General features: G+C 48.2%; 1 protein-coding gene across 1 annotated transcript; it reads right to left on the reverse strand.

The window, feature by feature from the left end:
- Positions 1-34893: 34893 nt before the first annotated feature.
- On the reverse strand, positions 34894-119610 carry RNF144A (ring finger protein 144A). The gene is made up of 8 exons (XM_069494499.1): positions 119435-119610; positions 71442-71587; positions 59041-59145; positions 58834-58894; positions 52558-52765; positions 48726-48873; positions 43292-43381; positions 34894-35716 (listed from the first exon to the last, which is right to left on the reverse strand). The coding sequence occupies exons 2-8, from the start codon at positions 71574-71576 to the stop codon at positions 35585-35587; spliced, it is 879 nt and encodes a 292-aa protein (XP_069350600.1). The 5' UTR covers positions 71577-71587; positions 119435-119610; the 3' UTR covers positions 34894-35584.
- Between the last annotated feature and the right edge of the window lie 24569 nt (positions 119611-144179).

Genomic DNA, 144179 nt, shown 5'->3' on the forward strand with positions numbered 1-144179 from the left:
GACAAGGACACGGAAACTCAGCTAAATAAAGGAACTCACTGGGGGCCAAACTCCTAACAGGTGGCAGGGCCGGGACGTCCGTTTGAGCCAGACCACACCTAAGTTTTATGCTCCAAATTCCTTGAATCAACATTTATAAACCAAAACTAAAGACAGCATATGGATAAATAGAAACACACCAGTGGTGGAATGTTAATTTACCTCACTCATTCCCTAAGAAATAAAAGTAGACAAAAATGCATTGCAATGTAACAGACTTAAGTAACATAATTAATGGGGTGAATATAATTAACATATGTCTAATTCTATGCCATGGAAACAGCAAATATGCAAGTATGAAAATGTGCTCACGCAACAGTCCTTAAACACTGATCTTTTGTTAGGCCACAAGAAAAACCTCACTAAATACCCAAGGAATAGAAATGCTACATGCAGTACTTTGAAAAATATTAGAGATTTAAAAAACAAAATTAGAAAATAAAACCAATTTTAAAAGCCTTGTATAATAAAATTTAAGAATCTTCCATTTAATAACACTATGGTCAAAGAATAAGTCAAAGTCTTAATGCTGAAATGTAAAATATGTAGGAATAATGACACAGCAAACGTGAAATGCCACAATCTACGGAACATGACTATAAAAGCATTCAGAGGAAAGTTCTCCACCATATTATATTAATTAGCAATTACGCAATGCAAATATGGTGTTTAATGATTCGATTCAAGAAATTAGAAAAAATAAAAATTAAATTAAGGAAAGTACAACAAAAGAATTAATAAATACGAAGGCAAGAATTATTTACTGAGAAACGGAAAGTAGCAGAACTAATCCAAGAGCTGGTTTTTGAACATTAAATAATGGCAATAACAAAAATGATGGGCTATTATCTAATAATGAAGAAGGAAGTGACTACAGACACAGGGAGAAAGTAGAAAAAAGATAAACACATACTTTGCTTAACTTTATGCCAATGAGTTCAGAGATCTGCAAGAGAAGAGGCTGAACATTATCCAAACTGACCCCATGAAAGAGAGAATCCCCTGAACAGACCAGTTGACATGGAACGGATGAGTCCTCAGAGAACTCACCCCTCCTGGAAAAGAGCAACAAGCCCAGTAATTTTAACATATTTCTAGCAAATCTCTGAGCAACAGATTACTTGAATAATAATAAACATTTCAGAACAGAAGAAGGACTAGGAGGAGGGGGTGGTGCAGGAGATAGAGGGAGAAGGGAGGGGGGATAAAAGCTTCCAAATCATGTCGTAAAGCAAAACATAAAACGCAAACCCAAAAAAGAAGAAAAAAGAGAAAGAAATCTGTGGGTCAACTGGACTTTAAAATAATCATATTACTTTTCTTAATATATATTAGCAAACATAATCCAGACGCCCATTCAAAACATGCAGGTGGAGTTTATTCTAGAAATTCAAGGGTTGTTCAATACTAGAAAACCTACCAATACAATTCACCATTTGAATGGAGAGAAAGGTAAAAATTATAAAACTTTCCTGTAAAAGCAGGAAGGCTATTTTATAAAATTAAAAATCCATTGATGTAAAATTGTTAATGCAATGGAGGTGGACGAAAGTGTATTTTTTTCCTACTTACAAACTTTTAATTGTAGACCTTTCTCAGACTGGAAAAAAGTTATCTTCCAGAGCAAAATCCCATCCAGTCTGCTGGGCAACGAGAGGTTACACTGATAGCCTGGTCTAGAGCCGGGCCACACCGCTGCCTCTCTGCTGAGCGTGGCGTGTGGCCTGGTGCTTAGACCTGAAGCCTGTCACAAGTATTAACCTCACTGTGTCTCACAAATGCATGAGTAGTGAAAGTTTTGAAATTGATACTAGGAAAATGATTACAATTATTATGTGTATGAAAGAAAAGTTAACTTAATGAAATTGTGAGAAAAGTCAGCAAAATTTTTCATGCAGATAGGACAAACCTGTTGGAATTGGCAATTATTTGGAAGGGCAAAGAATGAACAATCCGTATATTAAAAATGCATATGCAAGGCATAACCATCAGGAAGAGATGAAGAAAAGTTATTAGCACCAACGCTGGGAAGGTTTCCAGAGCTTAAAGGCCACAGATGATCTCACAGGCTGGGTGTCCTTTCAAATCAGTGGACAAGTTTAGGTGAAAAGTGGGAAGGAAGTCACCCACTTGGTACCTAGTAAGAAGTTCACAGCAATATTCATCAGGGAAATAGATTCTCAAAGTAAATTAAAGTGTGTTTTTTTTTTTTTTTTTGGAAAAACAAAGCCCAGGTGAATAACTATCGTTAATATATTCTTACTAATAAAGCTTTAAAATGAAAGCACCCTCCTGTTTAGTGGAAATACATCTAGAAATACAATCTTAATAAGTAAATGGGCTTAAACTTTGTCAGGTTGAGGGGGTTTTACAAGGGAACTTAGAAACACATGCCTTGTTCATTTCCTATCCTCCCTCCCTCCCCGATTCCCGCCTGGAGCCCCACATAATACAGGATACAGAAGTGTTCTGCAATTATTAGAAGAATTAACTGACCCACTATTAAGAGCCGCGTCGACAGAGATCTCTATAGTTGAAGAGTTTTCACAGCCACCAATTCTGTCTCATCTACAAGACAGCCCTGTGAGGCAGTTTAGGAAGGTGACAGTTCTGTTTAAAGATAAGAAACTGGCCTAAGGCATGACATGAGTCACCCAAGAGCAGCGTAATTGGTTAATGGCAGAGACCCAGAACGAGAACCTGGGCTCTTCTGACTCTCGTCTTGCAAATTCTTGTTGACAACTCGCCAAACCAGAGGCTGGCCTGAGCCACTCAGGGTAAGTCAGAATGGTCTGGAATCAGTCTTCTCGCCAGGCAAAGAGATGTTTTACTTGTGGTAAGAGTTTTCTTGCAGCTCAAACATCTCACCCTTAAGTCTGATGAGCAAATATTTCTGACACATTATAGGGAATAGAATCTGGCATTTGGCAAGTGCAAAATATTCAGTTTCTTTGCTGAAGTTTAAAAGAGGCCTCCTTGTTATTCACACATGGATTAGTAATCAGGTTAGATCCTGAGACATTGTACTAATCACAAAAATTGCCAAGCCCGACTTTAGATACTTTTTTTCCAATTAATGGGATCCTTAATGATTCGTGTTCCTATGCGTATTTTCTGGGTGTGGGGCAGGTTCAGCCAGGTGGAGTCACTTGCCCAAGGACTCACGGGCGTTCAGTGGCAGAGACAATGGGAGCACAACGCCCAGGCGGAGGAGCCCTTCCAAGGACTAAATGGTATAAATTACTGAAATCACTTATCAAAGAGAGACAGCAATGCTCACTTTATTTTTCTCTTATTCTCCCACCCTGGAGGATATGGGACAGGAGGTAAAGATGTTCCTGGTGAGACCCTTAAGGATCAGCGTGGTGAGTGACATGCCAGCTTGCACACACTGACTGGCAGAACAGGGGACAGACCCCCTGGCTTGGGGGGTGGGCGCGGTGTGCCTTTGGGGGCTCTTCTTTTTCCATTACAAAGAAAGAATCTATGGGGAGAAATTATTTTCCGAGTCAAAGCAAAGCTCTTGTCCTTAAGAACAAGCACAGAACATCCTTGAAGGACTCCCGAGGTGAAGGCTGGTGTTGACGTTGTCCTGAAAGGGAGCCTCTTGACTCAGGTGGGTCGCCGGGGAACACAGGAAGGAAGGGGCCAAAGTGCCCAAAGTGCGTGGTGGGGAAGCCTGTCTGTCACCTGCCTGGGTCCCTGGGCGGCTGCGGAGCTCTGGGTAAGTAAGTGCTAAGGTGCAAACAGGCCCAGGGCTGCTCTCGACCACCTCTGTCTTCCTGAGCCCGCACACCTGCTTTCTCCTTCTTTGCTGCCCTGGTCAATCCGGGGGAGAGAAAAAAGTATCCTGAAAGAAGTTGGAAGAGGAACTCGTTGGCCTAGGGTGAAAAGGCCCAGGACAGATAAAACAAACAAACAAACAAAAATCACCACTTAGATGAAAAACAAACAAAAAAAAAAACCCAAAACAAACAAAAAACAGTAACAGAAGACGGCAAGGCACACGCCCCAGAAACTGGTTAAAAGAAGTGCTCGGGTGCCACCTGCTGGCCGTGTGGTGGTCCTGCATGCTGGCTGGCTGCACCGTCTCGCAGGAATCGGGCTCCTCCAAATCCAATCCAGCTGCCAGAAAGTCTTTCCAAAGCATACGTCTTAACCGTCACTTCCCAATTTAAAACCCTCCAGTGGTTACCATTTCATATAGGAGCAAATTTAGATTCCTTAGCGTGGCACACAACGACACCAAAACCTGGACCTAATCTATGCTTCTGGCATGCTTTTGTTAAAGCCCCCCGGCTGCTTTTGTTAAAACACCACACCTGTTTCTAGGTTCAGTTCAAGGGCACCTCCCTCCTCCTCCTGGGAGAAAGCTTTCCCACCCCTGCCTGTCCCACCACTGCGCCCCTTTCTCTGGGCTCTGTGCCTAGTGCATGCCCCTGCCCCGAATCATCATCCCTCTAGTTTGTGAGATCTTAGCGGGAGCATCTGGTTTATTCCTCAGAACAAGGAGCACAGTGACTGAAACGTCAGAGGCTTCCAATGCTATGTCTAGTGAACTAATTTCATCTACTCAGTCTTGCAAAGTAAATGCTGACCTTTCACCAAGATCCAGTTATGCTCACCTTAAGCTAAAATTCAAAGGTTTTCGTGCATTGGCTACCTTTCACAGCAAACATGAGGATGAAGAGGATCTGCCCCTCACTTTCGATAGCCAGCAATTCCCCTTCAGGTCTCTGGGGGTGGAGGTGGAAAAATAGGTCTCCGTTTCTACCTTAAATATACTCATTAAGGAAAATTTTTTCTGAAAACTCTGACAGTGCTCCACAGAGAAGCATCCCAGGTCTTACCTAGACCCAGGAAAACATGAGCATTAATGCAAAGTCACACTTCCTGGAAAAGACTCTGAATTGCCCCCTGGGTCCCTACCTGTTGTCCATATTCCCGTAGGTGCATGGAAGCTTGTGGAGCATTTTCTGAGGCTGGCCTCCCTCTGCTCTGCGAGGAGGTACCTGCAGGGCCTGCTGGCCTTGGGCAGGTGCTGGGAAACCCGCTACACTGTGTCCTCACAAGGACGCCTGCGGTCTGTCCTGCTCACTCCCACCCGCCCTCACCTGCTGCCTGGTGTGCGCTGAGAGAAGGAATGAATGGATGAATGAATGAATATGGAGAAGGGTCACATGACGTCCCAAGATTCTCACACTACGTGGAATCCATTTCAGCGTGGCAGAGTCTGGGATATACAGAAAATGCTCCCTGGAGCTCAACTGGCCCTACTCTCTTTTAAAAATGTTTGCTAAGAGCGTAGATCCTAAGTGTTCTCACCAAGAAAAGAAGGGAGGGTGGCAGGAAGGAGTAACTATGCTAGATGATGGGTATGTAAATTAGCTTGCTTGTGGTGATGATTTCGCAATGTATATGAATATCGAAACATCACGTTGTGTGCCTTAAATACATGTAATTTTTATTGGTCCGTTATACCTCAATGAAGCTGGAAAAAATAAAATAAAAACAATCTCTGTTTAATTGTTGCAAATTTGGAAGTTACAGAAAGTATGAGAGAGAAAAAACTTCATAGCCTCAACACAATCCAGCAACTCCTGTTCCTATTCTATTGCATAGATTTCTAGTGTTTTTCTATGATAAATATTACACAATTATTTTTAAATAAAAATAAGAGGAATACATATTTTCTTTAATGTTTTCCCTAGATTAGTACAGTTATTCATTTTACTTATAAATAATTTCAAAATACATACAATTAAAATTGTCCATATTTTCACCATCTAAACAAAATCACTTTTAATATTGGAATATATTTTGTTCTTACTGGAGTTTAGTAAAAAATGAAACTGTATAACATAATTTAAAAATGTGTAAGCCAGGATTACAAAATCGGTGTTAGGAGTGGACACCTTAAGTGACTGTGATGTGAGAACAGATCTGGGAACTACAGATAGAAAATTTTGTCTTGACAATTCCTATCCACAGCCGTTTTAAATCTTCCGAAAGCTGTGAGGTGTCACATCGGCAGACTGTGGGGACAAAAGTATTAGAATATTTATTAACGTGCCATTGCTTCCCCTGACAGGATTCCATTTCTGACTAAGGTGACGGTGAATCACAAGGGGAAAGTCTTTCTGTCTGCAAGCCGGCTCTCCAGAGGAGAGTCCCCCTCACACTGGGACCAGCGCCGTGGACAGGGTGGGAAGCTGGAGGCAGAGACCTGCGTCCTCCCGCAGACAGGGCGGGCACGGCGACAGCCCTGCAGCCCCACAGGTCGCTGCTGCCATCAGTGCTGTGGGATCTCGCAGCCAGGGCGGAGGAAGACAACCGAGAAGAAGGCCAGCGAAGGGTCCAGGGAGAGCCCGGGGAAGGCAAGCCAGCACGGCCGGCCCCAGACAGGCAGGTGCCTTCCAGCAGCAGGTCATCCCTGAGCCAGCCCCCGGGCACTTGTCCCCTCATGCCATCAGCCGGTGTGAAATCATGCTGTCCCTTCCCTGGGGACCACAGCTGCGAACGCTCCCCCTCTTGCCTGAATGTTCTTACCCTTTCCCTGGAGCTTCCGACGTCTCCCAGCCCTGCTCGGGGAAGGTGGACCCTCCCCTCTGGCCTTTGACGGCCAAGCCCGGGCAGTGGAGTCCGTCGCTGCTAGACCCACGCCCAGCCCGGCTCTCCTGAGGGCGCAGGCAGCTGTCCCTCACCCTGTGTGGGACAGAGAGGTGCAGGCTCTGCGGGCCCCAATGTGGGGTTAAAGGTCAGCCATGTCATTTATGTCGGATCGCAGGCTGCTTAACCCTCCAGAGCCTTGACCACTTGGTTTATAAAGTGGGAATAATAGCAACAGCTATGTCAAGGGGCAGTCGTCAAAATTAAATAAAAACAGGTTCCAGGTGCCAGCCCAGGCTCTGACTGGTGCTCACTTCCCTCCTACCTCCTTCACCCGGGACCCGGGAGAGAACAGCCCACGGGTGCAGCTGCCCAGCCTGAGTGGGGGGGGGGTCCCCACCAGGTCCCCGCGCAGCTCAGGCTCCCGCTCGGTGGGAGGCCTGAGTTCCCTCCGGCTCCTGTCACCCACCCTCGCAGCTGTGCCCTGTGGCACCCTCAGAGAGGGGCGGGGCTCCCGCCTCTTCCCAGCATGTGCGCTAAGGCGACCCCGGGATTCCCGCGCTGGGTCAGGGAAAGGGTCACTGAGGCTGGGTGCACGCTCTTCACGTTAGTATGGAAACCAAGATCACATCCTGATTCTGCCAGTTGTGATTTCTCAAAACTTTGAGTCACACAAGTCCCAAGATGGATATCACTGAAACTCCCACCCCTGCCTTCTCATTCCTCCCTCAGGTTCATCGCCCTGGGGCCTCCCACGTAACCCAGATGAAATGTGCGCTCGGATCTGTAAAAAATTACAACTGCCAACCAAGTCTTCTGACTCGGTCACTGGGGCTTTGCACTGAGGTGCCAGGGCTGGGTGTGCGGAGACTCAAAGCTCGAGCAGGAGGAAGAGGGAAACAGAACAGATCGGGACACAAAATAGGAAAAGCCGGAGCCTGGGGCCACCCCCAGGGAAGGACCGAGTCGTGGTACTAGGTAAAGTCATGCCCAGAGCAGCTCACCTCAGTTCAGGCTGCAGGGTATCCAAGACACAAAAGGTGAGCCCCGCCTGAGTGAGAAAACAGGTAAGAGGTATGACTTATTGAGCAGTGTATCATTTTTAATAACATATTTTTATCTCCAAAATATAAAACATGAAATTTATTTTCCTATATAATTTTTAAATGCCAGATTATTACTCACTTGGGAAAGAAATTTAAGAGATTCTTTATAACTGAGAACAGATGGTCTATTTTAGAGTTTTCTAATCAGATTTGTTTATCAAGATCTTCTAAGAATCATCTCCCAGAGCTCTGCCTCTGAGTTTGGAAATCATTAGGTCTGGGAGGACCTGGAGGTCTATTTTGAAAAATAATCCCAGGTCATTCTAATGTGCATTCCAGTTTAAGAACCACTGCATGGGGACTATATATTATTGATGGTCTGGAGACTCACCTATTTGTACTTTTAAAAAATACGGTTTGATTGCTCAGAGGGAGCGTTATACTCAGGCCCAAGCAGTACAAATACAGTCACTGGTGGGGAAGGGAGTTCCTGCTTCTAGGAGCCCATAGGCCAGCGGGGCGTGTAGACAGAAGTGTCACGTGTGAGCAGGTGTGTTGCTGGGCCTGGCCTTTCCTCGCCCTCCACCCCACTGACAGCCAACATGCCCTGTTCTCTGCATGCTGGGGGAAGGGTGGTGCTGATTTTTGGCCTTATGGCTTTTTATGTTTGTTTATTTTGGAAAACTACAGCCAACTGGTCAGGCACCTATTTTTTACAAATAAAGTTTTATGGCAACACAGCCACTCCCAGCTGTTTACATCCTGTCTATGGCTCTTCCCGCCCCCACAGCAGTGTTGAGCACTTACAAGGGAGACCCTGTGGTCTGCAAAACCCAAGTTACCGTCCAGCCCTTTACAGAAAGGCGGACAAACTCTATCCTACAGCATCTTGCCTTCCCTAACAATTCTCGGTAGATTTGCATTAGGCGTCTCAGGCTGACACGACAAAATCCCTTCAACAACATTAACTTACTTTCTCACCGCTCTGGAGGCTGCAAGTCCCAGATCACGGTGCCAGCAGCGCTGATCTGGCGAGGCCTCTGTCTTTGGGTTGCATATGGCACCTTCTCACTGCGTCCTCACATGGCCTCTCCTCTGTCTAAACACGTCCCTGCTGTCTCTTCTTACAGGGACAACCATCCTGTTGGATTAGGGCCCCACCCTCATGACCTCACTTAACCTTAGCCACCTCCTTAGGCTCTCTCTCCAAATACAGTGACATTGGTGGCTAGGGTGAGGGTGAGGGAGCGGGTGATTCAGTTCACAACAGGAGTTTGCCACTTTGACATAGTATTTATTGTATCAATTTACAGAGCAACTGTTGAGAGCAGCCTTGTTTCAGCAGATTGAAAGGCCTTTGAAAAAATGGGACTAAATATGTCATCCACTTCTGTAAATACACATATGTTTGCGAAAATATAATTTCAGCATATAGAATTTAGGTTTTTATTTACTTATAAAAGTCATCTTAAAACCGTAACGTGCACATGTCTGAAGCCAGTTTCCCCCGGGCCTGCATTCTGCCAGTCCCTAGAGGACTAAGCAGTCACTGTCCTGATTTCTATCGCCGTGGACTAGTTCTACCTGTCCTACTCCTTTATCTAAATGGAATCGTGCAATACCTACTCCTTCCTGCCTGGCTTTTGACAGGCAAAAAATATTTGTGTGATTTACCCATCTTGTTATATGTCAGAATTAATTCATTTTTATTGCAAAATAAAATTCAATTCTTTATATTGGCTTTTTAAAACCATTTTGACAGATATTTGGCTTGTTTCTAGTTGTTGGCTATTATGAATGAAGTTATGAACATTCTCACACAGTCGTTTTGTCAAAATATGTTGTATGCATCTTGAGTAAATACCTAGGAGTGGAAACCCTGGGTCCTAAGATAGGTGTAAGCGTAACTTTATGAGAAAATGAAACTATTTTCCAAGGAGGCTGTGTCATTTTACATTCCCAACATTAGCGTATGAAAGTTCAAGTTGTTCCATAGCCTCAGTAACATTTCCTGTTGTCAGTATTTTTAATTTTAGCCTTTCTAGTGGGTGTTCAATAGTATCTCGTTGCGGTTTTCATTTGCATTTTCTTGAGCATTAGATGCTGAGCACCTTTTCATGTGTTTACTAGACATTCATGTGTTTTCTTTTGTGCAATGGCTATAGAAGTCTTTTGTTGACTTTTTAATTTGGGTTAGTTCCTTTTGATTATTGATGATATATTTTGGATATAAATCCTTTGTTGGAGACTGTATGGTGGATGTTTTTTCCCACTATATGGCTTGCCTTTTCATTTCCTAGCAGCATCCTCCCAAGTTTTAGTTTCCATTGTGAGAAATCCAATCTATCAATCTGGTTCACCTACAGTTAGCACTTTTGTGTCTGCTCAAAAAAATTTCTGCTTACTCCCAGGTCACAAAGATCTTCTCCTGTGTTTTCTTCCAGCAGCATTTATGTTAAATGTACACTCTATCTCAAAGTAATTCTGCATAGGTTGTGAGCTAGGTATCGAGGTCCGGGTTTCTCCATATACTGACCCCATTACAGATCCATTTGTTAAGGAGACTTTTCACCACCGACTTGCCTGATCAGTTTCCTTGAAAGCTACTTTATCATATTTATGTGGGTTTATTTGGGGCTCTCCAATCTCTTCTTTTGTTCCATTTGTTCAGGGAATGAAAAAATTTTTCTGCCAAGGGCCAGAAATATCTGTTTTAGGTCTCACAGGCCATGTAATCTTAGTCACAAATACTCAACCATGTTCGTGTGGTGGGAAACAGTTGTAGAAAACAGACAAGTGAACAGCGTGGCTGTGTTCCCTTAAAGCTCTCTTAATGGACACTGAAATTTGACTTTCACATCATTTTTGTGTGCCACAATATATTATTATTCATTTGATATTATCCAATTTTTAAAAATATAAACATCATTCTTATCTCTGTCTACACGGGCAGTGTGGCTCCAGGTAAGAGGTGCATCTCGCCCACAGCTGCAGTTCACTGTTCTCACCCCAAACCACAGCGACTCGAAATCAGTAGTGTGTGTCCTTCAACTCTGTTTTTCTTTAGCTACTCTGGATTGTTTGCATTTCCACATAAATTTTAAAATCGACTTTTCAATATCTACAAGAACAGTCTGATGGGACTCTGGGTGTGTACTGAATCTATAGAGCGATTTGGAGAGACGTGACATTGTTACACTATTGAATTCTTCAATTCATTTACACTGCATATCGCACCGCTTAAGTTTTCTTTAACTTCTCTTAGCAACGTGTTGAGATTTTCAAAGTAAAAATCTTACACATATTTTGTTAAGTGTGTAAGTACTCTGCCTTTTTGATGCTATTAAAATGGACTTTTTAAAATTAATTTTTCAATTGTCTGTATAGTATATACAATATACACTGTATATTGTATAGTATATAGAAATCAATAAATTTTTATATATTGACTTGTTTCCTAAACATGGCTAAATTCATTTAGTACTGACAGTAGTTTGGTGGAGATCTCTTGGAGTTTTCTGTGTAAGTAATCATATCATCTACAAATGAAGCCAGTTTTTCTTCTTCTTTTATTTCTCTTTCTTGACGATTGCACTAATTAGGACTTCCAGTACAATACAGGATAGAAATGAACAGAGTGTATAATCCTGCCTTGTTCCCAGTGGTCTGGGGAAAGCATTCAGTACCTTTTTTTCAGTTGTAGTGTCTACAGAAGTTCCTTAACAAATTGCAGTACTGTTCTGTTCGTATTTTGCCGAGAGTTCTTACACAAATGGAAGATGACTTTGTTCAAAGATATTTTCAATATCTACTGAGAGAATTACATGGTTTTATTTTTCTTTCTGTCATTATGGTGAATTATACAACTTGTATAATTTTGGATTTGAATTGCTAAATATAAAAAATTTTTCCATCTATATACAATATTATTTTACTATAATTAGTCACGTTTTGGTATCAGGGTTGTGCTTGTGTTATAAAATAAGGTTGGTAGTAGTCACTCTATCCAGTTTCTGAATGACTTGGTGTGTTAAGATATTTTAAAAATTTCGTCTTTAAATATGTGATGGAATTTACCAATGAAGCCACTTGGGCCTAAAGTTTTTGTTGTGTTTCGTTTGTTATGGAAGATTTTTGATTATGAATTTAGTTTCTTTAGGAGATACACGGTCTTTGGATTTTCTATTCTTTGTCACGTATGGTTGGTTGCATTTTTCAAGGAATTTCCCTGTTTCATCAAGGTTATCAAATTTATTGGCATGCATGTGTTCATAATTCTGCTTTCTTCTTAATGTCTAGATATTTGTAGTGACATCCCCTGTCACTCCTGATATTGGCAAAGCCATATCTTTTTAATATCTCAAATATGAAAAGATTGCTGTACTTTGTAGGGAACACATTGAAATGCTCTCTGACGCTCCTTGTTCACTTTAGCGGACGCCCATCGAACAAAGCAAAAGTTCCTCCTGTAAAGAAGTAAAGTTCCCTGAGCTGCATCTGCTCAGGGTGGGTGGCACTTCCTGCTGGACTTTCTGCAGCTCCGGGGAGTTGTGACAGTTCCCACTGTGGTATGTTAGTAGTAGCTCATATCTTCCTTTTATATGAAATCACAAGTTCCTCACTAATTATATTTTCAGAGCTGGCACATTTATAAAGCCTTAATTAGAAACAAAGGTTGACAGGTAGACTGAAAGAAAGGAAGGAAGAATGAAAGGAAAGAGGGAAAGACACACTCGTGTGAAGGTAGTCTCAGTGGTTCACGTTGCCCTATCTTGAGAGACAAATTTGCAGGGTCTTTGTGCCTTAAAAGCAACGCTAACAGACACAGTAGTTCCAGAGCAATCGGCATTGAAGGGTGGCTTTGATAGTGATGAGTACGGATTCTCGAGAAAACACCTACATCTTTTTGCCTGATACCCCACATGACCAGAATCGCACATGTGGACAAAGCCACTGGGACGTGCAACACTGTTTGCCCAAGGAACTTTGCTTTCTCTGTCTAAGTTTAGGTGGATGTGAAAAAAGCAGACCTACTTCCACGAATGCACCTGTCTTTGTTGGCTAGTAAAGGCGTAGTAGCCCTGCAGGTTGACCACCAGGTCCCGGCAGTGGGGTCACAGCCTGGTCACCTGTGTTGGACATAGTGGAATCATCTTAACTGTCATCATCCGAATCTGTTTTGGAAAAGAAGCCAGCCGGGAAGATAGTCTGACATCACGTTGGCTCCCAGGGACCAGAGCTGACTTACCCTGGGCTGGTTACCCAAAACATAGAGCAGAGGGAGGAGTCCTGGGACCAGCATCATCGCTATTCCGGAAACACTGGTTGAAGACAAGAAAAGCCGAGTCTTGTTATAAACTGTAACAAGAGGGTGAACAGAGGTCTGGGCACGGGAGTAAAAGTTACGAACGGAGCCACTAAGTAACACTCTAGCACCGCCATGGAGACCAGTGGATGCTACGGTGGAATTCTTCCGGCATCCAGGGGAGGGAGAGTAGGGAAGGAGGCAAATACGGAAATATGTTCCATATTCTCCATCCACCCAGGCCTGGCGGAGGTTGGCTTGATCACTGCTTCAGATATCAAGTCTTAAGACTCTGGGGCAAGCCAAATCCAGCTACCGCTTCCTAACAATGTCATCTTGTGCAATTTTTCTTATAGTTTCAGACTCAGTTTCTCATCTCTCCTTTTTAAGATGAAGCCACCTGCTCAAGGCTGAAGAAACAGAAGGATTAGAAATATTAAAGAGAAATTGCTGAGCACAATAGATGCCACCTCGCAGCCTCCAGCAGAGCGCGGCTCCCAGCTTGCAGACAATGGGCTGAGCCAGTGTTTGCTGGCACGCAGAGCGGGCAGCTGGGAGTGCCCGCCGGCCGCTACAGCAGAACGCTTTTATTCCTTTCACAGGAAAGTCATCGGAAAACAGGGCTGCAAGAGCAAGAAAATTCCAAGTATGTGTCATCGCTTCACTGCCCGTGCAGCTGTTTCCGCGGGCGCACAATGGTGTTGTGTTGTTAAGGAAACTCGCTGTCAAGCGGCACCACAAATAAAGCATTTAGCTTTATTGAGTTATATTACAATAATTATGGAAAATAATGGGCCCCAAATGTTGATTATTCAGTAGGGAGGGACAATCCCCTCACTGTCCTGCGGCCAGTGGCCCAAGGGGCCAGGGAGATGGCACCGGCGTGCCAGAGGCCACCCTCTCCACGCTGGCTACCTGCACCTGGGGAAGCAGCCTTGCAGCTGCGGGAAGGAAAGGGCTTCTGGGTTGCTCTGGGAGTCAGGAAAACGGATTCCAAGATGTGTGTAGAGCAGGTCAGGATCTCCTGTGGAATAAGTAGGTTTAGGCCTGAATTGTCCAAGGACACTGCTTACGTGCCTGCTCCCACACACTTAGCCTCAGAGTCCTGCCAGCAATGGCCAAGGTGTGGTAGAACCAGTCAAGTGGTCTCGCTAACAAAAGTGTTCTTTGAGGCAGAACTTCAGGGAAAGAATTAAATAGTGTGCTGAGGAATCATGATTCCACACTCTGGCATGAGAACTCTAGGCAATTTGCCATGTGGTCACTTAATCGTCCTTGTCTCTAGACAGAAGATCCCTGCACTGGAGTTCTGGTCTACCTTTGCACCCTCTTTTCCTTAAGGGACAGCTGGGGGGCCCTCATGAGCACCAGGTTGTTCCCCAATTAATGTACAAACTATCTCTGTCGATTAATCGTCTCTGCCTGCAATCATCTCCCTTCCTTTGTCTGTCTAGTAAATGCCTCATCTTTCAACACCCACGTTAAACATCAGCTTCTCTAGGAAAATTCCATCCCTCCACCAGCACTGTACTTACCAGAAGAGGGTTATTCTTTTATAACCTATTGTTCACCGGATGGGGAAACCATTCAACATTGGTTTGCGTGTGTCTTTATCACATCGTATCCCATAGTCTTCTAAGTATTTGCTCAAAAACCTGTCTCTATATTGTAGACTATCTTCCCCAGTGAGAAATTGTGAAAAATCTACATACATCTTTCTAGCACAGAGCCTGGAACACAATAAGTGCTGAACTGAATTGAACAAATGCTGAACAGGAAAGAGTTAGTTTTTGCAAGGTTCCACTGGGGAGGAAGGTGCTACCACAATGACAGGTGCTATTGTATGGTATTGTATGAACGATGTTCCTACAACTGGCGCTGGGTACAAGGACCTCTGCAGGTTGGGCTTCCTCACAGCATGTCCTAAAGCACATCCATGGCCAGGGAAACGTTGCTACTTTGCAATAACTCCCTCCCTGTCTGCCTGAGGTGGGGGGTGCTACAGACCCCCATGGTGGGTTAACAGCTTCCCTGCAGCCCTGTGCACAGGTTTGGGAGCACCCACTGGAGCACCGGCGGGTGGTTCAGAAGCTGAGTTTTGAAGTAACTAGGAATTATTCTGTTGATGACTGCCCATCTTCAAATCTTCTCTAATTATATTCAGGAGGACTTAGTACAACTGTGCTAATGGGGCTTTAAAGGTTTAGTTGCATTCCCACAGCCTGGCTGAAATAGCACCCTATTGATTGGCAATATGTACCAGGGCCCTTTGGAATGCATTCAGTCTCCTCTGAACCATTCATTCTCCTTCCAGGAAACGCCTAAGAAATTAATCAGGCTAGTAAGTAATGCACTGTTGCTGCAGAATCATTTATAATACAAAGATGGAAAAAACAATGTTTCTGCAGAATCATTTATAATACGAAAATAAAAAAGCAAGCAGATTTACAAAGAATTTCTAGTGACGTAAGAAACACGTATCATTTTAATACAAAATGATAAGCAATCATAGTAACAAGGGATTCCTTACATGACAACACATACTTAATATTAAAAAAAAAACCAACCCCACCACACAGGCCACCTGCCCTTCAGCAAACCCTGGGGAAAGGGCTTGGGTTTTGAAGCATGCACTCCAGGGAAACTTTTCCATGTGCATACGGAAACACAGACAGGGAGGCTCGCTGAAGCCTCATTGTTGCAATCCAGACACACCTGTAATTGATGGTGTAGCCTCCCTCTATCCACAAGCTTTACAATGTGACTTTACAGCACCTCCCGAGGAGAGGAAGAGTATATTTCCCCTCAGGGAAAATATACTCAGGACCAGTCTTGAGATTTACTTTGGCAAAAACAAAAACAAAAACACCACCACCAACAACAAAAAGCGGAGCATAGTTACAATGTAAGTTTCGAGCCCAGACCTTAAGAGACCATGCATGTTTCTGCTCTTTCTGGAACTTCTGCCCGGGCTGTTCTGTGGACAATCCCTGCCAAACCTGCTGGAAGTGAGAAGCTGCAAGAAGCAAGGGCCAGTCAGTCCAAATTTCCCAGCCAGGGCTCAGGACACGGAGACAGCTTAGCCTCGATCTGCAGAACCAGATATCCAGCCAGGCCAGGGCCGGTCACAGGTGCCTGAGTTATATCTGCCGAGACTAGAACTACCCAGGTCACCACTTGACTCATGGACAATAACAAATGCTCACTGTTTAAAGCCAGTGAATTTTGGGGTGATGAGTCACTTATCAATAGTAAACGCATACACTATCTCTTACCTCTTTTCTCTATATCCAAGCAAAATGGGAAAAATGCTCATCATACATGTATTATTCATAATAACTATAATATTTGACAGGTAATACCTACCTAGTAATACACCTAAAGCACACAACAGACACTCAGCCAAGTGTTAGTCCCTCACTCATATCAACCTCTGAAATTCTGGAAATATTTCTCATTCTCGTGTTGTACAATTTGAAGAGCAATGATATCCTTACCAAAGTAAAGGTAAGATATTATTCTAGGCCTCAGCATTTGGCCCAAATCATGAGCTCAAGAGTGGTGTGCCAATAATCGGCAAACTCTGATAGCAGGAGACTGATCTGAACTGTGTTCTTCACCTGGCTGCATGGTGACAAAGTCCCACCGTGGGCCATGGACAGGTGTGCAGGTTGATCCAGGACATGAGCACATCTTCAGAAAAGCCTTGGCTGAGCTTATTTTGCTCATCTTGTAAGAAAACGTCATCATAACCCTCACCATGGGACTTGGCTCTCCCATTTCCCCTCAGAATATGATTAATTGCTCTCAAAATAATAAAAGTCTTCCAGGAACAATAGAAGGCAGCTCCTGCCGAACAGTCATAAATATTCAGTTGAAGCCTGGTGGGAATGTTATACTCCCTTCAGGGCTCTGTGCTGACATTGGAAGTCAGAAACCAACTCGGAGACATGAAACTGTGCAGAAAAATATTTACATAAACGAGCTTGGGGTGAGTTGTCAGAGGACCATGTCGTCCTTCTCCTGCCTGGACATTGCGGATTAATTTGAACCTGATGGTGAAGATCAGGTCTTAAGTCATAGCAGCCTTTTTATATCTGTGAACAGCTCACAGCAATGTCAGGAGTGAGCACAGTAGAATTACTCAGGCCACTACCATAGTAGAGCCCAGGTCATCAAAATATGGCTTTATTTCCCTTTTGATTCCATAGGTTCCATCTACCCTTCCAGAAATCATTTGGTGCCACCTACCAGACACCAGGAAAAACAAAGTTGTAGACTCAGGTCCCACCTGCTCTCAAAGAAAGTACATTCCATAAAGGAAGACAGGCACATATATAGATAACTGCAGTTCAACACAGCCGCTGACATGGCGATCTGGCCAGACACCACAGGGGCGTGGGGACAAGGGAAGACGGCGGGGTAGGGGGGGATGGATGGACGGGAAAGGCTTACGTAAGACAGGACATCTGAGCTGGGTCTCTCGGAGGAGGTTAAGAGCTCTTGAGGTTAGAAGAGCGCGAGGGAAATGCCATGCATCGCTGGTGTGGTCTGAGGACCGGCGGACGCCAACAGTGCGGTTGGAGCGCGTGAGCTGGAAACATCAGAGCTCAACCTGGAACGCAATTTGGGGTTCCAGAAAAATGCAGTGACCGTTCCCTGCATTGCGCTTTTGGTTTATTCTGGCTGGAGTTTTGCAAGAGGGAACGACTAGAAAGGGCAGTGGAATGTTAGTCCGTCTGAATCCTCTGGGATTTGAGGGCAACAAAAGAAACACCCAGCCCTGCAGGTCAGGTCAGCATGTGCTTGAGGACAATGACTGATGGCCACACAGACCCACACGCCCACCAGGAACCTGCGCCGTCGCGCTCTTTCCAGCTCCAGACATCTTTCTGGGGAAACAGCAGGCACGCCTAAGCCTACTGGGAACCTTAGGGTTAGAAAAAATTAGAATCGTGTCTTACTTAGACTTTCAGAAGTTTTGAGTAAAGCTCTAAGAGAAGAGACAGAGAGAAGAGAAACGTGAGAGAGAAAAGTGACAGAAAGACGAGAGAGAAGGAAGAGCCACCGGTGGGAGAGCTAAGTTTAACGGTAGACTCACCATGGAAGATTCTTGTTTTCAATCTCATTCTCACGGGCTGAAACTTCTAGAAGATGGTCAATGTTTCAAGACACTGATGTGACAAGCGGTGATAATTTACATTGTGCTTCTGTCCTGTGACAGCACTGCAAGACGCTAAGCATAGCAACAGCTGCATAAGCTCTGGTACAGGTTCGGATGCCCACAGCAACAGAACTTTTATTTTTCTACCCCCAGCACCTCTTTCACTCAGAATCAGAAAGTTAAAGTATCAGCAGGTCATGTTAAATCATCAATTCAGGCTTTTCTTTTTCCAGTTGGCTCAGAGAGTCCCCCTCACCCCTTCTCCCTCTGTTTCTGCACAAGTCCCTCAGGTTCAAGTGCTGCATAGGGGAGTGTTGGCTCGCGGTTGTCAGCATCGAATCTGGGCAGAGCTCACGGAGATTTCCACGTGACCACTCATCTCTGGTCTCTGGCACCTGGACATTCTGGCATTGCCTGAGCTATCTGCCTCCGTCTGGTCCCCAGGGCTCTGTCTGCACTTGTCACTCTGCATCTTCATCAAAAGTCTCTTTCGGAATTTGGAAACTAACACTTGACTCTTGTTTCTTGCTGCAAGTTCGCTGTAACAGAAATCTGGAGTATAGATGCCCTCCCCGCCTAGCTGGGGAAGAGGTGGGTCAGGGCAGGGAGGAGGAGATGGGGCGTGGCACAGAACAGGAGACACTGAGAACTAAAACCTGTGGTTGATACTTTACAATATTATGCTGGGACGCCTAAAATCTTTTTCTTAGCAGGTCCCTCATCTCATCTCCTCTCAATCACTTTACAATTCTCCACTTTAAGTTCTTTAAATGCACTGCTGGATCGAACTGCCATGCATACATACATACATACAGGTACCTAGTAATGCCATTACCTGCACACATACAGGTAAGTAGGGAAAAGACAGCACTTACAGCACCATGAGGATACAGTTGGTAAAAATGCAAAATGTGGGGAAATCTGTAGGAAAAAAATCAACTCTGTTTCGTCAACGGAAACATTGCAAGGGAAAAATTAGAGGGAGGAGAAATCTATAGAGTCAACGAGACTTAGATATAAACACTAATTTCAATGTGTGACTATGCTCAGATTCTGATTAGAACCAATTAATATAAAGTCTATGCAATAATAGGGGAGACTGAGACACTAACTAGAGATTTATGATATTAAAAAAAATATTACTTTTTTTAGAGGGGATAATAGTATTACAGTTATGCTTAATAAGAAAAGTTTTTATTTGTTAGAAACACCCCAGGGAAATATTTACAAATTGCCCAGAGATATTGACTTTCTGATTCTTTGTACTCTGGTATGTGCTTCAGAATGTAAAGGCTAAAAAGTGAACGGGATATACAAGGAACGAGAGTTGATGGCCATGATTTGATGACAGTTGAACCTAATGTTCAATTCATAAAGGTCCCCTGTACTGTAGTAGACGTTTTTGTATTTGGTTGAAATTTTCCATAATAAAAAACTAAAAATAATCTGATAATGGCTTTCTTTCCATAGTCCCCTACACACATGCTGTGGTTTTCCAATTGGGTGCCATATCTCATGCTATTCTCGCTGCCTGGAGCACACTTTTCTCAACGCTTACTTTCCTTCTCTTTGCTCCATTTCTGATCTAATTCCTCCCTTTTCTTCAAGTCTCAGCTCTCGGAGGTGTCCTGTCCCAGGATGTGTTATATGTTACCACAGCAGCCGTACAGGGCATCATATTGAACTACCTTGAATATTTAGCACGGGCCTGGCACCCTGTCAGTACTTGCCTTAAAAAGAAGACAGTTATTTGTATCTCTTTAGTGTTATGAGGATGAAATATCACTTCTTGTGCACCTGGCATGTGTTAGAAGAACAATTTGTTAACTTCTAACTTTCCCCTCTACCATTTAGACCTGAGTATCCCTTCAACACCCAGTTCCAGTTGTTCTCCCTCTGGGAGACTTCTCAAAATACTGTTTGCCCCTCTGCTCTCTAAATACTGTGTCCACCAACAAATCCTTGCTTAATATTGGTCCCTGGGTAGATTCCTATGAGAAAATGTACTATGGTTCTTTCCAATTCCTATCAACCCCCTCCCAGGGCCAAATGGAAACCCTGTCTTACACGCCAGGCAAATAGCAGCTTCCTTGCCTGCTTTCCTTGAGCCACCCAATAGAGCAGCTGGAATGGGGGTGATTTTCACTATCTGGGAAATAAAACACATGCTAGAGAGTGAATTGAGGGCAACGTCCCAGGTCTCCTGACCCCTGACATCTTGCTGCCTCTGTAACACCCTTGCCAAAGGGCTACCCAAGTTCCTTCAGATTAGAAAGTTCTTCCTCATGAAGCTGTCCCTAAATCTTGCTTCTGGGATGAACTACAGAGCACGCATTCAGTAAGGATCTGCTGAGTCTCCAGTATGCACCAGGTTCTGTGCTAGAGTGGGGCTAGACAAAGAGAAAACAAGTCAGCCATCAAAGAAATTAGCATCGATTGTGAACAAATATAATACAGTCCACTGAATCAATCTGTCTAATAAGGGACATAGAGAGTCCTGCTTGGCACAGAGGCAGAGCCCGGCAGGTTGAAGCCTCTAATTTGCAGTGCTAAGCTGCATCGTGCTCCCTGCCACCAACCCTTCTCACCTGCGGCTGATGCAGGAGCAGCTTCCCTGATAAACACCAGACTGACAGCAGCCCCGGGGGAGAGACTCAGACGTCCCAGGCAGGGCACTTCCGGGTCCTCGGCAGATGGAGGCTGCACAGAACTGAGAGCCCCAAGGGGAGGCTGCCCCAGTGCTGTGCCAGGCAAACAGGCTGCCAGGAAGCTTCTGGTGCACACGCTTAGTACGGTCTGGCTGCAATGGAGGCAGATGCATGAGGTCTGCAAACAAGGAAGGCACGAGAAGCAGCCGCCAGAGCAGGCACAGAGGTGAGGGAAGACAGGACCACGACCTGTGGGAACACCACTGAAACGGGATCAAACCTTGGCCCCGAGGGCTATAAACACGATGTGCAATGGCCACTGCCCAACAGGGAAGGGAGCGCTGGAGAACAGTAGCAGGAAATGCTGCTGGGAGGACGCTGAGAAGGGGAGTGTGGAACCCGGTCAGTGCTGCAGGAACCAGAGCCGGAATCACCTAGAGTGGAGCTAAGAGGCGAGATGCCCTTAGCTTGAGAGTGGCGGGTGGGATGAGGAGGACAGTGGCATGGGGCTACAGTACACAATGAGAGACGAATCTGAGGATTTGTGCTTGCACATGGGAATTTGGGGGAACACAATTCAGTCCCCAACAGTCATGAGTAGGGGCGGGGAGAGAGTCCTGAGAATTTGAGAGAAGTGCGAACTTGCCTGGGAAATCGGTGGTGGGATGGGAGAAGTGAGAAGGCTGTCAGGGCGGCACAGGGGACACAACAGCAAGATGTGTGGGGAGTGGGTGGCGTACGGCCAGCCCCACCTGGCACGGAGGTGCCCTCCTAGGCAGAGCCGCAGGGAGCACATTGGCGAGGGTAAAATGATAGCAGCCACCGTGCGACTGTCCTTTGCCTGGTCAGTGGATTTTGTAGGGTTCCCAGTTCTAAGACCACAGAGAAACAGTCATCAACCCTATTGCTTAGGGTCAGTTATGGCTTATAGATTCCCAAACCCGGCTAGGCCTGCGGGAGGAGATGAAGCCCCGTCCCTGGACAGAGCAGAGACTCAACGCAGACCCTCAGCAGACGCCGGCAGTGGCCAGAGCACGTTCTTGCCCAGCGTCTGTGGAGGGAGGTTCCAGATCATGAAAGAACTCAAGTGAAAAAGGCTCTCCAGAAAGTTCCAGGAACCCGCACCAAGGAGGGGCCAGTTTTGCCTTTTGGATGGTTTTAGTGAACTCCATTCTCTACTGGTGAGAACGGACCTGGGATTTCCAGTTCATTTCCTGAGAATTAACTTAGGATCACAGGAATGCTTGGAAATTGGAAAGGGGAAGTTTCAGTCTGGAAAAGTGAAGACTCAATATGGCACCTGCTGGGCGGTGGCACTGGCCCGTGCAGTCCAGGCAGGCTGCGTGCTGGCTTTGCTCAGCGTCCTGGCTGTGCAGCTAGCAAGACATAAACATGCTGGAGAGACAGTTGGGGTGAAATGCAAAGAACGTGGTGGAAGACCAGATGTCAGGAGTGCTGGAGGGGGGTAGTGTCAGCATGATTTTGAGAAGGAATAGCAGAGGGGACGGTGGTGTCAATACTGAGTTCTGGAACCGCAGAGAAAGGGTAAGCTCAAGGTGGGGTGATGGCTTCAAATGCTGACGTGGAGCAGGTGTAATGTGAAGAAGCTTCAAGAGCAAACCAAGGAGGATGCAGGGTGTGACGCGGTCAGCGCAGGAGCAGCAGCTCAGGGCAGCAGCCTGGGCTGAGGAAGCGGGGTCACCGCCTGGGGAAGAAAGCTGAGCGAGAAGAGCTACAAGGCTCAGTTTTGAATAATTCCAGCACTTACAAAGCTGGAAAGAAAGAGGGAAGTATTAGAAGGAGGCTGAGAAAACATTACCAGAGAGGTGGGAAGGAAGCTGGGAGAGTGAGAGAGACAGGAAAGCAAAGAGAGAGAGGTGGCTGCAGGGACACGCCAGCCTTGCCAACGCTGGTGAGCGGCTGTTCGGAAGAGTATAGAAAGCACCTGCTGGGGGTGGTGGCAGAGAAGTCACCAGTGACCTCAGCAGGAGAGGTTTAGGTGGAGCAGTGCTGTAGGAGCTGGCAAGAATGGTTTAGAAACAAATGACAGGAGTAGGAAACCCCGATGTGTCACTTAGGAAAAGTGGTTCAGAGACAAAGCACCTTGGTCCATTTGCTCCGCTGTGACAAAGTACCTTAGACAGGGCGATTTATAGAGAACACAGATTTTTTTCTCATTGTTCTGGAGGCCTGGAATCCCAAGATCAAGTTGCCGACAGACTTGGTTCTGGTGAGGGCTGCTCTCTGTGTCCAAGACATGCCTCACGCGGTGGAAGACACTGAAGGGCCACAAGGACCAGGCTGGCACCCGGAGCCCTTTCATGAGAGCACTAATCACCTCCTGCAGGCCCCTCCTCTTCACAATGCACACTGGGTCGCAGGTTCCAACACACACATGTGGGAGGATTCACACATTCCAACCATTACACAAAGCTTTAGGTCCTGGCACCTGTGAGGGGTGTGGGACAAATTAGACCTGATCATTGCTTCTCAGACTTTAATTCGCATGACGGGGTGATCCTAGGGTAGCCCCCATGTTCACACCCTATGTAATCCCTTCCCTGAGTGTGGGCAAGACCCTCGGCTTGCTTCTAACCAAGGCAAAGCTGTCACTCCCATGATTAATATACATCTGTGTGTGTGTGTGTATATGCATATAGGTATATGTGTGCATGTATATATGCAAATATATACATATACACACAAACATACGTGGCTTCATCTTGCTAGCACACAGCAGGAAGAGATTTTCTTTGCTGATTTGGTACAGTAAGCACCGTGCTGAGGAAAGCCACATGGCAAGAAATGTAGGCAACCTCTAGGGCTCAAGGGTGACCTCTAGATGACAACAGTCTGAATAAGCTTGAAAACAGATCCTTCCCCTGTTGAGCCTCCAGATTAAGACACGGCCCAGCTGACGCCTCTTCAGCCTGTGAGACCCTGAGCAGAGAACCCAGTTAGACCCGTGGAAACTGAGAAATAATAAACATGTTTTAAGGCACTGAGTTTCTGCTAACTTGTTATGCAGTAATAGAAAACTGTTTTCCCATTGCCTGGGAATTGCATATGGAATATTAATATTAAAATTATTACATATACGATAGTGTGTGCGCGTGTGTGCAAAAGTCTAGATTCTGGCTCAGTGGGTCTGGGCTGGGGCCTGAGGTTCTGCGTTTTTCACTAGTTCTCAGGCAGTGCTGCTGCTTCCCGTCTAAACGCGCATCTCCAGTGAACAGTAGACAGATGCCCACTGAGGTTCCTCCCAGCTCCAAGGTTGTATGTCAGTCAGAGAAGAAAACAGCATGGGAACCAAAGAAAAGAATTTATCACCAGTTGCAAATATCTAAACTGACCTTCACAATTTGAAAAAAAAAAAAAAAAACTGAAAAATAGTGTCGTACAAGTTTAAATGCATATGGAGTATTTCACAAAAGTCATTTTCAAGAGGTACTTAGTGTGCAGGAGAAAGGAAAAGACTAATGATGAAATAAATGTTGGACTGAGAAATACAAGGAAACTTCCAGCATTGCCTGAATATTACATGTGCAAATTGTGTGCGGGGGTGGGGTGAGGGGGAGGTGTCCCTGGGCAGGAGTCACCCTGTTTCCCACACATGCTGAGCATTCTGGGGACAGGAGGGTGCTCAGCAAATGAGTGACCCTCCCGTGGCACAACAGGAACCCTCAATGTGCTCTGAGCACAGGACCACGACCCTTGAGTTTCTCCTGCAGGGCTCGTCCTGAGGGTGGGCTGGCGCATGCACGGTGCCTGGGTGTGCTCAGAACACCCCTCTGAGCGCACTGTGCTTCTCCCCTGGAACAACGAGTCCCCCCACCCCGCTGGACCCCTTCATGAGGGGCGCTGGGTCAACAAAATGACTCCATGGAGAGAAACGCCCTCAGAGTCTATGGGACAGCTCCAGTCCTGGCTCCTTGGGGCACTATTTTAGATGTCAGGTAGGTCAACATCACTGAGACTCAGGTTTTCTGATCTATAAAATGGGCTCAAAATCATACCAGTGTCTAGCACTTTTGTGAGGATTAGAAACGCCAGGTGCCACGACTTCTCAAGTTAGACGCCAGCTGTAAGCTTCCATGGGGGGTGGGGAACAGAAAAAGAGAAAAGACTGGTCACCTTTCGCACACCCGCCTCAGCAGGGGTTTCCTTTCCTTGCTCCAGGACCTGGGCGCGGTGGCGCTGAGGTGAGGCCGCCTGTGTTTTGAGTGACTGTGAATTTGCGACTCTCCCTCTCTAGGGTACAGCCACGAAGGCCACAGGGCATTTTGGAAGCATTTGTGTTATTTTAATTAAGCTGGATCGAGGGAAGTAGTAATACGAGTAAGAACTGGGCACACTTGGGTGGGCATATCCTTGGTTTTTCCCCAATATTGGGGAATTTCGCGATTCTCCGGGAAGATGCACTGAGCGGAGGAAGAGCCTGTGGTGTAGACAGCAGCCAGACGGCACCTGAGGAGCCGGGACAGCTCTTCCTCACGTGGTGGTCTGACATCCTGGGGACAAGCTGCCAAACAGCCCCAGGACAGCAAGGGCCAGGGGTCTGCCCTCGCCCTGGCACCCCCAGCCTAGCAAGCAGCCACGTCGCTCAGCCACCAAGAGAGCAACCTCTGCAGTGCAACCTTCCTTAAGCCTTTCCATTTCCACCTCCCAGGCTGGGCTCAGACCCCAACTCCTCTTCCCCGTGTTTCAGCAGCTTCCTACCTCCCCTCCAAGACCCGCCAGCCGCAGCTGCCACGGGGGAGACAAAGCCCACAGCTCAGCGTGTCAGCGCCAGCCTCGCCCTGAACTCCTCCATCCCGGCTTAAACCTTAAAAAGCTGGTCCCGTTCCTCTCTTACGGCCCCACCCCATTCACTACCTCCCTCCTCCCCACCCCGAGCTAAGCTCTGCTCTGGGGTTTCTGCCCGCAGGGGCGTGTCTGCATCCTGAGGTCCCCTCCTGCCTGTGCTCTGAGAACCTGCCCCCACCTCCCCGCACTCCCCCGACCTAAAGTCCACGTCCTCCAGGCGCTTGCTCAGACCACCCTTGTGTGTCCAGGGGGGTGTGACTGTTGTGATTCTCTCTCCCACACTGCACTGTGACATCTGAGGGCAGAGACTCCACGAGTTTGCATCACCCTGCATGGTGCGGCGTCAAGGTCCAGATGAAGGAAAGAGAAGACCAAAATTTCAGTCCTAGCCCTGCTGAGAGCTCGCTGTGGGGCTATCGCTGAGGCCTCCTGCCTCTCCCAGCTTCGGTCTCCTTACTTGTATACAGATGGTGTCTGAGTGGTCTTCCCAGCACTGGGACGCCGGCAACTCCCCCGCTGGGAGATCCCTCACAAATCGATTGGCTGATTCTTCTGCAGTGCACCTGTGCAGGGTCGGGATTCCCCAGGAGAGCCAAGAATCTGCTTGTCCTTCTAGGCAGAGGTCTTCTGCATTCCCCTAAAGGTATTATACGTCAGAGAATCCACAATACTTGGACATGGGCAACGGTGAAGAATTTGGGATTAATCACATGGGGAATGGAGGGTCCTCGATGGTTTTAACAGAAGCATCACGAGCTGGAGAAAGAGAACATCCTCAGAGAGAGTACGGTGAGAGCAGGGGGAGAGGGAGCAGGGCCACACGTCCCCAGTGCGTTCACGACAGACTGAAGAGGACAGAGAACGAGGGTCTGACTTGCTAGTGAATTCACCCCCCAGGAATGACAAACCATCCAAAGTCATGTCTGGCTCCAAGGTGCAACCACATGAGGCAACTTGGTATTCCGGCATTTTCTACGGGGCAAACAGGGCAAGTGTGCCTTCTCCCGTTACCATTTCGTCACACGTTCTGCCCCGGCATTTCCAAAATCCATGGCATTCGGACAGTTTTCCCTTCCAAGCCTGTGTCAGCCTCGCCTCTGAGCCTCACCACAGTTTGCATCTTTTGCAGGTGCCTTTGCTTGTATTTTGCAAAACAGAAGCTCGTTTTGTTGTCACTTTCCTTCTTTCTGTCCCTTTTCATTGTCTGCATCTCCAAATTGGTGTTGGTAACAACTCCCAGTTTAGTGTCATCTGCAAGTTTCATTAACATACTGATTGCCTCTTTGTCATTAATAAATACCATTAAATTATTATTTAGCGTTCATTGTGCACCAACAATGTATTAGGAGTTGTGCAGCATCGAGAAATAGATTCCGCTCTAACTGCAACCTCATTTTCTCGTCCCTAAAATCTTCTCCTCAAATAGCTGAGCGCAGTTGAGTTTTTGCCCTTTTCATCCTTTGTGGATCCCGTGGGATCCCTGTTCAGGATCCTGCGTGCCGGGTGGAGTCAGCAAACGACAGAGCTCCTCTCTCCTGAGAGTGTTGACTGTGCCCTAAGTAGTCACGTCCCATCTGCTCCTATCATTGATCAGGAATCAATGCCCTGCCAATTTCACCTCATCCCTGGATTTCAACCACATACACAATCACTTATTTGCTCATTAAAGCAACAAACAATTGAGCACCAACTATGCTCAGTCACCAGGCACAGTTTTCCTGAAAAGGCCACACCTTCAAACCCATGTTTCTCATCTCTCCCCGGCTCCCCTGGAAGGCCAGCCCCTCCCCCACAGATGCCTCCCCCACCCCCCAGGGAAAATTCGACACTCAGATGCGCCCTGGAGGCTTCCCAGACCCTGCCTTCCCTCCCAGTGGGGTATCCACTCCTCTGTGATGCTGCAGGGCCCCCACGTCCTCCCACACAGGGGTGATTGTCTACACCACAAACCCCCAGACCCTGAGCCCCTAGGCCAGGGGCTAGGAAGCTTTGCTTCTCCCTCTCACTTGCCCTGCGTTTCTGCTGGGCAGATGACGACGAAAAGCCTATGGCATCCAAGACAGCTGTGCCTTGGCCATGGCCGGTGCGTTTGTCCTGGGCCCCAGGGTAAAGTGAGTCTCTTCCACACCGGGCTGCTCGGGCTTTGCCGACATTTACCTCTGAGGTTTTCGAAGTCCAGTGTTGTCCTGCGGGCGGCACCACGCCCGGCCCGAGGCCATCCACACCCAGGGAAGGCCCGCGCAGAGGGAGATGCGGTGTCTCCTCTGCAGTCTGAAAGCGCCCGAGATGGTACTTGGGTGTCTGAGAGGACTCTTCCCTCTCGGGACGTCCCGGGCCATTTTCCTCATTCATTCAGCCGGATGAGAACAGCCAGGTCTGGGGTCTTCTGCCTTCAGGTGGGATGTGATCTTTAGACACGGGGTTTACACTCTCCCAGGAACAGAAAGCAAGCCCCACACGCTGCAGAGGACGTCTCCGCATGTCAGCGGGGTGAATCCAGAGAGAAAGTTAGGAAATCTGTGCAATGGGAAGACCTGGGTGCCCGGCTCCATCCTGACACTACCTGTGTGCCTCACCTGTGGCAAATGGGCCTCTCAGAGTAATCTGAGGGTCAGATTAGCAGGTTGTGAGCATTAAACATAACCGACGGGAAGCAATAAGAAAAGCGCCCGGCTCAGAGGAGGCTGTAGGTCCACAGCAGGGACTTCTAGCTTCAGGTGAGGCTTTTGCTTCTGGAATATCTATACGCCTCCAGTGCAAGTTTAATGACTGTTTTTCTTTTAGCCAAAAGACTCTAACAACGGACCATCCTTCCCAACCACACACAAACACACAGGCATACTTCACATGCACTCACACACATCATACACACACTCACACACGTACTTCACACATGCACTTCATAAGGCTCTTGCGCACATACAGCAGAAATTTAATTCCCTCATTTGACAAGCATCCAGTAAGTCACTACTATGTGTCCCACAGTAGCAGGAGTTGGTGATGAAAATACCAAAATCTGCTATTTACAATGTTAATTTCCTAAATCCCTGGGTAAAACTGCCGTGCAGTCCAACGGTCAGATGCTTTCGAAATTTACTCCCTTTTGCATTTCGGGCCTTTCATAAAAGTTGTGATAAGCTGAGACATGCTGAGGAATGAGAAAAGAAAAGATCACGCCGCACTGGATCTTTCCCGTGCAGTGAAAAACACGCTGTGTGTGTACATTCTGAATGGTTTTCTAAGTCAATGATTAAAAAAAAGAATAAATAAAAATATATATACTTTCAAAAAGACCCAGAGGGACAAGAGAATGACTCTCGGTACCGCAAATTTAGATCTTCCCACGTGGAGAATTTCACTCCACTTGTCTTTGCATTAACCACGGTGTCCAGCGCAGTCACTCCCCGGCATCCCTGCCTGGCCTGAGCCGCGATGCAGGCGGGAAAGTGACCCGATCTGCCATTTCCCAGGTCCCAGATGAAGACAGGAGGGAAGAGGGTCCTTTGGTGTCTGGGGTTGGAGCCGTAAGTACTCTCGTTGGGACTGTCGCCCACATTTGTAGAGGAACCATATGAATGACCTAACATCACCAAATATTATACTCTACGTTTTACTTGCCATTTATTTCTTCTTTATCCTTAGAAAAATCCCATGAAGTGCTTTTTATCCTCGTTCTTACCCCTGTGGCGTGACTGCAGCCCTTCCTGGCCACGGCAGCTGTCAAGCTCTTCACCTTGCAGCGTCCTAGGTCCTAGAACGCACCCCCACGGTCGCCTCAGACAGGGAGGATGGGTGGCGGACTGCAGGCAGAGTCATGGGCAGCACGTGCTGTTTGTAAACAGCCCAGTCACTCCCCGGTGTAGACAGAGCCAGCTGAGTACTGGACACTGCCCTGGGGTCCAGCCACAGCAGCGGTTGTATTTAGCCCTGAGTGACACCTGAAGACATGGTTTGACCCAGGTGGAGACCACAGGGCTTCTGGGGTCAGCCAGCGCCAGTCCAATGAGCACTTCTCTGCTCTGAGTTTTTGTATCAAGCACACTCAGTTGGCCTCAGACAACGAGGCCAATGTTCAGGACAACCTTGCACACGCTGTCGGTGTCAGCACCGTTCCCACCCTCAGCCGTCACTGCAGTTCCTCCAAGAGTCTTTCACGTTGGGAAGTGCTGACCCAGATATATACACACACACACACACACACATATATATTTTAATTTTTAGAAACAAATATAGGTGCCTATATAGCCACATACCTATCAATATACTTTGCTTAAAAGAAATTATTTTTCAGCAGCGTGTTTGCTGGGGAAATTTCCACATCTCAGGTCAGCTCAAAGATCTGATGTCCAATCCCGAGTGGGGACTGTACCCTGGGTACCACCCCCGGGCAGCCTGCTCTGCCTTCCGTGATTGGCCTCACCTGGGCCAGACTGTGGACTCAGGGACCACACGCCCTCTCAAAGGCTGAACTGTGTCCTCCCCAAACATGTTGAGATCCTGACCCCCAGAACCTGCAGGCATGACCTTATTTGTGAAGAGGGTCTTTGCAGGTGATCAAGTAAGATGAGGTCCTGAGGGTGGGCTCTAATCCTAAGACTTTGTCCTTATAAAAAGGAGATACATTAACAAACATAGGAAAACGCAGGTGACGATAAAGGCAGAGATCGGGGGGACATATCTGCAATCCAGGAATGCCAAGGACAGCCAGCAACCACTGTGACATAGCAGAGACGTGGGAGTCTTCCACACACTCTGAAAAGAACGCAGCCCGCTGATGCCTTGACCTTGGACCTCCAGCCTTCAGACCTGTGAGACAGTAAATATCTGCTGTCGTCAGTGCCCCGTTTGTGGTCCTCTGTGACAGCAGCCCTGGGGCTCGGGCACACTCCCCCGTGGCCTTGACAATGAAGGTCAGACCCTGAGTTTGCACACTGTGCTCCCAGGTCACACGTGGGGAGCTCTCCATCCCCAACATGCCAGTCAGACCAAACCACCTGCCCTTGTTGGGCTGGACCATTCCTTTGGACACTCTTCCAATGCCTGCTTGACTGTGGGACCCAGCTCACACGGCATCCTCTGGACAGCTTTCCCCAACCCCCAGCCTGGCTGAATGCGGGTCTGCTGTGCCCCCAATGCCTGCTGTGCAGGCATCTACCACTGCACTTGTCACACTTATTGTGATAACTGATGACTTATCTGTCTCATCCTTCAGACCAGAGCTGCTTGGGAGCAGCTATACTGAGTCTTTGGTGCCCACAATGAGCCGCCAGTTCACAAGCTCCACCTCCTTCAATCTGTACCTTGATACAAAGGATGTTTTTTAAAACTTAAACCCAGGAGAGGTAACTAATTGCCTATTCCCTAGCCTTTAGTTTCATGTTGGTGAAGGAGGCATATACTCTGGTATGAAGCTCAGACAAGGCAAATGAAAATCAAGGTGAAACACTCTTTAGGTTACTATTAATTCTCCTGTTAAATAAGAAGTATCCATATTTATTCTACTTTTTTTCCCCCAGCAGAAAAAGGAGGCTTACTGATTTTTATTCTGCTTCCCATAAAATGACAGTTTCGTAGGGCCCTTGTCCTCGTGGGCGGAGGCAGAGTGCCCTGTGCAGGTGCTTCCCGCTGCTGCGTCACTGGTTTGGCTCCACGGGAATGGCTGGATGGGGTGACTTTCCCAGTGATTCAGACTATTCAGACAGAAGATCTCAGAATACGACAGCGCTCTTCCCAGAGACGGACCATCCCTCCCCTGCCCCGCCCTTTCCACCCCTGCACCCCCAATTCCCACATTTTCAATCTTCCGCCCGGCACTTAGTATCAACTAAGTGTCTACAAAAGAGGGAGCCAAGCAGGATTTACAAAAGTCACCTGTATTCCAGCCAAAATATCTTTAAAAAAGAAATCCCTTCTGAAGGGGAGACAAACCACATAAGACACAATACACTTAAAATATGTATTGAAATTACAAATCAAACTTTTCCATAGGATTGTAAAGTACAAAACACAACATTAAAAGGCATTCAAACAGCTCTTTTATACATCACAGTGTTAGTGGCACAAAATGTACTGACATTTCAAAAACACAAACAAATTTGTTGTTTTTGTTTTACCACCACTTGTCAAATACATAATGTATATGTGAGCATGACCCATTCATGCATGTTTTTATACAAGATTAAAATACACCCATAGTAAAGTGAGCAAGGGACGAAAGAAAGGTCAGGCACGTGGCACGTAGCTACCCCTAACTGAAGGCTCCCGGATTGTGGAAGACAGGATTACACAAATCAGAGGGAGATGGAGAGCACGGGGCCGTACACACAACAGCATGCCCTCCTAGTTGTGATGCACTAGGATTATATCTAACGCAGGCCCCTTCGTTCCATTGGGAGTTTTTGGCAATACCAGTCATAATCTACTTATTTTCATAAGGGCTAGGGTTAATTTTAAGGAATAAACAAGCTTTGGTATTTTTTAAAGAGACCTTCAGGAAGCTTTATACATGCAAAATGTTTTCCCTTGATGATTTCATTGTGTATACACGCACACATACACACACACACACAGGCGTATTTATTAATAAATGAGCATCTGAGAAATATACAAAAAGCTCACCCTGGTTTCTTCCCATTCCCTAATTTTTTATGACTACCAAGGGAAAATTGTCTCTTCTAATTTTTTAAATATCTTCTAACTTTTGTAATGTAAGTGAAAACAATAAACTCGTCTTGAAGTAATTTTGCATCTCTGACAGTCCCTCTCCCCCAGGCCCTGTGTTCTCATCAGGAATTGGCCAGGGTCCTAACGGGCTCGATGGAATAATACGCTGGAAAGACAATTGGTTCCTTCTTCCACAGCTACTCCTGGGAGCTGAGGAGGAAGAACTGGTTTAGATAGTAACTAATTCATGCGATCAAAGGTTTTGCTTATGCTCAGATCCTAAGTCAGTCTCTGCTACGTGAACATCTCTGGAGATTCCGTGTCTACAAGGCCCCAGCCTGGTGGAGGCGGTGAAGCTGGCAGGGCCAGCCTAGGAGGTCAGGCACGTCCAGCAAAACCTCCAAACGTGGCCAGTTACCAAAGGGCCGCAGGCGACAGGTCCACCGTCTCCTCAGTGGCCACCCCGTCTCCCCTCTCCCCCGACAGCAGTCTGGCAGCCGTGGCCTCCCCCTCCTCCCCAGGATTTAAAGGCCCCTAAATGAGCAGGTGTCCCGTGCTTCCAGGGCATCTGAGTGAAAACCACCTGTGAAAGTGAATGTCATTTTCCAATTAAGACAAATCATGCTGAGGAAGAGGCAATGAGTCCCTCGCTAGCTGCAGACTCCCCTAGTTGCACTGGGGAGTGACAGCAAGACCCGAGTTCCAATCGAGGGCCCTCCCCCCTCTCATGTTCTATTTACATTTTACATCAAGCAAGGTTAATACCGCGTCACCATGGAAACGGGTATGGTCTTCTTTACTAGAAGAGAAGGAGCCTGGTAGAACGGAATGCAAGTGTGTGTACCTCAGTGTGGTCTTGCTGGTGTGTCTATAGGAAATGGACAGTTTTTATTTTATTAATAAATCAAACTGAGTGTGCTTGATACAAAAACTCAGAGCAGAGAAGTGCTCATTGGACTGGTGCTGGCTGACCCCAGAAGCCCTGTGGTCTCCACCTGGGTCAAACCATGTGCTCGTGAAATTCACCGCAGGTGAAGGCAGACGGGGGCTGGGGCCACAGGTGTGTGTGATGGGGCTGGAGACTCCTCCAAGGTAGGACAGCTTGTCTCTCTAGGAATAAGGGGACCTGAGCTCTGGCCCTGGGGATGCGATCTTTCCAAAGGCTCTGGCTCCCACCCCAAAACAGGGGTGCCACCGTGCGGACTCGTGCAAAGGGCAAGAGCCAGCACAGGCAGGAAGGACTAGGATACAGGGAGGCTGCCCAGTGGATGGGGTCCCTGGAAGCAGGGCCACGGGCCTGCTGTCTGCGCTGGGCGTTTTAAAGGGCACTGGATAGACAGCCGTATCCACAAATCACAGGCTGAGGGCTCCAACCCAGGCCACTGACTCACGGAGTTGTCACCCCTCTCCAGAAAAGCCACTCTACCACCAGACGCCATCGCAGCACCTCAGAACTGCAGACACTCGAAGCCCGGGCTCCAGCCAGGAAGACGGTCTGTCTCAGGCAGGTTCTTGTTTAGTTACTGAACTCGCAAACCACAGTTACAAGGAGAACTTTTTGAACATGGTTTTGACACAGACTGATTTTCTAAATGGCTTCAGTGTCATAAAGAAAATCAATGCTAGAGGTGAGGAGCGAGGTGACGCTGTGTTTCTTCTAACCTGGTCCTATTTATGTTAAGAAAGAAAGAAGAAATGTCTACACGGGGAAGGGAAACTGGGACCTGAGCCTGACACACAAATGTGAAGTCAAACACACCCAAAACAACCACATTTGTAAAATGTGCTTGTGATGAGCAAATAATTGAGATAAAAGGAGGCTCTTTTTGTCTTGCTTCCTTGGAGAACACTTAATAAGTTTTTAAAAATCCCACGGTCATAAACCTACAATATTTGCCTTTCTGCTATTTCCAGAAGTTCTAAGTTCAATGCAGTTTATTCTTTAGAAGCACCTGTGGCTTTGAAAGTCAATTCTCTTTAAAGAATCCACTTTCACTTCCTCCACTTTCAAAGTCAACTGATGGAGTGACGCATCTTCTTGCTGATCTGTGCCTTTGGCTGCTGTGGACACAGCCACAGTCAGCCGTGTAGAAGACCAAGTGGTAAATCCCACATCGAAATAACTAAGTGAAACAAATGAAATGGTTTTTCCTAGCAAGGGCAAAACGGTTAGCAACAGGACTTGGAACTTCGTAAGATACATGATTATTCAAAAGAACTAAAGCATTTACAAAATGTAAAAATCCAGGAAGCTCCTCCCCAGTCCCTGGGAGCCCTCCAGCCTCTGCCTGGAGGCTCTGACTCAGAGGATCGAGAGCTCTGCTTTCTTCTCTCTGTCTACTTGATGACTGGGGCAAGAGCCAGACTATAGTCATTCCAAGTAGAGCTACATTCTGAGTAAAACAGTTGGTTTGAAGACAATAAAAGGTATTTGCTGTCACCTGGGTGAGACAAGATGAGCCCTGTGAGCAGAGTTGAATGACCAAAGAGAGAGGAAAAAAAAAAAGCAAATCTAATGGAGATGTTCCTTTAAATATGTCAATATGTTCCAGGAAATGCAATGATATAGGAACCACATTTATAACAGTACATAGCTTACAGCGTTCAAAAAGTTATTACAGCAAGTTTCAAGAAAAACACAAAGAGTGCATAAGGCTTTCTAAATCTCCTGAAAAGTCGTTTAACTATAACTTCTTAAAATGCACATTTCAAGAAAGGCATAGGATGGTTTATATGCACCTTGTTGATTTTCACTACTCAGTTGGGAAAAAAAATGCCTTCTAAAAAGGATTTTACTAAATGCCATTAGTAATAAAAACAGTTGTCATAAACAGAGTGCTTTGCTCAAGTTGGAATAATCGGATTCTGTCTGAAGAGGGTTGCAGTCCTCAAAAGACTCCTCTCAACAGCATGGCACCGTCTTGAAGCCAAGGAAGAGACGAACGACATTTCGCATGAGAAAGTCTCTTAAGTCACCAGCAGCCATTCCTAGTCTATGGCCACAGAGAGAAAACTGCCTGGTGTGCTTCTGACAGTACCTCCCTGTCGTCTGCAGAGACTGATCTGTGGGGACGTGCCCTGCCCACGCCTGCCTCGCCTTCCCTGCGCCTCGGGACCACCCTGGGGCCTCGGCAAACGTGACGTCAGTCCCTGAAATCACGGCATCCAGCCTGACACTGTGAAGCTCAATGGGGCACATAAGGCAAGAAAGATGTTTAGTGAGGGGGGACGGGACGGCAGGGCGGGGTGGGGGACAGCCACACTTCCCGGAGGCAGGGATCTTGTTCCAGCATCGTGCCTTCCTCTAGGTGGGTAACGGGTCGTCATCACCTTTACTGCACTTGCACTTGCAGCAAAGCACAAAGGGAGTTGCCAGGAGCAGGAAAGGCGAGGCCACCAAGAGCAAGAGCCCAAATCCAGCAAAAATGCCCACGACCTGGAGGAAAGAAACAAAGGAGTAGAAGTAAGGAGGGCTGGTCTGGAGGTTCCATAGCTTAAGTGTGGTTTACCTACCCATCTGTCATCCACCCATCCATCCACCTATCTAACCATCATCCACCCACCCATCCATCTAATGATCATCCATCCATCCACCCACTCGTCTACCTATCCATCCACTCACCCATCCATCCACCTATCTAACCATCATCCACCCATTCATCCATCCATCTAATCATATCTATCCATCCGTCTGCCTACCCGCCCAGCCACCCATCCATCTATCCACCTATCCACCCACCCATCCATCCATCCAACCATCATCCATGCATCCATCCATTCATCCACACACCCATCCATGCATCCATCCAACCATCATCCACCCACCCATACATTTGACCATCATCCATCCATCTACACACACATCCACCTATCTAACCATCATCCGTTCATCCATCCACGCACTCATCTACCTATCCATCCACTCTTCCATCCATTCACCCACGCACTCATCCATCTACCCACACATTCACCCACCCATCCACCTATCCAATCATCCATCCATCCATCCATCCACCCACCCTTCCATCCATCTAACCATCATCTATCCACCCATCCATCTACCCACACATCCACCCACCCACCCATTCTTCCATCCATCCATCTACCCACCCAATCACCCACCCATCCATCCATATTTTCTTCCCTTTATTTTTCCCCTCTTCCTTCCTGCCCTCTCCTCCCTTCCTTCCCTCTCCCTTCTCTTTCCCTCCCCATTTCCACTTAAGCACCCGAACAGAACATCGATCTATCTATATATCTAATTAACACTTTCCTCCAAGCAACTGCCCTGAGCAGAACACTGTACTAGATATTGCAAATACAGAGCTGTATATCTGGTGGAAAAAGACCAAGATCTAATCATCTGATAATAATACATTTTACAGAAACTTCCATCAGGTTCCAGGTGCAAAGGGACGACATCTATGCTTGCTAGGGGGAAGGAGGGTTTCCGGGGCCAGACGGTTGAGATTGTAATGACGGGGCAGTAGTTAGTGTACAAGACAGCCTAGTATCTGGCTCTGCAGACGAGGGGACAGGAAAGACACAGGCATGGGACAGCAGGGAATGGCTTCACTCTCGTCCCTCCTGGAGTTTAATGCCCATCAATGACTGTTATGTATTTTGATTTTTGTTTTAAAACACTTGTATCCCTAGGTATGAGTAAATGCCAACAGAAATAAGCCTCAAATGGAGACATGCTGTCATCTGAATCGGGCAGTGTGGCTGGTCAAAGGAGCACGGAGTCTGCTTTCTGACTGGCCTCTGGCCTCAGCCGCGTCCCTCCCCAGCGCTGCCGAACTGAAATGAGGATGGAGCAAGCCCGCCACCTGGTGTGCCAAGGGGTAAGTGCACGCGTGCGCTCAGCACATGGCTCTGCTTCTAAGTCTGAGCTTCTCCTTGGGTCTGTTTTCTCAACTATAAAATAAACAACTGGCGTGGAAGATCTCTAAGGGCCATTATCAGCTCTAAAATATGACACTATACTAAAGTGTCCCAGATGTGTGAAAGAAAGCATATCTTGACTTAGACTTCTCCTGAAAACCAATGCAAACATACACCACACGCTCACACACACATGCATTTATCAATAAGATTGCATATAATGAATTATACCAGGTTGCATCTATAATTTAGGTTGTGCTGCTGCTGAGAACCACGTTGCAGCCCAGCTGGCCAAGCTCATTTGTCTGAACATCATATCCACGGTGGGATCACGATGTGTGAACCCAGATCGTGCTTTGTTAAAATCAAGTGCACGCTGGTATTTCAGAACACATAAAACACAGTCAGGCCGTCCTTATCTGGAGGGCATTCGTCCCAACCACTGGGAACACAGCTATCAGTCTCGAAGGGGCCAGAGAGCCTCTGAGGTCAAAACCAGGACGGGACCCATGACCAAACGCTCGCATGCCTGGCCAGTGAGACAGCACCTGAGCTCTTTGCGCAGTGCACCCTGGCTCTACCTTTGCGTGCCATTTGATCAGGTGGGTTCCCCAATCTATGGTGAAGCGGTGACAGGCGGGTGTAGATGTTGCCAGAGGAAGGAGGCCAGCAGTAAAGAATGAGACGGGAAGCAAACATCACACGACAGAAATAATCACTCCATGAGCGCGCTAGGGACCTGTGTGGGCCTTGATTCCATAATGCAGGAGACAGACGGGTAAACAGAGAGAAGCCGTGTATAACACAGCGTCCTTTCTGCTGGCAAACCCTGAGAGCCAGAGGAACAGTGACCCCGCCACCTGAGCACCCTTTGTCTGAGACGGACCCGGGCAGAGGGAGTTTCCCTTCACCACTCGGAGGAGAAGGAAGCGCTGGTGTGGGTAGGATTTTCCCTTGTCAGATGCTGGCGTCCCGCGGAAGGAGGTTTACTCTAGTGAAAAAGAAATGCCCCTTTTAACTCCTCAGCATGGTGGCCAATGTCTGGGAGAGTGCTGGAAAAACCCTTCACAGGGCTGGTGTTTACGGTGGACGTGCAGGAGGGCAGATGGAGAGCGAGCGGCTGACGCTCACACCACCGACGCCGGTGACCTCGGAGTCAGCAACACACGGGACATCCATGCACACTGAGTCTCAGCCGTCACGGCCACCCAGCTATGTCACGTTCCTGTTTGTTTCAGCAGAAGACCTTGCTACATGGAATAGAAAATATGTCCCTTGGGGTGAAACAAATTGTACAAAACCTTTACACAACGAAGACGTGATTTTTCATTCACCGAACGCTATCTTGTTAGAAAGGGCCATCTGACAGTGTGCTAAGACATGCGGTGTACAAAACTTTTACTCCCATAAAGACAATGACAGCAGCTGCAGTCATCTCAGGCAGGCACGCTCAAATTCCCCAGAAGCCCTGAGAGCAATTTTACTGAACCTCAAGTGTCATGCAGGAAGAGCTGGAGACTAGGAACCGTGAAAACTATCGAATCACACCGTGAGACCACGGCCCTCAAAGCTGGGGACCACGGGGCACTGGATTTAGGGCACACTTTTGAGTATCACTGAGGTATAAGCAGAGCAAGGGCCTGAGCGGCAGAGAAGCGTTTCCCCAGGGAACTCATGAAGCCCAGCTCGGGCGAGGAGCTGTGAGTCACCCCCCCATGTGAGCCAGGAGACACAGCACCTGCCCTGGTCAAGGGAGGCTACCGCCATTTGGTGGGTCACGGTTAGGACTTTAGTAAACAGAACAGGACAGAAAATACACAAGCACAGAGCAAGTACGTTACCTGTGTGGTGTACACAGGTGTTGTATGGGTGACAAGGTACTGTGCGTGTCTACCTGTGGGCTATCACAGTCAAATACAACCCAAAAGCCACTGCTCAGCACGTGTGTGGCCTGGGCTGCACGCAGTACCTGGAGGAGGTGGAGCCGGAGCAGAGCCTGGCAAAAGGCTGGCAGCATCTGGGCTGAGAGGACAAGGAGCAGAAGAGGAGGGAGAGTAGCAAGAATGAAGAGAGAGAGCAGCAGGCGGCCGAGCAGGGCTCCCCGAGGGGCCACAGGGCTGGCCAGGTCTGCTTTGTAGAGGGCTGGAGCTGAGGTCAGGTGAGCAGGGAGGCCCCAGCAGTTCCAGGGCAAGACGCATCCAGGTAGGTCCTGCCTGAGCATCTTACTCTGCTGCTCTAAAACCTTCTGTGGCTCCCTGGTGCCACACAGTTTTATATCTGCAGCATGGCACTTGTCCCCGCCAGGTCTCATCACTACTCTGTCCCCAACTTCCCACCAGCTGCACCCCCAGGTCCTCCCCAGCCGGCCCTCCAGGGTCACATTCTGCACTCACACCGTCCCCTCCTCCTGCAAAGTGCTCTCTACAACCTTCGCCATCCGGAACCTTTCTGGTCTTTCTTGTCCCTCATTTCTTTGCTTCTAATATCTCAGCCCACCTTGCGATCTTACGAGTCCCCGCAGCCGGCACGCGAACGTGCTCGGTCGGAATGAGCTGGGCTGCTGGGTTTCAGTCGAAGCACTGCAGTGGGGACCCCGGGGGCAGGACGGCAGCAGGGGAGACGCGAGAAGCCGAAAACCACGCAGGACATAGGGGAGGAGATCTCTTCAAATGGACCCATTCCCAAAAGGCCGAAAAAGATGAGTCCAAATGACGCCAGGAACCCTAAGGAGGGTGGGTGTCCACTCAAACCACTGCCCGCCCGTCGCGTGTCTGTTGCTCTTTGTCATATACGTCCCTGCTCTGCTTCCCCAAACACCATTGCTCCAGGTCCGACTCTGCTTTTGTGAACTTGATCTTTTTTGTCTCCCCTAGGGAGAGGGATGCCCAACTGTTCCTTCTCTCTGAATGGAGACAAACTCCACGTCACCCACCTCCACCGTCCTCCCACCAGGGGCAGAACCAGAAAATGAAGCGGCTCTCACAAGCTCCCAGGAGACCACGGCTCTGCCACGTGGACACAGACACAGCGACCCTGTGCCCCGTGTGGAGAGCAGTGGAAGGAGCGAGGACCGTCGGGTGCTCGGGGACGCCTGTACGCCAACGCACCACAGGCCACACGGCCGTTCACTGTTTCACACACTCCTGCTTCCGAAGTGTCCTTCTGTTCCAGGCACAGGACCTGGACGTAACAGGTGAGCAAAACGGGTCCCTGCTCTCCAGCCCACGTGTGTGCTCCGCAAGAGATGAGACACAGACTAGCAGGATACGTGGTCAGGGCAGGGCCCTGCGGGACATTCTTGGACAATGATCACAAAAGACGTCAAGGAGGATGTGACGCCAGGATTGGGCCCGGAGGGGACCAAAATTCAGATGTGCAGAGCTGGGCGTGGACAGGAAAAGTAGAGAAAGAGCCATGGAGACCAGGGCAGGGGGCAGAGCACAGAGGCAGGGTGAGCACGGGCGACGCAGCCCAGACGAGGAGGTCCAGAGTGAGCCCAGAGGAGAAGGGAAGATGTGCCGCCTGGACCGGGTCAGGGCGTCCCAGGTTCCCAGGGCACGCGACCAAGGCTGCTCAGACTGCCAGCTGCAGCTGCGGCCCCGGCCAGCAGCCAGGGTCGCCCACCAGCCGCAGGGTGAGGCAGCAGCCCGCAGAGAACTTTGCCCAGCAAAGGCCACACTGGGCGGAAAGGAGCCGCCGCTGCTGAGCCTTGTTCACACCGCGGATCCCAGAGCAAAGTCCACGTGAGGATGCAAAGCCAGTGCATTTGGGGAGCTGATCACCCCACCCGACCCAGGCCAGACTCCTCGGGTAAGTCACTGTCTCTTACCTGGAACTCACTTTCTCTACGAGTAAACTGCCAGAGGTGGACAATGTGATTGCCAAGTTCCTGCCTTGCTCTGACTTTCAGTTCTGCCAAGGTGCACCCAGCAGCTTCCACCCGCACAGTGGCTGCAAGCGCAGGGTGCCCGAGCCAGCACCCGGCCATCCCCTGCGAGGCAGCCAAGGGGACAAGCAGCACAGGAGAGGGACGCAGCCCCCTTATGGCTCCTGTGATGGGTGGGGACAGGGGCGTAGGTGTTGTCATGGGTTGAATCTTGTCCTCCCAAACGCTATGTTGAAGTTCTAACCTCCCAGAATGGGATTTCACTTGGAAACAAGGTCTTTGCGGAGATAATTAAGGCAAAAGGAGGTTTTAGGGTGGGCTTTCATCCAACACGACGAGTGTCCTTCTACAAAGCGGGAATCTGGACAGAGAACACACGGAAGGAAAACCACGTGAAGACGCACAGGGGAAGGCCAGGCACGAAGAAGGACTAAAGTGACGCATCCACAGCCATGGAACACCCACGGCTGCTGGCAGACCCCAGAGGCAGGAAGGGGAAGGAAGGATCCCCCAAGGGCTTCAGAGACAGCACGGCCCCGTGACACCTTGATTCCCAACTTCCGATGTCCAGGGTGAGTGTCGGTTGTCTGAGCTCCGGCCCGTAGTGCTTTGCCCCGGCAGCCTGGGCAGGCTCCACGGACGTGGACGGGGCGGGAACCGAGCTGGGCGCTCACACACGGAGCAAGAGGTCACCGCAGCTCGAGCCGACGCTCAGCCCAGAGGGCAGCGTGTGACGGCCCCTGGGCCAAACCTAGCCCGAGGTCTGCTCTGAATACGCTTTACTGAGACGTCATTCTCGCACCGAACGACTCTCCCGTCTAAAGTGCGCAGGTTCAAGGTTTGCAACATATTCACTGAGTTATACAACCATGACCGGCCAATTTTACCACCTGCTTTTATAAAGAGTTTGCTGGAACACGGCCACCAAAATCCGCGGACATACTGTCGATGGCCACTTCCGTGCCACCAGGAGTCGACAGTGGCAGCAGAGACCTCACGGCCTGTGAGGATATTTACCCCCCGGCCCGTCACAGAGCGTGTCTGTCACCCCTGCTGCGACAGGCTTCGCCACGCCAGCGCTGGGCTGCGTTTAGGCCTGTGGAGAAGCCGCAGTTGCAGGGAATCTTGTCCTAGTCCCAGGCGGCTGCCTGGAGACCGGGCTCCCTGTAAGACGGGGCTCACAGACCTCCCTGGAGGCCCCCGTGAGAAACGCCTGAGGGGGTCGTGGGCTGAAGCCCTTCAAGCCTCCTCCACGAGCGACCAGGGAGCCTTGGCAGGCGAGACCCTCTTCTAGCCAACCCCTCGGTGGCTTCCCACGTCACCCCAACAAGATCCAAACGTCTTTCCGTGGCCTGCAAAGCCCTATGCGATCTGTCCCCGACATCGTCTCTGGCCACCCCCTGCACTCCTGGTTCTACCTTGGCCACAGGACCTTCATCCAGGGTTCAACCCCGCCCTGTCCCCGTCCCTCTGCCCAGCCCCACACAGTCACACAGCCAGCTCCATGTCACTCGGTGGTCAGCCACGGGCACCTCCTCCGAGGGGCCTTCCCGGCCTCTCAATCTCGCAGACCCCTCCCCTTCACAGCCCCTCTGTGGCTGATTGACACTCCGCAGGTGCTGCTGTCCCCATAGAGAATGTGGGCTCAGCGAGAGAAGGACACGTCTGCCTCACGCACCCCTGTGTCTCCAGCCCCTAGAATAGCACCCGGCACACAGTAGGTGACAACTCTGTGTTGAGAGCACAAATACACATTAACTCACACGAGGGGCCTTCACAAACTGCAAAGGCTGCACAGACTTTACTGCACAGGGGCTTCCTCCCCTTCCCTCTTCCACTGTCCTGTGACCACCTTGCTCCCCCAGGGCCGGGGGAGAAGCTCCTCGTTGGGGCTAAGCCAGGATTAGCTAAGCAGTCGGGGATCCCCACCAAGGTCATGAGTGACGTGTGAGTAATCTAACGTCTGAGGCTGCAGATTTGTCACGTGCTGAATATGATGCAAATTTACTCAGACTCCGGGCAGGGCTGCCGTCAGCACAAGCTCAGACCAGGGAAAACCAGCGGGAACCGCCTCCACCAGCTGTCTTTCTGGAGGGCAGCTCTCCGGCCAGTGAGCACGTCTTCTGGAAATCCTTCTAGAAATCTCTCTCTCCCCAACCCCCACCACCACCTCCCGTCTCCCTCTCTCTCTCCTCTCTACCCCCTCCCAGAGACCAAAGTTCCAGGTGAGTCCCCTCCTACCTGTGTCCGATGCCAGATCACGGATGCCCGGGAGTGGCCCAGCTTGTTCCGGCAGGGTCCCTTGTCATAGTGTATCAGGAGGAAATCGTCCTGCGAGGTGCAGAGAAAGAGCAGGCGAATGAGGGATTCCTACTCGGCTCAGTGAATATTCCGGCCTGCGCTGCGTTTCTTCCTCTATGCTCACAGCAGGTGGAGACACCGAGAGGTGACAGAAGAGGGAGAGCGTGCAACTATGCACGCCCAGCTGCCCGCGGGGCCCAGCTCCTCCCCTGGGGCCTCCCCCCCCCCCCCACAGCGCAGCCTCGGGCGCTAGAGGGAGCCCTGGACCAGATTTCGGCCCGGCCCGAGGAAGGGCCTCCCCAGCACAGCGGCCGTGTCTTGTGTGGGGACAGAGCAGATCCAGTGCTGACGCAGGGCTGCCCGCAAGCAGGCCAGCTCGCTGCTCCCAGGGGCTGCCAGGGGCCTGGCTGTGTCGGTTCCACTGGGGTCCTGCGTTCACACCTTCGCACCAGCAGGACTGGGTCTGTCCTGGGATGAGGTGCTTCCCTTCACCTCTGACCTGACCTCCAGGCGTGCCAGGCTCTCACCTGGAGAGCACGTCCTCTCCGCACAGACCACTGGGACTTTCCCCTTCACTCAAGGACAGCTGGGGACCATCTTCCATCTCCTAGTCCTCCGACTGCAGAGTGAGCAACCCCTCCTCTCTGGGCACTTGGGAACATTTCACGCGCCCCACCGGGACCTCCCACCCCCTTCACAGGACAGTCCTCACGGGGTTCCCAGAGCCAGGACCCTCACACAGTCCGTCCCTTGCACTGTGCTCCCAGCTGAGCGCCTGGCACCGAAGCTCAGTGACACCCACTAGGGTGAGGGGACCCCCTGCTCCTCCACGAACAGGGGCCGCTTCCTCCCCTGCGGCAATAAAGGGAGCAAGTAGGTCAATGGGACCAAGGAGGGCAATGGCTCTTGGTCCGTGTACCTGAGGCTGCAAACAGATTGCCTCTCTGGGAAAACAGTGAATAAACACAGGGCCCATGTGTCCTAGAGAACAGGAAGTCACTCTTCTGAAAACCAGAGTCGCTGTCTCCTGGCCCTTCAAGTCGACTGAGCTGGCACAGCCTGGGTGGCTGCAGCCGCCGGCCTGCCTGTCACCCCCAGAGCGTGCTGGGTTTAGGGGTCACACCTCCCGTGCCTGGACGTACACAGGTGCACCATTAAATCTCGGCTTTTGCAGTGGTAGCAAGAGGCCTGGGCTGGGGCTGGCGGTCCCAGCAGTGGCTGCCCACCTCACCTCTGTGCCCGGAGGCCTCATCCTGAAAGGAAGGGGGGCAGTGGGCACAAAGCCACTCCTGGCCACACGTCTGTCTTCTGTGAAGCAATTCCTGACCACTTCCGTCCACTGAGAGCTCTCTCCTCCCTGGGCTCTTGCTATCCTTTCCTTCACACACACACACACACACAGACAAGCTCATTTTCCGTGTGTCTCATTTTCCCAGACTGCCTACTATAATGTCTTATAGAGACTTAACGAGATTTTAATTATTAATGGTTTCTGAAACATAATCAAGTCATGTGGCACTATCCAGTTTGGAAGTCTTTACTGATCTCCACTAGCAGATGTGGACACATCTGGCCGGACGTCAGGGCCACCTGGGCGGCTTATGGACAACAAAGATTCCTCCTGGGCTTCACCCCACAGATACCGACCCACAGGACTAGGTTAGAGCCCGGTCCCCAAACTCCCCCAGTGGTTCTGCCCCAACTTGTCCTGGGACCAGAGCCCGGGAAGGCCAGGCACGGTCAGCTGGGCACATGGGCCTTCCTCAGGGCTGGGATTTATCTTTCCAGCATCTCTGACCACGTATGACTTCAAGTCCTTCTTCATCACATCCAGTTCTTTGGCAGCTGCCTGGGCAGCACACCTTGTTCTCTTTGCCGGGTGAATGGACTCACTCAGCGTTCAAATCCTCAGCTGACCCCCAGTCCCCAGACCCAGAGACTTGCTGCCACCCCCTTGGGGCTGCAGGGACTTTACACCCAGGCCTGCAGCCTTCTTCACAGCAACGTGTCCCTATCTTGCTTTACGTTTTGTCGCCATGGAGATGACATGCTCCTCGAGGCCAAGGACTTCGCCCCCACCCCCATCTCAACAGCCCAGGCATCCACCCAGAGTGGAGCTGCCAACACACAGGCAGGTATTGAGAACAAGATAAACATTTATTAAAAGTGCACCTTTCCTATCCCCTGACAAAGGCACTGTCATATAGTTTTATAATATTGAATGATTTAATAGTGATTTTCAGTTTCTTGATGAAGCCCTTGGTCGGAAAGATTCCAGAAGGTGCCAGTAATGTAGATGCATCTTTCTGTCAGGAGCGTTTCCCTACGATTGTCCAGAGAAGTTTCACTAAAGTCCTTGTTGGGAACAGAACAACGGAGCACGCTACGGAGAGAGCTACACTCAGCCTGATGTTCCAAGATAAAAACAAATGTCTTCCGGCAATCTGAGCCCTTTCAGGTTTAAAATTTCCTGTCCCACTCTAGCGATGACGGATTCTAGAGTTTGAAAGGTGAGACTGGAGCCCGTTCCCAGCCTCGCCAGCGTGGGACTTTGGGAAAGGGGGTTAGCCTCCCTGGCCTTCCTCTGGAGAAAAGGAAACGATAATTCCAGCTCACAGAAATACTACCTGCATTACACAGAGTCGGCACGCAGAGCAAAATTACCCCAGTATATGCCAGCCACCCCCCAAATAACCATAAATAGAAAAGAGAAAGAAACTGCCCATGTCCCTTTCTGCAGCCAGTAGCGAACCTGCGGCCACGTGCATATTTGAGACCCAGTGAGAGTTCGCCGGGAGCTGGGGCTGGCCGAGGCAGAGGACAGGAGTGTAAGGAGTGCCACAAGGAGGAGGAGGAAGGTCTGAAATGATGCCTGGCTCTTCAAGCCCGTGTGCAAGATGTGCCTGGGGGAACTGGGAGGAGAGAAAATCTCAGTGAAATGCCCTCCTCCCTCCCCAAGCCTGTGCTCCTGGCTGGCTTCAAGCCACGCTCTTGTTTCAAATCAAATCACTGTTAATGTCCTTGATAAATTGCCCCAGTAGTGGACTCCCTTCCCTTCAGAATCTGCTTTCTATGGCAACGGGGTCATTTTTCAGCAGCTCTTCATCTACAAAGGAAAACAGGAAGCCCCTGGCCACCAGGACGAGGACTCTGAGGAGCAGAAATGCAGCCTGGCTCCTCTGCCACTAGCAAGGACGCAAGACCCCGGCCACAGGGCGGGGGCAGAGGGGCAGGGGGAGTCTTCCTCGGGACTAGAGCAGAGGAGAAAGACGCTGCCCTCCCGCTCCCTCGAACGCACCCGGGCAGCCTGGGGACCAGATGGTCTCCATGTCTGTCCACGTCTGACACTGCCCTACACGATCCTCAACGGTAAAACTGGCGTTCCACTTCCTCCTTTATGAAAAGTTACAAGGAGTGGAAAATTGCAGGCCAGATATTAGATACCATATCATAATTCAATAACCAGTTTTCAAAAAACTGGAATACAATAAAATGCAAAAAAATAAGAAATAAGACTCTGAAGGCCCTTCCTTTGTAAGGCTTCAGATGTCTTCCTATGAAGTCAGTGAACAACCTCGTAGTTGGGACTTGAGTTAAAAAGAATTAATCTTATCAAACCGATCCACTAGATTTGCCTGGGAAGTGAACATGAAGCCTCAGGATAGAACAATGGTCGTATTTCCCCCGGACTTGTTTAGCTACATCAGGTTCTACTGTAAATTTAGTCATCTACATTTAATAAAGGCACAACAGGCTTTTCAAAAGAACAACCCTGAAAGAAACAATCTACCTAATTTTTTAAAGTGGCCTTTCTATTGCAGACCTGTTACTTTATTTAATATTCCATCTCAACTAGACAACTCATTCTCTTCCTGACAACCTCACATCCAACCTTCGTTTCACTTTGTGAGCCACATCTCCTCCTTCCTGGCAGAGCTGAGTTTTCTCTGCCAGCAAGTGCCAAGTTGAACAGCTCTGACACAGCCCCTTGGTGCGGGTGCTCACGCAGAAACACCGGCGTTAGACAGCCACGATAAGAAAGAACAGTCTTTGGGCGGATGAATTCCAACAACCTATACATGGGCTTGTTCTGAACCCGTTCCTTTGAATTAGATCTGAACAGCTTAATACGATTATTGCACAAACTAGATGCATCCGTCCCCGCTGTAAGGAACAGACATAAATACATCCCTTCATGACAGATGACTTGTTTTGCTTGGACTGTCACTAACCACAATGGTTTTAATAGATAATTAGATCTCCTATTTAATTATAGTTTTAAAAACGTATGTACAAAGGAACTCCTCTAAAACTAAAGCCAGAACGTCATCATTTGGCAAGATGCTGGTGGCGCTAACATGGGTGGGGAAGGAGAAACGAGAGGCTGCAAAGAAGCACCATTAGCATCGGGCCGGACTCTCCAGGCTGTGGGGCCGTGGGGCGAGCTTTGGGATTGTGACGGGGGAGGCCAGGTACTGTCGGCAGGGAGCTGGGTGCTGCGAGCACGCTCAGCACCGTGTGTCCGGGAGACACCGCAGACCAGCCTCCACAGAGCACGCTTGGGAGAAGGCTGCCGTAGCGGGCCACAGACGTCCCTTCTGCATGGTTTCCTGCCCGGCAGATGACGTGTGTGTCAATGAATGCGCAAGTGCCCCACACCAGCAGCCCCTGCGTCTACCTCCCTTTGCTGTCCCACTAACGGTCCCTGTTGCAGACTGAATGCTGGTGCACCCACAAAACTCATATGCTGAGGCCTTACCCCCCAAGGTGATAGTGTTAGAAGGTGGGGTCCTGGGGAGGATGACTCGGGTTTGGATGGGGTCACGAGGGTGGCACCCCCGTGATGGATTAGTGTCCTTCTGAGAAAAGAAAGAGACCACAGCCCGCTCTCTCTGCCAAGTGAGGACGCAGTGAGAGGGCGGCCGACTGAAAACCCGGAGGGAGCCCTCACCGGGAACCAGGTCTTCTGGCAGCCTGATTTTGGACTTCCAGCGCCCAGAACCACGAGAAATAAATGTCTGTTGTTTACGCTGCCCAGTCTATGGTATTCTGTTACAGCGGCCTGAACGGACTAAGACATTCTTCCCCCTGAGACAAAACCTAACATCCTAACACGGCTTTAAAACCCAGGCTGAATCCCGAGCCTGCACGGAGCACTCATGTCCCCAAATGCATCAGTTGCTGCCTTCTGACGTCATCGCACTCAATGAGTTAGTACTTCCATAAATACAGAAAACAACACTCAATAGTGTTACTTCTCTGTTTCACAGGAATAACCTCTGAGCTCTTGAGGAAGCGGCTGGTCCATCTTCCTCATTCCAGATCTACACCTCAGAGCTAAATGCAGCCCCCTTAAGCCGAAGGCCGTACTCACGTCCAGGGACTCCAGGCAGTACCAGCAGAAGGCGTGCTTGCAGTTCTTGCACATCATCTGCGCGCACCCTTCGTCGCGCTCGATGTAGACTTTGCACTTGGGGCAGCGCTTGATGGGTGCGTCGTCCTCTTCCAGTTTGAAAGCCGAGCTGTGGGAGAGACGTCGTGAGGGCTCTGGGCAGAGGGCGCCCGAGACACACCCCGCAGCACCGGCTGTGCTGGAAGCATGAGCTCAACTACGGAGAATGAGGCCCCTTGTTATTAAACGCAAAAAACCAAACAAATGCAAACTCCAGAAAAACAATAAATAACCAAAACACTGTGAATCAGCCAGTTTGAGTTGGGGGGGTGGGGGGAGGAGACCAGCCTCAGCACATATCTAAATTTAGATAAGTATAGACTAAAGAAAATATGGCAAAAGGTTTATCATAAGGGACGTACCCGAGTAATGGTGTAATGGTCAAACAATATGTCCTTATTCATATATATGTCTATTTTCTGAAGGGTTGATAATAAATTTTATGCACTTTGCTATTATCAGAAAAAAATAAATGTTATGAACACGTACAAATAAACATACATTATTTGCTTAGACAGATCTCCGTGGCTCGTCTTATAAACTGTTTTTCTGAGAAGTCTGGTTAGGTTTGCAGTGCTTAGCATGAAGGGCTTTAAGCCAAGGTCAAGTGCAGGCTCTTCCACAAAACAGCTGTAGGACAGCTCCCTGAGCCCCCGTTTTCTCACCAGTGTGAGCATAAGAGAAGATTCTGTACGGCAGAAATACAGTGTAGAGTCCAGCTTGTGTGAAGTGCCTGATAAAAGGTAGCAATAATTCAATGCTGCTAATAAAAAGATAAGAGATATTTAAGTATGACTACAAAAGGATGTCCATCCCATGTGATTTATTTTTAAAGGACTACTTAAGAATATTCATGAAAGCGTCGGGAAGAACGAATGATAAACTGTTAGGAGAAGTTACCACTGATTATGTGGGTGCATCGGCTCTAGTGTCTGAACTGCCTGCGTCAATCCAACATCACCAGGAGTAAAACACTTCCCTTTGGGGTGAGCGGCCTTTTTGGAATTTAATACATTTATGAGTATATATTCACCGAAGTTGAGCAAATTCAGGCATTTTGTGTGCATTCTGGCTGAAGGACCTCCCATAAGCATCATAGTCAGTATAAAAATTAAATGTAGTTTTGCTTTAGGATGAGCTTTCTGACAATAGAAGCGAGGCTTCCTCCAGTTGAGGTGCACCCTCTGGCTGTGTGTGACTCTGTGCTGTCCACGAGCAGAAGGCGACAGGACAAGCACTAGTGAGGGAAGCAGTAACCCTCGGAGTTAGGAGCAGAGTCTTGAGGCAGAGGGACAAATCCTGGCTGTGCTACTCGTGTGTTATCTGTCTTAGTCTCTCATCTGCAGAACAGACTGAGGGGGCTGCCAGCACGGGTCTCTGTGGGGTGTTGCGAGGATTAAAGAGTGTGCCGTGTTGAATATATACACACAGCAGCCTGCACGGCAAGTATCAAGCACCCGACAAACAGCAGTTATTATTAATATCGTTACCCAAAGATGACAAAACCGTCTCTAGCTCAAATCTTCTCCAATTTAAAAGGAAACTACAGACCAAGCTGGCCACACAGAATGTGATTTAGAATAAACTGAGGTTACTACAACGAGCAAATGAGACAGCGTGTGTGCAGATAACTCCAGAGGGACCCAGCACAGAGTCAGCTCTGAGCACACCTTAACCTGGCTTCTTCTGGGACTGGTTTTGATTTTGCAAAGAGCTAGAAGTCATGAGGCACAAAATCTGGTGGTCAAGTTGGTTAGCAGGTTGGAGAACATTATTTTGTTTTCAAAGCCAGGTGCGAGTTCAAAGTGACGAAACCAAATTCTCATGTGACTCACAAGCTAATTTTGAAAGAAATGCTATGAACAGTGTACAGAGTGTCTCTTGGGGAAACTTTTCAAAATGCAAACAGTTAAAATATGCAAGTTCTGGTGCACTGTGTCATGCATAAAAATGTGCATGGTACAGATGATGGCTTTCAAACATTTCTTGGTATCTGAATTACATTTAAAATTATTATTAACAACTCGTACTATAAACTCCAATTTATTAAGGCAGACAGGAGTCTCTGACAGTCTAATCGCAATTGACGTGCCTGGATGCCTTTGAGCAGCAGGCAGGCGATGCTAATGAGCGAAGCTGGTCGGGTGGATAAAAACATGGTTAAGGGGAAGACTTAACCTTAAAAAAAAAAACTCTACTATATGAAAAATAGCTGAGTGTCTTCTCAGTTACAAATGCCAGCTGACAGTGCCAGCTCTCAGTTCCAGGGAGACGAGAGGGGGCGGTGAGGACGGTGGGGTTTGTGCCCCATCCCCTGTCTCTCCCCTGTCCCTCCCCGTCCACAGAGGAGCCACCGCTCAGCCCCAGCTCAGGGTCAGCACGTGGGAAGGTGGCTCACAGAGGCTGGGTACTCAGTGTTCCCAGGGAAGCCAGAAATTCCTATTTTTAAACTTCCACAAAATGAGATTTGTGAACTTTGATTTGAATCACCCTTGCGGCATGATTTAAATGAGACCAGAATGTCAGGGATGAAGAAAAACTAAGTCATCAGGCCCCAACACTCACCACCCTCTATCTTAAGTTTGGAGGTGCGGAAGACTCTAAGTACAAGGAGGAGATTCACACTAGAGTCTGCGCACCTGCTGGGGCCCGGACACAGGCGCCTGGGGTCAGGGGCCCGGCCTGATGGCAGCCGCCCCAGCTGATGAGCTCCAGTGGCCAGGCTTGTAACCAATGCACAAGCTCAGCTGGAACAGAGGGGGAAGCCACCAACCTTGCCCTGGGAACCCAAACGTGACAAAGGGGATGTGAGCCTTGTCCCCAAGGGAGGTAAGAAGTGTCTGAGAAAGGAGGAGGGCAGAGAAGGGAGTTCCAGGCACAGGAACAATTGTGCATGGGGAGGAGATAGGGACCCTGAGAAGCTCTGGGGCTGGAACACGGCATGGGACCAGGGGCGTTGCAACGGGAAGAGACGAAAAGGAGACCACTCATGACAGCACCCTTGGGTGGGGGGCGGGCGCCGAGGCAGCTCCTCTATCGGGAACGCGGCCTGTACAGGAACAGGGCAGCTGTCTAGCGGAGCCATGGGATCCACAGATTTTGTAGGATACAAAGACCTGGATATTATCAATTTCATATGGTTCAACCTACTAAACTGTAAGGTACACAGAGCAGTGCCGCAGCGTGCACCTGGGCAGGCAGCCTGGCCATCTGGCCGTCGGGGCAGGGGGCAGAAACACAGGAGAGTTTCCCCATATCCCTCCTGACAGCCTTGACATTTTAGAGAGACATGGCCACTTTGGCCTCAGGCAGCTGCAAACCTGTTTTGGGGGGTCCTTCTGGTAATTACAACCTGTGCCCCCTACTCTTGTGCCTGTTCCTGCACCCCCACTTTGGACCATCTTCACCACGGTGGAGTCTTAGAACAACTTCGGGTATTGCAGGACTCGACACCCTTAACAGCAACTGGCTGTGGGTGCACTGGGCCTTCTAGGCATGCAGTGTCGAGCTCAGTTCTGACGCAACTTTTTATTTCCAGGGCCTTGCACAGTGCCTGGCACATGGTCAGTTTTCAAAAACAAACAAATACGCAAACAAGTAACTACAGGCTTCAGAGAGACTCAAGAGGTGGAGAGTGTTGGGGCTGACCTGGCTGCAGCCACGGCCACCCCAGTGGCACTCTCAGGAGGGAAGCAGCCCTCCTTCTCCCAGCCCGCAGCCGTGCCTCTGGCGGCAGCTTGTGCACGGACGGTACCTGGTCTCCCCGGGGAGGAAGGTGACGGGCATGGTCTCTGGGCAGCCCTGGCCGGGGTGCCAGCTGGCTTTGCAGGTGGAGCAGAATTCCATGTGGCAGGCTTTGCACTGCACCGGCTGGGGGCTCTGCTGCCCCACGTCCTGGAGCTGACACACGGCCTGGCAGGTGGACGCCGGGCACCACGTCCGACAGGGATCGAAGAGCACCTCTGGCACAGGGAGACAAAACGGGCAAATCAAACCTGGGAGGCCAGAGGGTCTCAGGGGTTACAGGGGTGGGTCGGGGGTAGGGTGAGTGCCTGCTCCCCCACCTCCACTCTAGCGCCTCCCACACACAGGGGCACAGTAGACCTCCAGACACCCCAGGTGTCCCTCGGGGATGCTGCTCCTGCCCCTAGACCATTCTTGGCTCCTTGGGACACCCCTGCTTGCCCCCGAGGCCCAGCTCGCAGCTCATAGGCATCTATACTCAGGGAACCTTGGCCTGCCTGCCTGTCTGCGGTTTCTCTGAGCGCTGCACAGACCACCACACACCACGTGTCCTCCTCTGCCTCTCAGGGGACAGCTTCCCGCAGTGAGACCCGTGCCTGCAGCCCGTCTCCGCACGCCCGCCCTGTGCTCAGCACACCGTCAGCCCTCAGAAAGGACGGAAGGAAGGCGCTGGAATTATTCTTCTAAGCAAAGCGTTCATCTGCCTAAGCTTGTCTCCTCTCCCCAGTTTAACACGTTAACTGCCACACGAGTGGTATTCAGCCCACGCTAGTTTTGAGCCTGGGGCCTCCTGAAGCAAAACCCTGCAGCTGGTTCATGAAAATCTTACTTGTTGATGTTCTTATTGTTACAATTAATATTGACAATTTACGTGGATTTCGTTGCATATAACTCATCCACAGAAAACAATAAAAAATAACAAATTAGAAAAGATCGTTTTGTTTTAATAAAACACATGGCCCCAGGGAAAACATTTTCCCTGAGTGTGGCAGTCACTGTGTTAAATCTAGCCGGGAGCTAATTACTACATGAAATAACCCTTCAAGGGCCAGGTTTCCCTCTGAATCGGAGCCCGAGATGCTAAGAAGCCCAAGTTAATGGAGTTAGTCAGGAAGTTTATTTTTAAAAACAGGATACCACGACACGCCTGTTGCTCCACATCTTTGTCCAGAAAGTGCATGTATTCAAATGTCGGTACTGAGCTGCCCTTTGCTGTGAACCTGGTTATTCATTTCATTTGGTCCTGCGTGACGCTGACTCCCCAGTGAGGGGACAGTGGGGAGGAGCCACACTAAGGCTGTGCCCCAAAGCGACTGCGGCCAACCGAATCGGGGTGCTCCCAAAGGCCTTCAGGTAGGCCGCGGCTCGTGAGCTCTTCAGCAGGGCTCTTCTTGGGATGTCATCAGGACAAATGAACTTCCCTGCGGAGACTTGTGGGGCACGGAAATGCCCTTGCAAACTTCCTGTCCATGCGGCCGGCAGGCTCAGCGCGCCTGCATCTCAAACGGGGTGCCTACAAACTGGGGTTCCAGGACGCGCTGGGGCTGCCCGTGGGCCGCATCTCACCCACACACCTGCCACCGGACAGCGGCGATTCAGTTGCTCAGTCACGGCTGGGGCGTCCTGACCGTGCACATGCACACATACGTGTATGCCCGTGCGTGCTTTACCACGGGCCCCAAATAAACACGGACACCAGAGTCAGCCCTCTAGGGAACGGCTCATGTCGGGTATAACCCTGAAAGTCATCTAACCAAGGGTTGGCAAACTTTTCCTGTAAAGGGCCAGATGGTAATTATCTAAGTCTTTGAGGGCCACGCAGTTTCTGGGTTTCAGTCTCAGCTACTCAGCTGCGACACCGTAATGCAAAAGCTGACACAGGAATCTGAAATGAACGTTTAGTAAAACTTAAATCACAGCAGCCGACCACGGGCTGGGCTAGATTTGGCCCCCTGGCTGTGCTTGGCCGACTCTAGATCTCATCTAACCAACTCTGCCTTTTCTTAAAAGACGAATTAATCAAGAGCGCAAAACTGTCAAATTATTAGGTCTGGCAGAGATTAAGAAGCACTTGATAAGAGAAAGGACTCTGGGACTCAGGACACGTGTCCCTCTTTAGTTGATCTTCGTCACGAGAACATAAAATCCCCAGGATGCCCTAACACTGGGTGAACCAGTAAAGTAGCTCTCGTCTTACTCGTTGGCGGTTTCAGGGTTTGCTTTTCTAAGGAAGCTCGCAGCTGTCAGATCTGACTAGGTGGCTTTGTGGGAAAGCACAGTCCCGGTCTGTGGGGCACATGTGTGGGGGCAGACGCCTGCGTCTCGCCTGAGCTGAGGGGACACAGCAGAGCAGGGAGGGGGGTGCCCGTGCCGCTCAGGTGGCCTGAGTCCCCTCCCACACCCTGCCTGACTCATGCCCTGTGAATTCAGCCACACAGCTAGGCCTGCTACCTGTGCATGCTGCGGGGTGAGCCCGGCTTTGCCCCAGACGAGATTAAGAGGTCCTGGACCTGCATGGCACCTGACGCAGGCTCTGCAGGGTGACACAGACTCCGAGATAAGAGGTCCTGCCCCTGCACGGCACCTGACGCAGGCTCTGCAGGGTGACGCAGGCTCTGCAAGGTGACGCAGGCTCTGCAGGGTGCAACGTGCTAAACAACACATACGATGCAGGCAGAGAAACCTTCAGCCTGCTCTTTGCTTTCTTCCCAATGTGGCACTGTGGTGACAGACCGGATGGACTGTGGTCCCACTGCTCTCCGGACCCCACTCTGGCTCTGAGGACGCAGCAAACTGCCCGAAGCCCCGTCTCTTCATTGACGTGCTGGGCAGGAGCCACCTCCCATCCATCTTCCTGGCACAGGAGGGGACAGGCCATGACGCGCCCTCATCATGGAGGGCCCATTATAGCACGGAGTGGAGAGCAGGGGAGACCCAGCTACAGTTTCCATGGGAACGACTTAAATTTCATGACTTTTGTCCTCACAGAGCTGTGTCAGGGCAGTGCCTGTTCCCAGGTGGAGAGATTCCCTAACGAAACGGTAAAGGACAAGTATCTGTTCGATTTGCTGACCGCAGACACCCTTCCCATGCTGCCAGGGCTCATCACACCTGTGGACAGCGCCCTGGGGCTCGGGCGCAGATTTCTATTAATATTCTACGTCACCCTCTCCACTGCTGAACTCCCGGCTGCACGCGAGATGAAACCAATTGAAGAGAATATCCACTGAGAGCAACCCTAGGAAGTTTTTCTTTTCAAAATCCATATCTCTCTCTCTATCACATATATATTGCTAATATTATACATTGTATATTATGTCCTATATGGTATGTTACAGCCACAACATTGTACGTGCGTGTATATATGTGTCTAAGACATATTTTCAGACAAAGCAAACAATACACTTTCTGGCACACCAGAAGAAACTAATCATAACTCCAATGTCCCAAAGATACATTCATAATAGATTAATGAAGCAGGTCCCTAATAGCCCTCTACTGGAAAAAGTCCAAGACTCTTTAAAAATGTGGTTTTCCTTTGTAAAAAACAGATGCCTACTGTCCGAAGCACCAGGTAAATGACACCCTGTGAGCTCGCTCTTGCTGCACTGCTGGGCCTGGCACAAGACCGGGGTGGTGGCTTTGGTCCTGTTGTGAGACGGCCTCATTTTCAGGAGTCCTTGGTTCTGGTTAGGCCTGATTACTGGTGGGTAAAACCAGCGTATTCTTTCATCTCTCTGAGCTTTACTTTCTCTTCAAATGCAAAACAAAACAACACAAGACCAGACCCCACTTCAGCCTTCAGGCGACCAGGCGCTCTGCTGGGGTGGAAGACTGGGACAGAGCCAACGTGCCCATCTCTGGGATGGTGGAGCTTCCGGACAGACCCGCACGACGTGAACACGCACATCGCGGCACAGCTGGTGCTCAGGGCCGGCATGGACGGTGCTGTGGAGCATGCAGAGAGTGAAAGCCTGCCCCCACCCCAGGCCCTGGAGGGACCGGGCGGAGTAGGTGGCCTGAAAGGAAAGCAGTTCCTCAGCCCCCATCCCTGGCTTCCTGCTTGCCAAACCCCCAGTCACAGAAGGGGAGAGGTTTACATTAGAATCAAGGCTGTTATATTGCAGGAGACATGCTAAGACTAAGTGGAGACAGTGTATGCAACTTAAACTAACCACAGGACTTTTTGGTAACTAAATGTTTTCAGAAAAATCACTGAACTGTCTGAGTTTTCTTCCAGGGCATTCTCCACTGGCTGGATTTTAGAGGCACAGAGCAAGTCAAAATTTGCTTTTTGATCCTGTCTCCAAGCTCGTGCAAAGCGCTGGCTATAATCCACAGCTCTATTTTAGCTCTGACGTTTCAGCATTTCATCTAGACAGGTCTTAGTTGCATTAAGTCTGAATTCTTTCTTGTAAAAAAAAAAAAAAAATTAACATGTAAAATGTTTTAAAGTGATGGGTTTGAGAGGTATTTTTTTAAACCTAAGTAGGCTTCATGTTTATGCAAAAGGGAAAAAAATCTTTTTTGACTAAGCCAAAGTACAAAAGAAATGAAGTTAAAATTATTAGGCAGAAAAATTTACCCAGCTGCATTTTTAAATTAAATTCAATGTTATACAAAGTTCATATTCTTATAACCCAAAAAACTGCCAGTTTTTGTCAAGATTCTCTCTGGAAAATATTTTCAAAAGAGCCTGAAAGTCTCAGCAACCCAAATCAATCAATTTTATAGCTCCACATGCTGACTTTTGCACCAAATAGCATTATATTACAGCCATAAACTGCTCCAAAGTAAATGATATATGCCATTTAAATAAAGGAGCTCTTGAAAACAAACTTCAATGCCATGAAAAATAAATCCTATTTGATGTTTTTTCTTAAGTTGACTCCTATTGGCTTTTTCTTAGAGACAGGGTCTTGCTGTGCTGCCCAGGCTGGACTCTACCTCCTAGGCTCAAGCGATCCTCCTACCTCAGCCTCCCGAGAAGCTGGTACTACAGGATCGCACCACCATGCCCGGCTATTGTTAGTATTTCTTTAAAATAGTAAAAACAAACCACTCCCAGATTGAGCTAAACTGGGCATCTCTGGTCTGTTCCGCCTTCCAGCCCCATTGCGACAGGTTCTCACGTAAACACGCCCTCCAGGGTTGCATCCCAGGGGTGAATCCTCCCCGGTGCCAGCAGGGACCTGAGCGCCAGTCCGGGAAGGGGCAGGGCAGACATCAGCGGTCACAGACTAAGCTGAGAACTTGAGAGCTGGCACACAGCGTCCTCACGGTGACGTCCTGCACAAGGAGCAGCACCTGCACACGCCTGGCCCTCGGCTCTTCTGCAGATGCGCCCGCAGCTCAGAGCATATATAAAAACAAGGCCAAACAGAGTTCTCAGGCTCTTTACAACAGCATTGTGTGACCCGAGAGTGCTTCGGAGAGCAAAGACAAAGACCTCTCCTGGACAGCCCACATGCTTTAACGCTTTGCAACAGGATCCCCACAGTGACGTGACACTGCTCTGCCCACCCTCACCAGCTGGCTCACGCCACGCCGTTCTCCCCAGGGACCCCTGCGTCTGCGTCAGGCCCAGCTCCGGCAAGGAGGGCTGTGCAGGGCTCAGCAGGAGGGGTCACAGCTAAGGGTCAGGATGTCTGGTCCCCAACCGCCTGTGGGAGTTAGAATCAGGGCAAGTCAGTTAGCCTCTCTGAGTATCGGTTTAACAGGTAACAAGAAACTGGCCTCCCAGGATTGCTGCGATACTTCCGGGGAGGAGAGGCCCAATTATTCATTCAGCGCCTACTATCTGGGCCTGCACCACGTGGGGAGTCGGTGCAGACTCAGCACCGACACTCACTGTTAGTAGGACAGCAGTCACTGCAATTGCTACTGCGCTTGTCCTCGGACTTCCTCCCACACCTTCGTATCCTTCACATCCAAGGCGGGTCTAAGAGTTTAGCCTTCAAACCGCCAGGCCTTAATCCAGCTGAAGAATAATGCCAACAGAGTCATCGTCTTTAACCCACCCCCAAGGCCTCAATCCTATAAACCAGTGCATTTCATGAATTCTTCCTGCTACCAAACGGATCACTAGCCAAGGTCTTCCAACTGTGAGCTGTTCAGAGAATTCAAAGTGTCAGCTGAATTCCAGACGTTTAATTCGTATCAACTTTTCCACTCCTACTGCGGCCTTTTCACTCCTATTAAATGGCAGATAATCGTATCTACCAAAAGAACTCTCCCAGACGGTATCCACCTTCTGTTATAGGAATCACAACACCAGGTCACCTACCTCTTTCAAACTGTAGCTTTTTGTATCTTTGCATAATTTCAGCCGCAACCATGCACTCAATCTAAGGGAAAAAAAATACAAACAAGAATGAGAACAAGCTGAAGGCTAGAATACAATGCAACATAAACCTGAACCCATGTCACCCTGAGCAGCTAAGCAGGGCACACGGGCATCCATCAGGCAGACCCGACTGCTCACGGCACGTGCCTCGTTCTCCTGCAGGTGGCCCTGTTTAGGGCAGGCAGCATCAGGGCAGCTAATTGCAGTCTCTAATCCTTCTTTGATCAAGAGCTCAACGTATTGTTTCAGGCACTGCAAGAAAAATAGAGAAGTGTCTGTAAAGATCTTTATGTCCTTAATGCCAAAGAAATAGGGATGCATTTAAAAAAAATGGCCAAGCACATTGTTCCATCACAGTTTTATACTTTCACTGTGCAGCCCATAGCAACAACCAAATTTGAAGTTTAGAGCTTTTATTCATTCAACAGATTATTTAGGGGGCACCTGTTCTGTGCCAGGGACTGTACGCCGGTTCGCAAGGTTAAGGCTGCGGGTTAGATGCCTGCACACAAAAGCCAACAACTGTAACAGCAAGAAGAAAGGCAGCGAGGGAGGCTGGGAAGTAATATTTCTCAAATGCACATGAGATGTCAGGCACCATACTAAACTCTTTATTTTCCATTGTCTCATTTAATCCTTGGGACGTTTTTAAAAGAAGGGTTTGACTGTTCCATCTTTCAGAAGTGAAAACTGAGTCACAAAGAAGGAACTTGCTGGCTCACCCAGATCGTAAGGGCAGAGCCTACATTCGAACCCAAGCTTGCTCGGCTGAAATGCCCATGCTCTGCCCACTGAGAAGCCATGTACACTTGGTCATCCTCATTAGTGACTTACCTGGCAATTACTGACTGCCAGCCTTGCCTACTTGGGAGTACTGCTTGAAATCTGAAGTGAGTCAAAAAAGATCGAGTGGAGGATGCAAAGTGCAGGTAACGTGCAAGATTCTCTGTCCTTTATCGGTACCGATGCACTCTTGCTTTACAGAGTCTGCTAGTCTTGGAAATCTAGTGTTTCCTTGAAAAGCACATTAAAAATAGCAATGGGAACACAAGATATGGCTTTCCCCACGTAGGCTCATTACCAAAAGAGACTACAGTCAAACTTTGAAGTGCTTATGCAAGAACTCAAAGAACATGGGAAAATGAGGCCATTCGTGAAAGGAAAACAATGTAAACATCTCAACAACATCCCCAAGTCAACTTTAAATCATAGTCCTAAATTCAAAGTTCATAATAGCAACACTATCATAACAGTACTAAAATATTATAATGGGAATTCATCAAGCAAAGTCCATAAACTTTTGTGAGGCTGCGACCGCCTCAAAAAATGTATTATTATAAGAACCTATGATTATTATTAATGATAATTCAGTCTTGTGGGCCTAAACTGAAATCCAACTGCAATTCCTATTACTTCTATGTTTAGAACAAGTCTATTTCTCTCCCTCTCTGACTATCACCCTCATTCTCCTGATCTTCAATTTTGGGTGGTTCAATCTACCTTGCAATATAGTAGTAAGAATTTTATGCAAGGAAAAGAGTCTAGGAAAATAAATGAAAAAGAGTATATGCTTGATATATAAAGACTAATTTAATCTCAATGGGTAATTCTCCCCATTCTAGAAAACCAGAATATTTCATTTATTAAACACTAGATACCAATTTTTTTAGAAAATGGAAATCAAGGCCATCCTCAGAAAAAGTCATTTCCCAAAGCTTTTCTCAAAAGCTATAACTTCACGTACATACTGCTCCGCTGGTGGCTCTCAGCTGAGGGCCCCGGGTGTCAGCCTGGGTTCCTGCCGGGGCTCTGACAATGGTAGTGGCCCTGAACTTAGATGACGCACGAACACACCTACCTTTTGCCAGGTTTAGGGAGAGAGTTTCCATCCATGCTCAGGGCATTGAGCATGGATGAGCCCAGTATTGGAGTTGTGTTTGAGGCACAAAATGGCAGTTTTCAGAGATAAATGCACTAAAACCAATGCAAAGGCCTTCCCCAGAACGAGGAGGGGCAAAGCCAGAGAGAGGCAGATGGTGAGGAAGAGAGAGGAGTCAGGCCCCGGCCCGGGCAGTTTCAGCTGACCTGCTACCAGGCAAGGCCCTTGTGTGTGGCTCAGTGGCGTGGCGCAGGGCTGCAACTGTGGCCTGTTCTCAGCTGGCACGTGAGCGGAAGGTCCTGTTTATGGCCAGGTGCAACATGATGAGGGAAGAAAACCCTGGCTTTGGAGCCAGGTGGACTCAAGCAACCCTTGTCCCTCTAGTCAGAGGCCATGAACCAGTTACTTGAAAAGTTTGAACCACGGCTCCCGCGATGAGAAAGTAGGGATGTCTGTCTTGCTAGGCTTTTGTGACAGAAAGGAATAAAGTATATAAAAGCACCTGGCACAACACCTGGTAGACAGCACCAGGTAAGGAAATAGTGGCTGTTGTTCTCTCCCATCTGTCTATCTGTGTGATGTTTCTTACAGTTAATTATATGCATTGAAAAAAACCCCAAGAAACCCAAAACCTTAGCAACAAAATCATTATTTTACTGTCTATAATTAAGTTTGTCTAAATTGAGTCTCTGGAGGTTACCCAAATGCCTTAAAATTGTGGTCCCCAACCCCAGAGCCGTGGACTGGTACCAGTCTGTGACCTGTTAGGGACCGGGCTGCAGAGCTCCACTGCACCCCTCAACCCCATGCGTGGAAAAATTATCTTCCATGAAACTGGCCCCTGGTGCCAAAAAGGTTGGGGACCACTGCTCTAAACCAATACAACGCTGAAAACTTTCAGGATATTGTGCAGAGAAGTACATAATGATAGAACATTATTCTTCCTAAGTGGCAAAATACAGCTGGTGTGAAACATACACCCTGGGGAAGTCTCTAAGCATCATTTTCCAAGAGCTTGCACATGGCAACAAGTAGTGAGTCATGTCTGGCTGAAAGCTACCCACGAGTGAACATTCTATGTCATCAGAATGCATCTCTTTGTGCAATTTGCAAAACTATTATGTTCTGAGAACATCAATTTGTCCACTCTATAAAGGGAGATGAGGAGCCGAGGGCCTGACCTTGCATCCATCAAAACAAGCCCAGTCTTCTTCCAAACATAAAGTGGGCCATGACTCACAAGCTATGCTCTTCAATCTAACACCAGCAAAAAGATGTCTTGAAATGAGCAAACAAAAAAAGGTAAAAAAAAAAGACCATAAAAATATCCGGTCTAAAAGCAGATACTGATACCTTTTTCTACTCTCATATTAAGCGCAGATATCAGTAATCAAATGCCTTCTAAGTACCAGGCAGTACACCAATCACTTTACCTACGTCAGCCCAATAAACATGCACAAGAACAGTCTGACGTTTCATAGATGAGAAAACCAAGGTTCAGGGGAGTTCAGATCCGGCCCAAGTTGTAACGTGCAAGTAGAGGCAGGACTTGATCCCATGTGTGCCCGATTCCAATGTTGGTGAGGGGTTTTTGTGTGTTTTTTAAGTTTTTTGCTTACTTTCTCCTCAATTAAGAAATCTTTTGAATGAATACATTTGGAGAACTAATGTACAACATGAGGACTGAAGTTAATACAACTGCATTTTATCAGGGATTGCTGTCAAAGAAGTAGATTTGAGCTATTCCTATTAGCAAAACCAAGTAACTATGTGAGATGATAGATGTATTAATCTACTTCACTATAGCAACCATTTTACTATCTATATGGATCCCTAATATCACGTTGTAACCCTCAACTATGCGCAATAAAATTTATTTAAAAAAACTCGTTCATAAGCAATTACATATTATTTTCTGCTACCTCATAAAGTTTTTCATAGAACAAAGAATTATATGCACTTTAAACTGGCAAAGTCTGAGTCACCCCAGAGCCAGTCTCCTTTACCTGTTCAAGACGTTGCAAATGCAAAGATGACCCCAGACATCAAGACCCTCCAGCACAGCCTGGTGTGGGGAAAAGATGGTCCACAGATCACTATGACAACACCCCATGCTCAGTGCTCGAATGGGGCCACTGTGTGGGGGGAGTGAGGCTCTAACCTGCCACCACGGGGCAGAGAGGAGGGTCCCACAGACTGGAGTGCGGTCAGGGAGGGCTGCCCGGGGGTAACAAGCCAGCCAGAGGGACAAAGGCATTCCAGGAAAACAGGCATCAGCCGTCCAACAGGAAGAGGGGGGCACGAGCCACAGAATGTTCCAGGCACTTCATTTTCCACTTTGGCTTCCAACCCTTTGAAACCTGATGAGGAGACGGCACTGCTGATTTGCTAACATCCCTCCAGTGCATCAGAGGTTTCTCGCCAAGGAGAAACAGGCCACAGAGACGTATCTGCCTGGCCCAAAACTGTAGCAAATCTGAATTTTGTCTGTTTTTCCACGCGAAGGCCTGTTGGCTACTGATGACTCTAAGAGCAGGAGAAAATGCCCAGAAACTGCACTCAGAGGTGCTTATCAGGGACCCACGATTTATAAACCCACCCAGGCAGGTCCAAACTAAACCAGGGCACCCCACGAACAGAGTGCAAGGAGTGAGGACCCTGGAACTGCAGGGCTGGGCTTGCATCTCAGTTCACCCACCTACCAGCCATGTGGCTTGGACAAGGGCCTTCACCTCTCAGAGCCTCTGGTCCTAACACTGTACGATAAGCTTGGAAACCAAAAAACAATCACACCGCAGCTCCAGAACATTCCTGACAGACACCCACCTGTGTCTCTCAGCCTTTCTAGAGCCATCAGCAATCAGTGATCTGTTTATGTTTCTCCTCTACCTGAGGGCAAGTTCTTTGAAACAAGAACTGTTTATTTGTCCTTTTATTCCCAGTCCCTAACGAGTGCTGATAATTATCTAGGGATGAATCCATGCTACGGAAGTAGACAGATGGTGGATGGATGGACGTGCAGATGAGCGGAACATGCACAGAATCACCAGACACCTGGTGGCGACTCTGCTCCCTTCTCAGCAGAAGAGCTGGGCCCTGAGATAAGCGTGCCGTCCGCATCGCTGCTGCAGGGCAGGTGGACTGGCGTCCCCTGTCCTCTGCACAGGATGGAAGGCTGAGACATTCCCTGCAGTACCGTCATCGGGAGGCCAGAGGCAGGACCCCAGCACAACCTCACGAGGACAGGAGTCCCCCAGCAACTCTCACTGGGTGGCCCTAGGAACCCAGTGAGAGCAAACGTCCCTGCAAGCTCCACGGTGCATGCTCTGGCAAAGATCCCTTCCCTCCAGGAGGCAGGGATGGACTTGACTCATAAGCCAAGAAGCCAACATTATGAGGGTCTCTTTAAATTCTAGAAACAAAACAAAATCCAGACTTTACATGTAAAATAAAATGCTCTCGTCTACAAGTGCTCTCTGGTCCTGCCAAACCATCAGGTCCCTGTCTCCTAGACAAACATGCCTCAACAAACATTAGTTCCTTTTACCTGCCACAGTACCCCACCTACCAACCTTACTCGATCCGTGCAAAATTCCCATCACTAAAAAGCCTTCCACCGATTGGTCCAAAATGAAGCGGCCACAATCACTCCTCGAGGCAGGTGCCACAGGCTGCCCGTGGGACCCCACTGCCCACTTAGAGGACCCGTGTGCATCTCACGCCCACTGTAGCTAGGGCGGGAGGTGACGGCTGTGCACCTCTGCGGCCCTCCCAGGCCCTCACCTGGCGGCTGTGACTGCAGGTGCTCAGTAAAGATGTGCACTGAGGGGTCTGGCGTCAGATGCTCTTTCAAGAACCTTAAGTGGCAAGTTGTCGGTTGTGAGCCTGTCACTTATCTGAGATTTTTAGGTCAACTCAGACGACAAACATGGAGCACCTGCTTTTCCAGGGAAGGTGTGCCAGGAGGTGAAGGCTGGATATGCAGGCTGTTTATCCAGGATCTTTATTGAGTAAACAGGGAAGAAACTTCCCATTCCAATGCTGAGTCCATCCAAGACAGAGAACTGTCAGGAGAAAGGGACGCAGCTCGACAAGCAGTGCTGTGTCCACAAACAGGTGTCCGGCCCTGGGGGGCCTGCAGGAAGCACGTGGTAAGAAATGTGACAGTGTCGAGGGAGGTGGCCGGCCGGGCCCAGCAGTGGCTGTAGTTTCCAGGGCCACGAGGAGCCGCTGGGGGGTAGGGGTGGTAGCATCTGTATCATCATGTAGCTGTGTCCTAAGAACCCACTCTGGGCAGTGTGAGGATGGGCCGAAGAGGCAGGGAGACCAGCTCAATGGCTCAGACAAAGGGCTCTCAATCAGGTCACTGTGTCACTGGGCTTTGGGCGCAACCTGCAGCCCGGCTTGCAGCCTACGCCACGGGCTATAAAAGCTACCATCAAAGCGCGGATGTTCCCCAGGAGGCGCCCACAGACAGAACGCAGGAGGCGGCTCTAGGTTCTCACTACTGCCTGTGCTGAGGGCTGGGCCGTGGCCACAGACAGTGACAGGATTCGACTGTTCCACCCCTTTGACAAATATTTAATATTTACTTACTCTGTGCCCAGGATGTGAACTGAGGGACAGGCACATCCTGCTCAGCAGAGTACCATGATGAGGCTGGTTAAAAGTCTAGGCGGGATAAGCCCTGGCTGGGCTGTTACTGGAGGTGGAAGAGTGTCTCTGTGCGAGACTGTGGGACGGATGTGCGTGTGACTAAGGCGGCAGGAAAGGGGACACAGGTGCATGGGTTGACAGTCCCAGTGTGTGACGGGGTGAGCACGTGTGTGACTGCTCAGAATGTGCAATGCCAGTGGGTTAAATGGCAATAAAGGGACACTTGGTTAATTCAGCTTCATTTGGAGAGATCTAAATTTTCCAGACAATGGAAGATCATTCCATCAAATGGCGAAACCAAGAGTTTGGTCTGCTTGTTGTTTACGACACGCTGGGGAGCTGACAGGTGCGCCCACATGGGTGTCTCACCAGTACCGGGCAGGGCCCCAGCACCCTAACTGCAGTAGGGCCCAGACAGGCCTCCTGGGAGAAAACAGTGAGCCCTGTTTTGGGAGGGAGAGTCAAGTCCGCAAACAGGGAGAGAGAAGGCGGAGCCCAGGTGTCCTTCCCAGGCAGGAAGGTGCTGAGGTCTGCCGGGAAGGGCGAAGGCAGTCTCTGACCTTGACCAAAGGCCTGCAAATGCCTCCAGAGCAGCCCCTCTGCCCTTTGCTAAGTTTCTGAGCAAAACCAAAACCAGAAGTTAGTGTTTCCTTAAGGACTGTTAATAAATATCAAATTTCTAGTGGAGAGACAGCCCTACTCCATGACACAGGCCACTTTCGGGTCCCAAAAGGACAAGTGTCTATTTTAGACAATGCTATGGGTCCAGCAAGCAGCAAAGACAGGGAAGGGAGAATGGGGACTCTGGGGAGGCAGCCGTGGAGAGAGGCCCAGTGGGGAAGGGAGGCAGGAAGGGGTGGGGGCTCAGAGGCCAGGACCCTCCCACACAGAGCAGCAGGGCCTACAGCGGCGGCTCACTGGGCCCCGGCCGTCCTCTGGGCCGGTGTCAGCATAGGCAGCAAGAGCTGCAGGGCTCTACCCACTCCCTCTTCGCACCCAGAGGAGGTGGATGCCCTGCCCAGCCCAGGTCCTGGTGACAAGCGGTGTCACTGTACAGGGAGCATTCTGCAGCCCAGGCCACAGTGCTTTGGTTTGTCATTTATCCTGCGCTGTCAAGTTATGAATTGTTCTTTCTCATTAACTGTGCACAGAAACCCTCATCCTCCATGCCTGGTGTTTTTCACACTCTGGGTAAGAAAAAATACACACCAGGCTTGAAAAAGTTGTAAGTGAAGCACCCACAGGCTCTGAGTGAAGCCCTCTGCCAGAAGCAGGGTGCGCGAACCCCGACCGCTCCACGCCCGCCCTATCCCGGGCTCTGGGCTGCGCCTGCGTGACAGAGACTGCGACTGCGTGAAGCTTTGGCCTGGGATGGGGCGTCCCGATTTCCAGGGCATCTCCAGGACAAAGTTCTGATTCAGGGAGTGGTGCCGTTGAGAATATGTGCGTGTGTGTGTGTGTGTGTGTGTGTGCAAATTAGGGTAAGCGAAATTCCTAACAGCGTTTCAGTTCACCAACATTACAGGTTAAAAAAAGAAGAGCCCATTTTGAGGCAAGGAGGGAGTGCGCTGGAACCAGGCACACCTGGCAGGCTGTCTTAGGGGGCCATTCCATCTTCCTGAGCCACTTTGTCGTTTTCACAGGACGGCAAGTTCTGCCTGTGTCATGTATTTCATAGGTTCTCATGGAGAGTGAGACGATGCAGCAAAGGCACCTGGTATATCACAGGCCATCAACAATGTTACCCCACCCTCCTTTATCAACAAGATGAAGTTTTAAAAGGACCCCAAAGGCCAGAGATAAAAATGAAAACCACCCCGGCTGTGGCCTCTGGGTCACATCAGCAGAGACTCTGCGGGGCCCAGGTGCTCTCTTAAGGCACTGCAGGTGGGGATGCCGTTTGCACACAGGAACACAGAAAGAACCTGCAGAGGTAGCTCTTTACTTTGCAAGCACCTTGCAGCTGGAAACACCCACTCTCTAGTGCTGTCTCAGCCCTGGAGCTCACCCCGTGCACCCCAAGTCACCCCACCCTCCGAGGCTGCCTTTTCCGCATCTGGAGAACCAGGAGCAGGGTGAGGCTGTCTGCCCGGCGGGGGCAACCCTGTTGCCTGGACCCTTGCATCTCTCAACTGCCCAGACCCACAGGAGAGGCCTGGGGTCTGTGGCCCACAGAAGCCATGGTCCCCTCTGAGTCCCAGCCTCTCTGGCTTCCCGTGGGGCTCTGCCCTGACATAGGGGGTCGATGACCCCAAGAAGCCCCTTAGTGGCCACGTCACAGGTGACAAAACACACTGCTCTCTCCCCAGGCTTTGAGCACATCTCTAGATAGTCTAGAGCCCCCTAGTCCCTGCCAATCACAATTGTGTGTCGGGCAACAACGGGGGACCCAGACAACTGGGGGCCCGTAACTGAGGTAGAACCACAGCACCTCACTTTCTGAGCCTCATGTGTACCCATCTTTGGGATGAGAGTATTATTTCTAATTTTATTAACAGAAGGCGCCAGACACAACTGTGTCAGCAGTAAGAAAACATACATATTCTAACTAAAATTATAAAATGCCACAAGAACAGGTGAGACCAAAATGGCTCTAATGTGTCCCATTTTAGCTTAAAACATCATCTACATTTTAGATTTTGGTCCATAAAGAATCTCCCAGGCCACCCTACACATGGGTTGAATCCCTGATTGACAAAACGATCATGAAATTGGCTCTCGTGGTAGGATTGGGGCCACCTCATTTTGACTTAAATGTCATAAACCTGTTCTCTCCCTCCAGTACTTCAGCACAGAAATTGTTGGTTATACTTAAATTTCACACTTTTGCACACAAATGTTCAGCTTCACATTTGGCCGTTTGAAGTTTCGTTTCACACTCAGCCAAAATGGAATCACTTTTGACATCTGGTAGCTCCTGTGGCCTCCCAATTGCCAAAGCCCTGCATAGCACCTGGAACCTTTGTTCAGACCCCAATGAATGCACAGGCTTTCTCTGACCTCCTCAGAATCAAAGATGACCTCTGAACTTGGGCTAACGCCAGCAGGCGCCCTGCAAGGAAGGAAGGGCCACGGGAACATGCTCAGGGCAGCCCATATGAGTAACTGGTAGGCGAACATTCTTCGTGCTCACGTGAGTTTGGGCAACGCAGATTAATGCGCAGTTGTCTCTAGTTGTGGGATCCTCAGCGCTTCCCTCCTGCTCGTGGCCACCCGGCATGTCTCGGTGGTAGTGCATGTGGCAGGGGGACAGGGACAGACATGCAGTATCTAGCAAACTCACTGAACTACAAAAATCATTTTTGAGTGCACCTTTTAAGACAAATGTTCCTCAGAACACACATACGGGGAAAGCTGCCCAAACCCTTTTTCTATTCCTGCCATTCGAAACCCAAACTTAGAAGCCAAGTGAGGAGGAACTAGGCCTGCTGACAGCCAGCCACGTGATGGTGCTTTACATACGTTCCTCCATCTGAACTTCGCGGCAGCTATTTCTGGCTCCATCACACAGGTGGGTACACGAGGCTGCTCGGGTCAGAAGCAGAGCTGGCATCTGGGCACAGGGACGCCTCACTCCAACTGCTGTGCCCCCCCCCCCTCCAGCCCCTTCTTCCTTGAGATTCGTTTATGTCAGCACCTAACAGTGATTCTGCAGTAACGTTTATTTTTTTTAGAGTGCCTCCCTCTGGTCTTACACTACTTTCTACCTTCCCGTGTCTGTCCCCCAGGGAAAGGGCAGTTGTGGCTCCTCTGGCCACAGGGCCTGGGCTCCCCCCACAGCTTGGGGTGACCTGGAGCCTACACAGAGGAGAAGGCGTGTGACAGAGGGGACCACGGCAGCTGGACGTCTCCTCCCTTCCTCCACCTGCCAGCACACAGGTGATTCCTTCTGTATGCGCTACAGTGAGCCACAGACAGAAGCTGAACTACTTTCAACATTTTAGTTTTCAATAAATAGCTGTGGGGAAAAAAAACACAACTGTCTCACTGTCCCTTGGTACTCCTGGCACCCTGTTTGAGAAAACAGTGCTAGCTAGCCTCTTCCTGTCACATCCACTGACTTACATTAAGCTTTTGGTCCAAACTAAATAGCTCATTTGTTTTTGCTATAATTCTCTAGACACAGAAAACTAAAACAAAAACAACAAAAAATGGAAGCCTTGTCAAAAAGGCAAGGAAGAGTGGAGCATTTCAAGGGAAGGACACAAACCAGGACCCCTGGCAGCAGGCAGGTGACTGCGGACACAGCAAACACGCCCCCCGGGCACTTCCAGCAGAGGGGTCTATCCGACCCATCCCTGCAGGCAACAGGGGAGACTTGCACAGAGCTGGTTCTGTCACCCAGGGCCGTCCTAGCCCACCCGGGGCCCCGCTGCCTGTGTTCATTGGACGGAGGTCCTTCCCCAGCTCCGAAAAATGTCCAAAGCAATTTCTCTTCCTCCAGGTTGAAGCTATTTTCCTGGGCCTTTAATGAGGCACTTTTCTTGGATGTCAACCACAGTATTGGGATCAATTCACTTCACTTCCATCCCTGAGCCTGTATTGATTAGCTCTTCTGATTTCTGCACTAAACTAGGTGTTTGGGGGATAGAGAATGAGCCAGAAATTCTTCTGCCCTTAGGGGAGTCCGAGCACCATGAACCAGAAGTCAGGAGACGCAGACGTGAATGCTTGTAAAGCTCCGTCTCCTTGGCTATAAAACGGAGATGGAAATGCTCGCTGTGCCTACGGCCCCAGGGGGCCATGCGGCACAGATGAAATGAAGCCTGGAAAACACGGGCCAGAAGGAGCAAGGCGCCTGGTGCAGAGGGAAGAAAGACAGTGACAGATTGAATCAGACGTTTGACCCGTCCACAGTCAGGCTGTCCGCATCGCCCATGTACAACAGCAGTTAGGTGCAGAAGCAACTTTTTGCTTTTTTTTTTTTTTTTTCTTTTCTGTACTTTTTTTAATGATAAATGTGGTATTTTATTTTTTAGTTTTATTAAGGTATAATTGACAAATAAAAATTGACAATATGTAAGGTGTACAATGTGATGTTTTGATGCATGTACACACTGTGAAATGATCACCACAATCAAGCTAATTAAATATATGTCAACTCACATAGTTACCATTGTGTGTGTGTGTGTGTGTGTGTGTGTGGACACACATGTGTGTGGTGAGAACACTTCAGATCTATCCTTGCAGAAAATTTTCAGTACACAACACGGTATTCTTAACTCTAGTCTCCATGCTGTATGTTAGGTTTCTAGAACTTACTCATCCTGCGTAACTGAAACTTTGTACTCTTTCACCTACATCTCCCCATTCCCCACAACCCCTGGCAACTACCACCCTACTTTCTGCTTCTATGAGTTCACTCTTTTTTTTTTCCATTCCTTGAATGGGAAGAAAAACCAAGTAAAATTCAATGATATTCACTGAAAGTAAACCTTAAGCACTCATTTTTTCTTTCCTGATGGATAAAATCTGGGGCTTGAGTTCAACTCTAACCCCAAACATCTTGAGTTAGAAGACCGTAGGTTCATCAAGCCCCAAAAGAATGTTTGCTATACCTTAAAAAAAATTAAATGTGATTTTTAAGATGTCTACATTCTAGTTTAGCACTAAACCAGTGAACGATGACACTAATAACTGAATGTTCTAGCTCACACAGTCACCAGGTTGGCACTGTTATAATCCCAGGCATGTGATTATTATATTAAATTTAACATGAGGTGTGGAAAAGCTTTTGCTGTCTAGCAAAGGGAACATGTGCTACAGTAAGTGTTCTTAAATTGTGTTACTAGCCTGTAAAATTCTGTCTGAGGGACTGCCTGTGCACACAAGTAACTGTAATGGAAATCTTCTGCCTTGGGAGTCTGCCCGGCTGGCAGAAAAATTATTCCAAGAACTGTGCAAAGGCCTCAAGAAGGAGACTCCATGAGGTTTGCTTGGTGTCTCTGAAAACGAAAGCAAAAACCTGCTCCTACAATTATTTAAATATGCACTTTTAACAGGAAAGACCAACCAGAGTACAGAAGATGCACTGGCACTGGGCTATGGTCGTCATCTGCTCCACGGGATACTCGCCGAGACACAGCTTGCAAGACACCAGCGGGTCGAGGGCCAGGTCCCAGGTGGGCCGGTACCTTGCTGTGGTCATCGCAGAGCAGTCTGAAATGAGAGAAGCACAGGTGGTCAGACCTCCCCGCCCCCACCTCCACCAGGCGCAGGGCAGGGGTCTCGTCTCTTGGCTACAGCGAGGGCCCAGGGTGGTGGCCAGCCGACTGCTGATGGACCAGAGGTTCCACACGAACTCATTTGGGTCCTCTGAGAAGTCTGGACCAGGGCTCCCCGGACTGGGTCTGTGTGCAGTCCATTTACCATTCTGGTGGTAACGTGCACACCTACCCTCAAAATGGCACAGGGCTTACCCACTCCCCCAGCCTCCCACCCCTGCCCAACCGACGTGCACTTAGTGAGACACCTGCCAACCAAGCACCTGGCCCAGGATGGCAAAACTTAACAGTCATGGAACAGAAGCTTTTATTACAATAGTGATTGCTTGGATTTAACTGTTCTCCAGTGTTAGAGACACTGGGTAAACATGAGGACAAGCCTGGGCAGAAGAGTCAGAACAGAAGAGCTCGGTGGGAGAGAGAAGGCTTGCGTTTAGGGGGGATGAGGCACATCAAACAGGTGAAAAGGAGGCAGATATTTGAACAGGAGGAAGAAATAGCCTAGCATTGTTCCCCAGAAGACAGGGTAGGGTGTGCAGGCCAGAGGGGATGGCAGAGCCAGCCCTGTGCTTTGCGGTCAGTCGGAACCACATTCCCAAACTCCCTCTGCCTGTAACCAGCTCGGTGACTTACCCAGGACCAGCCTCCACTTGCTCATCTATATGATGGATGGATAATCCCATCTTACGTGGTGTTGGAAGGATCAAGAGAGACCACATAAGAAAGGGCCTGCCACACACAGCACGTGCTCAGTGAAAACCCGTTCTCCCCTTCTCTGTGGTGTCTCCTACGGCCGTGGTTTACCCAACCATGAGAAAAAGTCTGACCGTGCCACATGCTCTGCCGTTAGGGGTTGGATCTTACTGTCACTTGTGCAGGTGGCCCCGAACGTCAAGGGTTGTCATGACTTTTATTTCATATTTAGGTCCCTTTCACAAGTTTTGTACTCACAGCTCACTGGGTGTCACTGAGCAACGTTTAGGACAAGCCACTTGCCAGATTCTCTGCGGGGCATCCCAGGAGGAAGCCTGAACCCCCCTGGAAACCGAGTAAGCAGACGAGACGCACGACAAGGAAAGCGAGAGATAGACATGAGGCAGATGGCGGCAGGGACCCTGACGCCAGCACCCAGGCACGTGATGGGCGATGGAGGCAGCCTGGAACCTGCGCTGGCAGTCAGGGCAGGTGACCCACATCCAGGGCAGGCATCGGGCAGCAGGACAGACAGGACACTTTCCAGGGCAGTGAACACCTGTCAGTCACTTGGTCTAGAGTAACTGTGTTTTCCATTATTACAAAAGGAGTCTGACACAAATTCAAGTGATTTTTGGACTGGCTGGAGCTTTCAAGATAATTTAAACAAGCACTACAATTCAACCTAAAGCCACTGGGTCCAGATGGTTAGATGATTCCAGGTGTCACCAGCTCTCTGGGAGTGCAGGGCTTCTCACCTCGCCGAGGTCATTTTCACGTGGAACATTTCTCTACACCTCAAATTTATTAGTATTATTTTAAATGTCCACATGGGTTTTCTGGATCCTGAACTTCCAGGCCATGATTTCTTTATATTTCTCTGCATCGTTCTTCTGTTTTAATCCTTAATCAATTTTTTTTTCCAAGTAGCATCTTGGAAGTTCACTGTAAAAGTGATAATTACATTTGATAAGAAGGGAAGCTCGCCCTAAAAGGGACCACAAAACTTAAACAGAAGCATTGAGGCTTGGACAGGGAGCTTCAGAAATCAGGCAAGGCTGGAAATGTCTCAAGGGGGCCGTGGCTGCTAACCGCTTCTCTGGCCTGGAGATTTGGGGGTAGGTTGTCACTGACGATGTTGCAAAAGCACAGGGTTGAGGTTCTTCAGGGCGTTACAGGAGGAGTTTTAGCGTAGAGCTCACACTTTGGAATCAGGCAGAACAGGGTTCAAATTCTTTTTCTGCCACTTGGTTATGAGATTTTGGAGGAATTACTTAACTTTTATGAACTTTAATTTTTTTCCCTCTGTAAAACCTGCATGCTATCACCCCCGTGTAGACTTGTGAAGAGTGAGAGGTACTGTATTTAAAGTCCCTGGAAGATACTACAAGCTTGGTAAGTGGAAGTCATTATTATACGTCAGATTAACGAGCTTGGACATTAACCTACATAGACTGAAGGGAGAAGAAAATGTGTTGAGCAGAGAAATAATATGATAAAATTAGTCTTTTAGGAAGTTCAATCTAATGGCTAACATCTTTGGAAGAAGCAAACACTAGAACCTCCTAAAGCCTCCTGCTTTGTCATTAGCTATGCAATATGGCCCAAGACTGGACACCACCCCAGAATGCATTACAGAATGGCAGGATGCTACAGCTTAGCCAACTGGTGCCACAGAAGGTTCTTGAATGCCCCTGTCCCACTCCCACCCTGCCATACATCCTGGGCAGGGCAGCATCCTGCAAAGTTTCCTGCCCCACAAACCACTTACGGCCTCTATCCCACCCCAGACCACTGCCCTAAGCCTTCTTGCTTGTTCCCAAGACTATTCTCTCCCCTCAGCTTCCCAGCTGGGCTCCTTTTCCTGTTTACAGACTAATGCGGCCCTCAGCACAGCCTAGAGGGCCGGCCCTGCCGGGCTTCCTTTCTTCCTGGACCATGATTTCTCTTTGCCCCCAGTGGCTTGCCCCTGCCCTGGGCACAGGTCAGCCTGGGGCCCTCACCCCCTACTTCCTCTCAGCTCCGTGAGCTGGACTGAAGCAGGTCAAATTCCCGTTTCCAAGCACCACAGCAGTATTCTTTCTCCTCCAGGGCGCATGGTCTTTGTGCTGTGCTCAAAATCACAGTTCAAATGGTGACAATAACAGGACATATTTTTAAAAAAAAAAAAACAACTATATTTTCTAAATCCATCATGGACATTCCCTACACACAGGATGGCCTCGTATGATTTTGCAAACATTGAACAGCTGCAAACTTGGAATCGGAATTTGCTAAGAGAATCACAATGCACAATAAGAGAAAAAACAGTCTTTGTTTTCCTGAAGTGAATGTCAAGTCACATGAAACAGCAAACTGTTTTAAGAACATCTGGTCAATTATAAGTATTATTCAATTTAAGCAATTCAAAATGTTTATAGGCCAAGTTACTTATTAAGCAAGACTGGGGTTGTGCTAAAGGTTGCGCACTGTGATGGGGGGTGTGGGTAAGGATGAGAAGGAGCCGGAAGAGACAGCAGCAGTCCATGAGGAAGACAGTTGGCACGTTACCAGCAGGTCAGATGAACCACCCCATCCCTGGCTCTAGGGCTGTGGCCCTCGTGGGTCCCTCTTCTTCCTACCCTACTCCTTCAGAGCACACCCAGGGAAGGGACGGCGGTTGCCAGCCGGCCATCACCCACTTCTCACTCTCCGACTTCCCCCGGCAAGGCCCTGCTCTCCTGTGGTTGGCTGGGTCACACTGTGTTTCTTCCCTGTCCTAAGCCCCTTCCCCTCCGCGATGACTTCTGCAAATCCTACCACCCCTCCCTGCACAGCGCCAGTCCCTGTGCTCTGCGGAGTCTCTTCTGCACGTGCTCTGCCGGCAGTTCTCCAGGTGTGCTCCCAGGAACAGCAGCAGCTTCCCCCAAGAACCTGCTGGCGTGTGATTTCTTAGGCTCCAACCCAGACCTACTAGATCAGAGACTCTGGTACAGGGTTAGGGAGGCACAACGATCTGTGCTTTCATGAGCCTTCCAGGGGATTCTGATTCACGATGAAGTCTAAGAACCACGGTTTGTATCATTCTACTTGGTAACATTTCCCGCCCAGGTCCATCTGACTTCAAAGTCAGTGTGGGCTTAAGTCCACTGAACATGCCGCTACTCCCCGATACCAAACTCAGCAACCTGTGTCTGCCGGGCACTGGGCTAGACTCTGCATATGCACCTTCATTTTTAAGTATGGCTTCTGAAGTCCACCCTATGTGCTAGCTTGTCCCCAGCTCGATCACTCACTATTCAAGGGTAAGTGCAATGTTTTGTCCATCTGTGCAGTGCTGGTCATAGCAGATAATCCATAATTATAACAAATATTACATCTACATATTAATATATATAGACTGCTTAATGTGCACCAGGCCTTGCATTAATCACTTTCATACACTACTTCATTATCTGCACGATGACTCTGAGACTTTGACAGTTTGCTGGAACGCCTTGTAGAGCCACACAGCAAGGAAGTGCTCACAGCTGACAAAAACAACCACATTGACGGGGCATGTCTAAGCATTCTAGGAGCCAACTGAAAGAGCTCCTGATGGCCAAGGCTGAAAACATCTGAACAACAAAGCAGTATGAGTTTATAACCCAGAATATAAAATAAACACTGACAAAAATAAATGAGGGGAGAAAGACACATCTCTCGTGCAGGAAAATTCCACATTCTACAATTTTGTAGATACTCCACCCTCAAGCAGGCACAGCCTCGCCCCCCACTCTCTGGGGTGGGCTGCACGGAGTGACCCCCTTCCAAAGAGGGCAGGTGGGACGGGCGCAAAGGGAAGCGCTCTGCAGCGCAGAGACCTGATGAGTGCTACCTCAGTCAGGTGGTCACAGCCAACCTCAGGAGTGACCGCTCACGCTGATGCCCTTGCCAGCCTGCGATGAGAGTGACACCTCACCTCTGCCGTCTTCTTTCCAAAAGCCGTAACCCCAGTCTACCTGTGACAGAAACATCAAATAAACCCCAGTTCAGGAATATTCTACAAAACACCTGCCCAAACTCCTCAAAACTGTCTTCAAAAACACTGGAAGTCTGAGAAACTGTCACAGTCTAAACGAACCTAAGCAGACAAGACCCCTAGATGTAACGTGGGATCCTGGAACAGAAAAAGGACCTTGGGTACAAACTAAGGAAAGTGGAATAAAGTGTGCCCTTCAGTTAGGAAGAATGTGACAGCGTGGTCTGTTAACTGTGACAGTGACACACGTGCCACACTAGCGCAACACGTTAACGGAGGAACCTGGCTGAGGGGTGTACGGGAACTCTCTGCCACCACCTGCATCATTTTCCAAATCCGGATCCGTCCACCTAAATCCAAATCTAAAACTAAATCTGAAAATCTAAACTGCTGTAAAATAAAAAGTTTTTTTAAAAAATAAACCTTTGTTTTCACTTAAATCCAAATAAGCCCATTGAAATGCAGATTAAACTGGAAAGAGTAATATCTTAAGCCAGTGTTTTTCCCCCGAAAAGTATTATTAAGGGTGACACTAAAAATCTGAGAAACACTAGATTAACTATAGTTGAACGGATTTGTTTATTTTTAGCCATTTTAAACTTCCTCTGGCTTTTGATATGCTAATGAATACTGCCACAATCCCAGAAGGGTTTACAGTAGGGCTCCACTAGACCATAAAACTTTCTCCAGGACGACTACACATCATTAAGGTTCTGTAAGGAAAAAGAAAAAAGGAAAGCAAGCTACCCTTTGCCCGTTCACTGCGTTCACTGTAACAGGCTGCCCTAAATTCAGATTTTGCAGGGGAACAGGGAAGGGCAGATGCAGTTGACAAAGGAGGACCAGGGACCAGAGGAAGGGCACCTGCCGGCCTGAGCTGCCGTCTTGCGCAAGGCCAGAGGGCGGCAGTCACTGGAGAAACAGCCACAGACGTGGAATTGAGAGGAGCTGTGAGTGCTTTTGCCTTTAACATGCACCTGCCGAGGTGAGCACAGCGCAGGGGAGAGCAGCCTAACTGGACACTGAAATGCAGAGTAGTTGAGGGGAGTCTACCTAACCGGCGCTGTCACAGAGCAGGCCACCACCACTCACAGCGCCTGCTTCTCCCTCCAGCCACGGGGTGTCTCAAGCCTGCACGTCCCACAGCAGGGCCACAGAGGGAAGCCCGGCCTGGCGCCAGAGGCTCCCGCAGGCTCCCTGGGCTCCTGGGACTGCACAGGGTGTGACCTGAGAGGGACACACATACACCCCACATACAAACCGCACACACATGCCACACACACAGCCACACACACCACACCCCCCACACACACCATGCCCCACACCACATACACCACACACACCCCACACATACCACACACACTCCCATACCACACACATCGGAAATATACACACCACACACACACCATACCCCAACCCCCCACACCACACACACATGCCAAACATGCCACATACACACCACACCCCCCACACAGACACCCCCATATACACCACAAATCACACACAACACATACCACACACATACACCCATACCACACACACTAGAAATATACACACCACACACACATGCCACACACCCCATACACACACACAACATACATACACGCAAAACCCCCACATACCACACACCACATACATAAACACCACACACACCCCACACACACCAGAAACATATACACCACACACACCCCCAAATCACCCAACACACACACACCACACATATCCCCCAACTCCCACACATCCCACACATACCGCACACCACACACACACCATATACAGACCCCACACACACCACACACAGACCAGAAACATACACATCACACACACACCACACACACCACACGCACACACACCCCGCTCACACACCATGTAAACACATCACACACACCACATACACATACCCCCAAACACCACACACCCCACACATACACCACATACACACCACACACACCATATACATACCACACACACCACACACATACCACACGCACACACCATACACACAACACACCAGAAACATATACATCACACACACATACTACATACACACAACACACATACCATACACACATACCACATGCACACACCCCACTCACATACACCACACACACACCACACCAGAAACATACAATACACCCATACACTATACACACATACCACACACATCACATACACACCCCCAACACACATACCATACACATCACATATACCACATACACACATACCCCATACACCACACACACACACACACACACTCACCATACCCATCACATACCACACACACAACACACACCAAAAACATACACCACACACACCCCCAACACACACCACACACACACATAGCACACACACCACACATGACCAAAATCCTGCTGAAATGTCCTTAGAGAAGCTTCCAACATTCCAGCACCGCCCAGGGCCCGGCCCTGAGGCTGCCTCGCTGGCCTCAGCTGATCTGCAGACAGCTTCTGGGAGTGGCCGCTCTTGAAGGCTGCTTGGCTGGAGAAACAACTGCCATTCACGGCAGGGAGCTCCTTCTTTCCTTCCTAGGACCCACAGCTGAAGCACCATCCCCAGAGCTCTGATAAAATACTCCTCATACAAGCTTAAACTTTCTCAGTAGCTTCAACACTATGGTCTGCTTCCCTCAGGGGGCCCAGACACAGCCGTGCTTTCTGACCCCGTCCAGGAATGAGATGCAGGGAAGACACAAAGGGCCTATTATTTCAGCTCCAATTTATTTGCTCAGATAAACATTGCACTTGGGCTACCAGAGAGCAATGCTTTAAAAATCAAGCATCAACTCATTAAATTTGAAAGCTGGAGGGGAACTTTGGATCATTCATTCTTCCTTTTAGAGATAATTTCCTTATTCTGAGTTGCTAAGAAGTCACAGCAACCCCACTCCTGACTCCAACACACATCCTTCTATCTGATAATGAACTACTCTTCTTTTCTTTTTTTTTTTTAAGAGACATGGCCTCGCTCTGTCACCCAGGCTGGAGTGCAGTGGTATGATTATAGCTCACTGCTGTAGCCTCCAACTCCTGGGCTCAGGTGATCCTCCTGCCTAGGCCTCCTGAGTAGCTGGGACTACAGGTGTGCACCACTATGGCTGGTTAATTTTTTTTTTAATTTTTTTATACAGACAGGGTGTCGCTATGTTGCCCAGGCTGGTCTTGAACTCCTGGCTTCAAGTGATCCTCCCACCTTGGCTGCTCAAAGTGCTACGATTACAGGTGTGAGCCACTGTGCCCGGCCCTCTTAATGTATTATTGCAAACCTTGGTAGGGACATAGTCATTATCTCTTTTTGTTCCCCTCAGATAGGGACACAAAGAGAAACGAGCAGACTATATGGACATCTATGACAAGCAGTGGGCCTTCCGGTTCCCTGCTCTGAATTGATCTTAATCATATTTTGTTAAACAAAGAACCATCTATGGGGGTGGGGGGCTGGTTTATATGGTCAGCTGCAGTTTCTTCTACCCCTTTCTCTCAGTACTTGTTGATGGCAAGGGTGGTTCAGGAACAGGCCTTTGGCCAGCTCGGCATGGGGGGCAGACCAGGCACAATGGCTGTTTCCTTCAGGGCCCCAAACAGAAACTTTGTTGCTAGGTAACAGGCCTGGGAAACTTCTGGGTTTGGAGTTTGTCAATCCCTTGAGTTCATGGAACAAGATGTAATGGAGGAGGGAGGAAGTCGGGTGGACATAGGCCTCTATGAAGATCTACAAATCCTGGGTTTTATTCCCAGCTTTGGAAATGACTGACCATGTGACCCTGAGGCTGTCACTGTACGTTTATGGACCAGTGACTTCACCTGCAACCCGAGGATGCTGGCTAGGACAGCTAGCTTTCAGCATTCCTCTAAGCCATGACCTTCTCTAAGCCTGTGAAAACGTCACCTCTCCTGTCCACCTGGAAACATGTGACTCGATCCTCAGTGAGCAGCCTCTTCCATACAGGTAGGAGAATGGATCTCACAGTGAGACAGGGATGAAGAGAAAACATGCTTTCAAATTATAAAACCCCGTAAATACAGATCAGTTCCAGAGTACATGCCACCCCTGTGGCTGTGAGTTGTGTTCTGCCCATTAAATCATCCAAGGCTTCCCCATCCTCCCTTTCTAAGAACTCACCTGCAACTCCACCTCCAGAAGCCTCTCCCCACTCTTATCTCTATACTTACAAGCCACTTTCTCCTTATCAGTTATTAAGAAAACCAGCATTAGGTTTCTAGGAAGTTCTAAACATTGTTCTAGACATGGGATTCCAAAAGCCAACAGGGACAGAGTAGCCGCCCACAGGGCGCTGTTAATAAATAATCAAAGCCCTGTTAAAACACCTGCCTTTGAAAAATCTTCTCATTGTAAAGGAAAAGGGAGGAAATAAAAGGTGAAAAATGACAAGGAGTCTGCTCAAAGAAACCCTGGGGAGTCAGGTGCGGTCACCCTTTCTTTGGTCACCACTAGGCTGCAGCTTTAACTTGACACACCCACCAGAAAATCAAGTAAAACTTCTTATTGCGCCAAGTTCTAAATCTCTTATGTGCAGTTTATTTTGATTTTGTCTTTGCTTTCTAATAACTGGCCAGGGAACAGACGAGACAAGAAATGGCAAACACTGAAAAGAGAGGAACAAGCTGATATAACAAACTCTGCGTGAGTGGTAACAGCTGAGTGACTCCTCCAACGAGGGAGGCAAAAATATCTGGTAAACTCCCTGCAGTCGAACCCAGCAGGATGAGCTCGAGGACTCACTGAGGGATTTGAAATCACAAAGAGGGGACGATGACCCCAGCCTTAGGTTCTAGTGGACCCTGGCATGTCAGGACCATGTCATATCCCAGGGGCTGGGAACATGCAGGATCCGTATGGCTAAGAAAACGCATAAACATTTACACACTCCTCTTTTCCCAGTGTATACCAATGCTGCTAAGATGAATAAAGCATGAATTAACCTAAAAGAGTTACTGAACTTGCACATGCTACAACCAAAGACAGAGACCTCCTTCCAATCCTTCCAGAAACACATGTCTGGGTGCATTGGTTCCAGGTCCTCATCTCCTTACTGGAAACGTTAACAGTGAACAAAACAGACAGATATTTCTGCCCTCAAGGAACTTACACCCTAGTGGGGAGATAAAATAAAAGGATACGTCAGTAAGAGATACAGCTTATTAGCCAGCAATGTGGGCTTGGCGGGAAACCAGGCACGGAGGGAGGGCTGGGCAGAGGGTGTGTGCGCGGCACCTGGCACAGAGCCCCCACCTGCTTCCAGTGGGCGGAGATCGCAGCCACCCAGGCAAGAGACTGGGGCAATGACAAACAGGGCCGAGGGCAGGTGGTCACATTCTAGACAGACTTCGAAGGAAACGCTCATAAGAATGCTGACGGTTTGGGGGTGGAAGAGACGAGGCCAGCTAGAGGACCCTGGCCTAACTAAGCCAACAGAAGGACGGAGCTGCCAGTCCTGAGACGCCCAGGGAGTAGCAGGTCTGCAGTGGCAATGGGCGCGTCACCACATTTACCTGTGTGGCTCTGGGAATCTCAATGCACCCCTCTGAGCCTCTCCTTCCCTGTCAAGCAGACAGACACAGTGAGGGGCCCAAAGGAGGGGGGACTCCTGAACAAGGCAGGAAACTCCTGCCAGAAATCCTCCAGGAGAGTGGGTGAGAGGTCAGGACCAAGGCACAGGACTTAAGCCACCTGCATCCTGAAAGTTTCACTTAAATATGCATAACAATAAGCAGCCCCCCAGGATCCTCTACTGTCAGAAAGAAGGAAGAGAAATAACTAGAGATTTGGGTTCCATCCCTCTCTGCTTCCTGAGGCTCCATGCTGACTGCAAACCCTGCTACAGGCATACTCAGACAGCTGCAAATGCTGTTGGACAATTCTGCATTTCCCCTTCTTAGCACCCCAACTCACAGACATTCACAGGCCCCTAGGGATTATTCTGAAAGACAAAAGCCTGGGGCCAGGAGCTTGCAGGAGACTTCTCTGCAGAAAAGAAAGCCTTCTGATTTCTCTTCCCTTCTGCCACTCAGAGCACACCAAGCAGCTCACATGGGGACCCACCTGGCCTTGCAGTCTGGTGTCCACAGAGCAGGGAGCAGCAACAGCTGATATCCAGCAGCACAAGCTGGGCAAGGTGAGCAAATCCCCAACAGACAGCACCCGGGTTTTCACCGACCTGGAAACTGTGCCACCTCTAGGACAAAGACCTTTCCTCGACTATCGCCAAACTCTCATTTCTACCTTTGGGCACAGCCAGAGCAACTCTGAATTACTAAGGAATCATAACCCGCGGTGCTGTGGTTTGGCAGAAGCTTCCACGTCTCTCTTTCATGGGGCCTCAACTATTTTCCAACGTAATAAAGGTCTGAGAATGATTAAAAGATCGCACTTTTTAGAAAACAAGCCTAAAAAAATATCCCCGTGTCACTGCAGCAGTATGTCCAAAGCAACGATAACGTCCCTGGTCTTTGCGCTGTCCAGAGCACACTGGCCCACAATCTATCCAGTCTACCCATACACACAGCCTGCGTGCCCCGCGTCCTGTCCTGTGCACCTGCTCATTTTATTATAGCTCTTCCCTCAGACACCAGGTGTGTGTGCTTTACTTATTGTTTTGTCCCCCTCAAAAATATAGGCTTCACTGGGGAGTCAGTATTATCACCTAACTGCTTAAAAAGCCTATTCGAAGGGAAAAATTGCTCTTTTATTCTTTCCTTTACTGCCTAGTTAACTTGGTAGGAAAACAAAAAAAACAAAAAAAAAAACATACTAGCCTTAGTTGGGCAATTCCTCTTCTCCAACAACCATGGGGCCAAATAAATGTGGAGCCACAGTCTCCCTGCCACTGATAAAATAGTAGGGTCCCCCACACACTACCTACTGATCAAACAGTGGTGATTAGCATCTTGGGACATACCTACGATTAGCTGCAATGTTCTCTGACATCCGTATTCCCCTTTATATTGTGTCACTGCCAGTCAATACTACAGACATGAAGTCAACTCAACTATTTTCATTTAACAGACCAACAACTGAGGTTTAAGAAAGATACACAATTTGCCTAAAGTCCCAAGGCCACAAGTGGCAAATCCAGGATTTGAACCCAAGTCTCTTGACTTCCAAAGCCCACATTCTTTCCATGCACCCACTGCTCAGGAGGCTTCTACAGAACTTGGAAAAACTCATTCACGAACAACAACTCCCAGTCCCACACAAAAAGGTGGAACTGCTACTCTGTTCACCTTTAGAAATACGAAAGGAGTCACACTCTGAGAAAAACAGTCACGGATTTCTTTTAACTCTTCACACCTGCAATGAATATCTTTTTCATCATAGTGTTCCCCAGTTATTAAATAAGACCTTTGGATTAACTCAGATGGCAATGAGAGACCATTAGTTAGCTAGGATGCAGGAATAAATCCCATGCTCAACTTCCCGGATAACAACCACACGGAAAGGTCCTCTGCTGTCCCTCATGGTCAGTGCCAGAGACTGCCCGTCCTAATAACTAGGGAGAGATGTGTTATCTCGCCGGAGTTTCCTAGCCTCTCTGGGAGCAAGGCGGAGCCCTCAGCCCATCCCTGGCCAGGACTACAGATGCCAGGTTCAGGGCGAAGCCACCACAGCTGTGTTCCGAAGAGACGTCCCTGCCCAGTACCCCTCAGTCCCACACATCCCAGCCTCCACCAGCCCCTGGCCCACTGTTCTAGAAATTCTATTCCATTACGCACTCGGAAATGCCCAAGGCTGCTCCTGTCTCTCCACTTGCTGACCCTGGGTGAGGGGACCCCAAGTGCAGATGAACTTCAGAGACGGGAGTGGGAGCCACAGCCATCTGGCAAAGAGACGTGGTCATGGGAGTAGGGTGACCCCTTCACGTCCCCCCTTTCCTGAGAGCCAATACCTCACCCACTGCGCTCTCTCCACCCTGTGGCTGGGCAGCACTGTGAAGCTCTACTGGATACAGCAGCCACCCACACAACTCACTCAGAATCAGCTCTGACATGGCGGTGCCGATGCCCACAGGTGCAGAAACGGCCTTCATGAAAGGGAGTTTTCTCGGCGAGGAGGGACACCCCGACACGGCCGGGGCCGGGGCTCCAGCTGCAGAGCCAGCTCAGCCGACTCCCGAGCACTGAGCTTTGTTCAGAGCGTCACCAACTCATCTGACGCAACCTTTCCTGAGGGGAACCGAGACGCGAACTGCAGATCATTCCCAGGAAAACCCCAGTGACGACCTGGGAACAGCCTTCAGGACGGGCAGCATTCCTGCTGGGAATACCCGCAATAACACAGGTCTGCACGGCGGGCTATTTCCAGCCTCACGTTCAAACTTGGGATTTGCTCCCACGTAAAATGTCCCTGTGGTGGAGGCGCCAGTCACGGAGAACGGACGGGGGCCGCCTCGACGTCTGTCCCAGGGAAGGACCTCGTGGTTGAAATAATGGGCCTGAGGGGACCGTGTGCTCCGAAGGTCCCACAGCTCCTTGTCACTTGGGACATCAGTGTAAGATGATAGCAAAAAAAACCAACAGAGCCCACTACATCCCACAATATTTTCCTCATGCACAGACTGTACCAGGCCTCTGACACACACGGGCCAGTGAGCAGCTTCCTGACATTCCAGAAACAGGCAGATCCATGTCCCCCGGGGCCATGCAGGCCCAGTCTCCTCCCCTCCTGCTCTGCTCACCCCTGCGTGGAGATGGCGGGGTGATGCAGTATCTGCAGGTTCCCAGCTGACCACATACCTGCCAACAACACTATTTCATCAGGTCTCTCCTGGCTGGAAACTTCCAAGGACTCCCCAGTGACTCCCATTAAATGCACACTCCCAGCCACTCCCACCTGGCACTTCCCATCCCAATCTACACTTTTGTTTTCTCCTTAAACAATACGTTTAGCACTGTCTATTGTTTCACTTATTTCTCTTGTTAATTTTCTATTTCCCTTTCCAGAACAGACACTCCACCCCACCAGGGCAGTGATTTTTATTGGCCTTGTTCACTACTGCATCCCAAGAAGTCACAACAGCACTAGCACAGAGGAGGTGCTCCGTAAAAACTGGTCAGTAAAATCTACTTGATGATCTAAAACTTGCCACGTGGGAAAAAGTCCAGCAACAGTGTTAAAAGGTTGTCCACCTTGACAGCACTAGAAGCTTCCTAGAAACAGGGAGCATTTTATGCCCATATAATAGCAAGTATTTGGAATAATGTACTACATGTTGAAAGTAAATATTTACTGAGTGATTGTCTCAATAACTGCTAGCGATGAGGTGTGATCTTTCTCTGCAGTGAAATAAAAATGCTCATTAAACACTGAATATGAATGTTCAGTGTTGATGTGGGCCCAACAAATTTATATTAAAATGTTCGAATAACCCTGGGCAGTCACCTGCGCTTCGGTGTGGTGACCTTGGCGGAGTGTGCCAGCCTCCCCTGCCTGGGGACGAGGAGCCCTGGCTGCCAGCCCTGGGCCTGCCTTTCACCAGCCCTGCGCTCCTGGCCCATCTCCCAGGCCCCCTGCACCCTGGTTTACTCATGTGGAGAATGACAGGCCTCATTCTCCACCCATAAAATCAACTGAACATCTTAAAAAGTGTAATGACTTGGTTATAGTCGTAGAGAAAATAATAAACATGGCTAATGGTGATATGCAATGAAATCACACTTTCGAGAGGCAACATTCAGTCTTTATCAAGGAACTTAAAGATGTTTAAAGCCTTTGATCAAGAAGCCCCATTTCTGGGAATTCATCCATAGAACAAAAAATTGGAGGAATGAAAACGTTCATTATAGCATGTAACATTTTAAGAGGAATATTAGACTAGTAAAAGAAAAATGGAAAAGTGTGTGCCATCGAATGACAGTTTGCAGTATTAAACAATGGCTTTATGATATGCTTTATGATATGAAAACCATATGCTCATTATGACAGCCTCTACAGGCAAAGAAAGGGAGGGTACACACTCCCACAAAATCATTTTCAATTACAGTGAGGAGAAACTCCTGCAATATTCCTTTATATATACTTTTTTTCCAAAAATGTCTGCAAACCAAGGAAACTGAAAATAAATAACAAATTTTAAAAACTGCAAAATTTATACCAAAGATTTAATTTCCTTAACACATATAGAGTTTTAGAAATCAAGAAATAAAAGAGCAACAGCTTAAGGAAAATGATGAAGCAACAAAATGCAGTTTAAGGGAAAGAAAAACAAATGGCCCACAGATCTACATACTCAGAAGAGAAATGAAGACTCATCTTATCAAGATGCCATTCCTCAACTATCAAGTTAGCAAAAATTCACATGCCTGGCAAAACACTCTGCTGGTGAGGTGGCAGGTCGACAGTCACTCAAATACTTTACTGGTTGCAGTTCACGTTCATGATACGACACAAGAAATGTGGAATCTGTCAAAGTCTACCAAAATTTAACTACACTTACCCACTGACCGGCTGACCCCACCCAAGTCATATGCCCCAAGTCACGGTGGTCTTATTTGTTATAGCAAAAGGTGAAAATGACGGAGGTAGAGGCCAGGAAATAAACCACGGAAGGTTCACACTCGGGGCTAACACGCTACCGCAGAAAGAAGGGAGAGCCTTCCATGCATTCAGATGGAAAGATCTGCAAAATGAGTTAAGTAAAAAGAGTAAAGTATAGAAGAATATGTCATACGCTAAACTTTGTGCATATTTGCACTTATTTGTATTTACATAAATAAACACTGGATGAATGGGGTTCACGATTCTAATTAAAACGGTTACCTATTACGGTTGGGGGGGTAGAGGGGACTGGACAGGGAAAGAACAGGCAGAAATGTCAACAGGATTCTCAGTATAAACCTTTAAATAAGTCTGGCTGTGAACCACACGGGTAATTCAAAATTACAAAGATTTTAACAAAATAAATATAAATGCCATTATAAGAATTTAGAATAAGTAGATGGTGTCTAACTTCCTTTCCTGTCTTAATTCAACAAAGGAATCGTGCCGACTCATTCTATAGATGGATGTATTTTGGTATTGTATAAATTTACCCAAAAAGTTCCAAGTGATATTTTAATACAAGTTTTCTTCTCTGAGCTAACTCAGAGTTCCAAAAATACCAGGGTGTATCTGTTCTCCTACATGTTTCTTCCTAATTTAAAATCTGCAATTATTTTATTGTGAAAAGGTGCAATATCCTTGTCTCATCTGCCCGTCAGAGCTAAGAAGTTAGACAAGTGCCGGTCAGCTCACAGCACTTCGAAAGGCTTGCTCGTTGGGAAAGTCTTGCTTACTGTCACAGCGCCAGACTCTGGGGCAGGGTTTTATCTTTCCCATAAGGAAAAAAAGCAGCACTAAGTCAAATAAGAATTACGAACTAATAATAGCCAACATGTATTAAGAACTTACAAGGTGTACGAGCTCCTCAGCCACTTAATCTTACAATAGCTTGACCAGATGGAGTCGTGACCCTGCATCTGGTATGGGGAAACTGAGGCACAGAGAAGCTAAGTAGCTTGTGAGGCCACACCGTCATAAGTATGGAGACAGGGAGTGGATCTCGGTAGTCTGAATCCAATTCTGTTCTCTGAGCTACAATACTCTATCTGACTATTTCCGAAGTACAATTAGAATGCACGTGCCACCAGTTGTCATAAGGCAGCCATAATCTTAACAATATGCAGAATCACGCTACAATTGCCATTTGTCCTTAAAAATTCTATACCAGTCAGTATTCCTGGTGAGCAGGTGGCAGCGTGCAAGCACCATCCCATTTTACAGACTGTGGACTGAGCTGGAGCTGGTAATTGACTAATCTAAGATCAATTAGTGAGCATTAACCATGACCTAGAAACTACAGACTCCAGAATTCTCACTTAATTTCCACATCCTTCCTTCTACTGGTGAATAAGGTGCTGCTACCCTGAAGGCCAGGAATAGTGCAGATTAGAGATTGGCAAATTTTATCTGTAAAATGCCAGACAGGAAATATTTTAGGCTTGGTGGGCCATGGGGGTCTCTGCAGCAACTACCAGTCTCACGTTAGAGCACGGAGCAGCCGGGGACGATGCGTAGGGCAGTGGGCGTGGCTGTGCGCCAACGGAATCCTGTCTCTGCACACAGGCAGCAGGCCAGTTCTGGCCACGGACCATATGCTGACCCCTCGGGTGGACACTGATCTTTCTGCAGTGGTGGTGAAAATCTGTCTCACATTCTAATCTTTTTTCCTTCTCTAAACATTGTTCAGTATCACAACAAAGTTATTTTTCCTAAAATTCCATCTCCACTCCAAATACTAAAGTCTGATGGGAAGACATTCCTACCCAGCCATCTGCCTGCAGCAGTTGTGCACTGCGGTGCTGGCCTGGCCCTCCACAGGGACTGCCACCCTGCAACCATCAGGTGAAGGAAAGGACCCTGCATTCAGGCCACCTTGCACAGGCATTTAATCTGCGTGCCTGATGCCAATATACGTGAGAGAAACTGAGGGTGTACAATAAAACTGACCCAACTAGCCTGTGGTTGCACAGTTAATGGCAATTCTGGGATGAGAACCTAAGTCTCTTCATCCAAGGAGCCTAGACACCGTGTGAGCCTAACATTACAGACAATGTCCTACCCTGCAAAGTGTGCAATCTTCTGGGATCTGAGGTCATTTGCTTTGAATCCCAGCTCCCCCCAACCATGTGACTGCAGCAAATCACCTAAACCGAACGACAGCAGTTACGAAGGTACCATCTTAAGCTGCATTAAGTGCATATTGCCTCATTTAATCCTTTTGACAAACTGTGAAGTAGGCATTTTATGCCCATTTTATAGACTAAAAAACTGAGGCTTTGAAGTTCTATAATTTGTCCAACATCACAAACTTAGTAAATGTCAGAGCCTAGTTTCAAACAGAGGCAATCTGGCTCCAGAATCCTACTCTTCAAACCATAAACTTTACCACCTCTCGGGCTCCAGAGGGGATGGTGTCTACTGTAATGGTAATTAGTATACCCCCACTATTAGAGGCCTGCACCTTTCTAGCCAAGAACTGACCTCATCAACTCTTTTCTTGCCGATCTTCTGCTTTGCCAGATGCGAGCATCTGCTAAGACGCTTTCCTCTGGGAGTCTGGGTCTGGATGCAGGCCAGGAACAGAACCCCAGTCCCTGGCCTCCCTGGGAAGCACAGTGTCCTCTCCCAGGCTGGGATACAGCCCTGAGACACAGCTGTCCGCCTTGCTAACTATGGGCCTGAGAAACACGTGCAGCAATCAGCAAATCTCTAAGGTAAGATGGTTCACGGGCCAGAGAGGCCAGGCAGGGAGGGGCCGGGAAAGGAAAAGGATTGTCAAGGGGAATCTTCCAATCCCACATTCCCACTCCAAGAAACAGCAATTAGTCCACAGAACAAACCCTGTGGGGCTGTTTTCATCTGCCCTACCCATCTAAAAAATTCTAAAAAGGAAAAATAAGTTATAAACATATGAAGCCATGTGCAGTTTAAGAGGGTAAGTGGGGGTGAACATAAGAAGTTACGTAATCTCCCTTTTGCAGGTAGCTTGGAGGAAAGTCATCTCCCAAAGTTTGATGGATGAAAAAAGAAGTACAACAGCATCTCAGACTGTCACTCGATCTTGCTCTAGAACTGCCAGCAATGAGTGAGCAGCCTGTGCCCACAATCCAGGCCTGGAGTGAGGAGGAAAGGAAGAGGAGGCAGTTAAAATTAGCATCCACTCTGCTGTGCGCTGTTGCTCTGGCTTCAAGGTAAATTGGTGGGTTTGGGTGGCTTCAGCTTGATTTGCAGTTACTTGTTGTGGGCCCATCGGGGCCCTAGGGGAGAAGACAATTCCTCCCCAGGGGCCTGTGCAGAAAGAAATGAGGCTCCTGTCCCAAGGCTCTCTGTACACGAATCAATTTGCAATCTCTCCTTTTTGCACACCAGTAAAAAAAGATCAGAAAGAAAAGTGCATTCAGTTCAAAAGAATCAAAACAGGAATCTAAAAATATGCATTCCACGCTTTCTTATCCTAAGGTAGAGAAACATCCAGGCCCTGGTGAAAGGTAGAGAAGCAGGTTGGATAATTGGAAACGGGGAGTTGAATCCACGCCAAAAACAAAGTGAAAGTCAGAGCTCGAGACAGCCCGGGAGTGTCCCTGTCCAGCCCCTCAGTTGATAATGTCACTCAGAGACACAGCGCAACTGGCAGGAACAAGCCAGAAGACAGATTCCAAGTCCCAGATCAGTAGGGCTGCCGCTCCACCACCCTGGGGGCCAGGACTGCCTGTGTCTAGAATAACAGACTGCCCCATTGCAGCAAGCCGTTCCCCGCAGCTGCAGTTTGCAAGACAGCAGACACGGAAAAATGTCTCATTATCCTGAAACTGTATCATGTTCTCTGCCCGGCTCCACCTCAGAACGTAATTCGTTCGTCGGTCCTAACCAGCCCATCACCCGGGTTGCTTCATATTTTAGGTTTGCGACATTCATTATCTCTTGGGTACGTACTCAGAACTATGCAGAGGAGGCAGCCAGACCATGGGGCCCCACTCCCGGCCCCTCCCCAACACCCCGCCCGGCTCACAGTGCAAGGAAATCCGACAATCAGGCTCACTCAAGAAACCAGACAACTGAAGGAATATTAAAGAAGGTCACAGCCTTGGAAACAGAAGGCGACTCAGGAGAATGGGGCAAACTGCACACCCCTCCCCAGAGGCCCCGTTTAACTTCCCGGCCAGAGGCTGACGCACAGGCAGCACAGGCAGCTGGAGCGTCTGCAACCAGGACAAGGCCAAAGAACAATGGGAACCCAGTGGACACAAAAAATAAAGTAAAATGAAATGGTAATCCAGTATTTCTGTTTTTCTATCCTGGCCAGATACTCTACAACGTGTATGCTGTACTTTGTAATAAGAAAAACAGGTAAGAAAATGTGGTAAAAAGAAAAAAAAAAAAAAAAAAGAAAGAAAGAAAGAAATGTTCAGGAAGGCAAAGTAGAGCCAACAGTGGTTTTAGTGCACAAAATTCATGTTTTCAAAGCCGTTTATTTTTTTGAACAAATGATTTTTGTGCATAAATTTTGGGCAGGCAATGCTTTGGGACAATACATTTGGCTCAAAACTTCAAGGATGGCCACAGGAGCAGCCACCACAGGGGGGAAAACACAGGTGCACCAGCTCCTGCAGAAGGCCCAGGTCACTGCCCTGGGGGCCAGCGGCTCAGAGCTTAGCCACTGGCACAGACTGCCCTCTGCAACCCCTGCTCTCTGAGGGGACTCGGGCAAGTTCCTAACCTCTCAGTTTCCTCATCTATAAAATGAAGGAAACAGTACAGGTTGAGTATCCCTTATCCAAATGCTCAGAACCAGAGTGTTTCGGATTGTGGAATATTTGCATATACATGATGAGATACCTCAGGGACTGGACCCAAGTCTAAGCACGAAGTTCACTTACGTTTCATATACATCCTATACACATGGCCTGAAGATAATTTTATACAACCTTTTTAATAATTTTGTGCATGAAACAAAGTTTGACTGCAACCTGTCAGATGAAGTCAAGAGTGCAATTTTCTACTGTGGCATCATGCTGGCGCTCAAGGAGTTTGGATTTTGGAGCATTTCAGATAAGGGATGCTCAACTTGTATCAGTTTCCCAGGGTTGCAGTAACAAAGTATCACACTCTGAGTGGCTAAAACAACAGAAACCTACTGTCGGGAAGATGGATGTGCACGACCCAGGACCAAGGTGTGGGCAGGGCTGGCTCCTTCTGAGGCTGTGGGAAGGGTCTGCTCCGGGCCCTCTCCTAGCACGGAGGTGGCCGTCTTCCCCTGTGTCCCTTCCCTCTGTGTGCATCTGTCTCCAAATTTCCCCTTCTTATACGCCAATCACGTTGGGGTAGGGCCCACCCCAGTGACCTCATTACCTCTGTAGGGACCTGTAAAGGTGCTACGTCCTGAGGTACTGGGAGTGAGGACTCCGACATATGAATCTGGGGGGACAGAAGTCAGCCCATGGCAGCACTGACCTCACAGTGTCATCACGAGGCTAAGGAAGTTAGTAGATGTGGCACACTATGTACAGAGCCTGGAGCCGCATGGATGCGCGCTAAGCGATGGCCATCACTATCATCACTACTGGCACTCGTCCCTGAGGATGGGTGTCACCGAGGCAGCAGTCGCAGTCCTGGACCACCAGGCAGCAGCCCTGAGTGCACCCCGAGTCCGATGCTGCTCTCCCAGGTAAGACTGTGCTACGGCCACGGCAGCCCTGAGCCGGGGACCCCATCTGACCAACAGGAACCCCCCAAGCTCTGCCAACCTCCCGCCGCCCCTGCAGAGAATAAACGCCACGGCCTGAGAGCACAGCGCCCCGCGGAAATATCGCGGCTAGGATCGCCCACGCTGCGTTTGAGGAGGGTGATTTACAGAGACATTAGCAACCGCTTCCCCAAGTCCAAAGTGTCCACTTTGTCCTGAAGAGGAGTTAAGTTGTTTTTCCAGACATTGTGGCTAAATTAATTTGCACAAAACAAATTTACAGCTAATTCCGGGTGCTACTTTATATGGCCGGAGAAAATGAATGTTTTGTCAAATGCGTCTGTGTCTTGTGAGAACAGATTGACCCTGAGGAGGGGAGGCGAAGCTTGTGTTCAAGACCAGGCGTCTGTCTAGCAGGCACAGTGCCCCTCATTACTGCCACGGCCACAGAATACCTTTCAATTACTGCAGTCGTTTGCCGTGTTCCCAGAATAAATCACTGGCTTGCCTCAGCTGAGGAGGTGACTGGCGAAGCTGGGTGTGCCCACCAGGCGTTTGTTCCGACTCTGCCTGCTCCGTCCCCCTCCCCCAACCCAAATAATACAAGAAAGTGCTGTGCCCACGTGTTTAACCTGTGAGTCATCCCAGTGGACATTCTCATTCTGTATTTCCCAATACAAATAAGGAAAGCCAGAAGGTTCTAGAACATGTCACTTCCAGCTTCCTCAAGGGTGCCCTAGCTAGGAGAAGTCACTTGAGGAAGGACAGGCAAGGACAACTGTCTTACAGGACACCGTCCCGGGAGCAGCAGCGGCCGTGCAGGAGGGGCACCTGTTCAAAAGCAGCTGAGAACCAGCCCATAGAATCCAGACTCCTCGAAGAGGACGCCATTCCCCAGCCCGCAGAGATCAACAGCTCCTTACAACGCTGCCAGGAGGCCCACCGGAAAACAAATTCCAAAATCAAATGGTTTAGTGCTTTGGGTTTGAAAGGATGATCATGGATGCTGATTCTCCCAGCAAGCTTGTGGGATTCCCCTCATTGTGCACACAAGAAAACAGAAGTTAGGGGACGTATCTTCATTTGGCCCCCCCAAGGCAGATCTGAGACGATGGCTCCTGTGCAGTGACTTATGTGGGAGGTGAGTTTCCTGAGCAGGGAACCTTACAGACACAGAAAGTGAGGATTCACCTCCACAGTTACCACGCGGTTAGGGGACACTTAATCCTCTGGGGAAACTGGGGAGGTCATCGTCACCCCCGCCTCCTACTCACCCGAGAAGTGATGGGCTGGGTGGTTCTCCACCAGCTCTGTGACCCCCGAGCGAGGCTCTCCAGGCAGGCAGCGCTATCTCCACACCGTCCTGCCACAGGGCCAGGCCACGTGGCTCCTGGGAGAGGGTCAGACACACGCAGGTGCCCCCGGCTGGGCCAGTAGGCACCGGAGGGGCAGGTGGGCATGGGTGAGCACTCAGAGTCACCGCGGGAAGCCCTGAGACCCGGGCCGCTCCCTCACGCCCGTCCTCCCCGCCCTGTGCTGCTGGTGCCCGAGCTCGCCAGGGAAGGTTTGCTGTAGAAGACGACGAACGAGGGGTGTCTGCCCACAGATGAGGAATTACATGTTTCACGTAACATTTTCAAAGCTTGATTTGTAGTAATTTGTCAGAAAAATCAGACTCTTATTGGAGGAAGAATGAGCTAAATGCATTGTGATGGGTGAGAATTTATCATGACACACATATGCATTGGTAACATCCTCGACTTGGGGAGCAATGAAGGGACAATGAAGAAGCCGAGAACCGCTGGGGGAGTCAGGTGACTTGAGAAGGTGGCAGGGCGTGGGGGGCGATCCCACGCGGGAGGGAACAGGAGACGGAGACATCTGCAATACACCCTGTGCAGATGGCTGTGCACCCGCCTGACACTGTAAACAGAAGCACTAAAGCCGAGACAGTGGGGTCAAGCGGGAAGGAGTCTGGGCAGGGGGAAAACAGGGGTGTCCGCAGGACACGAGGGCTTCTGGGTGGACGCGCCCAGGACACACATCCAGAGATCTGGCACCAGGGCACGGGCAGCTCCCTCACAGGAGCCACACAGCCGAGATGAGGGCGGGGCGCGAGATTGTGCAAGAGCCCCAACCGCTGACTTCGTAAATATCTGTTCACAAAACACCCTGCTCGATGATTCTATGAAACAAAAGTTGAGATTCTTCAGACCTCCTGAAAATAGCCCCTAAATCACTCCCCCTCACGCCCATATTTACTGTACTTCAAAACGTAAGGGAGGAGGTGTCACTGGAAAGGAATTGGGCCACTATTAACCTCCACATGAAAACAGGCTTTTTACAGCGGGCTGCTTTGGACATTTTTGGCAACTGGGGATTTCTCAGAGGCAATTTATCCTTCTCCCAAAACAAACCTCAAAGCACAGCCTTCTCAGGTTCTGGGAAGACCCAAGTGGGTTTTGCCGGCTGAGACTGTTTAGTCCTTGTGGTGGTGTTGTTCCTGTATCCTAGCTAGAAGGTAAAGAAAACACCCGACGTTTGGAGAATAACCCCAATTTTAAAATATTCCAGAGTTTCTCTGGCCAATATTGTCATCATTATACTCACACAGTCAATTTAAATCACCATTTTTTTCTTACTATTAAATATATGGTTTAAGAAACCAGGCAAATGCATGCCGGGAACAGTCAGGGACACACGACTGCTGCTGAGTGAGCAACTCCTCCAACGCCGAGAGTGTGACTCTGGTGTTCCCTGCAGGTGGGGAGGGGTTCCTCTTTTTCCTTTTCTTTCTTTCTTTTTTAATGATACAAAATGCTCAACTCGTTCAAAACTAAAATGCACACCCTGTTAAAAACTGGAAGCTTAATAAATGAAAACCTCAATAAATATTTACAGGCACATTTTCTGTCTGTTCATCAAATACAAACAACATAGCACTCCGATAGGTAAAAAAGAGATTTCCTTTTAATATTACAATTAATTATCAAAGGAATTTTTGAAAATGTTGTGCTATGTCACTATTTACCTGGAAAGGACAGGGAAACAGCTTCATCTATGAAATCCTGAAGATGTAATTCTATAGCAGTTTCCCAAACTCTGTGCCACCGGCCTATCAACTCCACACTCACAACTGACTCTCACACTCACCTACCAGCGACTTGCGCTTAAATTTTACACAGTGCCCGAGACTCACAAAAGGTTCTCCCTCTATAGAGCAATGGTCCCCCAAATCCCACAAAGAGCCTGAATATACAGACATCTCCATACTTGCATCATTGAGAGAAAACTGCCCTCTCTGAGCACTTCCCTCTGCCTTCTATGGCAGGGGCCGGCAAGGGGGGACCCTCTCCAGCCCTGCACAGGTGCCACTGCCACCTGTGACCGCCTCCGACACACCCTCCTGCGTGAACCAAGGTCACGTCCTACTCTCCCTACAGGCCCAGGGCAGCTGCGCCTTATCCCAGCCCTTGTGTCTGCAGAGTTATTAATATTTTACATTTCTTGTAATTTCCTCACAACAGGCCTGCCAACTATGGCGAGGCAAACATTTGACACTTTTTGAGTACAACTGTCTATAGCTAATTCCAAACGCAGCACCCTGCACACACACAGGCAGGACTCCTTTGTATGCAGAAGTCCCACTTCTAAGCCTGATCTTCTTGCTGCTTTGTTGAGCTCGAAACCAGACACCCTACTCCAAAGAATGAAAATTCAGATTGGAAGCCAATGTGTCCTCCTCATCACTTTTGTGTTTTTTCCCTTCCCTCTCCACTAACCTCACAGCGGTTGAGCCTTACTGGTCTTTTTAGGCCACATCATTATTTCCTTTACAGCTCTGCCCATAAGCTGGTGAAGTGTGCCAGGAGGTGAGTGCAGAAAATAAGGTCTAGACCAAGCAACACCCACCTGCAGCTGGGGTGACGGTTCTCACATGCAAATCCCTTCCACTGGGTACAGAGTGTCCTACGCTGGCCTCTCCTGCGGGCCTTATGGGAGCAGGGACTATGCTAAGTTCATTTTAATAACCCCAGTTCCTCATGCAATGACGGCACACAAAGGACACATGAGTCAGAAACCCTGGGCTTTACTCCTAGATATGTCATTAACTAGCTAGAAGATATTTTTGATTTTTGCATCTATTAAAGGAAGGAAGGAGGGAAGGGAGGGAGGGGAAAGAGAGGGAGAGAGAGAGAGAGTGAGTGATAGAGAGGGAGGGAGGGGAAAAGGAAGTTAAACTACAGGGTTTGTTTGGTCCTCTTCAATTGTAGTGTTCTTTCATTCTGTCATTTTTGGACATGGAGCTCAGGTAGCAACTAAGCACACATCACACATCCAATTATACAGACTCATTCTTTCTAAGACACTTTTGAGTACAACTGTCTATAGCTAATTCCAAACCCAGAATGAAGCAAGAAAAAAGTAGATTCACTGAGGAAAACAAGTCAAGGAAGAATTTATGTGTGACAAAGAACAACTATGAGCTCAGACAGAGACAGAGTTCTGAGACAGAGCCTCCTCAACCCCTTCAGGAATGGGATAAAGCCAACATAGGGCATGTATCTGATCAGAATGTGTTGCAAATGAACTCTGATGCTCCAACACAATGGTTAGAAATTCATTTATCTCTAAAATGTGCACATGGGCTGGGAATTCATTTATCTCTAAAATGCACACAAACATTTCAACCCACAGACTCCTTCCTTGGCCAGGGAGGGTAAAAATGTTGCCTTTCCACAATCAGACTTGCATTTTCAGGGATTTAGTGTTTATATTACCTGAGGACTCAGGACATCAGCTATGATGCTTTCTGTTCAGACCTCAGTATCTCTTTGTGGAAGAAAGCACAGTTCAGAAAAGAGGTGCTCAGATATCATAAACATAGAAAGCTGAATTCCACGGATCAAATCTCATCACTCAGCTTTATTCTAGTCCGTGTGCAACTTCTTCCTTGTCCTCTGCTAATCAGTGCTGAGGACAGTCACCTGATTGAGCCATCTTTTAAAATTACCATCACGATTATGTCATCTCCCTTCAGTGCCCAAGGACCACAGTTCAAAGACAGCCACAAGTTCAATGGAAGCATCACGATATCAACATGGCATCAACCCTGCAGACCAGCAAGGCTTATCCAGGCACTGACTGGAGACCTTCTGGGCACGAGGGCGCCCAGCGATGGGAAAGACGTTACCCTGCCTCTGGAAATGTGCGCTGAAGTTAACAAAACAAGACAAGTGCATGAATATCTAAGCAAAATAGAAGGAAAAAAAACTAATGTTTTATTGATGTCCGGTAAGTATTGGAAGCTTTACTTCTTTAAGTTAATTTAGTCACCCACAATCTGATGAGATATGCGACTTCACACATTAGGAAACTGATAGACCGCTAAATAGATCACACAAAATTTCCCAAGTATTTAGTGAATGATAGATTTCCAGATGCCAGTCAGACTCCACAGGCAATACTGTTTCCACAGTACCACACACTGCCCAGAAGTTCCAAGAACAGACACTGCATTTCCAGCTGGTCTCGCCAGGAACACTTCATGGAAGAGACACTATGCGTGCAGGGCTTTAAGAGATCGGAAAGGCGTTGCTATGAGAGTGGAAAGAAATTCCAGACAGGAGGATGAGAGAGAGATGGATATTCACAAGTCACACGCTGGAAACAAAAGCACAACCTTGCGGAAGTCACGGACGGTAGGATCTCCCCATCAGAGTTTTCTCTCTTGGTGCCACGTGACTCCTGAAATAAAATACAGATGACGCCCTTATTGTGCATGCCTCATCTTCAAACACGCTGACATCTCGGAAGTCTGGATCTGCATCAAATTCCTTTGGATCCCAAGAGTTCCACTCACAGCGCCCTGCGCATAGTAGGTACTCAGTACAGACCTGTGAGATAAGCAGTTCACATCCTAAGACAGAAAATGTACTTTTACAGAAATTCAATCTGAAAGAGAAAACACGTCCAACCCTGAGTAAACAGTTTGGTTCTTGCTGGTCATAGTGGTGCCACACGTGGTGATTCTCATTCATCACAGCATCGAGTCTCACTGAAGACAGCAAACATACTCTGAACATAAATCAAACACCTACGGAGCAATAGGACTTCCTGCAATGCGTTAAGACCCAGTTAGACCAGCCTGAGCAAGAGCGAGACCCCGTCTCTACCAAAAATAGAAAGAAATTATATGGACAACTAAAAATATATATATATATATATATAGAAAAATTAGCCGGGCATGGTGGCACGTGCCTGTAGTCCCAGCTACTCGGGAGGCTGAGGCAGGAGGATCGCTTGAGCCCAGGAGTTTGAGGTTGCTGTGAGCTAGGCTGACGCCACGGCACTCACTCTAGCCTGGGCAACAAAGTGAGACTCTGTCTCAAAAAAAAAAAAAAAAAAAAAAGACCCAGTTAGAAACCCTCAGGCTAATCTAACATCAGGCTAAAGAAAAGGAAGGCATTGTTCATTTTCTAATTGCAAAAGTATCACATGATGGTATGAGAAAATTACATCAAAAGGTATAAAGAAGACAAAGCATAAATCCATGAAACAAGAAAGATATCCAAAGGTCTAAGTTGTGTTTCAGACAGCAAAGCAGGTGTTTTTCTTAATGCTTTCTCTAGTAGCAAACGTGCACACACACGCAGGCACATGCACACACAGTTCAAATTGGCATTATACTGACCAATGACTTCACATAATCACTTTGCTGCCAATTTCACAATTAAGTGCAGGCCAGTGCTTTGCTCAGTGCCCTCTTCGTGCTGAAGAAAGCAAACGACGCGTGTGAGTGCAGCAGGGTGCTTGGAACCGCACCAGCTCCCCTGTCCACACGAAGGGAGCAAGAACCCCCCCCCCGCCCTCCCACTGGGGACCCCACACATTTGCCACCGACATTTCAGATGTGGAAGGGCCTCCAGATTATCTGGCGTGACCTCTTCCTTTCAGAGATAAGGAGACTGAGGGCCAGTGAGAGACAGCAAAAGCCTTCTGTAGGCAGAGAGCAAGCCCACGGCTATTCTAACCTCAACCACCTCTTCTCTGCACTACAACACTTCCACGTCATGCTCACTAGCTCCCTGAATCCCAGGCGCTGTTAAATTTCTTTGGTTATGTGTTGGGGCCATCATGTTCCATAATACATCCGTGGTGGCTCTCATTGACTTGATAAGAGCCTAAATGGACTCACCTCACCTCAAGTTCTCCCAAGAAACAGAAAGGAAGGGTCCCTTCACGGCCTGCCTTCCAGCGTCAGGAGCAAACTTCAGCCAGGCTGATTTTTACAAAATAAGAAAGGCAGATTCTAAGAGCTGCTCTGGAAACCCAGAGGGGTTGGCTCTGTCACACAGATTCCGTGCCAAAGGCACAAATGTCCGCGCTGTGCATCTGCCCTAGCCTACGCCAAGGGAAAAAAAGGTTTTAGGGCTTCACTGTACAAAAGAGCAAAATGACACATGGTTTGCTTCTCCCCCTCCCATGTCTCCCTTTAGGCTTCCAACGTCCTCCACTGCCACGAAATGTCCCCCAAGACACTACAGGCAAGCTGTACCTTTCCACCGAAAAACTATTCTTAGAATCACAGAATGTGAGTACTGGGAAGGTCTCAGGAAACCGAGAGCCACAAAGAGAAAGTGACATTGGGTGAAAAAGTGTGATCTCCATAGCAGAGAAGGTACATGCAGCACCTTGAGATCAAGACACCTGTTTTGTGCTGGGCAAGTGCTGTGGAATCCAGGAGATCTGGGAACGCCACCTGCTGTCCCAGTGCTATGGTTTGAATGTTTGTCCCCTCTGAAACTCATGTCAAAACTTAATCCCCAATGAAAAGGTCTTGAGAGGTGAGGCTTTTAAGAGGTGATTGGGTGATGAGGGCCCTGACCTCAGGAATAGATTAGTACCTTCACAGATTAATGGATTCATAGATTAATGGGTTACGATGAGAAGGAGTCTGTTGTAAAGGCCAGTGTGCTCTCCCACCACGTCATGAAACAGCAGAGGCCTCACCAGAAGCTGACCAGAGGCAGATGCCCAATCTTGGACTTCCCAGCCTCTAGAACTATAAGAAATAAATTTCTTTTCTTTGTAGATTACCTGGTCTCAGGTATTCTGTTATAGTAATAAGTAATGAATTAAGATATTCAGCAAATGCTCTCCTATCTGGATGTGCACATGCAAACTTACACCGTGTTCCCTGTTTTCTTAATTAAATATCAAACAATTATGCCAACGTACCATGTTCACCTCACATTTCCTTCCACCTCTCAATTCCTCTGCTTCCTGTCTATAGTTTCTAACTCCTGGCATGCTCCCTGCAACATCCCGCTGGGGAGGCAAGTTGTGAAAGTTACAGGGCTTTGTGAGACCCCAACATCAGACCCCCTGGAGCTGCAGACTGGCTGGGATGCTTCCGGTATGTCAGATCACCAGCAACACACAGAGCAGTGACTCGGCCACAGGGCCTCAGAGGCCCTGTCCTCTCAGCAAGGGGTGCATGTGGGACAAGTCAGTGGGAGCATCACGTGTTCTCTGCTCCAAAGGAAGTGAAAGAACCATCAGAAGAGCAGACACGGAGGGGCAGTAACTGTGAGCCTCAGGCTGCACTAACACCATGAGCTGGAGCACAACTTAGGGAGCCACTGGACAAAAGCTTAAGTTTTAGAACAGTAGCCAGGACCTTCAGAGGGGCCTGCTCTTGACTATAACCTCTGCACAGCCCACCCCAGCACCACCTTGCAGGTGGGACACCAAACCCAGGTCCTCTTCTCAGTTTCCCCTAGTGGGTTTGTGATGAAGGCAGAAATTCCTTAATAATGCTGTCATCCTTAAGGGCTGCGGCCCCCAATCCCCAGGACGAGGACCAGCACCAGTCCGTGGCCTGTTAGGAACTGGGCCACACAGCAGGAGGTGAGCAGCGGGCCAGCCTGTGGAGCTTCATCTGTATTTACAGCTGCTGCCCCTGGCTCACATCACCGCCTGAGCTCCGCCTCCTGTTAGATCAGGGCAGCATTAGATTCTCATAGGAGCGTGTACCCTACCATAAACTTCGCATGCGAGGGATCTAGGTTGTGCTCTCCTTATGAGAACTTAATGCCTTATGATCTGAGGTGGAGCTGAGGTGGTGATGCTAGCGCTGGGGAGCAGCTGCAAATACAGAGTATCATTAGCAAAGAGGTTTGACTGCACAATAAATGTAATGCGCTTGAATCATCCAAAACCATCCCCCTCCTCCCCCCAGGTCCATGGAAAAATTATCTTCCCTAAAACTGGTCCCTGGTGCCAAAAATGTTGGGGGCTGCTGCTATAGGGAATAACATTTGCTTCTTCCCCAGTAGGAGCTTAAGGTGTAGACGCTGGGTTGCACTGGCCCAGAGAGAACAGGCACTGATGGACACGGATCACCCAGGCAGGGACGGCATGCCCCGCTGCCCCCGGGGTGGAGGGAAGAGTGCAACAGAAGCAGGTGGGCTTCGTCGTCCAGCAAACCTGCATTCTACACCTGGATCAGCCACCTGACAGTCCTGTAGCGCTGGGCTTCACCTCTCTGCATCTCCGCTTCTCTTAAAAAATAAGATGATGATGCCGCTTACCTGACAAGGTGCTGTGAGAAGCAAATCAGGCAACGTCTGGACAATGCCCACCCACTCTGGCCAGAGGAGAGCCCCAACAAACCACAGCTCTCTGCATGGCGCAGCTCATTATCGAGAGTAGACACTAACAGAAGAGCCCGTGCATGTGGACAGACGGCCAGGGGAGGCCCAGGCAGGCGAGGGCCAGAGAGGCACCACAGTGGCCACAAAGCGATTCAGAGTAGAAGGGAAGGGTCCTGCATCCTCCACCTCAGCTGAGTCATGCATGGCATTTGATTTGGAGGAAGAAAAAGTTCTGCTGCCAAAATAAAGGCAGTTTGTAAACACCTGGTCCACATTAGTTGGTGAGGTCCCCACAGGGTCTGAAATTCTATTATCTAACCCTGCTGCTGTGGGCCTGGTATCCTGCCAAGTACAGTAGGCCATGTACCCTGATGGCCACAACGATGTACGGGAGGAGAAGAGGCGCACATGTAACTCTAAACTGCGTCCCCATGGGGTGCCAGCAGGTCACAGGTGAGCTGCACCTGAGTGAAGGAGGCAGGCTGAGCCCTCCTCGGCCTCCTCCCATGTGATCCACAGAAGCAACTGTCTGATTGGGAAGAAATGTCCAGCCAGGGACCCTCTGGGAAATCAATCACGTGGACTTTCCTAGAACAGTGGACAGAGACTGGCTTTGAACAAAGGAAGCCACGTCAAAGTTCCACGAACTCACCACTAGGATTCAGGAAAGAGGCTGCCACGTAAACTCAAGATGCGAGTCACAGCCCAATGTTGGTGACTCCCCAGCGGCAGCCTGAGCTCCACCAGGAAGGTCAGAAGTGGGCCAGACAGGTTATTTTCTCAAGGTATACGCCAAGGGCCTTGTGGATCACTGAGACATTTGGGTCTAGAGCTTTCTCTCTAATAAGCTGCTCTGCCAAAAACACAGCATTCTTTTTTCCTCCCAAACTGGGTGATAACCTACTGGGAGGAAAGAGAGTCTTGCTGCCCTTGCTTGTCTACTCGCCCTGTCTCTGGCACGTCAGTGAGCTGAGTGAGCAGGGCTGTGTCCTCTTCACCAGCCCAGAGCAGTGGCCTGCAAGAGAGACTGCTGAGGACAGGTGGAGGAGTGGTCATGTTCCAACTTCCAGGGAGAGAAGACACGCCCGGCACCCCACGGTGGCTGCACGTGACAGCCTTTCTGCAGACTGCTGCGTGCTTCCATCTGTCACCTTCCAGTGCAATGTGACAGGAGCCCTCCAGCAATCCACACGCTTCCCTGGAGCTGCATCCTGCCCCGCCCCCATTCTGTCGTCACCTAACTGGGCACATCCAAGATTAGGCGGCTTCAGCTGCAGTCCCCAGAAGGAAAGCTAAGAACCTGACATCAGGCTGCTCAAAAGCAGACACGTGGAGACTGAGCGGTGGAGGGGGAGCCAGGGATGGCCCACAGCCCCTGCAAGGCGATGTACCGTTCTAAGATTGGAAAGGGGTGGGAGGAAATGGGGACAGTTCTTTTCCTTAAAATAAAAGCATTTGCAAAGAGGTAGCTCTCAGAATATGCCTTCAGGTGTCCTCTAGGACCTCAGAAGAGACAGAACCAGAAGGCTCACGAAGTCCAAGTACTTACAGAGATCACAGTGTCATTCAATCCCATGAACACTTGTTGCGGGGGAAATACAGGGATGAACAACGCAGGGCACCCGCTCCCGCCAACACCACAGCTCACTCTGTGCAGTGACTACTCCGAGCCCAGGATGGCCATTGCCAGGGTGGACCCTAGGGAGAGCGGCTTCCCTCTGAGAATCACAGCACCACACATCCACCTGCACACAGCCACATCCTTCTAAACAGCCCCACTTTGCACACACATACAAGGGAATTCAAAAAAGAATTTTTACAATGCAGTTCCTTCACTCAGAAAACCTCTACTGAGTGACTTCTAACCTCTGCAGGCTCGTGAGGCTGGGAAGACGCGTGGCCTTCTGCGCTGAGCTCAGGGTGCAGTCACAGCTGGTAAATCCCTAAGTACAGGGCGTAGCGATGTGGGTTTCAGCACAGGCGAGAGCGTGGGACAGAGAAGGGCTTTCTCAACCCAAATGGCTCTCAGGAAGAGCTTTCCGCAGACGTGTGACCAGGGGAAGGAGTGACCAAGGAGAAATGATGCTGCATGAACCCAAGGGTTGTCCAGGCTACCGATCATTCCCGGCATCACGGTCGGGGTGTGCTGGGGTCCTGAGAGTACACGAGCTTCAGCCAGGCCAGGAGCTGCCTTGTGGGCTCAGAAAAAAGTCCAAGCTCTGCCCTTGAGGCCCTGGGAGCCACCGATGGAGTTTTCAACAGAGCTGATCTTGGTATGTTTGTCCTTTGAGAACGATTCTCTGCAGCCGCAGGGGCAGAGAAACCAGTTAGAACTTCCCTGTGGGTAAGTGATAATTTGCAAGTGCCCTGTGTAATTTCCATAGCACACGTATGTACCGAGAGGCTGTCAGATAACGCACAAGACAGTGGACTGTAAACCACCGAGCATTCCCGAAGCCCGCGGGGTTATTCCCAGCCTGCAGCTGAGCTGCATCCCCGGATGCCACTAGATTAAAACAGAGCGTCCTCGAGGACAGACCGGAGGTTAACAGGGAAACAGCAAGAACTTTGGTGTGAGATTCAAGAGACCTAGATTCGGGACTCAACCGCAAATTAAATCCATGAGATCCTGGGCCATTCCCCAGCACTGACGTCTCAGCGTCACACCTGCAACTCCAGCTAACAACCGCCCTCCCTCTCAGGGGGCTGCCGTGAAGGTCAGTGAGATGACCTACAAAAGTGAAATGCAGAAACATTCGTGGTACACAGACGCGTCCCCGAGACGGGGAGCTGAAGGCGCCTTCTGCACAAGCACCTCTGACCCTCTGGCTTGGCTATTCACAGCTATTTCAGGTACATGCCACGTGCTGGATCCTGAGGATACCGGGGAAGGTGACTAGCCTCAGGGAGTTTTCGGGAAAATAAGCTGCTATTACTGTGCATCCTATCCCAAAAAAAAACAGAAACAAGAAAAGAATTTGCCAGTTGGCAGCCAGGACTCCTTGGTGTCTGACACAATCCTCTATGAATCAGACAACTCCCTTAACATGTAATCTGGGCTATTTTGGGACCCCCAATAAGCTTTAAAAAGGTTAGGAGGATCACCTTATATTTAAAGGTCCCAGGGGGCCTGAAACCATGTTATAATATTTTTATAGCTTCTTTCAGAGTCAGGAGCTGTACGGATTTTGTACTCACTCTGAATTTAACTAGTACTTAAGTGTGCTGATTATAGCTGCAAACACACTTCTCGTTCCAGCGTGCGGTTGGAGAGGTGGACGGGGAAGGAGCTTTGGAAATTTACAGCACAGAAATAGCATGTGGTCTGTCTGCTTGGAAAGAATCAATGCCTCCGCGACCAGCAGCGAGAAGGCTAGCAAGAAGCCTGCAGCGAACAAAAGCAAGCAAGCGAGACGGGGCTTTTCGTCGCCACACGCCTGTTACCAGACGCAGGACAGGGTTTTCCAGCCTGGCAGACAGGCAGGGACGCCAGCAGCCGACACAGGGCTGGGCTCAGCAGAGCGGGCAAGTCTGGCCGCAAATCGGGGGCCACCCAGGCAAAACCTGTGGACGTGGTGCTGATTTTAAAGGAAATAATTAAAAGTGACAGTGTATCAATCATTTTCTAATTTGATTTTCATGAAGTGGCCACCCTACCTAGTTGTGGAAATGAGCTACGGGGCGCAGGAGGGCCGGGAACAGGCTGTGGAGAAGTGAACTCTGGTCCAGCCACTGGGCAGCCCCTGACGCTGCCGGTCCCAGCTCTTCTCTGCTGAAATGAAGGCCTTCAATGTAAAAGGTGCTCTTGGGGGTTCCCTGGGCTCCCGGGCTTCACGTTGGGGGCCACGGAATGGGAGTCTTAGCTGGTGTGGGCCACAGGTGCCCTAGGGCTCCAATCTGCACCTGGGCTGAATTTTATTGTTATGACATTGGGCTTCCATAAGGCTTCCTTTGAAAAAAGGGTCGCTACACCACCACTCCCAAAATACTTTTCTGGAAACCCCTGTTCTGCAGGATCACCAGGGGTTCCTTTAAGGTGAATTTGCCACAATTCTATATTTAGATACATCAGTATTGCCTAAAAGTAGAACCTTCAGAGGAAGAAGGGCTTATCTTACCCCAACAGGGTCACGGTGCTACATGCACCTAATAAATACAGATGATAATGAGATCCTGATGGGTCCCCAAATGTGAAGTCACTGAGAAATGCATGGGACAAAGATGTTTCTAGTTTTTAAAATACACTATTCACCATTTGAGAGAGAGGTGGTGCATGGGTGGCTTACTTAGTAAATGTTGATACATGTCTACTATACAAAATAAGTGTAAAATAAAAATCACAGAATAAAAAATCTAGACTATCACCTTGATAATAACCAAGTTTAACACCGTTGTGTTCTTTCTGTATGTTTGTATGGTGTATGAAGGAGCCCCTGTACCTATACACAGGTGAGATCTGAATGATTCATCAAGTTCTAATCGACCAAAAAACACTTTTTTCTACATTGAAAATCTGTCGTTCCTACTTCAATGACAATCTATGTAAGTATCATGAAAAATCTCCAATCAGTGAAGGGTTCCCACCTTCTGTGATGCTCTGAATAACGAAATGGGCTTTGAACCAACGGACCTCTCCTATCTTCAGTAGCAACAAAGATCAAATTGGAGACATCTACTTCTCTCATTATGATGAACTAGGTTCTATAAAGATCCTTCCCACTGGAAAGTAACCAAAGCCCAGGTAAAAGAGATTGAGCTAAGAAAAGGAATAAACAACCTGGCTCCTACATCTGTAAGTCAACCAGAGTTCTAAGGCTCTTGGGTTTTACTGGAACAGAGGAGTTAGATAATTCTTTTGGACTTTCTGTACCTGTAGTAAAATATGAGTGGTATCTACAAAGGGAAGAGAAATAGAATGTATAACTTCCAAATTATTTTTTAAAAATGGAATAAGAATGTAAAGAAACAAATATGGACTTTGAAAAAGCAGAAAATAGTATAAAATCATTTGGAGGAAAAAGTTCAAATATACTAAAAGATCATAAGAAATAAATGGATTAGACTTGATAGCCAAAAGAAAGAAATGGTAATATTGAATTTTAAAAAGAAGTAACTATACATAAAACCATAAGAAATTGAACAGATTGTAAGTCAAAGAATAGAGAAAAGTGATTAAGGAAAATGCCAACCAAAAGAAAGCTTTCTGATAAAATAGGCTTTAAAGCAAAAAGCATAACTAGAGAAAAACAAGGTAACATGTTATAATAAATGGCTCAATTTATTATCATCAAGTACCTTTAAAACATACAAAGCAAAAATAATAGACTTACTGAGAAAAATGACAAACACACCATCACAGTGGGGAAATTCACTATACGTTATTTAACATAGCAAACATGCAAAACTAGAAAAAATATAGAAGATATGGAAAGCAGTATAAACTTATCTTGATTTAATAGACACATGTAAAACTCGCAGCCAATAAACTTAGAAATCACAATCTTCTCAAAAATACATAGAACATTTACAAAAACTGACATTATACTGAGACATAAAGAACAACTCAGCAAACTATAAATAACTGAGTCCATATAGACCATGTATTCTGATCTCAATGCAATTAAGACAGTTTAGTAATGAAAAGATTCTCCATGTTTGAAAATTCTGAAAGACTTACCAACAACTCATGGGTTATAGAAGAAAATAGGGAACTTTAAAAACATGTAGAACTATTCTGGTTCCAAGTAAAATGGACCTAGTTCCTGCCACCCTGTCTCTCCAACTGAACTGCGGCTGCAAAGCCCAGACAGAATGAGTGGGGCAGCTATTTGAGGATCCTGAAAAGCAAATAGTAGCAGGTAGTTAAAAAAAATGTAGAACTAAACGCTAATGAGAATATTATTTAACAAAACCTATGAGATGCTATTAAGCAGTCCTGAGAGGGAAATTCACAATCTTAAATGCTTATATTTTAAAAAGAGGTCTAAAATTTTTGAGCAGTTTCTAGCTGAAGAAGTTAGAAGATCAACTGCAGACTAAATGCAAAGAGAGTAAAAGGAAAGACTCATTTACAGATAGAAACAAAAATAAATAAAACACAAAATAAAGTTATGATAGAGAGGGTCAACAAAGTCAAAAGTATTTTTCTTTGAAAATAATAATAAAACATATACTCTCTAGCAGGTTGGTTGAGGAAGAAAAGGGAGATATGGCCTAAATTGTATTTGTAATAAAAAATAGAAGAGATTTAAAACTCTATGAATAATTTTATGCTAATTAACTTGAAAAGCAGGGAACTATGACAATATGCCTAGAAAAATATAACTTAAGAAAACTGAATCAAGAAGAAATGGGAGTGTAAATAATTTTATAAGCCTTTTAAAAATTGAATAGAAATCTTCCTACAATGAAATCAAATCACTAGGTCTCATTTTCAGTTAAGTATTACCAATATTTCAAGAGCAGATAATACAAATCATATACACAGTCTTCTGGAGAATTAAACAAAAGAAAGAAAAATAAAAGAAAAACCAAAAATCCTCCCTCTTAAATCAGACAAAAACAATTAAAGAAAGGAAAAGTATAGGCCAAACTCTCTCATGAGTAAAGAAGCAAAAATTTAAAACAAAATATGAGCAAATAGAATCCAGATGTGTATCAGACATGTATTTAAACAAGCTAGATCTGTCCAAGGAGTGTAAGAGAGCTTAACATTGTAACATAACAGAAAAACAGTGGGAACCAAATGGTCCTCCTAATAGATGCAGAACAAGTCTTTGATAAAATTCAACACGTATTTATGATTAAAAACATAAAACACAACTCTGCAAATTAGAAACACAAGGTAATTCCCTTAAACTAATAAAGGACATTTAGAAAAATGCAACAGCAAACGTCAATCATAATTAAATTAGAACATTCCCCATAAAAGTCAAGCACGAGAAAAGGATATCTTCCATCGCTTCATTTCAACATTGTATCATAAGCCCCAACACAAAAAAGGAAAATAAGAAAAAGAAGCAGTACGAGAATTGAAAACTAATAAACAATACTTTCATTATTCACAAATGACTTTTACTATGTATGAGGATCTATAGACGAAATATTAGGAATATCAAAGGTTTCGTGGAGTAACTGGATGAAAGACCAATACACAAAAGCTAATCATATTCACACTCCAGCGAAGATACCATTACAAAGACATCAAAAAACTAAGGAACTAGGAAAAAATTCTACAAAAGAGAGCAGAGTATAACACTTTAACGGAAAAGAATTTAAGATGACATAAACATACAGATAGTGATACAACATTCATGGCTGAGAAGACTCACGATCATAGAAAATGGTGATTCTTTCTACACTGACCTACAGATCTAACGCAACCCGAGCAAATTCTCAGCAGGGGTTTGCTGCTGCTGTTATTGCTGCTGCTGTTGTTAGTCCATCAACTCTACAATTTCTATAGCTGGGCAAAGACCCAAACATCACTGAATAAGAAGGAAAAGGTCAGGGCACCAAGTGTCAAGACTTACTAGAGAGCTGCAGTGGTGAAAAGGATGCTGCACAGAGGCAAACGTGGGCAAAGTAACCGTCGATAAATAAAGGGGCACAGAAAAAACCTGTAATATATGGAAAGATGACACTTCGCGGAGTGTGTAATTCAGATCACTGGGGGAAAAGGACTATTCAATAAACGGTACCAGGTGTGATTTTTCCTTACGGATAAAAATCATGTCAGATTCCTACATTACATAGAAAAATTAATTCTAAATAATTTTAAAACTGTTAAAAGAAAATAGACCCATTTATGACCTCAGAATACAGAAGAATGTCTTAAATAAAAGGCCCTCACTATATATGGGCAAGATCGGTATATTCAGTATATTAAAATCAAGAACTTCTAGTCTTCAACAAGACACCTAATAGAAAATGAAAATTATGGCATAAACTGGGAGGTAATATTTTTAACACATGAAACTAACAACAATATTCTTCAGAATATATGAAAAATGCTTAAAATCAATGAGAAAAAAACATGATTCAATGGAAAACTACACTGAACACAGGAATAGTCATTTTACAACAGACAAAGCTGATGGCAATTAAACAAGTAAAAAGAAGCTCAACAATATTGGTACATTAAAGTCACTCCACTACTACTAATCTGGCAAAAATTAAGAAGCCTAACAATGCCAAGTGTTGGGATAAGAAAGGCATGAATTTTAAAGGAAACTTTTATTCACTGCTGATGACAATGTGAATTGGTCTAATCCCACTTTTGAAATCACTGTAACATTTTATTGTATATTTGATCATTAGTTAGCTTCCTTTCAGGTCCAAATGCTCTTCCTAAGAACATGATTCAAGAAAAAATTACACTTATGTACCAGGTATTTAGGTACCAAGAATAGTAACAGCAGAATTTTTTGTAACAGTAAAGACTGAAAATAACCCAAACATCCAATGACAGCAGAATGCAAGAAGCGCTTGATGTGAACATCATCAAATATTACATAATAGTGAATTGAATAAATACAGCTACACGGAACAATGTGGTTAAATCTTAGAAATGGAATATTGAGTGAACAAGTCTACTCATAGCACAGCATCACTGTTAATGAGGAAAAGGATACACAGTTTAGCAAAACAGACTGCCCGAAACAGCACGGGAAGATGGGTGGGTGGTTCAGGGGAAGGTGGGATGTCACAGCAGCGACGCAGGAGCACTTACAGTGCCTTTGCGGCAGCACTCACGAGGCTCCTGTCTGGAAGACAGGTTCATGGATATTCACTAATCACGCTTTATAAATTACATACACGAAGTTTCCCAGGTATCGAATCCTACTGGATACACTTCCCTAATCGCACTGCTTAGAGTAGTACTATGGCTTAATTCTGTTTAGATTAAAAAGTGAGTACTTTTGATGTGCCCTAAATTTTTCTACATGGGTAATACAAAAAAAATATGAAAATAATAATAATAATAATAGTGCTTTTCTCTGGGGAGGAAGAAAAGGTGAAGAATTTAAATTTTTTCGTTAACACCCTTTCTGTAGCTTTGTTTTAAGGATTTTACTGTGTGCATGTGCTTATTTTAAAAATAAAGTATCCATAATTACTTAATGAAGCAGCTAACTGGTAAATTTTTGGAACTCAAATGCAAAAGTTAAGATTCAGAGCAAAGACACATCCTGAATGGATTCAGAAAATCCAGTGTTGATTCATCATCGACGACTTTAAAGAAAACCTGGCTGGTCTGGCTGAGTTCAGGCCTCTGGGACGGAACTTCCTGGGCAAATTGCACATCCTCCTCCCCCAGCCTTCTCCTTGGCCAGAAGCACAGCTCTGTGCTAAAGAGCCCAGACCCACCTCAAGTGCCAGCTCTCTAAGTCTCCAGATTCACAATCCTTTTAATACAGAAGAAATCCTTCCATTCCTGCCCTAAGGAAGAACCTTCCTCACTCTAGGTACTTTGAATTTACTCTGTTCAACTTGGAGTTCCTTGGTGTCCTAAGTAAATAAATAAAAAGTTCTGTGAAATGCCTTCCCCAGCCTAACCTCCTATTTCTTCAGATTCTGACATGTGATTTTATTCCCCCATCCTGGAACAGTCTATTTACAAAACCTCCTGTTTCTAGTTAACCTTCACATTCAGTTCACTTACACAGGGAAGAAAAGTTTAACACAACAGGCTCTTTAAGACTCCGATTTTTCAAAACCTCAAATTGCATCTGACTTTCTTTCTGGGAGGTGTTGGTGACAATATTACACTCCCTGGGGTTTGACTTCAGCCTGCACCCGTGTTCAACTTGAACTGGGCAAAGAGAACAGAACTCAAAAGCACCGCATGGTCACCCTGCCTGGCCCACACTTGCAGGAATGGACACTCCAGAGCCCACTGGTGCCTCTCCTCTGCCCACACTCACCTCTTTCCCTAATGTTAACACCCTCTTAACAGTGATGTTCCTAAACTCTGCAAAATAAGTCATCTGACCTCAGTATGTGTCCCCTCCCATAGCTGGGCAGGTACTGCTTGGGCTCAAGAACTTTTCTGAACCACATAAAACACTAGCTGATAGACCGTAAGGGGGTCCCTGCAAAACACCAGCATCCAGGAAAGTCCCCACTCCCCTCCCACCACACCCATGATCACCTAGATCCTGTAGGTAGGGTCTTGCAGTCCTAAATCACTTCCATTCTGAATCCAGATATTTTCCAAGCTTTCCTAACCCTCCATGCTTTCCTGGTGCTAAGAGTCCCCTCCTAAGAGTCTCTCCAAAACTTCCATCCGGCAGAAGGGTGATATGAGATTTGGGAGCTGGCCATCATGGGCTCGTCCCCCTCCGCCGATGACCAGCTGCACTGAGCAAGCCCCTCCCAGTCTTCGCTTTCTCAGCTGGACGATGTGGCGCACTGTAACTCACACAGGCACTGTGAGAACTGAAAAAATAGCAGTGCAAGCGGAAGTCAATTTATGAACGTCAAACTGATACACAACTGATAGCTGTTAGCAACAACTGTGAGTTATCTCGTGTCTCCCTAGACCTTTGGACAGGGTCCAAACTCGCATGGCTCCAGGAGCCTGAGAACAAAACCACCCTCCTCTAAAGCTGTCCCTTTTCTCTGCTGTATTGGAAGACATCCCTTAACCGGACCCAGAACCCCCAAATTGCTACAGCCTTCTGTCGTAATCAGAATATTCCTCCACAGAGAACGACATGTGTACGCCCATCTAAACACCAGCCCTCCTTGCAGCTGTGAGCAGCGCAGCTCCCTGGCGTCCTGTTTGCATCTTCTGCGGCTCCAAGGCCCAGCAGGGCTGCACCAGGCTTGCACCTCAGTGCCTGAGATGGGGCTGCAGTGATCATTTCATTTGCTTTTAGTCCTCAGCTCATAGCTAGCATTTGAGTGCTGGTATCTCAGTGTTGTTTACACCTCTTGAAAAACTTCCCCATCCTCCAAGACATGTGATTCTCACTAAGAACATCTGTCACTAAGAACATCTGTCATTCCACTGCACGAGGAAATCCAGGCTCCCAGAGTAAGTGGTTTCCCCCATCACCTGGGCAGGAAGGGGCAGCGACGATCTCAGACCATCTCTGGCTCTCAATGTCCACCTCTTCCCGCCACCCCAGGGAGCCTCCTGTCCCCTCTGTGTGGCATGAAGCCGAGACTTTCCTCTTTTTTTCCTTTTTCTTTGCCTGAATACAGCCTAAAAGCATTTTTAAAAACTACACAGGCCCTTTACACATTCCTCAGTTGCCATCAAAACATTTTCTAAGAACTTCAAATAGCTGAAAAAGATGTAACTTCTCACATACTGCTTTTTAAAAAATAAGTCAGCAACAGTTGAAAAAGATTTAGTTTCTGGCATATCTCTAATTTTTAAAGTATGTAGAAAATTTTTTTTCCTCTGGCAGAAATTTTATAACATTCCTTTAACTCTCTGCAACTATATTACCATTCTTAGTCTCCTAACCTACTTTTGATTCTTTGCCTATATTTTATTGTTAGAAGTATTTTATTGATTTTAAAAATTAAGAAAAGTATCTTAATAAAATATTTTAATAAAAGTATTTTTGAAATAGCTTCTTACCATAAGATTCTGAGTATTAAATCTAATTGTAATTATTATATTATACAATTGATAAGAACAACACAAATATGATAAATTAATGTATGCTTCTTGGTTCTAAAAAATAAAACCTTATTAAATATAGAATGAGTGGAGTTTTATTCTACTAAAGTTTGTGTGTTCACAGATAAATATTGCTTATATTTATAATAATATCCAATTTTCTTCCAATTTCTCATTTTTATAGCTATAATAACTTTAGTACCCTTTTCACATATATACATAGATGGGATCAGACAACATATTGTAAAAATGAAACTCAAGTCTTTGAACTTTTTTACATATGCCCAAGATCACATGTTAATAATATAAAAACTAACTTTAGTGATCAGCTGACAGCTTAATCAGCAGATTTTTCCCACAAAAGAAAACCTCTGGGAACCAGATCTGCACAAGGATGTAAAACCAGGACATTAGTCATTCAGGACCTAATTTCTGGGAAATACATCAAAAGACTGTGCAAAGACTTTATAAATAACTTAATTGTACTCGTTACTTTTTCTCTGAAAAAGGCACCTTGTTTAAGCCAATATACTTAGAAAAAGTTTGACAAAAACTTTATACATGATTGCATTATAACAAATGCTTTAATTACATGTTTGTCAGCATTATTTGCATATTTAGCTCATTCCAATAACCGAAGAGACAAGGAAGGTTCTCACTGTCAAACCAATCAGCAATCACACCTACATTCTATCAGAAAAGGTTTCAGTGTATTTTTAAATGCAAATAAATATTTTTATATTTATTATATATATGCACATATACATTTATATGTATTATATTTGTTCATATTCTAGATATTTAGAGAGAGGAAAACACTTTTAAAACACTGAGAAACAGATTATGGAACACAACTCATAAAATAGATTATTAAACTCAGTAAGGTGAGGAGTAGAGTGAGATTGAGGTATTGAATTATGTTATCTATTTTATAACAGATTATAAGGCAAGATACTAATGGTTTTCTCATTAATATCTAATACAGCACCGTTAAGTGGAGCTAAAATTAGAAGTTATTTATGATGCCATAAGCAAGGGAGGAGGCATGATATTTCTTTGGTAAATGTGTATCCCATGTGTCTACGAAGCTCCGTCATTAGGCTTTTGGAAGTCACCGAAACAAAAACTATATTTTTAAAATCAGGGAAAAACTCGCATTGATTTTTGCTAAGCCCCACGGGGACCTTTCCTGCCGCGTCCTCTCGCCACCTTCAGTCTTGTCCTCGCAGCACTGCAGTGCCCACCCAGGATGCCCACCCAGGATGCCCACCCAGAACCCTTTGTTCTGAGTCCCTTCTCTCCCCTCCACAAGTTGTCAGGGGTCTCCCTGCCCAGAGGGCGGGTCCACCTCCTCAGCCCCCGCAGCCCCCCAGTCCTGTGTTGGGGGCTCCACCTCCGCACCTCCCCTCTCCCCACAGCAGGCTCACAGTGCCCTGGTTGTGGGAATTCTTCTAATACTCAGCATCCATTTCTCACCGCCTTGGTTTTACTGGGGCCTGTGTTCGAGTTTCGGGAACTGGAGTGCACATCCTCAGCTTGTTATGACTCGAAGAAAACCATATTTCTACAAACAGAAGCCTGTGTCTCCTCATTTACCCTCAGGGCCCGCAATATGCGACCTTGTGTACAATGGATGCTGATTAATGTCTGCTGGATCTTTCTGGAGAAATCCATACATCAGAGGGAACAGGTACCATCTCTTCCTTTCCCTGGAGTCATCCCTCCCCCTCCAATTCAGTCCCTGTCAACCCCAGGCAGGCTTTAGAGAAGGCTGACCCAGCGCACACTGTCACAGCTTAGGGCACAGCACATGTACGAAAATGGACCAAAGCACTCCAAAAACAAAAACAAACAAAACACAAAAAGTTACAACTGAGCTAAACATGGAAAGTGTGGTTGTTTGATCGATTTTAACAATGCCACCAGCCACAGCATCTCAGAACAGCGTCCCTAACGGTTTCCATTTCTAAAAATACTGCTCAATTCTCCACGTCAGCAGCTCTGAAACCACGAAGAACTAGAGCAGGGTATTGATATTTTCGTTCTAGTTCGTGTTTCGAAATGACCTTTGCCCTGAAGGCCAAGGAGCCAAAAGCAGACCAGCAATGAGCCGTTCGTAAACGGCCGCGGTTGGTTCTCGATACGCGGCGAGTCCCAAGGCTGAGTGACGGCCAAGGCCGAGTCAAGGTTTCTTAACCAAAGATTTCTTTTTTTCAAAAAACCAATGATATTCTCCACTTGGGAAACAAAACAAAACAGAACAGAACAAAAACCTATGTTTCAGATTTAGCTACTTCAATCACAGAAGGGCGAACTGAGGGTGGGTGACAGTTCACCAAAACCATTTCGCTCTATAAATCCTAAACATTTAAAAATATCTTTGCTTGCACTGGAATGTCATTTTCTGATATTTTGTCCTCTTTGCCATGAATCTTTTGTGCAAATGACGCCATTTCACAGTTCCGGAATTTGTTTGAGGCAGATTCCCAAACAGAGTGTCCTGGGAGGGGGGTGGGGGCCCACGCAGGGAAGGATGTAAAATTCCACTTGGCCTTGAAGTGTTTCCTCCAGCGCTTTAATGCTTCCCCGCATACTTGAAGGGATTCTACATATCTCGACCAGTAAGTGCATTGCAAAGAAAGGTACAATACTCCTAAAATTTTGAAGTTAAAGTTAACAAAAAAAAAAAAATGTCAGAATGCACTTATTTTCCAAGGAATCAAAGAGGAAGTGGGAAGGCAGCTTCAATGTCAACTTCCACATGGCCAGGACCGGGCCACGGGGACACAGCCAGGACAGGTACCCGTGACACGTGAACAGCATCTTCCCCATGTCACCAACAGGACATCAGGTAAAGCTGCATATGGAGCAGGTGGCCAGCAGGGTTTCTGCAGCAGGACCTTCTGAGGTCAGACCACGACAAGGCGAGGCTGGTGGCTGAGGAGCCAGGGCTTGCGGAGGAGGGTTGGGACTTAGGGATCCCGCAAGTGGCCCCGATTCCCAATTCCTCGCACCACCTCAGACCACCCGGCACTGCTCCAGCCCTCTCTCCAGCGCTCTGGCCCCACGGCGCGACCCCCTTCCTGTGTCTCCCAGCACGCGTCGCCCCTCATTCTCTCTCCGCATTTCCCTGTGTCACCCCCTCTGCGAGTGTGATCATCTTTCTCCTGCTCACATGCCAGCGGCGGCTACGCCCTCACTCCGTCCCTCTCTGCTTGGCCACGCAATCGAAGGTCATTCAATTCTTGACACCAACTCCCCGGCTCGGCTGTCTGGGAAGCAGGCGGCCACCCAGGGCGGATGTTTTCAGTCGGTGGCCACAGCTGCCGGCGGGCTCTCGCTGCCCCCAGGCGACCACTCCACGCCCCCCCTCCTAGAGGCCTGTCTGCTGCCTCCTTGTCTCTGCGAATCTACCCGCCCTCCTCCACGTCACCTCAGCTGCTGACTGTATCCCACTTCACAAAGGAAAGATAAACTATCAGAAGAGAACTGCAGAGCCCCTTCCTCCAAGCGCCACCCCCCATCTGTCACTGGGTCCACTCCCCCTGGTAACTATCTGTGCGTCTCCTAAAGCCGCGACAGACCTCCACTGCACAAGGACCCCTCTCTCCCACTCAAATGCTTTCAGCGGCCGTCTGTCCTGCAGCATCAATACATAGTCCCCCCTCCGCTGGGTCACTCCCATCAACGTCTGAATGTGCTGCCAAAGCTTCCCGCTCCACACTATCCCCCGACCCTATTTACCCCACCAGACACCACCCCATTTCGTGCTCCTTTCTGCAGCAAAGCTTCTCAGAACAGTTGGGAACAATCTGTCTCCAATCCCTCCCCTGCACCCTTCCCTCCAAGCCGGCTCGTGCCGCCACAGCCAGGAGACCAGTGCCCGCCAGGGACCCAGGCCTCCAGCCCTGGCCAGCCCTTCACTCCCCCCTTTCTGAAATGATCTCACGTCGGTCCCCAGATGCCACGCCTGGTTCCCCCTGCCTCTCTGGTTGCCCCCTCTTAGCTCCTCTCGCTAGCCTGTCCTCTTCTCCTGCCCCCCATGATGCTGGAAGGCCCAGGTCCAGTCCCTAAAACTTCTCTTCTCTCACGAGGGATCTCATCTGAGCCTATTCCGTCAAACACGAAGCACAGGCCAAAGGCTCCCGTGACATCTCCAGTGCAGACGGCCTCCTAAACCAGCAGGCTGGGGTAAACTGCCCGCTCAGCATCTCCATTTGGGTGTCTCATAATCTTCTCAAATTCCACATGTTCAAACTGAACTTCTAATCTCTTTTTGTGCCCAAACCTTCTCCAGCTGGAGCCGTCTCCACCTCAGTTGCTGACGACACCATCTAGTTGCTCAAACTGAAGTCCCTGGCACCAGTACTTACAGACTGCCCCTTCTTCGCACACTGCACGTCCACTCTGCCAGGACATCTGCAGGGCCCCTCTTCAAACTACAGCCAGACACGGCCACTCCTCACCACTCCACCACCACCAGCAGAGCATGACACCATGGTCTCTTATCTGGGTACTACGATGGGTTTCTCTCTGAGATGTCCCCTGGATTCTACCCCTGTCCTCCACTCTACAGCATGTTCCCACGGCAGAGGCCGGAGGGACCCTATTAAAATGGAATGCAGACCCTGTCTCTCCTCTGCGTAAACCCTACACTGATTTCCCATCATGAACCCAGAATCCCACAACAGCCTGCAGTGCCAGCCACAGCCAGGCCCTGTCACCTCCGCCAGCCCACCCCAGCTCCCTGCTCCTGCTGGCTCCCTGCCAGCCACCATGGCTGCAGGGTTCCTCCAACGTGCCAGATTCTGGCCGAGGGCCTCGCACCCACTGTCCCTTCCCTCTACAACGCTCCTGCATGCATGCTAAACGGCCAGTTCCTGCAACACCTTCAGGTCCATGTTCAAATGTCACCTTTCCAGTGAGACCTCCTTGACCACTCCATTGGAGACTGAAACCTGTCCTACCCACTAAACTTGGTTCACTTTTTCTTTTCTCCACAACATTTGTGCCTCATCAGGTAGCATATAATTACTTCTTTGCACTGTCAACTGTATGCTGTCTGTCCCTCCGTGCCTGTCCACACCCCATCGTCCACACACACCCCCACGAGCACAGCATCCGGCAAGAGCAGGCGCTGGCGCCGCTGCATGCTCTGTATGTCCTGCGTTAGAGCAAATCCCGGCACAACATGGGAGCTCGGTCCCTATGTTCTCAATGAACTAATGAATCAGAGAACATCGCGATGCATCACTCTGACCTTCTAAAACATGAAACTTGCAAGATTGTTATAAGCAGTAAATAAAGAATCGTGGAAATCTCTGTAAAGCATAAATTACTACAATAGCTTAACGCAATGTGCTGAGGACCATCTTTAAAATTCATTCCGGAGAAACTACTAGGCAACTGACTAAAAGGTGTGGCTTAAGAGGTACAGAGAAATACCTCCAGGTAAGCCAAGCAATGGTCCGAGAGTCCACTAAGAAGAGACAAATTAAGGTTTTCAAGCCTTCATTTTCCAAATTTAAAGTTACCTCTGAGCAATCAGAGGGCAGGAGAAGAACTATCTTGCAGCCAAGTCTGGCGTCCTCTGGCGCTTATGTGCACTCAGCTGGCTCCTCCTCATGTCCCGCGGCGCAGGGAGGAGTGGGAAAAGGTCTCTGGCACCAGGGCTCCCTGCAGACCTGGGGCACCCGGAGGCATGTCAGGTGAGCGGGGTGCCGGTTACCTGGGAACGAGAGAAGGGCGGGGCGGTCAGAGGGCAGGGTGGCAGGAGCAAGGCACAAAGCCAAGCTCTCCAGTCTCATCTCAGCACTGGCCTTGGGCCTGGAGGGAAGACCACTGATAAAATTATTAGAAATCTCACCTGATCGAACATTTGTAAAGCATAACAGTTCAGTGGAGAAGGAACTGAGGTTTACTATGTAAAAATTCCACCAAGAACTTGACAGATAAACCCATGAACACAGGCAATTCTGGGATAATAAACTGTCCCTGGATCTCCTATTCTGTCCCCTACTGTCCCAATCACAGCCACTTGGCTTTGCCCATCAGGTCTCCTACAGGGAAAGGATTGCAGAAAGCCTTGGTTCCCAGGGCAATAAGCACTCAAAAATGTATAATAAACAAAAATGGAATTAAAATGGTATAATGAAGCTATCTATTAGGCAAAATGGAAGAACAGAGAAACACAAAAGACACAAGACTCATAGAATACAAAGAGTAAAATGACAAGAGACAAAATCAACTTATCAGTGATTACATTAAATGGTACAAAGGACAAAAATTGGAAGACTGAATAACAACTAGATGCTGTTATAAGAGACACACTTTAGAACAGCAACAAAAAGAATAAAATATTTAGAAGTAAATTTAACAAAAGATATATTATATTTGTACATTGAAAACCACCAAAACATCATTAAAAGAAATTAAAGAAGACCCAAAATAAATAGAAAGACATCCTATATTCATGGATTGGAAAACAATATTGTTAAGATAGCAATACTTTCCAAATTAATTAATAGATTAAGAGATTCTATGCAATCTCTATTAAAATCTCAGCTGCCTTTTTTACAAAAATTGACAAGCTGATCCTAAAATTCATAAAGAAATCCAAAAGACCCTGAATAGCCAAAAGCACCTTGAAAATAAAAATAAAGTTGGAAGAGTTAGATCTCTTAATGTGAATATTTACTATAAACTACACTAATCAAGATAGTATAATGCTGGCATAAGGAAGAAAATATAGATTAATGGATCAGAATTGACAGTCCAAAAATAAACCACTACATTTGTGCCTGATTTTTGACAAGAGTATCATGACATTTCAACGGGTAAATGATGGTTTTTTTCAACAAGTGGTGCCATAAAACCGAATCTAGACACAGACCTTAAACCCTTCACAAAAATTAATTCCAAATGACTCATAGATTTAAACGTAAGAGCTAAACTTATAAAATTCTTAGAAAAAACATGAGAGTAAATCTTTGTGATCTTAGAATAAGGCAACGTTTTCTCAGATGTGGCAACAAAAGCATAAACAATAAGATAAAAAATAGACAAACTGGAATCCATCAAAGTTAATATATTGTATGTCAAAAACCACCATTAAGAAGTAAAAATACAACCCACATAACTGGAGAAAATATTTGCAAATCATGTATCTGATAAGGACCTTGTATTCAGAAGAATACTTGATAATGAAAAGACAACCCAAATAAAAAATAAGCAAAGGATTTGAATAGATATTTCTTTTTTTTTTTTTTTATTTTATTTTTTTTTCAATTTAGTTTTACAGAATCAAAGAGTCTAACAGTATATCTTGTTAGATACAGTACGTCCTCATAATGTATACATTATTTCTTGTACAATGATATGAATAGATATTTCTACAAAGCAGACATGGAAAGGGCCAATGAGCACATGAAAAGCTGCTTAACGTGTTTACTCAATTGATACAAATCGAAGTCACAATGAGATAGCACTTCACACCCACTAGAACGGCTGGCATCAAAAGACAGATAACACAATTACAGGCAAGAATGGGAAGCAGTGTGAACCCTTACACACTGCAGGTGGGAGCGTCAAGTGGCTCGGTGGCTTTAGGAAACGGCTGGGCAGTTCTTCCGAGTGTTGAACACAGAGTTGTCACATGACCCTCCAATTCTACACCTCGGTATAAACCCCAAAGAAATGAAAACCCATCTCCACACAAAAACCTACACATTCGTGTTCATAGCAGCATTATTCATAATATCCTAAAGCAGAAACAACCCGTATTTCCATCAACTGGAGAATGTGTAAAACACACTGTGGGTGTCCACACAATGGATCTGGCCATAAGAAGGAACGTGGTACCGATTCAGGCTACCACGTGGGTGAGTCCTGGACACAGTGTGCTGAGAGAAGGAGCCAGACACAGAAGGCCAGGCATCGTGTGACACCGCATGCAAGGTCCAGAGTAGGCAAATCTACAGAGGCAGAAAGTAAATTACTGTTTCCAGAGGCTGGGAGCATGGGAAATGAGGAGGGGGTGCTGACGGGTGCAGAGACTTAGGCGGTACCGAAAATGCTCTGGAATGAAAGAGTGGCGACGGCTGCAGAACTGTGAGGATGTGCTAAAAACCACTGACGGCACACTTCAAACCGGTGACTTTTATGCTATGTGAATTATATTCCAATGAAACTACTATTTAAAAAGGAAAAAAGAAATTTATCAATTAGAAAAAAATCTAAAAACACTAAGGCAAGATTATATGAGGATTTCCCAAATTTTCTCTTTTCTCAAGTATAGCTTTTGCTCATCAGGGCTGCAACGCCAATATCTGAACTCTGCTTATTTTTAGGCATTTCTGGCCAGGGAGCAAAGAACAAAATCAACTGCACCCTTCTCTTTCCCCCTCTGCCTCTGCTGGACCATCCCCGGCTCTACAGAGCAGGACATCAGAGAGCAGCAGACACAAGACACGCCCTGGTGGACAGCTCCATGTTTCTCTTAAGGATATTTCCTCCTTACTCCTCCTTTACTAAAATAGCAAGCCTTGCCCATGTGCAGCCTGAACACGCGAATTTTCTTGCAACACTCATGACCAGGCTGCTCAGGGCTAAAGTCTTCAATTTTAACGTGTCCCCGAGCCGAGAGCTATAACCAGACCTCCAAACGTCACCTGGCCCGACAGAGAGTGAGCCTCTCCCCTACAGAAGGCTGCTCCTCCTTGGTCCTGAGCAGCCTCAAGACACCCATTCCAGGAAATGGCATCCACTCCGTTGCAAACCTATCTTCTGCCTTTACTTGGCAACAAATTCTAATCCTTCAAACAAAAGATAATAAGTCTCTTTTACTACATGTTTCTGCCATTTTCCCCAGGTAAGAAGAGCCCATAAATAGAATTAAAACCTCCAACAGGAAGAAAAGCTCTCTGCTCAGCTGGGGCACTGGCAGTAGGTATGTTTTACAGCTGCATTATAAAAAGCTTTATAAGGAGTGCCTGGCCACAGAGCTCTCTGCCCAGGGGGTGTGCTGGGATCCCTGTGTGGCTTGCAGGCTGCTGGCAGGTTGCAAAGCCCCTGTCCCCACGCAGACAGCAGCCCACTGGTACACAGCTAACTTGCATCTGCTCTGCCTCAGCACCAGCAAACGGGCACAGATGAAGCGCTGCAGCATTTCGGCCGGTCGTGTGTCCTCCCTCCAGCCACGCTGCACGCTTGCCGGGTACTCTGGCTGCAACGCCACACAGGCTTCACGTGGTCAGTCCCAATAAACCCTGGTATTTTTAGTGTCTAGTTTTGCAGAACACCAGCAATGCATGTTTGAGCAGAACACCTGTAGTAAATATTCATCCATTCTTCAACCTTTTCCTGCACCCCACCATCCGCCAAGACACCAGCACGGAGTGTTACAAAGATGAAGAAGATGTGGTCCCTGCTCTGCAGGACGTCAGACCGTGTAGGGACCTTTATGCCACACAGGACCCTCGGAGTAACTGAGGCAAACAGGACATACTAAGGCACAGGATGAGGCTGCTTGTTTGCTAAGAGTTTGCTCCTCTGGCAGCTTCAATATTTTTTAATTAATTCACTCCTTTATAGGAAAATACACTACTGCAAATTCTGAATAAAAGACTCAACGGTTTAGAATAACTGAGAAAGCCAACCTGAACCAAAAATATATATTAAAGAAAATATTTTACTCATTTATGTCTTTTACCAAGTGTATGTGCATCAGTATGGAAAAGGGCCATGTTAGTGAGTTACATGTAAGATTACTTCTTGTTAAACAAATGCCCCAAACTAAGACCAGCTGGAATCACTAGGAGGAAAAAAAAACCAGAGTTAGGGACAACCACTCAAAACCTTTAGAACTTTGTCATCTCAGTATATGTGTGTGTATATATGTATGTGCGTACATATATGTAATATACACACATGTATGTGCACACACATATGCATTACCTGTGTGCCATCAGTTAGTGATAAGAGCTACAACAAAATAAAACCGGGGGAAGAAGGAGGCTGCTATTTTCCTAGAGTGGTCTTTCAGGCCTCTCTGAAGAGGTGCTATGCTGAGCGAGACCTGAAGGAAATGAGGAGCGGGACCCGAGAGGACACACAGAAGGAACACACTCAACGAAGGGTGATGGTGGCTTGGCCTAAGGAAATGGGGTGGGAGTAGTGAGAAGCTAAAACCCAAGAGATTCTAAAGGTTGATCCAAAAGCCCTGGAAGGAAAGGAGGGAGGAAGGGCGGGGAAAAAGTCAAAGATGCTTCCAGGTCCTTGTCCTGAGCAATCGGGTGACCAGAGCTGTCAGTGCCTGGGAGGTGTGTGTGTGTGCAGAGCTATGCAGCGGACAGGCACGGGCTCGGGGGTGATCTGGGGACACAAGTGAGGAGCTACCAGGACGGATGTGCGGTTACAGTCAGGCGACTAAATGAGCTCACCTGGGCACGGCTGACTAAGGGAAAGAGAACAGATGAGGTCTGAGGACGGGGCCATGGGCCCTCCAGTACCTGGACACGGAGCGGAGACTCAGACAGGGCATGAGGAGCCCCAGAGAGAGCGGTTTCCGCAAGCCCAGGGGACACGGCAGAACTCCTGGGCTGTGCCTGCGGGAGCCACAAGGCGGAGGGTCTCTCTCCAGCCACGCTGAGCTGCTCGGGCACAGGTGCAGAGCAGTAGGAAACTGGATGCAGCCAAAGGTGTATGTTTGCCAGGCAACTGTGAAACTAGAACAGCATTCCAGAAACATGAGCAGTGAGGACACAGGATGGCAATGAACACAGCAAGGGAAGCAGGGTTGAAGGTCTCAGTGGGGCGGAAGCGTATTTAAGGGTCAGGTGCAAATGGAGGTTAGATGCGATGACAGAGGGTCACAGAAGGGGACGCAAGATGTCCAGATTTCAGAATAACTGGGTATTGCCACAGGAGTGGATGGTTAACGGAAGATGGAGGAGGAGATCAGGGAAGACAGACAGGGATTGCAGTCGGGAATGGCCTGACGCAGTAGAGTAGTAACAGGAAGCAGGAGAGTGAATTGGTTGCTACAATTGCCCATGAACACGGTGGTGCGGGGGGGGGGGGGGGGGGGGATCTGGAGAAGACTCAGACAGACAGGAAGAGGGATAGTGATAAGAGGAGCACTGGTCTCTAGGAGTGGGGATGAGACGCAAGGACGGCATCTACCCCACCTTGACAAAGGTTTGTTTTTCCTCGAGCAATGCCTGTGTGACTCACTGAGCTTGGCTGTGATAAGCACAGCACTGGCAAAGGCACAGCCACCGCACAAGAGCTGCAGGTTCCAAAGGAGGAAGCGGTTTAAAGTCTTTGCCCCGGTTAGATGGCTGGTTAGAGCAACCCGAGTAAGTCTAGCTGCAAAGCGCCTGCTCGCACCCTCGACTCCACAGGTGTCTTCTCTGCAGATGTCTCAAAATGCTTCCAGGTAGTGTCTTAAACAACTGGAGAAAGATGGGTCATTTGCTAAATAGTGTTGGGACAAATGGCCACACAGGTGGGAAAAAAGTAGGCTGGTTTCCTAAAAATGCCTAAAAGTAAAACTACACCTTTACTAAAAAAAAAAAAAAATACATATATATATATATATATACACACACACACACACACACACACACAAAAACACATATATGACTGAATTGTTTATAAACTGTTTATAACCCAAGAGGGAGGAAGGCCTTTCAAAGCCAACTTCAAAAATACAGAAGTCATAAAGATCTAACTATATACAATTTATTTTCTATTTGGAAAAAAATACCATAAGCAAGGCAAAAAACGAATGACAAAATTGGAAATAGTTTCTCTCATTACATGCCATGAAGAATACCTCTAATTTACAAAGCAAAATTTGTAAATCAGTAGAAAACACAGCAATAAAAAAGTAGGCAAAAAATGGAAACAGGTAGTTCACAGAAAGAGAAATACCGGTGGCTGATAAACATTTGAAAATATGCTGATTCTCACTCTTCATTAAAGACACGAAGTAAAAAGATACCATATTTCACCTATCAGAGCAGCAATGTTTAAAAACCTCGATACTGTTGAATAAAAACTCAATACTGTTGGATGCGGTGAAAGAGGAAATTTCACTTTTTAGTAGTAAAACAGTGAATGCCATTTTGGAAAAATGCCCACACATAACCCTCGGAAACAGAGCAAAATATAAAACACACATAACTCTGACCCACATAGGCTGCCCTGAGTTTATACTCTAGAGATACACTGGCAAAATTATTTCATGTGTATATTAAAAAAAAAAAAAGTTGGTAGCATTCTTTGCAAGTGCAAACAGTGGAAAGTGACGTAAATGTGCACCAATCAATAGAGGACAAGTTGAATAAATACTATTGCATCATTCATATAAGTGAAGCATAAGCTGAAGCCACATGTGTTGGTATGAAAAGATGTATGAAATACATCGGCAAATAAGAAGGCACAGTACAAAACAATTTATATAACACGATCCTATTTGTGAACATAAATTTAAGTTACACACTTGCACACACAATTTTTCTAGAAGGATGCAAAAAAAAGCTGCTGATAATCATTTTGGACTAAAGGGAATTTTATTCTTTGTTTTATTCCTTTTTGAACTTTTTTTTTTACTCTGCATTTATAACTTTAAATTTTTAAAGGCTAAAGATTTTCGATAGGGTATACTTTACCCCTGAGATACTGAGAGAAAATAATTATTTTTCTTTTGCCTCACAAAAGATCACATATACTAAGTAGAATGTATTGCAAACTCTGAATTAAAATTCCACAAAAAGGCCTAAATTCTTTGCTTTGCAGGCTCCCTAAAGCAAATCTTGAGCGGAGGCTGCTCTGAAAACCACAAAGAAGTCAGAGTTCATGGAGGCTTTTCCTTCTCCTCCCTCTCTCCCTCCTCTCCATGATGACCAGACGTTCTGGACGCTGGGCCCCCTGGCTGTCACTGCAAAATACTGCTCAGGAAGACCCTCCCACTTACCTACAGTGCCTTAAACACAGGCACACAAAAAGGGGCCAAAGGAATCCCTCCGCTTCTCCCCAGTCTGTGCATTTCCAAGCCTAGGATTGTTTTTTACCTGCTGCTGAACTTGCAGGGGAGTATCTCAAAAAGCCCTATAGCTCTGTGCAGTTACGCTCACGCAGCGACTGTCAGTGGAGGTTTTCACATGTGCGACGTGTTTGACTTTAGCATGAATAGAGGTCTTGTCCTGCTTCCATAAAGCACCCCTCTGTTTACATGCATCCTATGCTAATGGTCTGTGCGCTGGGAACACAGGGGTCCCTGTGGAGCTGCCCTCCGCTCAGTTACTTCACATCTGTCTTCTCTGGGGGAAAATAAAATACACTCTGCAGCAGTGCAGACATCTGTCAAATTATACCTATGGAACAAGCTCACTGGCTCACTGGTTATCAATTAATTAAACGAGTTTTTTTAAATTCTCTTGTTGTGATCTCTTGTTAGCATTCAGCTAATTCGACCGTCATTCCTGATTCTAAGAAATCACTCATAAAAATGAAGCTGATTCTTAGCCTTAAAGCTGCTCACAAAGAACCAATTGATTTACCCGACCAGATTCCAAATCAGGACAAAATAAGAAGCTTGTTATAGTAACGGCATTGCCACAGGAAAAAATAGTTTATTTAGAACAGTGAGATGAAACACACACCCACTGTAAAGAACTTAGAAAGCAAATCCTTTAACTATGTAACTTTGGCAAGGAATAAGGTAGACTTACAGGCCAATAAGGGGGAGAGAAAAAAAAAAAACCAACTCCAAATAGCAATATTTTCCATTTTAAAAATTTGTATAAATGTGAATGTAGTCTAAACATACCAGTTAAAAATCAAAAGATTTTCAGAGTGAATAAAAAAGCAAGAACTCAACTAAATATTGTGCTTCTACAAGAAATACACTTTATGAAGATTCGGGTTAAAAGGAAAGGATAGAAAAAGATATACCACGCTAACACTGATCAAAAGAAAGCTGGACTAGCTATGTTAATTCCACAAAAAGCAGAGCTCAAAGCAAAAAACTCACCAGGCACAAAGAGGGACATTAGAAAATGATGACAGAGTCAATCCTCCAAGGAGACAGATCAACCCTCAACACGCAGCACCCTACAAAAGGGCAGCAAAAATATATGAGGCAAAACTTACGGAATCGCAAGGAGAACGGACAGATGCACTATTAACACCTGGAGCCTCTCACAGCCCCTCCCAGGATGGACAAACCCAGCAGGCAGAAAATCAGTAAGAACACAGTTGAACTAAACGGCACTAACGATCAGCCTGATCTGTCTGATCCATACAGCAGAATACACAACTCCTTTAGCTCAAATGGAACATTCTAGGCCCCAAAACACAGCGTAAATGTAAAACAAACAAATAAAAGCCAGAAATCATACCAAGCACGCCCTCACAACACAATGCAATTAAACTAGAAAGCAGTAACAGAAAAAGAGCTTGAAAATCCCCAAATATATGGAGATTAGACAGCATACTTCTAGAAAAAAATATGAGTCACTGGCATTTCACTATAAATTTAAAACAAAACAATACTCAAAACAGAAAATTGGAGCAAGGAGGAATACGCCATTATTTCATTTAGGCTGTTCTAGGTTTATTTAAAAAACGAGAGAAAATAATTAAATGGTTCTAATACTTCCCATGTTTGTGGACCAGAAGGACAGTTTTTAACTCAGCCAGTGAGGTTTTCTGCAAGAGGGACTCGCATGCCCGGGCAGCACCTGCTCTCCAGTCCCCACAGCCCTTAGGGTCCCCGGGACTCACACCTCCCCACCGCGGAGCTCAAAGAGTTATCTGTGGATCTGCCTTTTGAACAGGCCTTCAACATTTTCCTTTAGATTTTCATAGCCATGATTTATTTACTCCTCCGAGGAGCCCCACAAAGTAACCCTAGCACTGCCCTCACTTTATAGAGGAATAAAAGGGGGATGTTTACTGAGAGGTGGAAATGTCTTCGCACAAGCCCAGCAGGGCCTGAAGTCCTGCGCACGAGGCTCCATCCCCACAGTCCTGCCTCATCGGCTCCAGCACGGACCACACCTGCCCCACCGTGAGACGGCCCTGCACTGTGCAGGGCGCACTGTCACAGTTCCGGCACTAACTGTCACCAGCCAGACCTGCCTGGGCGTGCAGTAAGCCAGGACAGGGAACCCTTTAGGACAGTGGGCTGAGGTTTACACAGCTCTGTTTGGTGCATTAATAACAAGAGGGTTCCTTCCTTGTCCAGTACTCATTCATATTCAAGCCCACCGCAGCAAAATGTCCACTGGAGACACAGGGTCAATTTATTGTTGAAATATATCTCTAAATATATACAGTTATATATGAAATAATAAAATGTGTGTGTGTTGGGGATCACAGAATTTATAATTAATCTAAAAAAAAGTAAAATAATTTTATTTCACTAAAAAAAAATATAACCGCAATAAAAAAAATAAAAAATAGCAAAAAGAGGTCACAATCCTTCTGAGTTATGAATCTTTTCCTCAGCATATTTTCCATGTCTGTACCTCGTATTGTACAATTTTGCCTCAAAATTGTTTTCACTTAATAATATATGAAACATTTTCCCATGTCCACAATCTCCAAAAGTCTTATCTAATTAGAGCATGATATTTACTTAACCATATTTAGATGTTTCACATTTGGGACTATCATTTAAAAAAACAAAAACATGAAGAGGTACAATTTTGAACAATGCATTTATTTTTCTCCACATTTAGTATCATTTCCTTGAGCCAGATTCCCCAAAGTGCAACCGTCTAAAGTAATAACTCCACTGCAAATAAAAATAAAGCATTTATCCTTAAGCCATCCCTTCACCCAGTTTAGGTCTAGAAATGCATTCCTTCTGTGGAGTCAACATGATTTATATTTCCTTCCTTCCTGCAGCAGAGTCCACTTTATCACATTAGAAAATGCTTCTTTTAGCTACTCTTAGGAAAAAAAAAAAAATTTAAGCAATAATTTCATGCTTAACAAGAAAAACTTTATCTTATCTCTGAAGGAATTTATTATCATATAACGGTAGTTATAGTGTAACTAGACTGGTTTTTACATAAACAGTATGGTGTGGATAACATACATAAGTCAACACAAGGAAAGAGTCAAATATAATTTAAACTAAAGTCTTACTGACTACCATTATGTAAGCTTCAAGATGATTATTTTTATTAGCAGCCCAGCTAAGGGTTTTTGCCATCTGGGGTCAGTTTATAGACATGTGTGGTTTTGAAAACCACCATATGGTGGTGTTTCAGTAAAAAGAAAATATAAACCTTCAGGCAGGATCATAATGTCCCTTATTTAAAAAAAAGCGTATTGGGTTCAGTGAAAAGCTGAGCACACTGAGGTGCAGCACACCTGGCCCCGTGCAGGAAATTCAAAATGAGTAAGACACACTCCTTAGCTCCAGGAGCCCGGCTGGGTGTGTTCACCCCACGAGTGTGTGACAGATCAATGTCAAACTCTGAGCCTCATCTCACTGTCAAGAGGAGCTGGGAAGAAGGGGGAGGAGGGTGGTGCTTCATTCAGGGACATGTGACCTTCATCTTACTTCAAGCTAAACTTTAAAAAGCACCTCATCTCAGGTTCAATATAATTTCTATCGAACTATGCATTAAGTTTCAGTTGACTCAACAACAGTTAAATTTTATTGACATCATATGACATGTGTGTTAACAACAGTTCTGTTTTTAAAAAAAAAATACTTTGGAGCTAATCCCTGTTTCCAGGCTTTAAAAATATTCCATTTGGCAAAGCTCTCAGGCCATCGGCACCATGTCTGCTGTGTCCAGGGAGTAAAAGGATGCTGATTTCATTCCATGTCATCTCCAAAATGCCAGGGCCGCTCAGGGGAGCCCCAGAGTCCCGAAGGGGCCACACAGAGTCCCCTGGAAGCAGCAGGAAGAGGAGGGGCCAGTTTCTGACCATCAGAGAAGGCAGTGCGCAGCATCGGGGAATGCTGAGATCACGCTGGGACACAGGAAAAAGCAGGTATTGGGAGGCAGGGAGAGTTCATGGGGAAGCCCAGGACCATAGAGTGTCAGGTGACAGCAGGCAATCCAGCTGGTGAAAGCCACATGTTTCAAAGATGCAGAAGAAAATTGGAGACAACTGTGAAAGCCAGGACACAAATAAGAAATGTAGAGTGGTCAGCAAAGAGGTGAGCAGCATGCAGGAGTGGGAGCATGCAGGAGTGAAATCATGCAGGAAGTAAAAACATGCAGGAGGTAAGCAGCATGCAGGTGAGAGCATGCAGGAGGTGAGCAGCATGCAGGAGGTGAGCAGCATGCAGGTGAGAGCTTGCAGGAGGTGAGCAGCATGCAGGAGGTGAGCAGCATGCAGGTGAGAGCTTGCAGGAGGTGAGCAGCATGCAGGAGTGAGAGCATGCAGGAGGTAAAAACATGCAGGAGGTAAGCAGCATGCAGGTGAGAGCATGCAGGAGGTGAGCAGCATGCAGGTGAGAGCTTGCAGGAGGTAAAAACATGCAGGAGGTGAGCAGCATGTAGGTGAGAGCATGTGGGAGGTGAGAGCATGCAGGAGGTGAAAACATGCAGGTGAGCAGCATGTAGGTGAGAGCATGTGGGAGGTGAGAGCATGCAGGAGGTGAAAATATGCAGGTGAGCAGCATGTAGGTGAGAGCATGTGGGAGGTGAGAGCTTGCAGGAGGTGAGGAGCATGGGGGAGGTGAGAGCATGCAGGAGCTGAGCAGGGTCCAGGAGCTGCGCAGCATGGAGGCAGTCAGCGGAGGAGAGTGGTAGCTGGGGGAGGGAGCTGGATAGACCAGGTGGGAGCAACACAGTTTGGTGTTCTACATGTGCTGGTGTGGTCCAGGGTGCAGATGGAGAATTTTCAGAGAAGAGATGGGTATGAGAGAGGTTTCTCTCAACCAGTCCTCACTGGGCATCCACCACACATGCAGGATTCGGTGGAAGCCATTTGTCTCTACCCAAGAAGGGCAGAGCACACCCAGGGCAAACGCACTGGCAGCCGTGAGAGAGACAGGTGGAACCGGAGGAAAAATTAGGGACCTGTGTGTGGCAAATAACCTGATGGAGGATGATGAACACCAAGGTAGATTCCAACAGTCGAGGAATTTTTTTTAAGGAAAAATGTTAAGTTCATCTAACCCAAACCCTCCATTTTACATATTAAAAAAAAAGTCCAAAAACTTCTGAATCTGAATTAATACTGAACAGAGTCGAGTCAGTTAATAGTTGAGTCTGAATGTCACGGGCTGCGGAGAGGAGGGGGCCCCAAGTGGGGAAGGAGTCCGGAGCATCCACACCTAGACTCAAGACGCGAAAACAGAAGTGTCCAGCGAGAGTGAAATGGCGCAGACCAGGCCTGGGACACAGTGTGGGGCGCGGTCAGTGCTGGACCACAGACCCCAGGGCAGGCAAGCCCCCTAGAAGGGGCAGAGCTGGTCAAAAGGCCACTGACCTGGAAAGAAACACACTTCTCCGAGTCCCTCCAGATCAGCACCAATATGGGTTCAGGGCAATGGAATGCAAGCTGCATGTGTAATTTTAAATTATCTCATAACCATGTTAAAAAAAAAAAAGCACAGGAAATTAATTTTAATAATGTACTTTATTTAACACAATATAGCCGAGATATAGATCTGAACACGTAATCCGTATAAGTTGTTCCTGGATGCTGTACATTCTGTTTTTCACACTGGAAACCCACTAGAACAGCTCACTTGGGAGTGGCCATAGGTCAAGGGCTCCAGGGCCCCACAGGGCCAGTGGCTACCAAAGGGACAGCCCAGCCCCAGGCCCGCACCTCCCCTCCACCCGCCTGCATTCGGTTTGCTCCAGCCACATGGGGGAGAAGTCCCTCCAGCCCTGCGAAAACAGCCTTATCTGCCAGGGTGGCAGGACGCAGCTCAAGGCCTCGGTCAGCCACCTGGGCTGGCACAGTCGAGCTGGTCCTCCCAGGGAATAGCTGGACCCACTGCACGTGGGGACAGAGAGAAACAAGGTCACTGTCAAGGAAGCAGAGCTGCGGGCCGGAGGGGAAACAGAGTCCCGGGAGTGATTAAAGTATTAGCAGATAAGAAACACTCCCCTCCGCCAATCTGCAGGCAGGAATTGCACGGTCCTTTCTGGAGGAACTGAAAACATGTCCTTCTGGGCCTTATTCATGTTTGTCCACGGCACAGACGTGGCCTACAGTGGGGGCTCCACAAATATTTACTCAGCCTATGAAAAACCCTGCACCTTCAAAGTCGAGCTGTTTCTCAAACAGGAGAAATGAAGGGTAGGAATATCACAGGATGAAAAGGCCTTCGTGTGTGTTCCGACTGGCTGTGTTTACCACAGTGGAACTGGAATTGATAAAATTCCAAAAGGTTAAGAGATGAGCCCCTGTCCTGCTGCCCACAGAACGCCGTACCCGACCTTCATCCCCTACCTTGTTCCAGGAAGGCCTCCTCCGCCCCATCCCTGCCCCCACATGTCCTCACCTCACCAAACCACCCGCGATGTATCTGTGAATCCCAGGACCAAGGAGATTTTGCCAGATGAGTGGATAAAAGCGCACAAAAGTAAATAAGTAACACTAACAACACATAAATGAATAGTAGGAGATTCATGAATATTATAATGAACGAACGTGGATGTTTCTGGGCTTGAATGCCTTTGAAGGCAGAAGATGTAGATTCAGTTCAACAAATACTGACTGAGCACCTACACGGTGAAGGCCTGTGCCAGGTGCCAGGGGCGTGCAGGGGTGAACGGGGCAGGCCCACCACTTCCTACCCCCCGTGCACCCCACACCGTGCCCCCCACACCGTGCCCATGTACGGAAGGCACAGGCGTGCTTAGCATGACACCAGCCACGTTTAGGCCACATGTGCGTTGATCTGGACCTCGCGCATACGGGTTCCTGCTTTTCTAGGAAGAGCAGATAAGAGAGGGAAAGACAGTTTATCAAAGCTTAGCACAGCCAAGCACTGCACAAGGCAGTTCTTTTTTTACGGGAGTTTTATCTTGTCTGCTCCTCAGAGACCTCCTCCCTGCTCGGCAGCCTCTCACCTTCCCACCTTCTCTTACTCCTGGAGCTGCCGTGCAGCCCCGCTCCCGCCACTGGGACCTTTGGAAAAGCTTGTTTCTTCCTGATAAAAAGGACCAAATGCAGCTGACGCCACCCCCACCCCACTACCTTAAACACAGACATAAGCCTGCAGCCGTAGCTGTGGCCACCATGACCAGGGACGATCAGCGTGAGGACACAGGAAACAGGCCACAGGATGGCGGAGCAGAAAGAGGAGAACCTGGGCCCTCGGTGACATCTCAGGGCAGCTGCACCAGTGCCAGTGACCACCGACCCTCAGCACCTTGTTTGTTTTGGTTTTGTTTGTTTGTTTTGTTTTGTTTTTATTCTTTTTTTTTTTTTTTTGAGACAGAGTCTCACTCTGTTGCCCAGGCTAGAGTGAGTGCCGTGGCGTCAGCTTAGCTCACAGCAACCTCAAACGCCTGGGCTTAAGCAATCCTCCTGCCTCAGCCTCCCGAGTAGTTGGGACTACAGGCATGCGCCACCATGCCCGGCTAAATTTTTCTATATATATTTTTAGCTGTCCATATAATTTCTTTCTATTTTTAGTAGAGATGGGGTCTCGCTCTTGCTCAGGCTGGTCTTGAACTCCTGAGCTCAAACGATCTGCCCACCTCGGCCTCCCAGAGTGCTAGGATTACAGGCGTGAGCCACCGCGCCCGGCCTGTCAGCACCTTGTTGTCCAGGAAACAGAAACCTGTTCAAGTCCTTGTTAATAAGTGTTCTGTTGCTGGCCAAGCATATATATATAAAATGGGTCGAACTGTATCCCCCAAAAGGTATGTTGAACCCCTAACCCCCAGTACCTGTGACTGTGGTCTTTGCAGATGCCATCAAGTGAAGATGAGATGAACAAGGGGGGCCTTAATCCAATATGACAGAAGTGACCCAGCGCAGAGACACAGAGGCCCGACGGCCACATCAAGACGGAGGCAGACTGGGGGGAGATGCTTCTACCTGGATTCCAGACCTTGTACCTGCCCTTTCCCTATGGTTTGCTCACATCAGACTCTGGTTTCCTGCCTGCTTTTGCCCTTGGATAGATGGGACATCCTACTCTCGTATGTGGCCACTTTTGCCCCTACGCATAATGCCAAGAGGGAAGGAACGGGATGGCCGGGAGCAGTTCTGGGAGCAGAGGGAGAACAGACACCGGAACACAGGCAGTTCCTCAGGGTCGCAAAAGGGAAGAAACAAAGAGATCTTTTTGCTTTTCTTTCTCCCACACATCTGGCCCCGTCCTGCACTCTGCCAGCCTCCCTCGACCAGCCCAAGGAAGCAGGGCCAGTGCTTCGTTGAGACATAAGGGAGCACAAAGGACCTGTGATCTCTGAGCAGAGAGCCAACCCCATCCCATCCACACCAGGGACTATGTTTGTCTTACTCCTGCCAAGGATTAGGGAGAAATACATGCTCTTTAGCCAACAAATTTCAGATCCTGAGGCACCAACTCTGAAAGTCTTCTGCAAGCTCCTTCTCTCCCTTTGCCCTGGACTATAGCGCTCCAGTGCACGTGATTTCAAGAGGTACCATGTGGCAATCTGGCAATCGGGGCTGTCAGAAAAATTAACCCATGGGACCAGTCGCTTCTTGGTGTTCTCCATCACATAACAAGAGCCAGGCCCCGGGGTCTCTGCAAGTTACAAACCTCCCAAGGCAAAGGCTCCCTGTGAGTGCACAACCGGCACCACGGGCCGAAGGAGAACATACGAATATGGCCTGTGCAGAGGCAGAGAGCACCCTGAACGCCGCGAATCATCCCTCGCACACGTCACAGCTCGCTCAGCAGGGGCACGTCCTCAACTCCCACACGAGAAGAGCCGTAAGAGTGTCCGGCCCTCCTGCCTTTACCTGGAAAACACTCTTTCCAGGAAGTCTGGCCATTTCTTTGGCAGAAGTCTCTCAGTCTTTCATTAGAAAGACCCCCCCTGGTAAGGGCGATGGAGCCCCCCCTTCCTCTGCTGCTCCTGGGGGCTCCTCCGCCAGACCAGTGTCCCCAACACCCTCTGAGCAAACGCTGCTCAGCCGGAATCTGTGCCCCTTCTGCACCAGCTCCCTGTGCCCTCTTCTCCACGCGCCACCCCTGCAAAGTCTGCCCACACCCGCCCCACTGCCACGGCCGTTCGCTCCCCAGGCCTCCCCTCCCCACGTGTCTCCCGCCGCTGGACCACGGACACCACAGGGCAAGGGGTGCGTCTCCCACGGCACGTGCATCGCAAAGTGCCTCAGCCCACGGGCCCCCAGCAGCGAGTGCATCGCAGGCTGGAACTCGCTCACCTGTTGTCTACACGGCCGGGATTCTCAGGGGCTCCCTGTCCGCATTCCAGACTGCCAGGCTGCGCTCTACCAGCCTCACTCTGTTCCCACCTGACTTCTCACAGTTCCCCGGCGTGCCGTTCTGTGACCTGACCTTCCCCAGAGAGAACCCGTGTCTCTGACTCGCTCAGATCACGCTGCAGGACAGAATTTAAAGTTCCTCACGCGTGGTCTGCTCCCAGTTTCCCTCTTGAACCGGGTTTCTCTGTCTCGTATTCAACCACTTAACAAAAATTCATTCAGAAAGAGCATGATACGCACTGAGGGAGTGCAAAAATGTGTAAGTTCCTACCTTTGTAAAGCTTATAATTTAATAGAGGAAATAAGACGGTTACATAAATCACTAAAATTAGGTTATAGAGATTTAAATGCAATTACAGGTTCTGAAAAAAAAGTTGCTATGGAAGCACCTGGCAGAGAAAATACTTCTGCCCGAAAAGGGAAGAAAGGGAACGCATGAGCCTGGGCCCTGGGTCTTTAACTCTGTCCCGTTTGCTCTGTGTGGCTCCATTTTCTCATCTGTAAAGTACCAGTATCAGATGTGCAGATCTCTGCTGTCACCCACATCCGCGACTGCAGAGCTCAAAGAAAAAGGCAACACTTGTGCTGAGCCTTCAGGGATCGTTGGGAATGTGGCATGTGGAGAGGCTGGGAGAGTGTCCCAGGGCGTAAGTCGGTGGCCCTGGAAAAGATGGGCTGGAGGCAGGTGAGGAGGAACCTTGAATGCTCAAGCCAGGGGCAGGCAGGTTACTACGGCACTGGGAGGTGCAGGGGGTGCCTGAGCTGGGAAGCCCTAGAGACACCAGCAGAACCAACACAGCAGCCCAAGCAAGTTAAAGAATACTCGCACTGATGCCAGCTCAGCACACACCTATTTAAGTGAATGTTTGAACCTGAGGAAAAAGAGACCCCCTAACACAGATATCTGCGTGTTTCTGTGAAGGGGAATGCTCCCCGCCACCCACAAGCCGAACGGGGGCACCAGGAAGTGGTGCGGACACCAGAGGGTCTGCCCTGGGACGCAGGGAGCCTGCAGACCACATGGTGGTGGAGGGTGAGCGGAGAGGGAGGATTCCTGCAGCCCAGCAGGGCACTGGCCAGGAACACTTCCTGGATTCCGAGGTGCACTACAGAAGGACGGGGCCCCAGCTGTCTGCACGGCCAGCAGGAGTTTAGTGGATGTCTGCGAGGCACTCTAGTATGATGCGTTCTGTGCAGCTCCTCTCCCTCCAGAGGACCTTAATATGCCACCCACCCAACACCAAATGTGCCCTGGTCCAAAGGACCGCTTGAAACATGGCTCTTTGGCAACCTAAAAACTGTTCCTGGGAACACAATGCTGTAAAGCTGTGCACACTCCTAGCACAGACACAACCCCGTCCAGCCAACACCCTCACTGCAAGACTGTCCACATCCACTTTCAGAACCTGGAATCCTTCCTTCTTGCTCCAACGGGTCTCTGCCTGCAGAGCTGTTTGGGCAGAAGTCACCAAAGCCTGCGCTTGGGCTGACTTCTAGCCCACAGGCTCCAGGTCACTGAAGACAGGAGAATGATGTAGCTGAAGTGTGAAAACAGTGGTTGCTACAGGTGGTTCCTTTATCTTTCCCTGAACTCTCTCTCCTCCACCAAAATGAAACCATGAAAATGAAAATGAAAATGAAAATGAAAATGCACCGACAGGGGCTTGCAGAAGATACCAGTAATGAAAGCAACTATGTTACACCTGGGAATCTTGGTTTGAACAGCTCTCAAACCCAACCCCCCCCACTCCCACCCCTGCCCAACACCCTAGTGCAAAGCAGCCCAGGGGAGCTCAGTGCCACTGTGCTGGCTCTAAGATCCCTGGGTCCACCCCAGGCCCCAGTGTGCCCTTGACTCTCTAATTTGCCTGGCTAACTCTGACTCACTCTTCAAGGGCCAGCCCAGCATCACCCGCCCCAGCAAACTCCTTACCCCACCGCCCTGGGCTGAATGAGGTGCCCTCCCATGGGGCCCTCTGCCCCATGGACACCTCCACCATCTCCCAACCCACTGTTAAAACAATCTGTTAATGTCTTGGCATCCTGCCCCTGGGACTGTAGCCTCATCAAGGTCATGGAATCCATCAGTCTCCACAGGCCTCTGGGTTCAAAGTCAGGCTTCAACATTTGCCATGCGTGGACCTTGGGCATCATTGCTCTCTGCTTCACACTCTTTCTCTGTCAGCTGGGGACCGTCACACATACCTGGACTATGAGGCTGTGAGAACTGCATCCATTATCCAAGCAAAGCTCTGAAGATCAGGCAAATGCTTAATGAATATTAACTACTATCTCCTCTATCTCCAGGGCCAAACACAAAGGAGTCAATAAAATACTGGCTGACACACATCTTAGTGCCAGTTTCCTATGAAACACTGCATCCAGCTCTCAAGCATGCTCCCTGGAGTAAGCCCTGGTCCCAGTCCTACAGAACAGCCAGGAAGCACATTCCAATCCAGGTTTTAGAATATTCAGGGAATAAAAGAAGATGGAGACTCTTATCAGCAATGAACCACCCTCATTTCTCAACATGCCATCTTTGAGACAAGCCACTCTCTTCTCAAATTAAGATATATATTTTTTCTTACAAATAATCCTTATGAATGGTTGCATTTGGTGAGTAGTCCTGCAATACTGATTCTCCCAGAAAATACCATTTAAGCAGTATGTTTTTATTTCTAGATCTTGGAAAACATTTAGACCCCACCTCAATTTTATCCTGAGTGAACTGGGCCATCCTAGGAGGTTAAGACATTAGTCCAAGGTCAAATAGCTGGGTCAGGAAGTTGTACACGCTCTGTCCTGCAGCCCTGCCACCCAGCAGGTACGTTACAGTAGCTTCAGTTTAATTTCTCCATCTAATTAAGAAAAGGTATTCATGTGTATCAGCGGTGCAGAAACAAAGGAGAAAGAAGCCTGGTCCTGGGAACGATGACCTCAAATGACTTCTCTAGACTTAAAGGAAAGAAAGGCACCTTCAACTTCGGTCTTGGGTCTCAAAGGTAGAAAACTCCACAGGGTGATGTGGAGAGCCCATCTTCCTAAGAACCATCCTATTCCATTCCATTTCCAGGCTCCTGAGTGCCACTGAGCTCCCTCCCACACCCCAGGAAGTGGGGGGGCTTCTTGCTCCTTGCCCTGGAAGAGTGTGAGCGCTCCAGACCACCCAGCTCCTGGGGGCACCACTGCAGCTCCAGCCTCTTTTTCAAGTGCAGGGTGGGAGAAGGGACACAGACAGAGAGGACACAGAGGAGAGCCCTCTGTGTGGCCTGGGTTAGCTCACCCTCCTCTCCAAGCTGCCAGGTCCTCAGGGTCACCAGGAGGGCTGAAGCCGGCAGATCTGTGCTGACCCACCTGGTTCTGCGATTCTCAGGCTGCACGGGCAGGCTTCCTTCCCAGTCTCCTCCAGCAGAGGGAAAGGCTCCCAGGAGGGAGGAGAAATTCGAACAAAAGAGGGCAGTGGTGCCGAACGATGAACCACTGTGGAAAAAACAGCCCTCTCGGCGCCAGGCAACGTGGCCCGGAGTCTGCGCTGCCACGGACGGGCTGAGCGGCACGTTCGCCTCAGAGCCTCAGCAGCTTCCGCTGAGCAGTGTGTGCGGTCCTCTCACAGTCCCAAACCACAGATCCCGGAGAGAAGTACTGTACTGAGTAACAGTCTGGATACAAGGATGACAAACTAGCGAAGCGAGGGCACTGGAACCTGTTTATAGAACATATATTTGACGGTGCTCTTCCAGTTTTCAAAACCCTCATTGCATCACCTGTGGGTGCCCGAATCAGGCAATGGAGTTTGCCCTTCATTAGTTCCCCTTCCAGAGGTACAGACATAGAATCGGGGCCTCCGTAAACACAAACTGCAAAACTCAAATTGTGTGTGGTCGGGACATTTTTCACCCAATTAAAATTGGGTTATTTGCGCCCATGTTCTCATGAGGTCCTATATCCACGCACAACTCTCTGCTAAGTGACACAGGTGGAAGCCCACACCCGGTGCCATGCCTTCCCCTTCCCTCAACACCGCAGCAATCACTCTGACGCAGGACTCCTCCTCCAAAACCATCGGTGGCTCCCAGTGACGCAGGGTCAAGCCCAAAGTCTACACCTGGAATTCAAAGGTTTCATGATTTATCCCCATGACCTCTCTAGTCATACTTCCTTTGCACTCTTTAAAAATTAATAAAAACAGAAATATAAAAGGCCCCCCAAAAATGCAAAATACCAGGTCGCTAATGTCAGTACTGGAGAGGAGAATACAAACAAGTCCCTGGTCTCCTTCGCAGCCACTGGGGCGAATTCCGCAGGGAAGTCCAGGGCACACATCTTGTCCCTCCCCACTCCTGTGCTGGGGCAGCTCCTTCAGGACAAGGACCCTTCCCGCCACATTGGACCCGCCCCACCTGGAGGCTTTGACTCAGACACTGCCTCCATCACAAAGCCACCGACACTCTCCTGTCCCCTCCCCCTCCCTCCTGTGGCTCCCCAACCTCGCCTCCACAGGCATCTCCCCCACCTCACTTTCCGCCTGGCCTTTCCTTCACAAACACAGATTATCCTCGGTGCTAAACTCTCACCCCAGCCCGGGGCACTGGGACAAGTCCCTCTTCCAAGCCCCAGGCCCCACTCCTGGAAAGTGCTTTCTTCCCAAATGTAAGACGTCCAGTCACTCTCCAGCCCTCCTAGGGCCAGACCCCTCTCCCCCACCGCAAGGCAGCAGGGACCCACTGGGGGTGGTTCCCTGGGGTCTAACTCTTCCTTGTTACTCAGCCTTTGACCTCGTACAAGGCAAGGACAGGATATTTGTTCAATGGATGTTCTTTTATAATTCACTAGAAAAAGACAGAGACAGAGAACGAACTTTGGAGCGACCATCCCAAGACCCGCCCTTAAAGATTATCGGGGTAAAAGAAGTCACCCCTTTCCCCCAAGACCAGGAAGTCCCCAGGCTTGCATAGGCAACCAAATAGCTGGGAGCCAAGGCTGGTGCAGGGGAGCTGGGGAGCGACTGCTGGGGGGCAGGAGGGGTGGGACCTGCAGGAACTTCCCCGAGGGGGCGGCGATGCACCCCCCGCAGGGGCATCCTCCCTCCCGGCGGTGCAGGCAGGGCAGGGCCGCGGTCACCGTGCCGGGATGTGCGAGGGGAGGACACGGCGCCCCCGGCTCCGGCCAGCTCTGACCTCCCCGCCGACTCGCAGCCCCGGGCACCTTCTTTCTTTCCAAAACCTCGTCTCGGCCCGCGCCCCAGCCCCGGCCTGCGGGTGGGTCCCCCGACAGAGGGCCCCCGCGCTCCAAGTCGCCCGCGGGACTGGCCCGGAGCGGCTGCGGGGCTGGAGGCGGGCGCCGGGGCACGCAAGGTACGAAGGTGGCCAGGGCGCCGGGCACGCGGGCGCCGTCCCGAGCGGGCCACCGCGGGCAGCAGCGGCGTCAGGGGCAGGGCGGGGGTGGTCGGTGCGGCCAGCGGGTCCCCACCCCAGAACGCAGCCGGCCGCGCCCCACGCGCCGGCCAGGACCCGGCCGCGGACCCGAGGCCGGCTGCACGGAGCCCCCTCCCGCCCTCCCGGCGCCGCGGCCGGCTGCGGCGATGCCAACACAAAGGGGACGCGCGCGTCACCTACCTGGTCCCGCGCGGCCGGGGCTCCTGCTCGGCCGCGGCGCGCGGCTCCGACGGCTCCGCCCGGTGCCGGCCGCGGGGTGCCGGTGTCCGCCGCCCGCCGCCCGCGCTGCCCGCGCCCGCGCTCCCTGCCCGGCCCGCGCGGCAGCCGCCTCTGCGCCGTCCCGCCCTCGGCCCGGCGCGCGGCCCGGGGAGCGCGCACTGAGGCTCCGGCGCGGGAGGCTCGGCCGGCCCCGCCCGCGCACAGCGCCCCCTGCCGCCCGCCGCGGCCTCGGAAAGCTCCCAGCCCCGCCCGCGCCCCACCCCAAGGACCGGGAGACCGCCGGGGCGCGGGGTGGAAGGGCGGCTCCTGTTTTAGCGACCTCGGGAAGGTAGCCCCCTGACTCCAACACCGCGGGAACAAATGTCAGCTTGCCAGGAAGCAAATGGGTGCCCCCAAATCCTTCTAAACCGGGGCTGGATCCAGCATGGAGCTGGGCGCGGGGGCCGCGGGTTCGAGTCCCCACTCTGCCATGGCCCGAACAGGAACCAGCCTTTTGGCTTCTAGGGACATCGCTTTGATGTTCTGCCTTATGAAGCCTGAGAGCCGCCTTGTGCCGGCCCTGACAAGAAATGCCTGTTCATCCTACTGCCTGGCGGGTTTGATGGCTGCAGAAGAGAGGGCAGGCTGGGGAGTATATCTTGAATCGAGGCAGAGCAATTCCTTTCTTTTTCATAAGGTTTTTAGCTTGTTAGAATCTAAGATCTATCTTTGAAAGTAGAATTCCTATATCTTCTTGCCGCAGTAGCTAGGAGTTATAAAAGTGTTAAATTACATGTCTATATGAACAAAAACTCTGGGTGTGTATTAAATCCCTTCTTCAATGCATAGACCCTATTTTCTCCAGAATTAGAGGGAAAACCCGCTAGAATATCTTCCTTCCGTGATATCGTGCCCTCCACACTGCCTGGTCTGAATTCCAGCTCTACCACCTACTGGCCAGGTGACCTTCTCACCTCTGTGCTTCGATTTTCTTATGCAGAAAAAGCAAGTGGTAATAGTCTGTATGTCAGTCACAGAGCTCTAAGGACGGATTGAATACGTCACACAACGTAACTGGCAAAGTATGACTCCATAGTCCTAAACTACAATTTGTCTCATTTCTCCAAAGAATTAAACCAGAAGATTGTTGACTAACTTGAAGCTTGGAGTAATTTTCATCCCACTGCTACACACACATCTAAAACAAAAAAAATAAAAATCTGTCTCATTTGCGTGGAGAAGTTATTCTGGTAAATATTTCCCCTCTTCAAAGATATGAACAAACACTTTCCTTCTGATGCCTCGGTTTCAGTCAGATGCTTTGTAGAAATGTCATTACTCAAGAAAAATGCACAATGGGAAGGATCTTAACAGCAGCACTTTGTCACTGCAGCCTCTCACTCGAAGACGCAGACAGTCCTGCGCTTCATGGAAGACACGGTCACACCCCTGTGTCCCGTGGGGGGTCCCAGGGACGTAAGTAGTGAGCGCTACTTGTGAATGACGAGGAAGTGAATGCACAGGGATGGAAGTCACGCTGTGTACTGATGGCAAGGTGGCCCGTGTTGAGATGCCGGCGTTCCTGTCACACACAGGGGCATAGTAATCAAATTAGGGGCCCCACGGAGCCACTGGGGCCGGAAGACGGGGGCTGAGGTGCCAAACCAGCCCTGGCCCAGCTGAGACTTGTAAGTGCTCACGTGGTGACACGTGTGACTTCACTCCCACGCTCTGGGCGTCCTGGTCAATGCGACTGCTGTTGGGAACATTGGGAGATAGGGCGGCAGCACTGAAGGTACAGTTTGCAGCAGGCACCTGAGATGCCGTTTTCTGTATGAAGACCTCCCCGTCCACCGTGGCTTTCCCCTCCCCAGATCCCTGATCTCTGGACTCGCACAGTATTTAGTTCACGTCTATGCTGATTACGGCGTCTGCCACGCTTCCCATGTGGGGCATCCACTCTCTGATTCGTAAATCTTAAGATTCTGCAGAACAGCCATGTAGTCATTTTTCTATGTATTTCCTCCTAGGGCCTTGAGCATAGTAAGCGCTCAATAAATGATGAGTGAAACCATCTGCTCTAAGTGGTGTCTCTGAGCGAATGTCCCGGTTCTCTCCAACAGCACGCTGCCTGGGTCTCTCAAGGTCGTCTCCACCCGTCATGGTCAGTTTCAGCTCAGGTCATGACTGACGCATCTTCCCTGGAGAGCTGTCGTGTGAA

Source organism: Eulemur rufifrons, chromosome 19, assembly GCF_041146395.1.
Source record: "Eulemur rufifrons isolate Redbay chromosome 19, OSU_ERuf_1, whole genome shotgun sequence".
NCBI classification, from domain to species: Eukaryota; Metazoa; Chordata; class Mammalia; order Primates; family Lemuridae; genus Eulemur; species Eulemur rufifrons.

Excerpts from the sequence above, each read along its gene's own strand:
- RNF144A (XM_069494499.1), bottom strand. The coding sequence starts at position 71,576 with ATGACCACAGCAAGGTACCGGCCCACCTGGGACCTGGCCCTCGACCCG. Across the intron at positions 58,895-59,040 it reads GCCACCTGCAGGAGAACGAG|ATTGAGTGCATGGTTGCGGC; the intron begins GCACGTGCCGTG and ends TTTTTCCCTTAG. Across the intron at positions 35,717-43,291 it reads TGATCTGGCATCGGACACAG|GTCGTGGGCATTTTTGCTGG; the intron begins GTAGGAGGGGAC and ends TCTTTCCTCCAG.